At 42.4% G+C, this 144,179-nt stretch overlaps 1 protein-coding gene and 1 pseudogene across 1 annotated transcript; one reads left to right on the top strand and one right to left on the bottom strand.

Annotated features, from left to right (window-relative positions):
- The first annotated feature begins 27,248 nt into the window (after positions 1-27,248).
- WDR87 (WD repeat domain 87) lies at positions 27,249-130,073 on the top strand. Its single transcript, XM_086939489.1, has 6 exons — positions 27,249-27,289; positions 29,093-29,177; positions 44,271-44,456; positions 55,306-58,247; positions 121,634-121,920; positions 127,744-130,073. Exons 1-6 carry the CDS (start codon positions 27,249-27,251, stop codon positions 130,071-130,073), a joined length of 5,871 nt encoding a protein of 1,956 aa, XP_086795615.1.
- Positions 130,074-134,577: 4,504 nt separating this feature from the next.
- LOC147691977 (uncharacterized) lies at positions 134,578-135,597 on the bottom strand (annotated as a pseudogene).
- Positions 135,598-144,179: the final 8,582 nt, after the last annotated feature.

Below are 144,179 nucleotides of genomic sequence, written 5' to 3'. Positions count from 1 at the left end.
GCACACCTGAGTGGCACTCGGTCACTCGGGTGGGTCCCAATGATAAAGCATGTCACCGACCAGGTCGGTGAGTGAGGGGTTTCTTAAAAGAAAGATCTCTCTTTCTTCCAACAATTCTCTATCTCCGTGCTAAATTACTAGGACTCTGAATCCTGGGGATACTCCTCTCTTTTGTTTTGCTATAATTGATTTCTAGGGGACCAAGGAATAGGAACCCAATGAATACCCTTACTCTCTCTTTGTTGATTACATAACGCCATCAAAAGTCACACAGGCACTGATTTTCTATTTCCCTCAAAGCACTGACGGTAGATAGAAACTGCCATTTTACATCTAATACATTCAAATGTTTCTCTTCAATAGAAGAAGGAGATTGAAAAACATAGGTAATAAGATTTCTAGCTCTCTGTGTATCTTGCAAGCCACCTTAGGAAGAAAGGACTGATTATGCTTGGCCAAAACCCCTTCTTCTAGAATTTTCATAAAGAGTTGTTTACATACTAATGCTCCAAGTTCACCAGTCCTCCTAGCTGAAATAACAGGCACTAAAAATACCTCCTTCGATGGCAAGTATTTTAAATGAAAAGAAATCAGCCCCCTCCCTTATAACCTATTTCCAGGTTCTCCAGCACCACAAAGGCATACTAATGGCAATAGCTCTGTCAAATATAATCACTCCACTGCAAATAAAAAGACAAATGTAAAAAGAATTGTCATTTTCAACCCTAAAAGCTACTTGCACAAATGTGAGACCTATTGCATTACAAATGCATGTTAATATATGGTAAATTACTAAACAACTGTTGTAGTACTCATCATTAAACTAGCCTAACAGTGCCACCATGTGGCACGGTGTCATAAGTGCCGGTGTTGACAATTAAGTGCAATTTGGCACTATCTAGCTGCCATCTTGGACGGAAGTCAGGTTGCCATACTCAATGCAAGTGGTCAAGAGAAGACTTCTTGCAACATAATGAACTTTAGTGAACTTAATAGAGCCCCGTCCCTCCCGGTAGACTAGCTATTTCCTTATTTAAATCTAAATTCAGGTGAAGGAAATAGTCTGCCCTTTAGATTTCACATCTTCGCGGGAGAATAGGCCTACATCTGTACTTCACACTTGAACTGTATGAAATGTAGCCCTCTCCATTCACAGCAGGGGATTGTTATTTTCAAGCAGTTGTGCTCTGATCAAATTATAATTGTAGCCCGTATTTCTGGGAGGCCCAGCTTTCTTTGTCACTAGGATGTTTTTGTGCAAATGCGGTCCCACGCGCTGTGCTCTTTAGAGTGTTGCTGGGAAGGGCTCCTTCCAAATGAGTGGGAACGCGTCTGTCAGATTATGCCTGCAGCACCTCAAAAAAGCAATGTTTCCAACCATATGGCAATGTTTATTGTGAGCCAGTAACGGTGATCAGTGAATAAATGAGGACATACTACAAACAGGTTTTCGTATATGAAAATGATCTGCTGCTGTGGGCGTTAATACATTTCGCCCTTTACCTCTGTGCAGTGACTCTATTAGCTCATCAGCTAAGAGAAATTATCCCCACACACTCTTGAACGAAGGCTTCCATACCTTATTAGGAGAGAATTACCCGAAAGAGAAATGCAATCCTGGCCCACTCTGAGAGAGGCCAAAAAACAAATGGGCGGAAGTAACCTCACAACACAAAATGCATACTGCTCTCAAAACACAAAGGGCCTCATTTATGAAAAGTGACGCATCGCTGCGTGAAAACAGCGATGCGTCACTTTTCACTGCGCACTCCTTGCGACACCAATGATGCGTCATATTTAATGTATGACGCATCATGTCGCAAGGAGTTACAGATACGTCAGTATTTCTGACGCATCTGTAAGCGCAAAAGTGACGCATTGCTGGAGTGTGTCACAAAAGTGACGCAACTCCAGCAATGCGTCCTTTCACATGGGGAAAGCCCCATGTGAAAGGGCTTGCGTCAGTCTTACGCCTGCTGTGAGGCAGGCGCAAGATTTTGACGCAACCGCATCCTAAAAGTGACGCAGTGAAATCTCATAGATTTTACTGCGTCACTATTACGAGGCTTTTTGCGGGGGAACGCCCCCTCTGCATACATTATACCTGACGCAGGTATAATGTGGCGCAGGGGTTTAAAAAGTGACGCATCTACCTAGATGCGTCACTTTTTAAATATGGCGCAACAAGGCGCATGTTTTACGCTGCCGATGCGTCACAAAAAGTGACGCATCCGCAGCGCAAAACTGACGCAAGGCCTCATAAATGAGGCTCCTAATGCATAGCGCTTTCCTAAGTGAGGCCACAGCAGCAATGGCCAGTTTGAACAGGTTGGTCCACCAAGTGGAAGAGGTGTGGCGCAGCGGCCAGGATGCCTGACTCTGGACCACTGGGTTCACGGTTCGATCCCCGGCGGCAGGTCAGTCCAGCACCATGTGACTCTGGGCAATAGCTCACTTAATCTTCCCGAAGGCCCCCAGCGCTGGGAAACCACTTTAGAGGTAGCTGTGCGCTTTACAAATTCAAGATTAAATTGGAAACCACCTTGTGAAGGGGTGGCTCAACCTTCCACATGTCTATCCAGTACTTAATGTGAGTTGCTGGTTGCTTATTTTTTGGGGATAAGGACACTTTATAAAAGTCACGCTGGTAGAGGTTGCATTTACCAAATAATAACAGTAAATATTTCTTCACCACCTTGTGGCAGAATAATATACTGCAGCTAGGTAATTAAAGATGTAGTGTCTGACAGGGAACATTACCTATAATGCATTCAGAGAAGCCTCTAGGGCCCTATTATGTAAAGGGCGCACTTTCCCTCTTAGCTCCGGGCACACCTTAAAACAGGCAGGCGCAAACAGGGAAAGCGCACCCTATTACATGGAATGCACTGCCCCCAGGGCAGACGGGAACTTGTGCTGCCCTGTGCGCAGCGCATTCAGGTAAAAAAAATAGCAGCTGCTTTGAAGCAGCCGCTTTGTAATCCACTGTGCAGGCTGCAGCTCGCCTGTACTTTGAAGGGAGATCAGAGACCCGCTGGCAGACGGGTGCAGGGAGTGGCTACACCTGCCTGAAAGGGAATGTCTGAAGGGTCCATTGGATCCCCCTCCCCCTTTCAGAGAGCTGCTAGCGGGGGGGGGGCACTGACAGTGCACATCCAGGCAGCTTCTTTGCCTCTGCACCCACGTCTATAATACGGCGAAGGCGCGAAGGGATTCCCTCATTTGCATGGGGCCATCCCCCCATGCAAATGAGGGAGCACCCTCTGAAGATAGCGCTGCCGCTTTATGTGAGCCAGTGCTATCGGTATTAGAGAAGGGGTCGCAAAAGTGTCTGAGGCCCCTTCTGTAATACCAAAGTGTCCTAGAGGCACGCAAAGCAGGCGGAAATGCCTGTTGTGCCCCTGGGGTACTTCCATAATGCAGCCCCTGTTGCTTAATGCTCTTGCTAGAGAGAGACCGGAGATTTGTCTAGCAGCAGTTTTGACTCATCATTAAGCAGCGCAGAGAGTTAATGTGCCTGCTGCAAAGAGCATGTACCATGCTTGATCAAAGAAATTTATTTTATGTGGGTTGCTTAGTGGGTTACTGCTTTTGTCACATTTTGTTACTTGTAGTTTATTAGACCTGGCATCCTTGGGGTGGTTTCCCCCTAAATTTTTATCTTCAGACCTATTGTTTTTACTGACTTTATTGTTGCTATCCTTAGGATTCTGAACATTGTACCTCTGCTAACCAGTGCTAAAGTGCTTGTGCTTCTTCTCTACAACACAGTAACAATGGCTTATACCCAATTGGCATATTTAGTTTATTTATAAGTCTCTAGCACTACATCTACCCAAGGCCTGTAAATTAAGTGCTACTAGTGAGCCTGCAGCACTGATTGTGCACCCACTTAAGTTGTCTTTTAACTTGTCACAGGCCTGCCATTGCAGAGTTTGTGGGTGCAGTTTGAACTGTCATTTCGACCTGGTATAATAAACGTTTTGCAAGACCCAAACCTTTCTTTTTTAATACATATGTCACCCCTAAGGGAGGCCCTAAACAGCCCAAGGGCAAGGTGCAATGTATTTAAAAAGCAGGTAATGTACTTTTAAGTGTTACATGTCCTAGGAGTGAAAAACTCTAATGCAAAACCCATATCTCCTATAGGGTAACATTGGGATTACCTTATTACATGTTGTAAGTGTAATTTCCAATGGAAAGATATGGCTGATTCATGTTTTTATGACTCTAGAATGACAATTTAAAATCCTAGCTTCTGGTGAAGTCAGATTTTAAATGGCAATACTGAAAATGACACTTTTAGAAAGTTGCCCTTTTCTAGCATTAGTCATTTGGTGCCTGCAGATTGTCTTTGGCGGCATGGATGGGTGTAGTTGGCATATTGGACTATGTATTCCTCCTAGACAGCACCACACAACGGGAGATTAAGTGTGTCTAAATGTGCTATCCCTGGTGGGATGGGAGGAAAGAGCTGGAGCCAGCCTCACTTTCACCTGAATAGGCTGTGTCCTGTGTCCTCAAAAAGAGCTGCATACCCCGTGTAGCTAGAGTGGAGTCAGGGCAGGGAAGACTGGGCATATGTGTACATCAAAGGCATGCCTCTGTAAGCATGTCCCCACTTCAAAGGCACAACTTTGTATAAAAGAAGGACCTCAGACACCACCACTACAGCACACTTCCGGACATGTGGATACTCTGCCATGAAGACAGACTGTTGTGCTGCTGAAGACTGCCCCTCTGCTGAACTGCACTCTGCTAGACTCCTGCTAGCTGTGCATACCTGCTGCCTGCTGACAACTCTTCCCATGGTAAGAAGCACTGGACCTGCATCTCTTGAACCCAGAACCTAGAGTGACTCCAGGGACTAGTTGGCTGGCCTCCTGATCTGAACCATCAGGGACATAACAGGCTTACAGCGACCTTGCACCTGCACCTAGACTCTGCCATCCATGAGTTTACCCTGTCAAGTGATGCCACCCCAGTTATAGACCCTTGGAAGTGGGTCTAAGGTGCTGACCAGCAGGACCAACGCATCTTCTCTGCTGAGCGGTGCATCCCCAAGCAGAACCAACGTATTGCCACTGATGCATGGATTGTGAACATTGCAAAGACCTACATTGTTCATCGCAACTCTCAGAACAGACGTAATGCTCCGGCGTCACCGTGCATCCACAGCCCAGGTTCTTGCATTCCTCATTAATGGCAGTCTCGACGACTCCGCTGTACTCAAGTTAAGTCAAGTCAAGAGTTCTTTATTCGATGATTAAAAATCACCATAAAAGCACATATATATACAATTAATTAAAATCCAATTAAATCATTATCAGAACCCTGCTTGTAATACAATCTAATTTTTAAAAAAGAGAGAAAAGACAATATAGATACATTGGAGGTCTTATCAATCAATCCCCCCTCCAGTTACCCTCAGTCGGACCGCCACTTTAATGAAATTCATAATACAGCATAATGTAAAAGGTTCACTCGCTTGTTGTAAATAAATTAAAGCAGCTCTAGCATATTTCAATTTAGCTTGTTTTAAAATATCTACCAAGAATCTGCGCCTGGGCATTGAGTAAAAAGAACACAATAAAACAAAATGAAGGGAGTCCTGCGGGGACCTATTGTCGCAACCGCAGGTTCCCTTCTGCTCAATTGTAGTTAAAAAACCTGACGGGGACGCTAATAAATAAGGTAATAAATTAAGCCTAAAACGACACATTAAAAACCTGTCCTGGGCATTGTACACAAGGTACAAGTATGGCTCCATTCCCTCAGTACTTTTGACAAGACCATGGGCACTCACAGTTTTTTTGGACCCTTCGACCTCAGCTCTATGTTTTATTTTCTGGGCTAAAAAGGCTCTCTTGACGATCACTTTATCCTGAGGTACAATTACTACCGGGTCGAAAAATAGATTCATATAGCCCAGGGTTTCTAGGGTGGCCTTTACATAATTGAGCCATGAGATGCTCATACACTTATCTCTTCCTAGGCAATCACTTAGAATTTCCCTACTTAGGGACGCCTCAGGATTTGTCCAAATTTTCAGCCAGGCCAGGATGGGTCTGAGCTTCACCAAATCTTCAAGATATGGCCTCCCTAATTCCCTGTGTGCTATAACAGCAGGGGTACTTCGTGGGACTTTCAAAATAGATCGTAGATATTTATTTTCTTCCCGCTGAATTTGCATAATGTTAGCAAAGCCCCATACCTCTGCCCCATAAATGACTTTGGAGCAGCACATAGAGCCATAAAGGTTCATCACCTGTTCGGGGCACCATCTACCTACCCTCAGCCCATAGCTTGCAATAGCACCATTAGTGGCAATCATTTTACAACAACGCTCCTCCACCAGGGAATTACATTTTTGGACCGAGCCAAGTAGAGAAACTCCAGTACTAGGGGATTATAGTCAAGTCAAGTCAAGTTTAACATTTGTATAGCGCACTACTCGGTACACAGTCAAAATATCGAATTTTTAATTTCGACTTACACTTATATCGAGTTGCTAATATCGATGGGACAGAATATCGATGTCCAGAATATCGATGGCCAGAATATCGACCCTAAGGTAAGTAATATCGAAATTACTTATATCGATAGCATATATATCGATGTAAGTAATTTCGATGTACTAATATGTGTTAGAAATTTTAGTTAAGTATTTAAATTAATTGTTATAATATGTGTTTAATATGTTTTTATAAATAAAAAATATATAAAAGTAAATAATATGTTTTACTACCAGAGCGGGTTGTGGGTTTTTAGGGGAATAGGGTGGGAAGTAATTTATTTGTAATTAAATAATTATTTTTTAATGATTAATTTATTTTGCAATTACATATTAATTGGCAATTAATTATTTTAATTGATTAATTGATTAATTAATTGATAATTTATGTATATTTTTAAGTAAATTATATGTTTTACTACTGGAGCGGGTTGTGGGTTTATAGGGGAATAGGGTGGGAAGTAATTTATTTGTAATTAAATAATTATTTTTTAATGATTAATTTATTTTGCTATTAAATATTAATTGGCAATGAATTATTTTGATTGATTGATTGAATAATTAATTGATAATTTATGTATATTTTTAACTAAATTATATGTTTTACTACTGGAGCGGGTTGTGGGTTTATAGGGGAATAGGGTGGGAAGTAATTTAATTGTAATATTAATTAATTTTGGGTAAAGGGGTATTTTTAGGGTTCAGGGTCAGTTTTCAGTTTTTGGGTAAAGGGGTATTTTTAGGGTTCAGGGTCAGTTTTCAGTTTTTGGGTAAAGGGGTATTTTTAGGGTTCAGGGTCAGTTTTCAGTTTTTGGGTAAAGGGGTATTTTTAGGGTTCAGGGTCAGTTTTCAGTTTTTGGGCAAAGGGGTATTTTTTGGGTTCAGGGTCAGTTTTCAGTTTTTGGGTAAAGGGGTATTTTAAGGGTTCAGGGTCAGTTTTTAGTTTTTGGGTAAAGGGGTATTTTTAGGGTTCAGGGTCAGTTTTCAGTTTTTGGGTAAAGGGGTATTTTTAGGGTTCAGGGTCAGTTTTCAGTTTTTGGGTAAAGGGGTATTTTTAGGGTTCAGGGTCAGTTTTCAGTTTTTGGGTGAAGGGGTATTTTTTGGGTTCAGGGTCAGTTTTCAGTTCTTGGGTAAAGGGGTATTTTTTGGGTTCAGGGTCAGTTTTCAGTTTTTGGGTAAAGGGGTATTTTTAGGGTTCAGGGTCAGTTTTAGGTTTTTGGGTAAAGGGGTATTTTTAGGGTTCAGGGTCAGTTTTCCCTACTGTTGCACCCACTGGAGTGGGAATAGTAATTATTGCTAAGTAAGTATATATTAAATATGATTTTTAAATATTTTTTTTATTAAATATGTATTATTTTATTTCTTTACCATTATTACATATATTTAAATATGTTTAAGTAATTAATAAGTATTATTTACAGTATTTTTTATGTTATTTTAAATCCCCAAAAAATCGATATATTTGACAACGATATTTTTAACATCGATATTATTATTTCGATATTTTGGTACTTACCATGTTGTACATACGGCGTCGATATTTTTGCTATCGATATAATTACGCCGATATTTGTGTAGGTCGAAATTCTGTCATAGATCCGCACTACTCATCCTGAGGGTCTCAAGGCGCTTGAGGGAAGGGGTCCTTTACTTATCGAATATCCAAGTTTTTAGTTGTTTTCTGAAGGAGAGGTGGTTCTGTGTAAGGCGGAGGTGGGTGGGGAGAGAATTCCTGGTTTTGGCCGCTAAGTAGGAGAAGGATCTTCCCCCCATGGTGGATCTATGGATGCGTGGAATTGCGGCGAGGGCTATATTGGACGATCGTAGTTGGCGGGTGGGAGTGTAAAAGGACAGGCGCGTGCTGAGGCATTCGGATCCTAGGTCGTAGAGGGCTTTGTGTGCGTGGGTGAGGAGACGGAACGTTATTCTCTTGTTGAGGGGGAGCCAGTGGAGGTCTTTCAGGTGACCGGAAATGTGAGCTTGGCGGGGGATGTCTAGTATGAGTCTGGCTGAGGCGTTTTGGATGCGTTGGAGTTTTTTCTGTAGTTTGGCTGTGGTTCCGGCGTAAAGGGTGTTTCCGTAGTCCAGTCGGCTTGTGACCAGTGTGTGGGTGACCGTCTTTCTTGTTTCGGTGGGGATTCAACTAAAAAAATTTTTGAGCATATGTAGGATGTTGAAGCATGATGATGAGACGGCGTTGACTTGTCTGATCAGCGAGAGGGAGGAGTCCAGGATGAAGCCCAGGTTACGTGTGTGGTCCTTAGGTATGGGTGCGTTTCCCAGGGCCGGTGGCCACCATGAGTCGTCCCAGGCGGAGGGGGATGAACCTAAGATGAGGACTTCCGTTTTGTCCGAGTTCAGTTTTAAATGGCTGTTCTTCATCCACACGGCTACTTCTTTCATCCCTTCGTGTAGGTTGGTTTTGGCGGTGTTTGAGTCTTTGGTGAGGGAGAGGATCAGCTGGGTGTCGTCTGCGTAGGAGATGAGTGATGATCCTTGTGGTACACCGCAGATGACTTCGGTGGCCTCTGATCGAAAAGGGGGAAGGTGGACTCTCTGAGTTCTTCCAGCGAGGAACGAGATGATCCAGTTTAATGCTTTTCCTTGTATTCCGACGTTGCTGAGGCGTTGTATAAGGGTGCTATGACAGACTGTGTCGAAGGCTGCGGAGAGGTCAAGTAGGATGAGGGCAGCTGTTTCTCTGTTGTCTAGTAGTGTTCGAATGTCGTCTGTTGCTGCGATGAGGGCGGTCTCAGTGCTGTGTTTGGCTCGGAAGCCGGACTGTGAAGGGTCGACGGATTTGTTGGATTCGAGGAAGGCGGCGAGCTGACTTTTGACGGATTTCTCAATGACTTTGGCAGGGAATGGGAGGAGCGAGATGGGGCGGTAGTTCTTAAGTTCAGTGGGGTCTGCTGTGGGTTTCTTCAGAAGGGCGCTGAGTTCGGCATGTTTCCAGCTTTCTGGGAAGGTAGCGGAGTTGAGGGAGCAGTTGATGATGTCTCGGAGATGGGGTGCGATAATGGAGTCTGCTTTGTTGAAAATGTGGTGGGGACAAGGGTTGGTTAGCGATCCTGAGTGGATGGAGTTCATCAGGCGGATGGTGTCTTCAGTGGTGATTGGGTTCCAGGTGCAAAGGTTGTTGGAGGGGGGTTTTAGTTCAGAGGTGGGTGGGGTGGACTGGTCTCCGGACTGGTTTTCAAAGCTGTTATGTATGTCAGTGATTTTGTTGTGGAAGAATGAGGCTAGGGAGTCGTAGAAGTCTTGGGAGGGAGTGATGTAGTTAATGCCGGCGGTGGGGTTGGTAAATTCTTTGACGATGTTGAAAAGTTCCTTGCTGTTGTGGGCGTTGTTGTCGAGTGGATCCTTGAATGCTGATTTCTTGGTGGATCGGCTCAGTTGATGGTGTTTGCGGGTGGCGTTCTTGAAGGTGGCCAGGTTGTCAGTGGTTGGGTTTTTTCTCCAGTCTTTCTCGAGGGTGCGACAGACCTTCTTGGATTGCTTAAGGTCATCTTTGAACCAGGGTTTTTTTTTGCTACCTTGCTTGATTTGATGTTTTTTCAAGGGTGCTAATTCGTCAGCGCTGTGGGTGATCCATTGTGTGAGGTTGGTGGCTGCAAGGTTTGGGTCCGATGATTTTGCAGGAGGGTTTTGGTGAAGCGATGTAAAGAGTTGGTCTGTGGTAATTTTGTTCCAGTTTCTGTGGGGAATTGGTTGTGGGTGGTTGTGGGTCGTAGTCTTTTTGTAGTTGAAGTGAACACAGCTGTGGTCTGTTCAATGGAGAGCTGTGGTGTGATTGAAGGAGATGTGCTTGCTGGAGGTGAAGATAGGGTCGAGCGTGTTCCCGGCATAGTGGGTGGGGGTATCAACAAGTTGTTTGAGTCTGAGATTGGCGAGGTTGTCCAGAAGGGTGCTGGTGTTGCTGTCGTTGTTCTTTTCCAGGTGAAAGTTGAGGTCTCCTAGTAGAATGTAGTCCTCGGAGGAGAGGGCGTGTGGACTGATGAAGTCAGTGATCACTGACCACCCGAGTGGTCACTGAAAAAGCTCCATTCTATCCCTACACTAGCAATTCTGTTTTTTAAGACTCTAGAAGCTAGAATATAGTCAATAAATGAGGAGCACCCTCTGCCCTTAAATGTTGGTGGCAGACTACCATCCCTCTCCACAACCATCATGTTAATGGTGTGCTCTAGATCATGGTTATGTAGGATTTTACTAAAGGCCAGACCTTCAAGCATGTGGTCAAAATGCGGCCCGTTCTCCACGGGGCATTGTGACCATTACGCGTCTATTGGAACTAAAGCCGGGCATAGGTGGCAGTTGAAATCTCCCATAACGAGAATAGTAGGGGCATAAGCCCCCTTCCTAACTGTGGTTTCTTGGCTCAATCTATCATCCAGTTCCCGTGTAAATGTATTATAATCTCCACTAGCCCCATTATTGTAAACATTAAACATGGTCAACCTTAATCCTTTGCCCCTAAACCGTACTGCTTGTAGGGCATGCGAGCACCAGTCCGTATTGGACCAAGTGCCCTGGAGGTTCAAATCTACGTATATAGACAGTCCTCCAATGGCTCTACCCGATTTCTGTGACAAAAAACATTTGTACCCCTGGATGTGAAAGGGGCTATTGTGGACCACCCATGTCTCCTGGAGGCTGGTTATCTGGTACCTGCTGATGTATTGACGCCACTCATAGTTGTTAAATTTGGATGCCAAACCCGCTATATTCCAGGAGATAACTATTACTACTTCTGCTGCTTCCCCAGTTCCACTAATAGTCCGTTTTCCAACAGAGGTTGGGGCATGCCCTGAATCCGGCCCTCTATCCCCTATGGATTGTTCAGTAGCTCTGGTCCTTGTCTCTATTATGTCTGGGCCCCTGCCCCCAGTGGGGATAGTTAACTGTGCCGGTGGACCTTGCAACCCAATTTTCACTGGTAAACACACTCTATTTACATCAACTAGACACACCCTTCCCTGAGCCCTAGTATTATCATCCTCGAGTCAGTCATTAATGTCCAATGAACTCAGGACCTCATATCTGTTTCTTGATGTGACTAAGTCAATATGGGGAACTGCTTGAGGACTGGGCTGTCCCTTACCAGTAACTCCAATGTTATTGGGGGGGGGCGTAAGAAAAACCTCAACTGAACTACATATACATAGTCATGGTGAATTTTAGCTGATCCCGCCTGCCTCAAAATGTCATCAACCAATCTGGGGGAGCTAAAACTCACCACAACGCAGTCACCCTCCATACATTTCTTGGACTTACCCACCCATAGTACCCTTCTCACCATCTTAAAGTTATTATGAAAGTGTTCACCCAGCACGGTTTTGGTGGTCAGAAAATGAAGGGCTTTATTTTTTAATGTGGTCCAATGTTCTTCACGACCATCCTGGGTTTTCGGAACATTTGCCAGAATTACTGAATATGGGCATGCCTCCTGGGGGAGGTGCAGTGAGAAAACTTTTTTGGAGGGCTGTGCCAGTGGACTTAATCTCCCTACAGGGCCCGAGGCCCTTATTTTACTCCCTCTCTAACTCCTAGAGTTGGAGGTATCTAAGTAGGTACTACAACTTGGGCTGTATCTTGACGTAGAGGGGTCATCATAGAATCCACCAAGTCGTTTACTCTAGTTGTAATTGTGCTCAAAGGATGAGCAACTGGTGGATCATTCCCGAGTATTGGACTTTTATGGACTAGGAAGTGTTTTTCAATGGCATTTAATCTACCGTCTATCAGCTCGAGTTTGCCCATTAATGGAGAAATGAAAGACCTAAGCCGTTCGCCAATGAGCCTCATAAACTCAGTCATATTAAACCCCTGGTTAGCCCCTACTTCTTGCGCAGCCTGCTCTTTTCTTCCTGGGACTTTACCTTCAGTGGCCTTAGGTAGAACAACATTATCTTGCTGACCACCCAGCCCAGATGAGCAATTTGTATTCTTAGGTTGTTTAGCTTGTTGCCGGCTTCCTTTGGGAGCATTGCTAGCCTTTCTCTTGCCCGTTACGGTTTTAGCGTTACTCGCCGGCATAGCCCGATGTTGCCTAGTGCGTGTTACCGGGGGCGAAGGAGGTAAACTAATAACAGGAGATGGAACCGAACTGATGGATAAACTGCCGTCTAGAACTGACCCGTTGGTAACCTGCGGGAGATGTATGGGAAAGATGAAACAGCAGGACAATCCAACATCTCTGGAATTAGTATGGGAGGAACAATGTGACAAGATGGGTCCAGGGACCACCTCCTTTCTACAAGTTCAATTTCCTTGGCCACAGCAGTTTCGGCTAGTTTGAGAAAGGCATCTAAAGTACCGACCCTACCAACCCCAGAACACACTTTAGGGTTAACTGTAGCCATAACAGTACAGTAAAACCCGCCTGAACGTAGGTTAACAAGACTCTTAACCCAAGTGTGTCAATACGGTTGGCCTAGTATAACAATGTCTAACAATGTCTCGCACCTTACTTGTTGTCTCTAATACTGGCCAACCATTGATGTAAGAGTAAGAGGGGTGGCCCGGCCCGGCCTCCTCTGGCCCCGGACGGCCACAGACAGCCCCGCCCTTGTCCCAGGCTTCTCCCGGCGCACTCCTGCATGTGTCCCGCAGAACTCGGTTCCAAGGGAGCCTTTATGCACCTCCTGGCGCTTCCATGTGATGTCCGCTGCTGCTGGGAGGTGTAGTCCAGGGAGTAGGAGGGGCTGGCGGAGCCAAGCCCGGCCGGAGGAACAAAAGAGCAAAGCCTGGCCCTCAGGTGCTGCCACGGGGATTCGGGGCTAGGCGGAGCCATGCCCGGCCAAGAAGATGTGGCGGAGCAATGCCCGGCCCTCAGGAACGAGTACAAACAACAGGTGAGCTTGTACTTAGCATCACAGCCTCACAGCTCCCCGGAACTGATGCATCATCAGTTGCACCCTGCATTCCCTACACCGGACTTCCAATCACAAGCTCTGGAAAAGATGGTGTATTTACATAGGAAATGCTCGCGAAAGTGGGGAGCAATTTGGGGAAACTGAAATGAATATAGAGGAAATATTTGTGAGCCACCCCAGTTAGAAAGTGATACTGATTCGGAGGGGTAAAGAAGAAAGATGGGGGTAATCGGGATTGTGGGGCTGCTGTTGCTGAGAAGTGCTGATCGTGATAATTGTTTTCTCTTGTGAGCTTATAATGTGTCCACCATGTGTCATCAGATTACCTATGAACGATTGCTGAGTATAATGTAACCCTTGAAACTGTCCACTGTTTACTTTTATTATCAATAAAAAGTTTTTTTAAAAAATCACAAGCTCTGTCCATGGGTTCCTCGACGATGACACAACAGGACCTCACACCGCAACCTCGCTGCATCCCTGGATGATCATCTCTTTGGCTGCACGAAACATCTGAGACCTGGATCCAAGCAACATTCCACAACCAGCATTTAAGGTTTCGCGGGGCTAACCGGGTTCCTGTAGCCAGCCCATGCTCCATTGCGGTCAACCTGAACTTGTGACTTTGTCCCAGTCCGGCATGACCAAATATCCCCAGATGATGCTTTGTGCTTTTTAACCCAATTTTGACCTATAACTATAAAATTGTATTTCTCTAGTTTTACTGATTGGAATTTGGGGTTTGCCTGTGCTTTAACCTGACTAGGATTTTGGTTGCTTCCTGACCAGGGCTCACACCCCAGTCAACCAACAACCCAACTTTTAACTCAGCATAAAATCATGTTTGAAAAGTTAAAATTTAGCACTTTTATTGTGTAAACAGTGAAGGGATCCCTTAAAAAGTGTACACTGTTTGGCCTTGCTTTATTATATGGGTAAAAAAGTTGCAAAATGACGTTTAACCTATCAGAGCAACTGTGTTTTGAGATGTTTATGTTTTAAGTGTTTTGTCTGTGTCATTATATGTGTGATTTGTTTTTTCATTGTTGTATGTCTAGATCAATTCTTTTTGTTTTAATCAAATGAATTTGATATGCAGAAGTTGTGGTTGTGGTGTTAATAGTTTATTTGGGAAAACTGCACAATGGCAATAAAATAAAAGAAAAGAAAATATTTTTCTAAAACAAAAATAATTTTGAAAATAGAGGCAGTTGGGTCACACGGAGTGGTTTATTTGTGCCCATTGATGGAGCAAGGTTTCATACGTAAAGAGACTTGCTCGGATTAATCCTCTCGAAATAACAAGTAATGTATTAAACAACATGTTTCGTCTTACTAATAATTGCACCCCGTGACATATTTAGTAAGTTAGGGAAGCTCCCATATGTGCTTTTACTAACATTAACCCGAGTGATCTAATATGGCCGCCGAAACCTGGGAATTTCACTGCACATGCACCTGCCATACTCTTATGGTGTAACTTCCTTTCAGCTTTGGAGGGAATTCTTTGCAGCTGCGCACTAGTATTAAAGATGGCTGCTTCGTGTTTCACATACTAATTCACCTGCTGCTGCTTTGACTAGACTGTGTTTGTTCTGCTTAACTATTAATGCTATAGTTAAAATTAAGTAATGGGAATAGAGTAGAGATAAGTGGTATACAGTGCATTCATTTATTTTCTCTTTCTAATGTGTTTCTCTTAGACTTTATTATTAGTTCGTATTTGGGCCTGGAAAATTAATTGTAACGCTATACTTGAAACCCACACTGCACATGTGCCAGAATTCTTAGAGTCCACATGCAATGGAATTGAACCTGTGCCAGTGACAGTCTTGACTGGGATGCGCCTGGGAACTCGACCCGTGAAATTCCAAGAGGAAGATAACTTGCAAAATTGTTTTAACATTGTATAAATTAAAACTATTAAAAATATTGCTGGATGGAATACAATTCATGGGAAAATAAAATTATGGGTGGGAAAATTGATCTGAATATTGAATGAAGATGATCTCATAACTGGTATGGTGTGATGACCTCTCCTCGTCTTTTGACCAATCAAAGTAAGGGAATACACAAATTTGCAAAACTGGGGGTTGGTACATTGCCCAGGAAAATGGTATAACTAGGGCAGACTTTTCCTCCTTTTTTTAGGTATCTGGTTTCCATGATTCCGAGACTTTGTTTGCACAATCGAGCTAACTGTATTGTCTTTGCACACCAATCTATGGTCATGGGTGTCGATCCCAGCATTAACTACTTCACTCTTGATAATTGTCACAGTTATTTCTGCAGAACGTTTTTTTTCTCTGTCTACGCCGCCAGGCCTCCGGGATGCTGGCCCTAAGGCTGTGTATGCGGCTACTGCCCATTGTCCTAGATGATATCTATTGTTGCCGCCGGCCTCCGGGTTGTAGGCGATGAGTGCTGTGTGCTTACATCGAAGGTGCAATAAAGTACAAATTTAATTTAAAAAAAACTAGGGCAGGCTTAGCTAGTTAGTTTGTCCGACTTGTCTGAATAGCTGACCTGTCACTGACCCAAAGCACGCTATAAGAGTAGAGGTGCTGGCGGAGTACCCTGTCAGAAGAATCGATAACCCAATCAGGGTCTGGGAGAGAAGAATTGATAACCCAATCGGGGTCCGACTGTTAACCGCAGAGAGGGGTGTGATGCTGGCATTACACTTTAGCTGAGGGTACCTGTCCTGACCTGCATCTGTCCTGTCTTGAATCCATATTGGTCCGCTCCTGTCTTGGTTCTGGTCTGCACCTGTTTACCCTGTTGGCACCTGAACTATTGGGAGTCCTGTTTCCTTTGTCCCAGCCCGTGGCCAGGGTTGGTCTTCACACCATTGTAGGTAAATATAAATCTGTGTGGGTATGTCATTGTATTGTTTCCTTTTCTCACCCTCCCTATGTTTCAATGCCTGAAAAGAAGTCTCGTATTATTTCTATATATCATTGCTTTAATCATTACTTTTCTAATTGAAAAGGTTTTAATTGCTTCTATATGGATTTTGACTTTGCATAGATAAAGTGTTTAAACTTTTCCCGAGTCTGCGGTTATTTTATGAAGATAAATGAAATGTTATTTTTTTACCTATTATTCCAACACTCTTGGGACTAGATGTAGGAGCCCAAATACCGGTCGGTAACGGACAATTTCGGCCGTTACCGACCGGTATTTAGGAATTGGCATGTAGGGGCCCTATTTTACCGATTCGGTAAATTTACGGATTCGGTAAATTTACCGAATCGGTAAAATACTGAATCGGTATTTTGACCAATTCAGTAACTTCCTGATGTAGGTGGGACTCTTCTGAGTCCCAAAGGCCTTACAGATTCGGTATTTTACCACCCAATCCAATTGGGTGGTAAAATACCGAATACAGGTGTGCATGCACATGTGTGCATGCACACCTATGCCATGTGACAGACAGACATGTCCTTAGGGCATGTCTGTGTGCCACATGGCACACATGTCTGTATTTGCGGTGCTAGAGGGTGTCAAAGTGACACCCCCTGCACCATTGCTGGAATCGGTATTTACCGAATCGGTAAATACCGATTCGGTAATGCCCATTGATTCCTATGGGCTTCAATGCCCATAGGAATCAATGGGCATTACCGAATCGGTATTTACCGATTCGGTAAATACCGATTTTTACAGAATCGGTAATTCAATTACTGATTTTACCTACATCTCCCCCCTTCTATTTTACCGATTCATAAATACCGAATCGGTAAAATTCGGTATTTATGAATCGATAAAATAGAATTACCTACATCTGGCCCTAGATGTAGGAGCCCAAATACCGGTCGGTAACGGCCGATTTCGGCCGTTACCGACCGGTATTCAGGAATTGGCATGTAGGGGCCTTATTTTACAGATTCGGTAAATTTACCGAATCGGTAAATTTACCGAATCGGTAAAATACTGAATCAGTATTTTTACCGATTCGGTAACTTCCTGATGTAGGTGGGACTCTTCTGAGTCCCAATGGCCTCACAGGTTCGATATTTTACCACCCAATCCAATTGGGTGGTAAAATACCGAATCCAGGTGTGCATGCACATGTGTGCATGCACACCTATGCCATGTGACAGACAGACATGCCCTTAGGGCATGTCTGTGTGCCACATGGCACACATGCATGTATTTGGGGTGCTAGAGGGTGTCAAAGTGACACCCCCTGCACCCTTGCTGGAATCGGTATTTACCGAATCGGTAAATACCGATTCGGTAATGCCCATTGATTCCATAGGAATAAATGGGCATTACCGAATCGGTATTTACCGATTCGGTAAATACCGATTTTTACAGAATCAGTAATTCAATTACCGGTTTTACCTACATCTCCCCCCTTCTATTTTACCGATTCATAAATACCGAATCGGTAAAATTCGGTATTTATGAATCGGTAAAATAGAATTACCTACATCTGGCCCTTGATCCCTTAGGACTTTAATACAGGTGACAAGGATTGGTAAGTCAAAGTGTATAGGTACAAGTCCTAAAGTTAAATAAAACCTGATTGGCAAATGGTTAAAACCGGATTTACCTGTCAAGTCAAGTCAGATAATTTATATAGCGCGCTACATACCCAGAGGGTCTCAAGGCGCTTGAAGAAGGGTGGGGAATTACATGTCGAATATCCAGGTTTTAAGTTGCTTTCTGAATGCTAGGTGGTTCTGAGTCAAAGTGTGTATGTTTATGGGCCCAGTTGAGTATGGTAATTGGGCAGATAACTCCACACGCCATCACCATTAGAATGATTAAGACAAGAAAGATCAGTATTGGCAGATTACTTGTTGTTTACCTTGATTATTGGGTTCAGCCTTACTGATAAAGAGACAAAATCGGTAGTTGGTAGTTTGTGATCTCTCATAAAGCATGCAAAGAATGTATCAAATGGCTTTTTCAGTCAAAGCCGGCAGTAAAAAATCTCAACCAACTTTCGTCTTTTTGTGGCTTTCTTTCTCTTGTGGGAACAAATCCTGGCAGTTATAGTCACTAACAAGCCTAGAGAAATACTTTGCATGTTAATCTGCTCCATTCTGGGCCCCCGGAAGGAGGCAGCAGAGAGCCTCTGGCTGCTGAATACATTCTTTGACCCTCATCAAAAGATATGGCCTTCAGAGTTCTTACAGAAACAACTACATTGTACATTCCATTTGAAGACATCTCTATTAAGTTGGGAACCAAAAACATTTACATCTGCTTATACAATGTAATGCATTTCTAATTCACTTCTCAAGAAGCAACATAACTTCTGGAAGCCCCTTTTAAGCAACCCTCATATGGCCTGGATACCCGTCACCCCCTCCCAACACAATCCCCAAGAATGGGAAGACGGATACAGTTCTTGAGCTTCTGGAAGGCGGGAGGGAGTTACCCTCCCGGCCGTATTTATTAAAATATGAAACAAAATTAAAACAATAAATAACAGTTTCATATCATGTACAATTTCCTTTATACATTACGATGTTTATTGGCTAACCTTAACATATCTCTAATACAAAGGTTCTCCTAGCCGATCTAAAACATCCTGTAAATGCATTTCTCAAAATTCAAATTGTACATCCTAACATTACAAGCCAACGGCAAGGTCGTAACCGGTGTCAGATCCCTAATACCAGACTCCCCCCCTTACTTGTGAGGGGCGGGCGCACAGAGGACTGTACCTCTGTGCCAACTTCCAATTTCCCTTGTCTTAACGGGGGCCCATACTTACTCGACGCCATCTTGGTGGTCGTCCGAGGACTCGTGTGAGGTGTCTAGAAGGTAGCGTAGACCCCCTCCCACCCCACACTGCTTACTACATCCGCCGTCGCGGATGTCCTGCCCCCGGAAAATTCCAAGGAGGGGACCCATAGCCCCTCCTCCCCCGGGAGGGGTCTTGACCGCCTTCCCTTTCGGCGGTCCCATCCTTAGAAGGGTACCGCCTCCCCGTGTGAGGGGCCAATGGCCGCCTCCCCCCGGGCGCTCCCATCCATAATGGGTGGCGCCCCACCTCTAGGGATCTTCCAATTACTGCTCACCGATCATGACCTTACCGCCACAGGCCGGATAGTTGACCGGCTATCCGGACCCCCCACAAAAGCTCCTACTAAAGGTCATGGGTACTCAAACTCTTTAACCAAGCTAAGAAGTCTCCTATGAGTAAGACATTTCCCTCCCGGGTCAAATGGACCCCATCCGCCAAATACATATGGTCCCCCCTGATACACCCGTGTGGAATACACTGCAATTTACCTGTACGGAACAACCTACTCAACTTGTTATTAACCTTTTTTACTGACTGATTCAAAGCCGACACAGAGAGGGCCCCCCACCACACCTTCCGAGGAATCATGTGTGACCATGCGATTGTGCATCCCGAAACCCTTCTTGCCAACCAACTTACTGTGGACAAAATTAACTCGAGTAGCACTCGTCGACCAACGGTCACCAAATCATTGCCCCCAAGATGCACTATGATTACAGCTGGCGGTGACCTCGTCCGCCCTAACAGTCCCTCAATGAAACTTTGAAACTGGTCAATACAGAGCCCGCCCCTTCCGTGGAAGGTCACCCTGTACCCGTATTCCCCAGCCACGTGAATCATGTCACCTGCTTCGAATACGTCTGCGGCGCGCCTCACGTATGAGTGGCCAACGACCCACACCACTCTTTCCTCAGCCGGTGAACTTTGACCGCTGGTCCCCAGGTGTCGGGTCAACTGCACAGTCCGCCCCGCAAAGCCTGCTCGCGAAACTGTAAACCAAACAGAAAACAAGAAGCGTGAGTGCAAGACAGTAACTTCATAACATGTGCAAACGCACATACCTTTTATAACAGTTCGAGGACCAACGTCCCAACTGCTTTACTTTTTCAACACTCAGACCCCTGGCTGTAGCCTCTGTAGCAGCCCCTATCCGGAAGGAATGGGTCCCAAAATCGCCCGGGTTCAAGCCCGCCGCTGCGATTGCCATTGTTAGCACCCGCTGAAACTGAAACCTAGTCAGTGGGGTGGCGTCGGTGTGCCTCAGCAAGCTTCCCCCCAATGATGCCGCCCTCTGCGTTAAATACTCCTCAACGCATGTAACCGGGCACATGGGAGATCCCGGAATCCGCTGGACTACCACACTGTCCCCGATCGCTCCCTGATCGGTCTTGGACCTGGCAATTGAGACTACCATTGTCTCCCCCTTAATTTGAACGTGCTCTCGACACAGACCTCCCCCCGTATCCTGCTTGTTCCTCGCTACCAATTCGCTTACCCGCATAGCCCCATGGAATGCTAATGCAAAAGCGGCCCGGAATAGCACCGTCTCTGATTGAGATGAACATGTCGCAGGGAGTACGGACATTAACAGGGACAACCTTTCTAAACCTATCGGATGCCTCTCATCCACTCTGCGACCCTCAATGCGCTGCCACCCACGCAGCGCCTTTTGTACCAGAAAGGACGATGTGGGGTCCTGGATGCCATGCGCCTGCGCCATAAAGGCAATGGCGGCCCGGTGCCTGTTGGCCGTAGCCACCGATTTGCCTGCCTGATGTAAGGATACCAGAAATTTCAGGACATACTCCTCTTGCCCCCAATGCTCCCCCCTAGCTGAACCCAAAAAGGACCAATAAGAACGGAACGCCCCTTCATATGCCTTCCTTTTCCTGGGTGCTAGACTCTCTCCCACGAGGTTTTGTAATCCGGGGCACCGAGAGACCAGAGAGCTTCGGGAAATGGTGCCGCCACCGAGTCCGCTGAGGGCAGAAAACCCCGGAAGGCCTGCATATGAGAACGAGAGAGCGCATCAGCTGCCTGGTTTAATACCCCTGGCACGTGTCTTGCCCTAAAGTGGACGTTTAGTCTCATACATAGCAGGACGATTTCCTTCAGTAATCTCAAAATCCATTTGCAGCGTGCTGCCTGACTATTGATACACTCAACCACGGTCATATTATCAGACCAGAACACCACAGAGCGATCACGAAACCCCTCTGGCCAGGTTTCCAAGGCCACCAGAATGGGGAACAGCTCCAGAAACCCAATATTACCAGTGAGTCCATTATTGTGCCACCACTCAGGCCAGGTCCGTGCCGACCATTGATTGCCGAATATGGCGCCAAAACCTACACTCCCCGCCGAGTCGGTCCATAACCCCAGTTCTTCCGAGGAAACAAGTGGCTCGGTCCATACCACACGACCGTTGAAATCCGCCAGAAATGCCAGCCATATGCGCATATCCTGGCGAACCCCTGTTGACAGTCTTGTGCGGTGGTGCCCTTCCCTGAGGCCCACCATGGCTTGTGAGATAGAACGGGAAAAGGGGCGAGCCATCGGTATGACTCTCAGGGCAAAGTTAAGCTGACCCACAGCCTGCTGTAACTGATGGAGAGTTACTTTCCTTTCGCCGAGACATGTTTTTAGCGCGGCCCTGAATTTCACCACCTTCTCTTTGGGCAAGCGGAAGCACCCCTCTACAGAATCGAGCTCAATTCCCAGAAACTCGAGTGTAGTAGATGGCCCTACCGTCTTACCGGGTGCCAGCGGCACGCCAAACTCCTCCATCAGATTACAGAATTCCTCCAAGGCCTGTGCACATTCCGTGTCCCTGGCTGCCCCCAGAAACAGAAAATCATCAAGATAATGCATAACATGTGTAAAGCCCGTGGCTCTTGTGAACGCCCATTGCAAAAAACTACTGAATTTCTCAAAATAAGCACAAGAGATGGAGCAACCCATTGGCATACATTTATCCATGTAATAGCGTCCCTGAAACATAAAGCCTAGGAGACGCTGATCGTCTGGGTGTACCGGGAGCAACCGGAACGCCGACTCGATATCTGATTTAGCCATCAGCGCTCCGGGCCCTAGGCGATTCAAAATGGCGACGGCCTCATCAAAGGATGCGTACCGCACCGAACAAACTCCCGGGTCAATCGCATCGTTTACCAAAAGGCCCCTGGGAGCTGACAAATTATGTATTAACCTGAACTCCCCTGGGTCCTTTTTGGGGACCACTCCCAGTGGTGAACAAACAAAATTGCCAACTGGCGGTATGGCATATGGTCCAGCAACCCGACCTCGGGCCACTTCTTTCTCAATCTTTGCCTGTACCACCGCCGTATTCTGTTGAACCGATAGTTGGTTCTTACATTGTGCTTCCCCCTGAAAATCCCCCGCCGGGATGCGGAAACCATACGAAAAACCGTCTCGCAACACCCCGGCGGAGATATGATCAGGGTATACGTTCAGCCAAGGGATCAGTGCCATGATATCAACCGGGGTAGGTAAAAGCGCCCCTCGGTCCAGTTCAGACCTGTTTGGCGCCTCCTCTACCTCCTGTATCACCAGTCTTGGCTCTGCACGTACTCTCGGGGTGCGAGGACTGTCCGCACCCTGCACACTCATGCCTGAACCTGCAAGACCCCTGTGGCCTAGAACACTTGCCTCTGTTAAAGCTCCAGCAGACCCCTTTCTTACCCGAGTTGCCATTATTCCTTGTGTTCTGATCACTGCTTGTACCCGCCCGAAAGGGCGCCCCCAAAGAATGGCGGGAAGGCTCAACCCCGTTTCCACCTAAAGATGGCGACTTCGCCGTGCTCGACTTCTCAATTTTTTGCCAGGAAATGGAGTCGAAACAATCCCACGTCAGGGATGAGTCGTGCTCCTTGGACTTACGAAATATGCTATCATAACAACACCATTGATTGCCCCCATATGATTCATAAAGTTCCATGATACGTGTCTGATAAACGGATAATTCCACCAATAATTCGGGTCTACGTTCCCCCATAATTGCAGTGAACATTCCAAACGCTCTGGCCCAATTGGCGATCGTTTCATCTACTCTGAAACCCGCCATCTTTGCGCGCCATACACTGGGATGCAAAAACTCTTTCTGGTTTTTTACATGTTCAATCTCATAGTGATCGGTCAACAAGGAAAACATGTTCACATACTTATCCGCCCAAATTCTTTCTTTCACATCAATCGGGATATGTTGAACTACTTTTTCCCTCCTTGAGGGTACCGATCCCTCCCCCGCCATCGGCAATGGCTGCTTACCTGAACCGGTAGCTGTGACCGTTGTCGCTGCCGAACCAACGCCCGATACTGTTTGTTCCGCGGGAGCCTGCGGGGAAACAAGAGGACACAGTGCCTTCACAGCATCTCTCGATTGCCGCAACTGCTTCATTATCAACCTGGCTTCTTCAGCCGTGGCCCCCTCGTTCTTTCTGCCCAACCATGCCGCCAACTGAGCAGCCAGTTCAGGTGGCATATCCTCCTCGTTCACAGGAGTGACCACCACAGGGATCGGTTGCCCCGCGTTCGGGACCGGAACTGGGGCCTCGATCGGGGTGACCGGGTTCGCTGGAGGTGATTCAGGAACCGGGGCCTCCCCCCCCGATGCACCCTTCTTGGCCCTTCTACCTCTCCCGCTAGGGACTACTCCCGGCAATGCTGGTCCGACGACTCTCTTTGGTCCACCCGCACCATTCATTGCCGCCATCTGCTTCTTCATGTCCGCCATGTCCTTCACCAGCATACGAAGCATCTGGTCGGTCCCAACCCTCTTTCCGACCTTCTTGCCAGGCATCGTCCCGGATAATCCTCAAGGTCCTAGGTCAGGAGGCTTCGAACTCGCTGAAAGAAGGAACACAAAATGAAATCCTCAAAATTGGCTCTTGTTCCGTCAAGGGCTCACGTGCAACGAGGAGGTGCAGCTTCCAAGCACGGGAACAAGAGGATGCTTCCTTGGATTGCTGCTCCATTTATTCTTCTCCGGGAGGGCTTGGACCCTCCTCCGACCGCCTACAGGGCGTGGCCAACGGTGTAGGTGTCTAGGACAGCCCCTCTTGGGCGGGAAAAGGCGCGCCCCGGCTACGCCGCTTCGGGCATACCAGCCGTGACACGCCTCCCGCCCAAAATGGCTTCCCGGGGGGATCGGGGCACCCGACCATACGTTCGTGGGGACCGAGTGGTCGCCCCTTTCCAAAAACTGTGGTCCAGACCAGCCATTCACATATAATGTTGTGAAATCTATGAATCGGTTTCTGAATCAAGGCTTCACCAGGGAGATGAAAAGCAGGACTTCTGTGATCCAGGCAGTCTCTAGTATAACCTGAATTTTCGTGTGGCAGTGTTTTTTTTCTGTTTATTGTATGTCTTATCAACAAAGGTCTTTTGATTTGGCTAGGAGGATTGGGAAGCCAGGCATTGTTCGAGTTGCCCAGCATTTAAAGCAAGGGAGGATGATATCAAAAAAGGGCGATGGGGGCAGGGTGGAGCACAGAGCCGGGGTTGGACGACTGCAGTGACAGGGCAGAGTATTACTAAAAATAAGTGGGTTGAAGGTATGTATGATCGCTGATCACAAAGGAAGGGGAGGAGGGCTTTGCTCTTTCTTTAACTCACAACGGGGCATAACATCAAGGCCCCGCGATAAAATTATCGCCGCTTTAGCATCGGTTTTCAGCCAAAAAGCTCAGATAATTTTATTGCATTATCAGCAAGGTCCCGCTATCGCGGGAATCCTTGCCTTAGCGCTCTTTTCCTCAACGCCCAGCTTTGCATCTCTAATGAGATGCAAAGTGGGCGTTCGGCCCAGAAATAACGTGAGAAATGTCACTAACCGACATTTCTCCTATCAACAAACCTCCTGCTAACTTGCATGGCGATAAGAAAAGTAGCGCTAACCGCGCTTATCGCTACTTTTCTTACACCTGCTTTCAATCAGACTTAGCCATTATATCCAACGGAAGGTGGATATAATGGCTAAGTCTGCCCAACCCTATCAACAATGTGTCACTAATCATTGTGCGATTATCGCTGGAATTCCAGCGATAATCGCACATTTGGCAGCTAACTCTGGAGTTTTTATCGCTATGGAGATAAGCGTCGCTATAAAATTCTGCGAGAGCCGGCGATAACTATCCTAGCGCTAAGGGCGCCTAGCGATAATTATCGCCGGATGTTGCTGATGTGGCTCAACGACTCAACTTTATTTATTTATTTCAAATGACATTATAGAGTTCACATTAAAGGTTTCAACGCACAAAAACTGTGTTTCATCGCTCAATTTCACAATCGTACAGAGCCGAGAAACCCGACTTTGCAGTTTAAGAACTGATCTCTGTCCTATACTGAATGAAAAATGCTAAATCTATTTCACGTGGCCAACCCGCAATCCCATGGTCTCTTTTCTATTACATATTTTGCAAATCCTGTTTATAAGTGCATACACTGCCCTTGTGGCAGGTAGTGGGAGGTGGGTTATTGGGAATTCTGGAAATTCTTATGTAAAGAAGTGCAAATCACACCCTCTTCTTTTAATGGTGCTAATTCAGAAGGAGCCAGTGGCTGGCCAAGAACTGAAGTCCTTTCTGTAATGTTTAGCGCAGGTGATGGTCTTTGTGGTGTACGGTATAGTCAGGGCCACTAGAATTATGTGGCAGGGGAGGGCCAAATTATGCACCAGGGTTGAGTAAATAACGTGGCAAAAAGGCAAATTATGCAGCTTAATTCTATTACTTCAATATTTTGTCCTTTATACACTTGTTAAGAATATCTGAGCTTTGGTTGCACCTCATAAGTACCAGTTTAACACCCAAATACAGCAATAAGCAACAGACATGTGACCAGTCACTCTTTGCAAAAGGACTTCCCCTGCCCGGCAACATGTGTTGCTTCGTTGCTATTAACTTTTGAACCGTTTGAGCAATAAACCAATTTCTTTTTGTTAAAGATGATGAAATATGTGGCAAATGCAGCAAATCTATAATTATACGAAAATCTCTGGGGGCCGCACAATCGCATAATTCCAGTGGCCCGGAGTATGGTCTAGTGCTGGCTACAATAGAAGGCCCTGCATCCACGTTCTCCCCGTGGTGGTGACTGAAGGCAACTTGAAGCTCTTGTTCGAGACCCATTATTGGGAAAAGTAGATGCTGGTTCTAATTTATGAGAATTTCTTTATTTTTCTATTTTGTTTGGCCATTTAAAACCTGTGTTTTTGTGGTAAGTAACGAAAACACACGTTTACTCACACCTTAAACAATGAGTTTCAATTATGCATTATCAAGGATATGATTAAAACATATCTCACTAATTTCCTGCAACGTGCAAAATACCAAATGTAGTAAATCACACATATCCTGTTTCTGCACCATGGCATGTATAGCTCCCTTTATTTTGTTCTGCAACATTACATGAAAACAAGGCCTAGTGAAGTGTGGGTTGTATCTGTGGTGAGGCCAGTCTCAGTTTCGGATTGTGATTCTCTCTGGTTGGAACCAATTAACACGCTGTATTGTGGTATTTCACAGCTGGATGATTTGCACAAATCAGCACAGCTATAATATCTGGAAGGAGTGACGTAAGCCAATGGAAAAAGAATCACACACTGTGATTGGTCCAAATGTTGAATGATTCCAAAGGCATTGTGCTGCAAAGAAGACTGTTACCAGGCAACTGAGCTTTGAGTTGTTGGGAAACATATCAAAACGACTTTACTTCGGCTCTTTGTTATGGCTTTTCATACTCCTTTTCATGACCTTTGGGTCAGGTATTTTTGCTCAACAATTCCCCTGTACGTACAGCCATTTTGTTTGAACAGAGGCGTCGACTCTTCCTCCAGGGCGTTAAACATTAGAAAATGCCCACCACTTAAGTCATTACAGAGGACATACATACTCATTGGATCACATTTTTGTTAAAATTCACACTTTGAATTTGTCCGTTTGCGAAACGAAATATTCTGCTTGACGGGAACAACTGTAGGAGAAAGTTTTGTTTTTAAATCTTTAAGACTCAGGAGATTCACTCCAATCTACTGTCTCTGCCATTGGAATATCCTAAATACAACACCATGCAGGAGAAACATCAGCTTCCAGCAGCAGATTTGCCACGGTCAGAAATTGAAAAAAAGGATTTAAAATATTTTTGTTGATAATGAACAACTCGAAATATGTAAACGTTTTAATTAGTTATGTTATACCTTACCAGTAAAGTGTGTGCGACATTGCTTGTTGGCCAGGCACTGCCGCCATCTTTTACCATGGAATGTTACTGCGGTGGATGAAGGGGTGGGGGGTGATGAAGGTTGCTAGACTTGTAACTGGCTGCATTCTCAGACTACCTTTTGATCAGGAAGATACGTTTCCATCTTTGTTTCATCCCATTTCTCTTAATAATAGCCCAGAGTCCTGACATAGCGGTGGAAGGCAGGTTTGGGATTCTACTTCCAAGAGAATACTATCCATCGATGTGTTCAGGAGGAAGTCAGAAGAAGTGTGTAAGCTGAGCTGCCCGAAGTTATCCATCACTCTGCTGAGCCTTTTTGAATAGGGCCTAAGAAAGTTAGGGGGAGATTTACAAAGATTGTAAGTGACGCAAAATGGCACAAAATCTTTTTTCCTAATTTGCTTTCCAGCGCTAAACTTGTTTAGCGCTGGAAATAACGCAAAATTAATGCGAAGCAGTGCATAGCCGTGCTTCGCATTACTATATGCCGTGGGGGCGTACCAGGGTGGTGCATGGGCATTCCCATGCAACCACCCAGGTTTTTCACAATAAACCCAATTTACTAAATACAGTAGATTGGGTTTAGCGTGAGAAAACTGCGCCCTTTTAAACTTGGTTCAAGGAAGGAGAAATGCTTTCATTTCTCCTTCCTTTTCCGACTTTGCATGCATGCTGCACTGTGCAGCGCGCATATAAAGTGGGAAAAGCGTTCCCTCATGTCAATGCATAGTATTTTTTACAGGAAGGGTACCCTTCCTGTACAAAACCTATGCTAGACTCACACACACACACACCCTAGCGCTAATGCGCTAAGGTGGTGCGTGGCGCACATCAGCTGTAATCAGCGCCAGCGCAAGGGAAAGTGGAGGAGAGAGCCATATCTTTGAAAATATGGTGCTCTCCTGCTCCTACCTTGTTGCGCAACGCAGCACAGCCTCGCGGGAGGTTGCGCTGAGTTGGCAGGAGATTTGGTAAAATCCCCCTATGTTTGGAGAGGATATTGACAAAGAAAATAAGTAGTCTATGCGCTGATCAAATTAACCCCTTCCATGCTGATGACGAACCCCAGCCGTCATGCACTACGGTGCTCGTGTGCTGATGACGGCTGGGGTTCGTCACGGCCCGCCCCTGTTCGTGTTGTTTACAGCACACCAGGGGAATCGCGGCCGCATGGAAGGAGTTAAAGAGAGTGAGCAGAATTTATTTGACCTTCAGTTCATATAGTGGCAGTGGCCCCATGTTGTGAGACTAACTTTCAGACATGACATTCACTGTTATGTTGAAACCTTCACAGATGTCCAGGACTTCTGCGAAGGAATGGAGTGAATCATCAACATTCGGACAATTTTCAATTTTTATTCAATTCTACTGCTAGACTATTGCACTGCTGTTGTACTAATCAAAGTTCCTTTTCGCTCCTTTTTAAATTAATACATATATACGTGAGTCACACGGTTTCAACATTTTGGTATGATTTTAAGTAATCATACAACAACATTTGAAATTTGAATTTGAGTGAATCATCAGAGTTTGGAATCTACTGTGGCTAGGTGTTTTTTGAGGAAGAACCAGCCTGAATACTTCTGTGACGCTTCTATCATAGGCTTGCTTACCATGCCATTTATGTAAGTTGTAGACTTCGTAGTTACCTAAACTATATACCCTTTCCAATCCATTCTGTTTCCTTAGAGACCAGAAAATCGCTGTGCAAAGACTTATTCCAGAATGGAAGGACCTGCAGACTAAGATTGCTAAAAAACTCAAGGCTGCCCAGGTAAGGAAAACATGCCTGCTGAAACTGAGCAAAACAGCCTCCTTTTTCCATAACTCTGGGTCTGAATGTGAATTTAAGCCTGAGAGGAATCAGTGATTGCTTGCGTGCATGCAGTGATATCATGAGATTGTTGATGGATGTGGTCATTGAAGAATGGATTTGGATTAAAAAATCAATGAGAGGGTGCCATGTCAGATCATGGACTCACCACACTACAACATACAAAAGAGTTGAACCGATTGGTCCTGATGCTGTTCGGGCTGTCAATTTTTGATCCCTGAAGATATACCTTTTCTTCTGCAGGTTTTTCTGCAGTACCTTACTCCCAACTCATAATTAGCTCCATCTTAGTACCATTGCACAGAGTACCAACTCATCTACAAAGAACACATCCACTGTTAAAAAAAACATTAATGTGATAGTATAAATATGTTCAATGGTATTAATTGCATAAATTGTTAAAATAATATTTATGGCCCACATGCATCAAAGGAAAAACTGGTCGCAAACGGGCAGATTCTCAGAATCTGCCCCTTTGCAACTGGTATTTTTGCATTTGGGATGCATCATCCCAAATGCAAAAATCGCAATTTAAGAAATCGCAAAATTACGATTAGTTAAATTGCGATTGCATTTAAGGAATCTCAAATTGAGATTCCTTAAATGCAATGCATTAAAGTAAAAAAAAAATGCGATTTCGCTAATAGGGGGAGCAAATTGCCATGAAGTTGAACTTCATGGTAATTTGCAAAAACTCTGAAAAATGCACTACAGAGCATTTTTCAAAGTTCCATTTTACACACACATGCCCTTGGGGCATGTGTGTGTGCAAGATGTACTCATATGCAGATTTCAGGTGTGCAACAGGGTGTCCTTTTGACACCCTGTCACCCTTGAAATCACATTCTCAATTTGTGATTCTCTAATTGAGAATCACAAATTGAGAATATCTTCCTATTCATTCCTATGGTCCTCTAGGCTCCAGGAGCATAAACTCATAATTTTGCTCACAAATAAAATATACTTTAACTGCATAAAATAATGTAACTTCACTATTAATAGTTATATATTTTCATGAAAAGGGCGATAGAGTACATGAACTGACCATTCAGGTGAAATACAAACGAGATTTGAATCAAAACATTTAAACTTGACAGTGGTAAACCAAGTTTTCAGCAAGAGCTACTGCTCGTGAAAAGCAAACTATATATTTCTGTTTCACTTTTCATAAAACATAATACACCTGGAGCTACAATGATAGACGGATACTGAAGATATTAGGGGCATTAATTCAAGAAACAGCGTTAAAATTATCGAAGCTTTAGCAGCAAGAAACTGTTGCTTAAGAGACAATAATGGGATTGATAATATGCCCTTGTGAATTCCCATAGCGGCCCATGTTCTGGTGTGAACATGGGCTTCTTTTGTAATTTTCAAGGGTATGTTATCAAGCCCATTATCGCCTCTTTAGTGGCAGTTTCCTGCCGCTAAAGCGGCAATAAGTTTAACGCCGTTGTTGATAATATGCCCCTAAAATCTGCACCAAAACCATTAACATCTGTTTTATGTACTACAAGGACTAAGACGGACAGGAGAAAGAGCACAGCAAACAGAAAATACTCTATAAAGCATTAGTAGGAAATACAATTATGTTATATATATATTTTTTTTTTTTGTGTCCTCATTTCGCCCTTGGTAAATCACATAGGAGCACTAGGAGAGGGAAATGAACTATACTGTCACAGGTAAACTGGTAGTGCCGTCAACCAGCTTGTGTGGTATTGACACTCAGTATTGTTCAATCTCTCAAAAAATGTGCCGCAAGATGTTAACCATAAAGGAGCAATGTTGCTGCTATTCAATACCCATTAGGGATCGGGGGACCATGACATTGGGTAATTCCATGGAGGAGAGTAGACCAAGCAGCGTTAATCATCGGACAGTGGGGGAAAAAAAAACCCACGGTAAAGAGAAAAATCACCTAAACCCAATTTAAAAGGTGCCAAAAGTCACGTTTATCATGGTTACCAGATCTTGCTAGATCGATTTTAGACGTTTTCAGAACTGATATACGCCAATCTAACAATGTGGGAGGCAGTGGTTCCTTCCATTTCCTGCAGATTTCTCTCCTGGCCAGTAGAATACAATAGAAAAGGAGTTTTTTGACAGGATCTTGGACTTCCAATGATGTTCCGAAGATTACGAACAATGCGTTGATTGGAATTTCATAACCCAAAGATGTTGTCAACAGAGTACTGATAGAGTCCCAATAAGGTAGCAGCAATAGACATTCGAAGAACATGTGTAAATCAGAAGCTGCTAGCAACCCACACTTAGGGCATGCCACAGTGGAATCAATTGAAAACTTTGATAACCGCTGTGGGGAGTAGTACGCCCTATGTAGCGTAAAAAGATGGTTCCTACGCAACCACGCCGGCTTCACTGTAGCCCACAAGATCTTAAAGGAGGAGTACCAAATATTCTCGAGATCTATTCCAATAAAAGAAGAGCTCCACAATGTCTCGGGAAGGATGAAATCCCCGTCGACCTCTTCTAGTAACAAATTGTACCAGAACGAGATCTCCTTAGTTATAGGAGGTTTGTCCATCATCAGGGTCAATATACTGCTATCACCTACCATTTGGAATCTACCCCTAACAGAGCTCTGTGTATGGGCCCAGCTCACCATCTGTAGGTATTTGAATCTAAAGAGACCCAACCCCACTCTAGCTGATAAGTAGTCCCAAGGTAGCAAGGAGCCATCTAAAAAAAGATTCCCCCAAACCTCCAGGCCAGCCTCTCTCAAGGGTGTTGCCAAGCTATCAAGAGGCCACGCTGGACAACCCGGAGAGTCCCACAGTGGCGACCTACCTGCAAACTACCCCACCTTTATGGCACCTCTTAATTTAACCCATGTTTTTGTGAAACCTAACAAAATCTTCAACTTAACCTTTTAAAAAAAATTAGGATCCCCGAATATAAGCAAAAAACAATTATGTTATATTGTAGCATTTGTAGTGGGCAAAGCTACTCAAAGAGTGTCACAACGCAAATCCAGTGAGGAGTGGAGAAGAAAGGAAGGACTATTTAACTAAAAAGAAAAGTCTTATGTCTCTTCCTAAAGTTCTTGCAGGCAGCGAAGATCAAAAGAAAGTTGGTTCCAGGCCATCGCTGTCCTAGAGGCAAGGGAGCTGCCGCCTACTCTTTTATGGCGGAACCTGGGGGTGCAGGCCATCGGCATTGAGGAGGAGCGAAGCCAAATTTAAAAATGCCTGAAAACAGTACCTGTACCATTTTAGAAATGATTTGGATTATAGTAAATTAGAGGACTAACCCCACATACCAAACGTTAAACCTCAGGAAGGAGCTGCTATCATCTTAATCCAAAAACAGCAAATTTGCGTTCTATAAAACACAAAAATAAATAAATGAATACCATACTTTTGGGTGTAACATGTAGAGGTAGGCAGTGTGTGACCTTTGCACATTGTTGAATTAGAGTAAGTGTTCAGTACTTATAGTGCCATCTGTGCACTTACCCGTTATTAATCTTTTCCAAATAAATCAGCTTGCTTCTCTACACTTGCTCGAAAGTACCCCTCCTCCAGCAGATTATCAGTGGACCTGGCATTTTCTCATTCCGATCAGCTCAGCAAATCATGAATCACTAGCAAGAGCAGATATGTCCACAGTCTTCAACTGTCATCTCATATTTTAGGCACCTCATGAATTTTAAGTCTCAAATTTTAAATTCTGCTTTCTTCCTGAATCAAACAGTGAGCCTCTGATTATATCACAGACACCAGTACAGAAAGGTTGCTCAAGATTGCATGTGCTCAAGAGAAGATAGTGCACTCCTTGTGCAATCAGGTAGTAAGCAGCTAAACGACTTGCTCACTGCATGGTTAAGCATTCTCACCACCAAGACCACATTGGTATTTCCACAATCAGTCACCCAGAGTGTTTTCTTTTAGGTGCACAGAGCATTGAGCAAGAAGGAAGGTATCAGGACTGTAGAGTTCAGTGCTGGGCAAAGGATGTGAAACGTGGGCTTTTTCTTTGTTTGCCAAACCAACAACATGAGTTTCAAGAAGAGGTGTGGACATGTGTTAACAGTCCTTTCCAAGATAGAGTTATTCCAGGAAATGAATTCTGAAGTTCCCAAATCTGATATGAAGTTAAATCTTTCCTGTGTTGTTAATTTCTGATTGAATTATATACAATAAGGCAAATGATGGATGTGCTGCAAAGCATTTGTTCTCTTAATTTATATCTCATCTATCAACCAGTTGCTTCTATTTTTGTCCCTGGTATTTGCTTCTTGCAGCTGGACCTTCTCCGGGATCTTCTTGTCAATGTCCTTGCTTGGCTCTTTTCTCTTCCCTGATGTCGGGTAATGTTATGCCTTGTTATTAACTTCTGTATTAATCCTCCTCTTCAATCAAGACCTCCAAGAATGCCAAAGAGATGCTATGCCCTTTGTGTTCCTTTTTCCTCTTTGCTGGAACTTTTAATGTGTCCTATTAAGTGTAGGATAGCATCATATCTACTGGGAGGAGTCATCCTGTCCTTGAGCAATCAAAAATGAATGTTATCAGCCCTTCTCAGTGTACAGTCCTACACGTGGTCAAGAATTGATTCCATTTTTCTAGGATTTTCTTCATGCATCCATCCTCTATGCAAACTCATCCACCCTTTTATGACCATCACACTAACATATTATGTGATCTTCTATAAACTGCAGTAACATGGTTGTGGTTAAGATGTATTTTCTTCATGTGACAATAGTTCTCACGTTTTCCTATCATCATCTTTTAACTTGCCTTTCCTAAGTACAACATACTATGTACATTGGCAGTTTCCACATTTTAATGAAATAGCTCATAGTTCGCCTTCTGTACACACTTCCCTCAAACATAGACAGAACAACATGGAATTCTGAATCTCACAATTGGTGAGATGCACAAAATCCATTACAATTTGGAATCATGCCTAGAAGAAAACATAATTTCTTCCTCCTCCTTCTCCTTTTGAGCTTTTATGGCATCATTTAAGAAATTCATAGTCCCAAGAAAGTGGTATCTAACTCTAGGGCTTGTGGCCACACTTACCCCTCACACGCTATGACAATCAACTTCAGTCAGTTCTGCATGGAATATATGGCACCCATCAAATTCTATGAAAAATAGCTGAGGCTTTTGCTAAATAATATGTGCTTTTCTGTGAGATCACCAGGCTGGTACAACAAAGGTCAAGTAAAGAGCATGATAGAGAACATAATGGCTACTTTCTGAGGTTCTGAGGTTGTAGGAGCATCTTGGGACAAATCTGTGATTTGTCCCAAGATGCATTGTATGTATCTGATCAAGGGAAACTAAAAACAATTGAAGCACTCTCTCACATTCATGAGGAAGACAGTACCTCATGAATGTACCTAGTTGTGAGTAGAATAGTTATTTTTGATCTTCCCTTGGGAAAATGCTGGAGAAATAATTCTAAGTTATTTTCCACTTACTTTTCAAAATCTGATTTTATGGTGAAATAGGTTTAGTCGAAAAGTAACTTTATAAAAATGGACTTTAAACTGCTTTGGCAGACGGTTGTATGATGGAACCCCACAAGCATTTACCCAGCATGCCTTTAAAACACAGTCACTAACCCAACTACAACGTTACCACGTGTTACTTTACCATGCAAATCATTGTAGCGACTTGCTTTAGGGGATGCTGGACTTTGGAATAGTATAAATGACTATTCAAACTCCAGTCTATGCAACAGTAGGGAAGGTGTTGGACTTAAAAATCCTACACCAGTCCAACAACGTGCCTTCTATTGCAAGTCATTGCAATGACTTTTGGGTTAATATGACGTGTGGTTCTTTAGGGGTAGTGACTGCGTTGTAAAGGTTGGTCGTTGTTGAGACAGTTAAAGGATGTTTCCTTCACCAGACCTTGCTTACAATCAGTTTGACCACTAAAACTTGAATACACATTTTAGCCTGGGAGAGTTAATGATTCAAGCTCAGAAGACAATAGCCAGTCTATTTGACCCAGAAAATCAGGGTGGTGTTAACTACTGGCTATTTTCCTGGGGTTTGGTAGGAGGGTGCTGGATAGCTGTTATAATGAAGAAGAGACTTCACAGATCTTCTTTTGAATTGCTGATCCCACATGAGTCTGGCAGAATTTGCTCTTATTCATTCCCAGACCACTCCTATGCCCTTTGGCTCCAACCCCAGTGAGAGGAAAATCAGTTATGACCCTATCAGGTGGAAAGAGAGCTCATCTAAATATTCAAATCATATCAATATTTTATTCAAGATTTGGAACTCAAAGGATGTCTACATAAGATCATGTGCATAATATTATAGATAACAAAACATAACAAGACTCACTCCACATGCCATCATAAAATTTACCACAGAAACACGTAAACAATTTGACTATAAATTGAGTTTAAAGATTGCGGCATAAGGGATGAGATTACAAACAATATCCCAATAAGTGCATAAACATCAGATAGCTACCCATTCTTATGTTAAATAAAACCCAAAATTCTATTTCGAATAAAAAATGATGAAAATTAATTACCAGGGGAGAAAGGAAACAAAACATCTCCTAAATATGCAAATGTACAAAAGAGAGTAGTTATCAACCTATTCAAGTACAATTTGGGGGATAGCAGCATGGTAACAGAATAACTAAGCGTAGCCCGAACTATGCAAAAAACCATGCACTAGCTGATAAGTTATGTGCAACATGTATGCAAAATTCCACATAAATTAAATTTAACGAATAACCAAAAGGTTAGAGTGAGACGTATAATCGACATATTCCTAATGTGCAAACTAGCAATAAATAGCAGCTAGTAATGTGCAAAATAAAATTTGAAGAGCAAAATACTAGTACTTCAAAACAAATTCTTACGCGAGAAAGTTAATTACCCATCTAGAAATACATATGTATATATATGACAAATCTAAATAGGGGTGTGGGTGGGGAACTGGAGAGAGGCCAGCCTAGTGGCTGAAGGGCACTGCCATCAGGAAACCGGTCTCCTGGGCAATTTTATAGTAAGACAAAGAGGAACTACTACAAATGGAGGCAGGTATAGGGTGAGAACATAGACAGGATTAGATAGGGAACATTCTCCAGTCACTGGCTAGTTAACAGGGCAAAACTGTTAACTAGCCAGAACAGTCCTGGACCAGTGAAGACTACTCCTGATGAAGAAGGTCTTGCTGGAAGTAAGTAAACTCCTGACTTCTTCTGGCAGAAGAGGATTCAAGGACCCCTAACTCCTGCTTGGCACCAAGGGGCAGGAACCACTCTCCTAGGGTCAAGTGGTTGACCTCCTGTTTGCCTGCTCCAGAGACCCAAAGGACTTCTGAATCCAAGATGGTCAACTTGAGCACAAAGGAAAGGAACTCACAGCATCACTGCTTGAACAGAGACCCAGTACATTGAAACCTCCCCTAAGGACCTTGATACTGAAGGACTGACCGAAAGAAAGTTTCCCAGGAGTTCACCAACAGTGGGACTTTCTCATTTTTCTACCAGAGTACTAAGACAAATTGCAAGTAATTGGCTAGGGAGGTTGCACCCAAGCCAAGCCATGCCATGCCATGCCATGCCATGCCAGAGTAACCAGATCCATCCTGCTCTGAGCTATTTGCCATGTTAACAAATTAGTTCAGCAGGACCTCTGAGAATAGGAACCCATCCTTGTGGATCTCTGTCTGGCTCTAACTTCCAGCCTTGCCACAATGGAGGTTTTTGAGAACCAAAAAAGCAACTTAATTTGAAGATAACATTGTGGACCCGGGTGAGGGTAATCTATCTGATCTATGAACCTACCTCAGCAGGTATGAAATTCAGCTTTGTGCCGCTCAGAACTTTAATGCCAAAATCAAACAGCTAAAGCACTATATCTGACTTTGAGAGATTCGCACCGGTGGCATTCATGGACCTTGCATCACTGGAGGATTCTGACTTCCTTTTTTAGAGACTAGGTCCCTAGGTAAAAACTTTGACCAGAATGTTCAATTTGGTGTATCTAACCTCAACTCCATTGAGGTAGCCCTGAAATTGTGCTTTGGAACCAGTCAATTGCGAAATGATGTTGTTTAATAGCACTTTATGGTTTTTTTTTAAAGACCTTTATTGTACATTTGTAAAATCACACAGCTTATGACCTACAACCACTGGGGCCGGCAGCATTAAATCAAATTCAAATTTATTCAACCGGATCGACACAGCCCATCAGCCGACATCCCTGGGGTTTGGCGGCGTATTGGATTACTGCACGTACTTCACTTGCACTGTCATGCCGGATAATTTATAGGTCCATATTTTCTGTTATGTAAAACATTCTAACTTAAATAAGAAACTAACGAAGTACACATTGTAAGGTGGACAACCAGATTAGCATATATCATCCTTTTTGACCTACAAGTGACAATCACTACCCTAGGGTTCTTGAAGGCTTTACGCATAGCAGAGGTATTGATCAACACTACAACATGCGGGCATCCCCAATCAAATGAAGTGGTGGCGCAGGCAGATCGGCCTCTCGCACCCCCCAGCCAGGTCACCTTTCCTTAATGGAGTACCCGGTCCCTATGTCCGCCCTCCACTCCCAACCTGCCTCACTACCCCTCCTCCTCATTCAAGGTCAGCTGTTCATCCTCCTGCAGCGGTTCGCAGATCTCCCCTCTGTAAACGTTCCAATGGGACAATATCTTATTCCACTTGCATTGGCTAGCCCTTGTTTTGTATACCTCCCTCTCCGTGATCATCACCCTATCCATGTTTGTACACCAATGTGCCAACGTGGGGGCCTCTGCCGCACCCCATTTCTGGGCTATGTCTCTTTTCGCTAATAGTATGCCTATCGTGGACCACGTTTGGCTGTGTCTAGTGAGGTCGTTTGGCTCCAATATATTTAACAGGCATTTACGCGTCTCACGGACCAGTGACAGCCCCATCACCTGAGACAAGGTGCACATTATTTGTCGCCAATACTCTATTATACGAGTGCATTCCCATATGGTATGTAAAAATGTACCCTCCTCCCCACACCCGCGTAGGCAGTAGGGATGTTGTGCCTGTTGTATTGTATGCAACGTCGTTCTCATGTAGTACACCCTGTGCAAGATCTTGAGCTGCACCAAGCGGAGCCTAGCCGATATGCCCACCTCCTTCGGTGAGGCCAATGCCTCGTTCCACTCCGAATCATCAATGTCGCCCACTTCTGCTACCCATTTGTCTCTAAGTTTCAACGTAGGGTCCGGTATGTTGTTGAGCAACTTACGATATGTGAGTGATGTAGCTCGCTGTTGCATGTAGTCCGTGAGAAGGCGGCACTCAAGGGGGGATGCCTCTGGGACCTCTGAGTCAGGCGGTATGGCCGAAAGCAGCGCATGTCTAATCTGTACATATCTATACGATTCTGTCTCACCTAGCTCATACTGTTGTCGCAGCTGAGTGAAGGGTATCACTGTCCCTTTGTTCCATAAGTCCCCCACCGTTGATATTCCAATGTTGTCCCATTGGGTGAAGCCCTTACAATGCCTAAGGTTCCCCAAGGCTCTAGCGTCCCAAAGTGGGGTGAGTTTGGTGATGCGACCTTTCCACCCTAGTTTAGCCTGCGCTGCGCGCCATATTACGGTCGTAAGGCTCGTGGGTCCCAGCATCTTGTTTACGAGGCGTTTATCGTACAGGGCCGCTAACATACCATTGGTGCCCAGCTGCGCTCTGTCAGCCCTGTAGGCCGGGTCTTCCTGGGGGGCATGTAACCACTGGTTGACTGGCTTCAATTGGGCCGCCCAATAATATAACAGCAGGTTTGGCAAAGCAATCCCTCCTTCGTACCAACTTCTGTTCATTTTAGCCTGTGCTATGCGTGCTGGGCGATTGTTCCACAACAGGTCGGAAACCAGCGCCGACACCCGCCTGAAGTACCCGGGCGTTACCGGATAGGGCTTGTTATCCAGGACATAAAGAAACCTGGGTAACGACCACTTTACGTTTTTAAGGTGTTTTTACTTTCAAACATTTCCAGTTCCCTTATCCACTTTGAATGACTTTGATATATTTTTGCTTATTCAATTTATCTCTATTTTTCTTAATCTTTTATGGAGTTTTATAGAGATAGTTATTTTAGAATCAGTAGTACTGCTTGCCATAGGTGCCCGGGGCTAATAAGGAATTCTTTAAGGATTGGATTTTGGCGTAGCCAAATTGTGGATAATAGGTTAGTAGGAGTCACTTTGACCCTAATTTTGAACACAATTTCTGACGCAGCTAATATTTATTAATTTGTTTATTACATTGTACAACAATGGTAATGAATGAGTTTATTTAATAATGCATTTGTGAAGTTAAAACTAGTGACCCAGGGCTGACTAGATACCTGTTTGGAATTCTAAAGATAGGAGGCGCAGATTCTTGGCTTACCATCAGATATTCCTGGAGCAAAGTTCTAGAGCTCCCTTCTAGATATATTACACCTAAATTGCAACAAATTAAAATGCACAGCCTTGAAAACTTACCTCATCCCCCCACCCAAGGCCACTTAAAGTACCCACCGACAGTGGACCCAGCTGATTACATATCGCCTCAGTGTCTAGGATGTATTTATTCTGTTTTATGAGCGGTCCACTCCAGTAATCTATCAACAAAGACGGTCTGTTGTCTGATACTGTAGGACTAGGATTTCATGAGAATTTAAAGTCTCCATTTAGGGCTTCTGACTCATGGTCATAATTTAAGGGCGTCCAGGGTCGACAGATTTTTAAGAAGAATGTATGTTAAAGCTAAGCATTGATGCTGGGAGCAAGTGCATTTTAAAGTCAATATCCAACTAGACTTTGTGTACAAGTACGTGAGCTGGATAGTCTTAATCATTTCTCAAATATTGAGATATCTGCATCGCACACTCAAAACATATTAGGGCTTATTTAGGAGAGAGTTGCATCACATTTGCACCATGAAATGTGGTACATGCGTGACACACACCTCTAAGTCATATCTTTGAAGCTACGCAAAGCCACTCTGCGTGGCTCTGGGTGGCTCCAATATTCTGGAGTACCGTAAGGCAGCAGAAATTATTGCGTTGCATTACTCTGTCCTGAGTAGGCACTCAATGGGAGTTGCATGGGTGTTTCTACACAACTTCCATGGATTTTGGTGCATTCACAGATTTATAAGAACTTGTAAGCATGGGTATGCGCCAACATCTTTTACCTTCCTATGGGAGGCGTAACGCGGGGAAATATCTCTATTTCTCCTAGTTTCTTCCTCTTTTTATGTGTGCTGCATGTTGCAGCACATATAGAAAGAGGTATATGCCTCCCAGCATTGTCTTTGGGAAGGAAGGAGCCCCTTCCTGCACAAAACAATTCTTTATGCAACACGCAGCCTTGCACCATGGTGCAAGGGTGCCTAAGTTTGTGCTAGGCTGCCAAAGGGGTGCCAGTGCAAGGGTAAGTACGGAAATGCGCCGTATTGACTTATTTATGATTCCTGCTCTTTCCCTGTCATACAGTGCAGTGCAACAAGGTGAATTGCTTCGCTGCACTGTGACTTTCTCATAAATCAGGCACTCTGTGTGCAAACTCATAACGGCTGGTGCCCCCCCAAATCCTGTGTGTGACACTGTCTGTCAATCCTGATTTTTTTTCATCCAGCAGCACTTTGCGTTTTGGGACTTTTAGTTGTGGTTTAACAGAAATAGGTTTTCAAGTAAAAAACACAGCATGCAAGCCACTGTTTTATAAAAGGCAAGGTCTGCTTGGAGGGTGTCATTACATGGCGTGCCATTACATGATGCCTATTGGCTGCTCTGCCGACCTACCCATTCATGTTTGGTGAGAGAGACTTGAAGTGATGCTTTGTTCCCAGATAGTACCTGTTTCCTGAGAATGTGTTGCTGAGCTGCTATTAATATTGCACCTATTTTCCATGAGGGAGGTCCACACAGTGGCTACCAATGTTGGATCAGTATTGTGAGTGTGGCTACTTGCTCCCAGTGCTGTATGTTTGTGGGGGATACTAGAACTAGGAACAGAAGGAGACAGGGAGAGAGAATGAAATAGACATAAAAAGAAAATGAAGGCAAAGAGAGAAGCTCATGCCTGAGATCACAGACACTTCTAAATGTAATCTAATGTCTTTCCTTCTCCTCCCAGCTTAAGCTAGTGATTAAAACAATACCAAGATGATGGATGGAATGCTTGAGTTAGTCTCAGCCACTGGGGGTTGCTCGGGCCACATCCCAGTCCATGGTTTTTTGCCCACCATGCCACATCTTTTTGGACCCAGCCATATGCAAATCAGTCTTGATCCTACTCCAATGGGAACAGTCCAGCTGGGAAACATCCTTTACCCAGCAGTCAATACCATGATGTGCTTTTTCACCGCAGTCAGTACCCCAACTGCGACGTTACCAAGCATTCATTTACCACGCAAGTCGTTACAAAAACTTGCTTTTGAGGACACGTTGTTGGACTGGAGTTGGATTCTAGGTCCAACCCCACCCTACTGATACACCGACTAGTGCTGGAATAATAATTTAAACTATTCCAAAGTCCAGTGTCCAGTCCACCGCGTAGTAAAGAAACTCATGGTAATGTGCAGTCGGGGTACTGACTGAGGTGTAAAGGCATGCATGGTAAATGCATGCGGGGTTCCGTCATATAACCATTCCCCTAAACTGGCAAGCCAGTTCCTTCCTGAACACGAACGCCAGCAGTCTGGGACTGGTCTCGCCCTTATTGAGCAGCGTGTTCTTTACTCAATCTTGCGTAGGACCGCAATGCCTCATCATCTTAGGCAGACTTCCACCAGGCCATGGCATGGACTTAGAAGTGCTGCTGATCCTGGGTGATGTGAGAGAATGGGTGGATGCTGAAAGTGTGAGTAGCTAGGTTTCATTTTACCTTTTAGCAGCAATCAACACAGTTGACTATCCAGCTCTTTTAAAGCATGTGACAGAGGTGCACTCTCTCTTTTTCTTTTTTAAATTTTTATGTAGAGTGCACTCGACCTGAAGGTATTGGAGCACGTTACATGAGCACCAGTTCCATTACACAAGGACACATTCATTTTTTAGTATGCACTGGGAGATTAATTGATTTGGCCAGAATCACAGGATGTTGAGCCGACGCCGAGGCTCGAACCTGGTTCCCCAGGTCCCAAGTAAGCAGTTCCGCACATCCTCCTTGCCTGTGAAGCCTTGATCTTGGCAGATCGATATCAGTCGATCTGCCCCATATAAATCACTTGCACAAGTGGTGTTGCTGCATTCACCAGGGCTCTGGTACCTCCTTATTCCTGTGATTTACTCTTTGCATGTGCCCACAATCAATTCTTTTATCTTCGCTTGTGGTCGAAACTGTAATGAATGCTGATGACATACCAATTGTTTTGCGGATGTCCAGTAGCAAGCATGGCAGCCCATAGTCCTCCTGCATCTATTCATGCGATGCTTACCACCATGAGATGCTGGAGTACCAAGACATGTCAAAGCAAACCCTGGCCAAGCCTGGCTTCCTCTTATCATTGTCCATTATTTTCCAAGCATTCGGATGCTGTGTGTGAAGTCGACATCTTTGCGCAACTGTCTGGATTGCAATAGTAATTAAATGTAGTACTGATAGTGAACAGGCAAGCAAACGTAATTTCCAGAGTGGGTAAGAGATCGGATGCCCCTCTCACTGAAGTCTTGGCATTGGCGGCTGAGGATGAGCCTAATGGGGGCACTTGGGGACGTGTACTGGTCCCATGGGCAGCATTATATAGGTTGAGGTGCTAAACAACCTTCTACTTGTATTGCTTCCTGAATGGTCCATTCTGAACAACAGGTGGGGTTAGAAGGTTGGCAGTGTAAATATAACAATATGGATTACACATTTCTTTTGAGTCTTAATGGGCAGATTTACAAGCCCCTTGCAACACTTTTGCACCGCCGTTGTGTCACTTTTTGTGACGCAGCAGTGGCGTAAACATAAGCCCCATTGCGGCTCATTTCCAAAGTGACGCATCTAAGGAGATGCGTCAGTCACGTTGTAAAGCCTGCGTCACATTATACCTGCGTCAGGTATAATGTGTGCAGGGTGGGCGTTCCCACAAGGGAAAGCCTCGTAGAAGTGACGTAGTGAAATCTACAAAATTTCACTGCGCCACTTCTAGGATGCCACTGCGTCAAAACCCTACGCCTGCCTGGAGCAGGCGTAAGGAGTGCTGCAGTGTATTAGGAATAGGCCTCCCATGCTTTACTGGAGTTGCGTCGTGCTTGCGACATGACTCCAGCAATGCGTGACTTTTGCGCTAACAGATGTGTCCGAATTTCTGACGTATCTGTCAATCCTTGCTCCCTGGTGCACCGTATTACAAATACGGTGCATCCATGGTGGCACAAGGATTTCGCAGGCTGGTGCAGGGAAACTGACGCATTTACACTGATGCGTCAGTTTCTTGTAAATAAGCGCCTTTGTTTTTAACTCTATGATTTTCGGATAAATTCTGGCAGGAACAAGGAAACAATGTTCCTGAAAGCCTGACCCTAAAGAATTTGAGCCTGGGTATTTTGTGCTGCAATTGCGTCTGACTGTGTAAGGCCTATGGTGACGGCGCCAGGATATGTGATAACCGAGCCCCTATGCAGGCAGTAACCTAAAAGAAATACCACGCAGCTTTGTTATTAATTGTTGTTACTGTATAAGTTATGCCCTTAACCCAGAGTTCTTAATATCAATGATGACAATGTGAGTAATGGTAACAGGATCAAAGGACATGTGACATAGCATCAGGGAAGGATTGATGTCAGAGCTCATATGATGTCACTTCCTGTTATGTCACTTTCGCTACCCCAGGCATTTTGCTGAATCGACGTCCATGATCTGACTGTACCAGAAATAGCCTCCCTTTTAGTCACTTAAATTTTCACATTTCGAAACAGAATGCATCAGATCTAATGTCTTTGATGTCTGAACAGACGCAATTAATTGGATGTACAGCTGTACGGCTTGTGTGGTACGTCATTTTAGTGGAAGGAGCTCACATTGCTTTTTATCTGTCACTTTCTCTGCAGAGTTCGGCTATAGCAAAATTGGAGAAATATTCTTTGCCAATTACTTTGACTGACAAGCCTGGCATAATATATAAGGTCGACCGACACCCGAATCGACTAGAAACCTTGGTATTTTACAGCGCCAATGCTGCCAATTACTTTGTGTCTTTCGACTGGGGGAAGGGAACCAGTGTGCAACATCGGAAGGTATAGTATAACTGATTCTATATGGTTAACTTTATGTGGACATTTAAAATAAAATTACTATGAGTTCATCCTGTATGGACTGCTTTGGAATTGTAACTCAATTTGGTCAAAAAGGAAAAATGAATTCAAATGGAAATGTGCATAATTAATTTTTGTTGCATTAAATATTATTGAATGTTGTAGATTAGATATTGAAAAATATGTTTTTAAAACAATAGTTCCATTTATTTTCTGTTACTAAACTAAAAATAAGTACTTTCCAAAAATTACTGTCAAAAGGAAATTGAATAGATTCAAGATTCAGAAAAACTTTATTCGGGTGACATGAACAGCCATTAAAGTTTCATAATAGTCCAAAACAATCAAAATCACATACTATAAAAACAACAAATCAAATAAAAAATTGTACATATATAACTGTATAGTAATTTTAAACCCTGCGTTTTACGGAACATTCAAAACTGGCAGGCTACTTAAAATTACTGTAATAACTTTTCAAAAGCAGCAAGAGCTAAAAGTTGAGATACTTCAAAACTAGCTATATATGAAGCAGAATATTGTATTTTCTGTGTGGAATTTAAGCTCGTAAACCTCAAGGCCCAGTTGGATTCTGATGCGATCCTGGAGCATATTTCCTTCCTATTGAGACCTACCCAACCCTCCTCAAATGGAAGTCAGGCAATAAGTGGCTACCTTGAGATCTTAATCTGAAATTCTCAAGGAGCCACAGTGTGGAAGGGGATGCAATGTGACGTAGGGTGTAAGTATGGGCGGGAATATGAAAATATATTTTTTATGATAGAATGACACAGGACCAAGTTTGTATCCTATGCACCTACGTTTAAATAACCTCCTTGACTATCGAATACCTCAAATGTACGACTTAAAAGGTTCAGAAACCCAACAAATACTTTATGGCAAAGTTTAGTTTCAACCATTCTCTGTTCATTTACTTGAACACTGACTTTATTCAAATTTATTTTTCTGGTATGCGACTAGAAACTTTTGCATCCCTATTATAGGAGTGTTGCTACTTTCTGAACGGCTATAGGCACTCTCCTCCTGATGATGAGCCATTAGAAATTACTGCCTGGGTCGAAATATCAACAACCAACTCCAAATGACTCACCGGCTATTCACCACTTGGGGACTTACTCGGGACTCAGTTTCCTAACTGGCCTACAATCTACTGACATAGAGAATAGTTGGCAGCCAATTATCTTTGCTTGTTTGACGTGTTCTGTTCGTATCCTCTGCGCGTTTGATACACTTGAGCACTGCACCGCCACTTACATTGTTCTTACATGTAACCCGATTTTATGTACTATTTTCTGACTTGCCAAAAAAGCATCAATTATATGCTGATTACTCTGGTTGGGCCAGTATTCGAAAGGTTTTTATTTGATGTATGCTCAATTACCTAGGCACAATTAATTTGTATTCAGGCAAACACAAATGTGATATAAACGACCCCCAAGGTTACTGTTGGAAATCCTGAAGAATGACAGGACGCAGAAGATTGGAAGATAACTGTTTAATGACCATCCACTCTCCTCACTAGAGAACACCCCAACATTCCAAAGGGAGCTTCAGCATGAAAGAGTCCAACAAGGGCAGGGAGTGGGGGTGGACGGATTATACCAACAAGGCTAATTGCAACACATCTCCCTTCCTTATAATGAGAACTAAAACATAAGAAAAGATGCAGAGTCTACTGGTAGGCTGGACACGCCCGCAGGGGAACACAGGGGTACCTAGCAAAACAAGTTATGTTTGCACATTGTAATGTTGTCAAAACTCCACCATTGACCATTTTCAAACTGTACCACATTTTTCAACACTTTAACAATCTTACTAGGAGGGTGAAACTTGCTGAGGGTAGTTCCCGTCTTGGTGTTCCTTCAGGCTTGCGCCATGTCTCCCACCTCCCACCTCCCACTTTTGGGCCTTCACTCCATGTTTTTGATCATACCATTGTTTGTACTTGGTTTGATGTTGTCTGACCTTCTCGCCTGCCTCCTCCCAATTTAAGTCCCTGACATCACCCCCATTTAACCAACTGGGATTGAACTTGGTACATGGTTCCCTCCCCCGTAAAGACACGAAAGGAGAGACCCCAGTTACTCTATTAGGTGATGTGTGATAAGCCCATAGATATTCCCTCAAAGAGTCTTCTACGTCATGACCATTGATGGCGGCTAGCTGGATATTTTCCTCAATGACCCTATTTGCTCTCTCCACCAGGCCATTTGCTTTCAGGCAATAGAGGGCTGTGGTTTCATGCTTTATGCCGTGAAATTTTCAGAAAATCCTGCATTTCCTCAGAGGTGAATTGTACCCCATTGTCAGTAATTAATGTGGAAGGTATACCTTCCTCACAGAACACCTCTTTCAGGAAATGGATCACTGATTTGGTAGTGATGCTGTGCACAAACTTCTGCTTGATCCAGTGTGAAGTATAATCGATCAGAACCAACATGAATCTTTTCTGCACAACCTGATTCTGCATTGGTCCAATGATGTCCATTGCCAACTTACTCCATGGCTTGTTCGGAACACTTACTGGAGACAACGGAGATTTGTGTATCATTTTAGATTTATCACTTTTAGCACAAGCTCCACACTCTTTTACAACTTCTTTCATCATGGCATCCATTTTAGGGAACCAAAAATTAGTTCTTACTCTTGCCTTGGTGGCACTGCGCCCAAGGTGGCCTTCATGCGCCAAGTCAATGACTCTCTTCCGTAATTCTTTGGGAGGTATCACTCTTTTATTGCGATAAACTTTTCCTCCAATGACACTTAATTCATTTCTGACCTCCCAAAATTCTTCCATTTCCGCTTCCACATCTTTCTTCTTGTTTGGCCATCCCTTCTTGACAAGCTCTTTGTCCTCCTTCATTCCGTCTTCCCACTCCTTTTCCGTGACGGCAGGAAAATCCATCATCATTACAGGACTGTCCAGAGCTCCCTCAGGTACTCCTTCCTCTGGTAAGGGTGATCTTGAGAGGAAATCTGCAATTTTATTTTCCTTGCCCGGCACATGTTCAATCTTGAAATTGAAATGTTCCAGCCCTAGAATCCATCTGCTGATGCGCGGGGTGCAATTCTCCAGGCCTTTCACAGAGATTATAAACAAAAGGGGCTTGTGATCCGTCAGTATTGTGAAACTCAATCCCCATAGGAAAAACTTAAAATGCCTGACCGCCCAAAAACACGCCAAGGCTTCTCGTTCGATTACCGAATAGTCTTTTCTGGTGGAGAGAGGCTCCTGGACGCATAGGCAATAATATTTTCTTCATTACCCTTTTTCTGGACTAGAGTAGCACCCAACCCATAGTTTGAGGCATCAGTTGCTAGGATGGTTTTCTTAGTCGAATCAAATGTTCCAAGAGCTGGGGAGTTGATTAAATCTTCCTTCAAGGCATTCGCAACGGCCTCCTGCTCTTCGTTCCACTCGAACTCCTTGTTTTTCTTTAATATCTCTCTCATGGGTTCGCACTTAGCAGCAAAATTGTCTACATACTTTGACATGTATTCCATAAGTCCCAAAAAGGACTTGAGCTCATCCTTGTTTCTAGGGTTGGGAGCTTCTTTTACTGCTCGGATCAAACTGCCCTTACGTCTAAATCCTTTTTCCGAGATTGAATGGCCCAGGTATTCAACTTGCTGTACTTTTATTCTGCACTTTTCCTTCTTCACTGTTAGGCCCGCATCTGTGAGTCTTTGAAAAACTTGCCTCAGTACACCATTGTGTTCTTCAGAATTTTTTCCATAGACCAATATATCATCTTGGAAGCACGTAGCGCGTTCCACACCTTCCAGGATCTTCTGCATTGCTCTTTGAAAAATTGCAGCAGCAGATGCAAGGCCAAAGGGCATCCTTTTGAACATGAATGCTCCGAAAGGCGTGATGAACGCCGTGAGTGGCCTCGAATCTGGATGTAGTTCGATCTGGTGGTACGCCATGGATAAATCTATTACACTGAAATACCTTGCGGGGCCCATGGTGCTGAGCATTTCATTTATTACTGGTAAGGGATGTCTTTCTACCCAGATACAGTCATTTAGGCTGCGCAAGTCCACACAGAGGCGGATGCCTTCACCATTGGATTTGGCCGCGAGAACTATCGGAGCCAACCACTCAGAACAGTCTATGGGTTGAATTATATCCAAGTCACATAACTTGCGCAGCTCACTTTCAAGAGGCTCCTTCAACTTAAGAGGCACAGTGCGCAGGCTATGCACCACAGGTTTAGCATTATGCTTTAATTTAATCCTATGTTGAAAATTGTGCAAACATCCCAGTTTCTCTTTGAAAAGCTGTTTGAATTCATCACAAATCTTCTCCCCCCCCCCGGAACCTTCTCTGTGAGCAAAACTTGTTCAGCACTATTAGGGTCCATTATGATTCCCAACTCCTTTTGGTGTACCCATCCTAAAAGATTTGAACCCGACTTCACTACATATACTGTCCCATAGGTCTCCCTATTCTTGAATTTTAGCTGCACATCCTTCATGCCCAGGAGGGGAATATTACCCTTGTTGTAACCAGAGGGAGAAATATCTGGGGTTTCAAGCTCACTAATCTTATTCTTGCCCATGGAAACATAATCATCCTTATTTATTAACGTGAACGGAGAACAGGAATCTGCAAACATTTCAACTCTTTCATTATTAATAAATACATCACATTTTGGATAAATAGAATTCACAGTGTCGCTGACATCTTTTACTTGTAAAATAAATTTTTCCATTTTTTGTTTAATGCATTTCACTTCCTTGCTTTCAGCCTTTTCAGTATTCCTTTCCTGATCTCTAGTGTGTAATTCTCCATCCCGACACACCCTGGCAAAATGCCCCCTTCTATTGCATTTCTTGCAAGTGACATACCTGGCTGGGCATTGAAAGTAAGTGGCAAAATGGTTGTTGCTACCACACCGGTAACATTTAGGACCCCTTTCTCTGAAATCTATCTTGGTGTTTGCATTTTCTTTAAACTTCATCTTATACACATCATTCCTGTCATCTGCATTGTCAATAGTAGCCACTACCTCCCCATCTGGCTTCATTTCTTTTACGCGCCTAGCTGTGTGTTCCACTGACTTGGCTATTTCTATGGCTTCTCTTAACCCAGGTTTTTTTGCCAATAGTTTCTCCTGAATGCGTGGATTATTTGTGCACCTCACAAGTTGGTCTCTTATTAAAGAGTCTGTGAGATCACCAAACTCACATAACTGTGTCAGTCCCCACAAAACTGCGATATAATTCTGTACTGACATCTGTTTGCCTTGACACCATTTAAAAAATTTGTGACGCTCTCGAACCACATTGATTCTATCCCCAAAATGTTTTTCTAATTTTTCCATGGTTTGCACATACACATCAACCTCTCCAACAGCATTACCTTCCTGCTCTGGCACAGGCAGTGATTCATACACTTTTCGCCCTTGTACACCCAAATTATGGAGCAGAATATGTTGTTTTCTTACAGAATTGAACCTCTGTCCACCTATGGCTATAAGATAGGACTCAAAAAGTTTCACCCATTCCTTCCAGCTAATCTCGGGTTCCCCTACGTCATTCAGGAAGGGCGAGGGTCGATTCATGCTTGCTGCTGCCATTTTTGAAGAGGGAGGAGAAAACCCAGAACTAATGTGACCAGGGGGACTATACTAACACTTACAAAATCAAACTACACATTTTTATAAGGTAAAATCTGTTATAGGACAGGAAATTTTCCAGCAGTACCCAACTACACAATAAAATGCAGACAAGAAGAAACGCTGCAAAACAAAGTTACTTGGATGTGGGTGGGAATACCACTCTAAACCACGTAGTTCCACTGTCTGCAAATGGCTTGCCGTTCCACATGTCTCTTACTAGTATTCCTTGTCCTCGGACACCACTCTCTAAGTCCTTTGAAAGCGCTCGCACCTGAAACTTTGTCCTGACTGGAAAAGACGCTCCTTAGCTCCTGGTGCGCCGGCCGAATCAAGACACCGGATACAATTTATTCTCTGAGGCTTGTGACAGGAAAAGGCGGCCCGAGTTCTTGATGCGCATGGGAAACACTCTGCAACTCGGCAGTGAACTTCCTACCAGCTGACAATACGATTGACGCGCAGGCGCCAACCCGAGACACAATTACGTCTGCACTTGACTGGAAATCTTGACGAGGCACCAGGAAAACGCTAGCCGACAACCAGCTGCAGGTCCGTAACACCAGACGTCACACTGCACCCTTCCGATATGTCACACGTCAACGATTCATCCACAGTAAAGGCAGGTACGTGTGGGGTAAACGGGTGCCTTGTAAAAATGATTTCCTCAGAGGCTTTTGCACGCGACGCACACCAACGGGGTCAGGCTTCCTCCGCTCACACAGACTCGACCTCCTTCAGGCTTTCGTCACATACCATTTCTCAACTTCCTCCTTTTCAATTGATATTGATCACGGCAGCACTCCCAACCTTACCCCGTTCAAAAGCCTCAATGTGAATAGCCTCGCCAGATCTTAACTCCTCTTGCACCTCAGGCAAGATAAAGGCAGTCCTTGTGCGGAGATATTTTTCTTAATTCCAGGTCCTTTCTCACGTGTGGAGAGAGTACTCAAAGGGGAGATGGTCAATACTGCCCCCTGCGCAGTTCCGTTGCCAGTGTTGGAAATCCTGAAGAATAACAGGACGCAGAAGATTGGAAGATAACTGTTTAATGACCATCCACTCTCCTCACTAGAGAACACCCCAACATTCCAAAGGGAGCTTCAGCATGGAAGAGTCCAACAAGGGCAGGGAGTGAGGGTGGACGGATTATACCAACAAGGCCAATTGCAACAGTTACCACATCACTGGGATGGGTATTTAAAATAAAAACCTTTCCTTCCTCGACCTCCGGATCAGCAGCGCCGCTGCCTCAGCTACTGCCTTCCGCTGCACCTAGCCACATTTTGCCTCAGCAGCCTCCCTCCCGTCCCCTAGGCCAATCACAACACTGCAATGGCAGCGTTGTGATTGTTAAGGCTCAGCGGAGAGCGCCCCAGATGGACCATTTTCTCTATAGATGCAGACTACATAGAGAAAAAAGGGGGAGTGAGCATGACTGCTTTGTTCTGTCCTGGGGCCGACTAAACAGTCAGTACCCACAACAGTGGGTAAGCCACTCCCCCCTGCCTGCGAGCAGCACCGCCCACCCACCCTCCCACAACCAGGCACTCCAGGCACGTCTGCCTTCTCTCAGTACAAGAAGGAGAAACATAAAATGGTAGTTTTACCATTTTATGTTTCTGCCTTCTTGAAATGCGAGAAAGTAGCAGGGCAACGTCCCCATGCTGCTTTGGAGGAGCCGCCACTGGTGGGTAGCCCATAGCTGTACAGAGGATGCGTTACCATTTTACATAGTTTGCCCTTTGGCAGCACCCATCTTCCCTGATGGCCTGTTCTAAGGGACAAACCTTTACAGAGGAGTGCACTATGGAGTAGTACACATACTCCAATTGCAAAGGGTGTGTAGTCTGAACATGTACCCTTCCACAATTTATCCAAAGACATTCTATCCTTCACTTCTCAGGAAGTGCAAAGGAGATTTGCGTTATCAGATTTTTGACACATTTATCCTCAAGAAGTAAAATCTTAACTTCTGGGGAAAGTATTGTTAATTTCATGGTGTAGGGCCAGGTCTGGATCTTCAATTAACAACCACATAAGTAGGAGAGTATGTGATAATATCATTCGTGTTCACTGTCTCCAGAAGATTCATCAGGATCTTGCGAGCTATGGTCACTTCTGCTGCGCTGTCTAGCATTGTTTGGGCCCACTCTCCGTTCTTGAGTTGTGTCCTCAGGATCCTCTGCATGTTTTACTTTAATGCTGGCTACCTTCTTTTTGGAAAATTTTAATTTTTTACTTTGATGAGCAGGTTCTTTGTCTTTGGACTTGACGCGCTCTTCTATATGTTCTGACCGTCCTCTTCTTTCCGATTTCTGTGAGGAAGTCTGAAAAGATTGAGAGGGACGTGTATCAATATCTTGATATCTGCCGGGTTTTCTCAAATTATCCCTATTTCTAAGGTTATATCTTTTTTCAGAGGGCTCCCATTGTGGAGACTTGCCCCCCCTTCTGGAGATCTATCTCTTCGTTGGGGAGACCTTCCTCTGGTCTGAAAATGATTTTCTCTGGGATTGGTCTGCTTATTACCCTCCCACTTCTTCTTTTGAGAATTAAGATTATTTTTAATAAATGTTTTTTCAGGATTTTCAGTTAGTTGGGGTTTTAGTGGTTTCCCACCCAAACTATCTTGACCTAATTCTTCATAGGATTTTTCAATTATTCTGGCAAGTTCAAAAGGTTGGACTGCTATATCTGTTTCTTTTAGATTTGGGTGGTAGGTTGTACCGTCAAATGTCAATTGAACTAATTGTCTATATGCATATGTTAATTCTTTTATTTGAACTAAAAGTTCTTCGCTTGACATTTTTTCAATGTCAGGATGTGGTGTATAGCTGGCTAGAACCGGCCATGTGGCCCATGGTCTACCTAGTGGACCGAGCCTGGTAATGTGATTTTGATGTTTTAGGGCGCCATTAAACCAGAGCTCATGCTCCTGGTAAGTTATTGGAATTTTAACTTCCTCGAAAGGAACGTATTCCTCTGGAGGTTCCTCTATTTTGTAATAGTGGAACTCGCGTGTCACAGCATTTGCTGCTGGAAAAGTTATCCATGAATAGAATACCTCTGTCTGCCGATATTCATGTGCCTCGACAACAAATATGACTGTACCACCTCTTGATGATACTTAATTTTCTATAAGTTTTATAGTTAAGATTTTCCTTATATTTACCAGGATGAGTATTGCATCTGGGTCATTTTGTTGGAGACTTGTGTCTTCAGCTAAAAGTTGACCTGCGAAAGCATCTCTTTCTTCGTCACTTTCCGGCATTTTTGCTGACAGAAAGTTTGCAGATCAAGTTTCAAGGAAACAAAGATTAGGTGCACAATATTTTGGAACACTGTATCCTTCAACGTTGACTAAACCAAAAACTAATACATAGGAATCTCTTCCTACTAAGTTTTGGCGGATATTAACCTTTTACCCACTCCATACGTCTATTGGAGTTTTTACGGGAAAAGGGGTCTGTGTGAAAAGCACGACTGAGTTACTCTAGTATCTAGCGTTAAATTATTGCCTTACCAAATGTTGGGCGCCATGTAGTGTAGTTCCTATATTCCCAATAGGCTCTGCGCATTGGAATAACATAAACGATAGTTTAGACGTAAGACTGAGGTCGACTAGGTCTCTATTGAATATGTTAGACTTAATTGTGTGCCAGGTAGCTCAGAGGTCACTAGAAACTTTCTCGAATAAACAAGAAGGTATTAACTTTCCTGAATAGACAAGAAGGGATTAGCTTCTGACAACCATATCACATGACAACTTTCTTCCCCCTGCAATAAGGAATATCTCCAGAGTCGCAGAAACAATAGATAGCTATTTTACTCAGTCAATCGTGCATGCTTCGTTTTCACCAGAAATGCAGAGAAATAGAGAGACTGGAGTTTTCATTAAAAGGGTTATTTATTGAGGAGTCTTCTTTCTCATGCAAGAGAAACGAATTGCCACAATTGCAAATACTTGTCATAAAGTAAAGTGCGTACAGTAAAAGGAGTATTATGAAATAATACTGTAAAAGCATTTATATGGTTTCTTAGCCATAAGATACTTAAAATGGAAAAAATACATACAATGATAAAACAATGACTAAACATACCCAACTGGTGTTTCTAAGATACGCCTACCCCAGTATACCTAACCTAAGCCTAGTACGTGGGAAGGAGTAGATGGGTTACAGTTTTTGCCAAGAATCTGAATTAAGAATTCTCTATGGGTCTAATCAGCTCGGTACCTTAGGTATAAAATGAAGGAGGTCTTGTATCTCTCTCTCAGGACTCGATCTCCCAGAAACCTGCAAGGGTGACTGGAAAACACTGGAGCTGGATTTCTCGGCAGGGGAAAAGACAGCGTCTCTCTCAGTGCGTCAGCAGGGAAGGTCGGCTTCCTTCGGCACCCGTATTAGCAGGGCGCCGGGAAAGTAGATAGCCGATCTGCTCCAAACCACTGTGTGTTGCTTAAGGCAGATGTTGGTATATTTATACCTGGAAGGTGCTGAGTTTGATGTAAGGTTGGACATAAGATGACACTAAGAACTGGCCTTCTTTGAGGACTCTCAGGAGTTCTAGGACAAATCAAAACAGAAGCAAGGGGAATTCCCGGGCTGCTGGAGGCTTGGTTTGTTTAAGAACGCGTTGTACTTTCTAGGAGTTTATGGGAGTAGCCTTGCCGTATTTGGACTGCATTGGCTATGACTTAATATGGATATAATTCTTATGCCTTTATAAGGATATGATATGTTAAAAACGCATAAGGGCACAAATCGGGAATATCTAATTAGGGTCCTAGATACATTCACAACAACCTACGACATAAGACCTTGTTGTCTTTTTGTTGTCTGTCTGTAATGTATTTAGTTTTGTTCATGTGTGTCCTGCCTCTTAGTGAGCTAATCATTAATTGAAAATGATTCTTCTATGTTCGGTTTTACAAGGATAGTAATGAATCTACTGCTTATTCCTCATCAACCAAAAGAGCACTGATGTTAATTTGTCCTAAATTAAGTTTATGCTATTAATTTCTTCTTCTAGATTTATGTAATTGCCTTTTGTATTTCTATTTTGTATAACTTAACCCCTTTAAAACAAAGAAACTAAGTGAAATCTATGAACTGTTCATCAATAGCATTCATGTATCATCTGTTTTATTGAGATGGCATTTTTTTTTGTCCCTTACTTTTTAGATCAAAGTCTGGATTCAAAGTAATTTTGACGTGAACACAATCGACCAGATGGAATACCCCCTTGAAACTAAAGCCCGAATCAAACTTGTGTGCTACTGTACTGGTCGCCATGTTCTGATAACCTATTGTGATGATCGCCACCTTCGAGTGTTTGGAGACCACAGCCAAGGTATAAATCCCCATGGTTCAGTTAAGTGCCCTGATTCTGTCACGTGTATGACTTACAATAAGAACACTGGACAATTGGTCACCGGATTAGTGGGATCTGTCATCTTCTGGAATATCAACTATGGTGTCTCTATACCCCTCAGTATTTCAAAAGTTACTGAACTCAACTTTGGGGATCTTGTCAATTATATCATTTTTGAACCAAAAGCTTCCTGGATGGTGGTTCTTTGCAGACGCCACATCAGGATATATAATTATGAGCAGAATATAAAAATCAAGTCCTTATGGAACACAACTGCAGTATCATTGACTTGCGGCACCTTGCACTGGCTTCAACGGTATTTGTATGCTGGGGACGAAAAAGGGCACATGCACATCTGGAGCTTTGACACCACTAGTCCTGTAAATGAATTTAAAGCCCACCATGGCACCATCACGAGTATGGTAATCCGGCTGTCAGTCCAGACCCTCTTCACCGCTTCTATGGACCACATTGTAAAAGAGTGGAGCCTCTCAAACCTAGAACTTCTGACGAGCATCAGCTTGGACGATGAAGTGATCCACTTTCAAATGATCAATGAGAACTCTTTTTATTGCCATACTACCCACACATTTTCCATTTGGTCTCTCAACAAATTCTACAAGTTGTTTAATGCCACAGGTTCTTCTGTGAAAAAGATGTGCTGGGTCAAGTGCTCCTCAAATAGAGCCCGGATTATAGCATTTACTGAAGATGGCATGATTCGGTTCATATCTCCAATTACTGGGGAACTATTACTTCTAACCTGGCCATATGCTTTGCTAGAAAAAGCCACAGACTATGTCTATGACCCTGACTTAGACGAATTATTCATCGCAGTTGGATCAGCTGACATCCTTGTACTAAACACAGCCATGTGCCCTTCCCCTGCAAAATATATTGTGTCCACCTCGGAGAATAAAGAAGATAAAGCCTTATGTCTTGTTTCCATCAGACAGAAGTTACGGGGACAAATGGTGCAGCTAGTTTTCAGTGGACATTTAAGCGGCCAAATAAGGTTAATATCCCCACGTAACTGTAGCATGAGTGAGCAGAAGATTCATGATGGCAGCATTCTTGCCATGTGCAGTCAATCCATGGAAGGGCTTGAGGACGACTCCATGGAATCCAAACTTCTGTGCTCCTTTGGTACGGATAGTTATATTTCCTTGCAGACAATTTTTGTTAAAAAGATGAGGATTAAAATGAAGCGCTTGTCGAAATTCCTCAACAATTGTCCTCTTTCACATATCCGACTAATTCCGCAACATGTGTGTGCAATAACTGAGAAGAACAAGATCCGTTTCTGGCATATCAATGAATCTTTATGGGCGATTGGGTACATGGAACAGAGTTTCACTGAATCAGAAGAAATCCAGACCAGCACCATAATCTCGTTTGATTTCTGTCCATCTTTGGGGTTGCTTCTTACTGGGGAAGAAGATGGTGCGATTCGCATTTGGGACACCAAAGGAATCCTCCAAGCAGAATTTGGTATTAACCAAGGATTCAGCTGCACCTGCTTTGCCAACCAAAGGGGGGATTTGTTAATTGGCTTGAACCGTAACATCTATTTGGTGTCCAGCCTCCAGTATCTTCCAGAAGAACTTCTTCAGACTTTAGCTTCCAAAGATGATGAAGAAGAATTAACAGAGCATTCATTGCCCTTCATATATAGCTCCCTTTCATCTTTCGATGTACTTTTGGTTCCGAAGTTTCTGTACTCAGCAGAGACGTCCAAACGCTACCATACTAAGAGATCTATGAGCACCATGGAAGGCCTTTCAATCCAAGATGCCTCAATGGCCTCAGAATATAAAATACCTCCAGCTATTAAGTCAGAACTTCAATTCTTTGAACCTAAAAGACTAATGAAGACAGAACAAGATACTGAATTTCCCTCAAAGACTACCAAAATGACAATTTTGCACCTCAAACGTGCAAGGCTGCCTTATCACACTGCATCACAAGGTCAGTTGCATCCACTTCCAGATTGGGAGGTACCTCGGAGGAAGAAACCCAAGATAGAAGCTACATCATCAACAAAGGATACTCTGTGCAGGAAATGGCCCATTGCACCAGATGGCTATGTCCCCAATTCTGTCATCAGGGCACTTATGTGGCCAGGTGCCACACCTGATGATCTGATGCCACAAATGTTTCGATTTCGCGTCACAAAACTTCCTGAGACCAAACTCGTAGATACAAAGTTGCCTTCTGTGCTTCAGAAAGATAGCTTTTGGTCCTTGGAAAAACCTAAAGCAATTGACATCCAAATATCTGAAACCCTACCCCAACCAGATCTGTTCAAAGTGCATGACCTTCTTCATAATATAGCAAATAGTTCGTGGCTGGGAACAAAGCTAGGTGAAATAAACCTTTACACTGTATTGAAAGCAATTCTTCAACACATGTCCACAGCACCAGCGTCTACATACAAGTTGGGGACTAAGGCTCTCATCCAGATTTTTAATGCCTATACAATTCCAATAGATCTTAAAGCTGAAGTCGCAGAGCAACTCTACGAAGATACGTCTGACAAGCAGGATTTGAAACGGATGGAAGTCTGGAAAACCCTTGTGCGGCTAAACTTAATGGATCCCAAGGTTCTGAACAACCTCACCAGAGGACTGATGGATCCCAACGCAATCCTGAGGGATCAGGCCAGGTCTATCCTTGCCTCCAACTTCCAGATTACCACCAAAAGTGCTCTTACAAAACTGTTGAAAGGGAATGCAATTACACTCTCAGTGATGTAAGTATGGCCTTCAGAGGGAGGAAGGGGCACTGCAAAATGTCTATACTGTTGTGGATGGGACCAAGGGCATATAGGATGAACCTGAAAATCCTTACATATATGCTGTTAATTCCTATGCATTTATATTTACATGTCTCTGCCAATCAATTCAAGCTTGTATTTCACTCTTAGGTTGTGACACTATGTAGAGGGACGTGGAAAAAGCACATTTTTATGGCAAAAAAGGCTGCCCTTTTCCATGCCTGTGGTTAAAGCCAGAGAAAAGGTATTATTCAATTTTGTTTTCAGGCACCATTGAGCAATGATGTTTAACAAATCTACATTACATTACATTTGGAACTCCGTGAATTCAGCCATGTTTTGGCATGTTAAGTGTTGATTGGGGGATTTCAAAAACAAAACAATTTAGCATTTTAGCTCACATATGAAACGTTGCACTTCACTACAGCAAACACCTCTCAATAGATTTACACCAAAATTCACAAAAAGGTAGAACTTCACCCAGAAAGTGTACTTTTGTTGGTTTGGTAGTTTTTGAGATAGTTGCTGTGTAAAAAGGTGCCAGGCGAGCATTAAAGGGTTACATTTTTGAGACACCTTGACAGTTGAAAAGGTTTTTTTTTATTTGCCTATAACATTAGCATAATTTGACGAACTTGTAGGTAAAGTGGCAGACGCTTAACAAGCTCATCTTACTTTTTGTGTTTTCAAATTAATGCAGATCTGTCAAATGGGGCACATTTAATAGAGGTCAAACAAAGTATTCTTTTGCCTATAGCGGTTTGAAGCGTTTGAAGGAGTAACATGAAATCTGGTAGTCATCTAGAATATTTGTAAATTGTTATCCAGAATTTAATGAAGATCCATTAAGGTGGCAAAGTTAAAAAAGCTTCTCATGGGCTAATAAGTTTGGTGCTGTTTAATAAACATGCACATATTTTAGCAGGCTATTTGTAGGTTAAGCTTAATGTAAGCATCGCAGGTTTCATGCAGCTATCAAAAGGTGGTGCAAACTTAAGAATGGGATTGAAAAATCTTTGAGTTGCCAATGTCTTTGACACTGGTTCACAGATCTGCATGAAATTTGTCAGACAGCCCAACGCAGCAAAATACCTTGCTGCACTGCATGAAAGAGGCAGGGCAGGAATGTGCCAAAGCTATCAAGATATGGTGCATTCATGCCTTGGCACAAAATTATCCGCCTAGCACCAACACAGGCACCCTTAGTCATGGTGCAAGGGTGCTTGAATTGTAGGCAGGATTGTTTTTGTGCCGGAGAGTACACCCTACTACACAAAATTAATCCTCTGAGGTATTTTCCTCTTTCTGTGGGCCTTATATACAAAAAAGTGACTTGAGTCACTTGCAAAGCACAAGGATGGGTCATATCTACAACAAAATGAGAATCCTTGTTCACCCCCTTCTGCAGGCCCACAATTGGCTGCCATGTGCCAAAGCAGGAACCCTTGCACCATGGTGCAAGGGTGCCTGTGTTGCGGGGAGATTGTTTTTGTGCAGGAAGGGGAGGCGCAGCATTCTGACACATTCCCAGGTTTACGATTTCTCCATCTATTTCACGCAAAGTGCTGGGTGAAAAGGGCTGCATTTACAGGGACACGAAAAGCCACGCAGGATGGCTTTACGTGTCCTTGTAAATATGGGGCAGAAAAATACGCTGCCGGTGCATCACAAAAAGTGATGTACCGGCGGCACAAGGGGATGGTAAATGTGCCCCTCTATGTGTGCCCCATTCTGCAGCATATATAAAAGAGGAAAATATGGGGAAAAAACAAGGATAAATAATCTTACTCCAGATTTATCAAGCCATGAAGGCCACACATGGTTTTATGTCATCCTTGTGCCCCTTGCATGGTGCAAGGGCAGTGGCATAGCTAGGGGGCGTGGGGGGGGGAGGAGGGGCGGTGGAGGTGGCACACGTCTTGGAGCCAAAGGCCATGCACAATGAGGCTGGCTGCAACGTGATACAGAGGAAATAATGTTCAACTACCCACCCACCACATATCCATTTAACCACCACTCAAAAAAGAAGCAACGCATGGAAAGCTTCCTTAAAAAAACTGAAACTGATTGAAAAAACACAGTTACAAGTCAGTTATGGGACATGCAGGACAAACACTTTCAACGGAAAAAAAGAAATTCAGTATAAAAACATTGTTAAAATACCATTACGTTTTTTTTAATTTTTTATCGTGGAATTATCATTGTGCTTTACATGAGCATCAGTTACGTTACAGGTGGACACATTCATTTTTGTTAGACACTGGGAGATTAAGTGATTTGACCAGAATCACAGAGTGTTGAGCTTCACTGCAGAGACTCGAACCCAGTTCTCCAGCTACGAGGTTCACCGCCCTAGCTGTTAGGCCACATTCTCTCTCTTGCAAAACCTAAAACCCCCTGAAATTCATGATTTATGTGAAATTACACAAAACTCAACTCCCGTCCATGCCATGCAATGCTCAGGACCTCAGACATGACATCACTGATGACATATCAAATAATATCATCTTGGTGACATTATTTATGGCATAACTGGTTACAGCATTGACATGCTTATTTTCCATCATTTTTTTTAAGGAAGTTGTCTACAATAATATACCAGTATTCACCTGGCTTCAGTTCTAAAAGTACTTCGAAGGTGAACCCATGCTCATCATTATGCATGTATACACCCACCATCTCACGGCCACATAGCATTACACCAATAAACGTCCACACAACCACCATCAGACATCAACCCACCCACCACCTTATATCCAAATAACCAACATCATATGCAGGCACAAACACAATCATATATATAATAAAAATCAATAACACACACCCACATACCCACCATCACATGACCACAAACTGTCCATCATAAGGCCACACACCCAACATAAGACCACACAACAACCATTGTGGAAGAGGTGTGGCGCAGCGGCCAGGGCGACTGACTCCAGAACTCGTGGGCTCACGGTTCAATTCCCGGCACTGGCGGCCGAACAGTCCAGCACCATGAGACTCTGGGCAATAGCTCGCTTAATCTTCCTCACTGCCCCCTGCGCCTTGACAACTTCGGGTTATTGTTCGTGCTTTACAAATACTGGACATTTACATTTCATATCCACCATTATATGCTATCCCACACCAAGGCACATACTACCATACAACTACGATCTTACAACACAGTGATTATTTTAAAAAACATGCTCTCACTATGGCATGCTGTAAGAAAATGTCTCTTTTTGTATAATCATCTCCATTTATTCTTGGACTGATGTGTTTGGTGTCTGCACTCTGTATACTGGGAACCAGCTAATCTGGCCTCTGTGCCTATGCTCTGACATGGGTAAACTTGTTGAATTACTTAAAATCCCTGATTGGCACATTTAAGTTACATATAAGCCCTTTTTATGTGCTACACTGTGTGTCCAGGGCCTGTATGTTAAATGTCACTGGTGGACTGCAGAAAGTATTTTGCCACTACGAAAGTAACCATGTAAAACAAGGCTCTAGGCCTGCCACAGCAGCTTAAAAACAACCATTTCGGCCTATCAAAATCATACTTTTGCCAGGCCTTAACCTTCCTTCTGAAAAGTAGCACGTCACCTCTAAATTAGGTCTTACCCCCTCTAAGGTAGGATGCAAAGTATTTAAAGGTAGGGCATACATATTTAATGAAAAGGCCCCAAACCTGTCTTTAACTGCAGCAAGGTTGGCTGTGGCAAATAAAACATTGGGTTACTTTATTACAATTAATACCGTTAACATCAGATTGGCACTAGCTAGTAAAATATTTCAAACACTAATTTTTAAAGTTAAACAAAATCCAACGTAATGCCAAAGTCGAATTCTGTCTAATTATTTTCCTGCCTAATGCCTCTGGTAGTCTTTACAACTTTAACTCCCAAATTCACCTGGCAGCCTTGGCTTTTAACTGCTTTTACAAAAGTTAAAGGCAACCAACTTGTTTATACAACATTTTGGCTGTGTTCTGGATCAGGGCACTAGATTTAGGTAAGTAATAGGTTTCATTATTTTTCCCTACCTTTTACCTCTTTGGTAAAGTGGTAAAAGGTAGGAAAAAGTATTCATATTTTGCTATAATATTAAAAAATATTTGTGAAGTAGCACAATACTTCCTAGGAAGTACCTCAGTGCATAAAAAAACTAATATATCTGCCAAAAAAGACAAAATATTCTGTACTACATTATTTAATGTTTTTTTTTATTTCTTACATATTTAATTAAAAAAATGTAAGCAGTACCACAGTATTACATACAAATTACAGCGCTAATTACAAAAGTTTAAGTAAAACAAAATCTGTAAAAAAAAAATAGGAAAAACACTACTACATTAAATTTAGCAGTAAAGATGCTGTAGTACAGAGCCTTTTTCATTTTAAATAATTCTTATATTGTTTTTAAATTTGACACTTAGGCCCAGATTTATATCTGGGCTGGCGTCCCATGAGCCCCATGGGGACTGGGTAAATTACTCCCTCCCCATAGTGGAGAGGCTGTCCAGCTAATTTATAAAGACCGCCAATCAGGCACTCATTTATAAAGGAAATGGCAAAAACCGCTGTCACTGCAATCCCAACCAATGCACGTTAATGTTTGCTACAGGGCTGCGTGGGAAGGCTGCAGTCCTATCACAAACAGTATTAATTGTTTATGAAACAATATTTTCTTTTTGATAAGAAAAAAAAGTAATGCTCCCCTAGCCATTGAAGGCTTCTCTCATAGCGGGGTGAGCATTCTAATGTTTTTAACCGTTCCTTACCGTCCAGTTTTGTCTGGCGGTAAGAAACAGTAACAAATTACTACATATCCACACATCTAAAATGTAGCAGTTTCTCCAACAGCCCTTAATCCCCAGGGCCACCTGAGACCTCTGGCCATGACAGAGACAGAGTGATCACTCCACTCTATGCCATTCTATGCCTCTCCACTCTATGTCATTCCACTGTACGAAACTTAACTCTATGCCACTCCATTCTATACAACTGAACTTTATGTCACTGTACTCTACACCACTCTACTCTAGGCCATATTTCACTCTAGAGCAGTTCTTTTACGCCACTCCACCATACACCACTCCTCTACACTCTACTCTATTCCACTCTTTGCCACCTAACTCTAGGCCACTCTACCCCACTCCACTCTACGCTATCCCACTGTATCCCACTCCACTGTACGCCACTCCATTCTACGACACTCCATTGAATGACACTAGACATTATGACACTGTCTTCCTCTATAAAACACTCCATTTACCAACACTTCACTCGCCAAGACCACTCTACAATTTGAAACATATTTTATCGGACATTAAGAATCATTCAATTCAATGAAAAAACAAAGGCTAAAACGTAATTATAGTTAGGAAACATTATTTATTCTTTCTATACAAACTAAACTTAAAGTACACAAACATTAGACATTTTATAGTTATAGCTTTACCTTACATTTATAATTTACTCACCACCTTCAATAACTATAACTTTACTGTTTCTTATTACATCACTTGTACAATGTGAATTCATAGGATTTATAACAAAACTTATAACATCTCAAATTATATTTCAAAGAACACTGTACATGGTAGAGTGGTGAGTTATAGTTAATGCACTCTGGCTAGCGAATTGACAACACAATGTACAGACCGTAGACACACCTACACAACCCTATACTAAGACACACAAACACAAGCATCCCTACACTCATACACATGCTCACACACAGCATTCTGCGCATAGATAATCACATATACACACTCACAAAACCCCCCACACACACTCATAAAACCCCACACAGTGATACTCAAATACAACCCACCACTCACACACAGACACACACAAAACCACACAACACCACAGCAACACACACAAACCCAAAGAGCCACATATTCACATACAATACATCACATCCCCCACACACATTCACACAACCCCCATAGCATACACACCCACACAATCCCACACTCATACATTCACAGAACCTCAGACACAAACACATAGACATGCTCACAAAAACCCATCCGCACAAACCCAAACAACTCTAGTATCAGACACACACTCTCAAAATCACACTCTAACATACACACAACCTAACAAACTCACATACACTAACACAAACCCCACACAACACACACACTCACACAACTCTATACACACACACACTACATCCACATACACAAACACAAATACACATCCTGACAACCACCCACACACATGTACACACATACGATCACCCCCACACACAGACACACGCCCAGACAACTCTGCACACCCACAGAACCCCACTATGAGATGCAAACTCACACACGTAAGCACACACAAACACTTACAATCAGACACTGACATACACACAACCACACACATAAACACAACCTAACAAACACACACTCACAAACATACACACACAGAAACCCTATACACACACTCACACACATCCAAATAGACACACACACCAACACCACATCCTTACACAAAGACACATACACACCCTGACAACTACCATACACATATTCACACACACGTAACATACCCACAAAACATCCTAACACACATAAACAAAGTTACACACATCATAAGCTCACAGGCACACACTGACACATATGCCCATAGAATCCTACAGACACATAGTACCACACCTACCCACAAAAACCCCACACCCTTATGAGCACACTTACACAACCTTACACACACACATGCAGACAGACACCCACACATGCCCCACACATACATTGATACACTCACACACCCACATACTCAGATAGCCACATACACAGAGTCACACACACAACTCCACATGTACATAGTTACATACACACTCATACAAACTCCCATACTAGAAGGCACACACATGCACGCAGATATCTACAAATGTTCATTGACATTCACCTAGATATACCTACAGTGAGACTCACACACACATAAAAAAGACAGCCCTACACACACAATTGCATACTTCTACATATACACTATGTGTGGGAGTATGCAATTGTGTGTGTAGGGCTGTATATATATATGAATATATATTCTCCCAATCCTGGCTTAGGTTTCAAGAAGAACAGGCACCGACTCCGTGAATGAAATCAAAGGTTCTTTATTCACCAATACAAGCGATCAGACGCGTTTTGGCGGATGGAACCGCCTTGCTCACTATGTCTGTTTTACACCTTGCTTGTGAACTACATTTATACTGGTGCAAATTAGTTAATTGGTAGAACAACCATGTGACAAAAATAACATGTGATTGTGAACATAGAAGAGTTTGAAGCGCCTCAGAATTTTTGCAAGTCATTGTGACACAACATAAAAGCATTATTATTCTAAATGTTTGTAAATACATCTTTACATATATACATTTCCGCTGATGTGTGCGGGTTAATAATAATTGTGCATCAAGGCTTTTTGCGGTGTCAAACAAAGTAAATAACTGAAAATTAATAGCCTATTGTCACACACGTGTCGGGTGAGAGATGGAAGAGTTCCTTCAACGGCATGTTTAAGAAGAGTCTAATCGCTTTGCAATCTGTAACCTCGTGGGTCTGTTCCCGGCGGCTCACATGTATGGTGTGTCTCTGGTTGGGCATGTTATCAGGTAAGTCGACAGCGTGTTGGAGTGAGTATACGTATGCCCTAATGTCATCGTAGATGCTTGGAGTGGAATTGATGGTAGATGGGCAAATACCCGTGCGAAAATGTTCGCATAGATTTACCGTGGATCGACCTGTTTGTGAAGATATGTGCAGGGGCCCCAAATTAACTGGCATAGGAGTTGTAAAGAGCATTGATGCCGTTGCTGTTCGTTTTCGGTAATATATTGAGCTGTGTTACGCAAGTGTGTGGATGCGAACAGGGGTGGCCAGTTGTAAGGGGGGTGTAGAAGGGAGAGTCCTTCCCAAGTGGGCTTGGGATTCTGTCTCGTGAGGGGGGTCTCCTTGGTATTTCAATGAAAACCCTGCATCTGTTATTGGATGCGGTTTTGTTTGATGGGAACAGATTGGTTTTCATGTGCCAGGGTTGAGGAACTCGGGTTTGTAATGGGATTTAGGCTAGTTTGGGGGCGCTTGGTTGTTCTCCTTAAAACATCATTAAGTGAAAGTGATTAAATTAAGTCATTTAATCAATTCAGAACGTGCACTGGGTGATGGTTAAAAAGGATCCAGTCCTAGATGGTGAAACTAGATGTTTATCTGCAGGAATGGGAATTATTATAGGACGGTGGAAGAGGATTATGTTACATTGGTGGGGTTCCTTGTCAAAGGTGTACACTGAGTGCTTCGTCAGCATTGAGCCCAAAGGGGATCTTGCTGTTTAGCTCGATAATATATTTGGATTCAAGCCGTCTTAGTTTCTGCTGTCTGTTCCCTCCCCTGGGGTTTGGTGCTACACTGTCCAGTACAAAATACGTTAGATTCTTTGTCTTGCCATTGTGGTGAGCATTGATATGGCGGGCCACAGGGTACGCAGGATCATCGTTAGTTATGGCTCTGAGGTGTTGCAGGATCCTCACATGAGCTGAATGAATGGTACTCCCTACATACGTTAAGTTACAGGAGCACTTGAGGACGTACACCGCAAAATCAGTTTTGCATGTGTAGTGCTGTCTAATTTTGAATGGGGACTTTCTGAAGGGGAACTTGACTGTTTTGGTGTTTACCCCATGTTGGCAGGCTTTGCACTTGGTACATTTGTAGAAACCCGGATGGGAATGTAACCAGATTTTTTTGGTAGGAGCAGATGGTGCGTGATTGACCAATTCCTGACTCATTGAGGTTGCTCTTCTGAATGTTAATTGGGGTCGTTTGGTACAGTTTTGTCCTATGACAGTGACATTCTTAATCAAAGGCCAATGCCTATACAGGATTTTTCTGATGTTTTTGTGGTGTATGTTGTAACCTGTGATTAGTCTGGGCATTGTATTAGTGGTGGTGGGTTTGCTGCTACTGGCTGTTTTTGGCATTTTTTGGAGCAAGACCAACCTATCCAGGCGTTCACTCTTTTGCCTTGCTTTGTTTAGGGTGATTGAACTATAACCTCTTTCCTTAAGTCTGGTGCAGAGGCTATCTGTGCTTTTTTGGAGGTCTTTTAGTAGGCTGCAATTTCGTTTCATCCTTATGCATTCAGCAAAAGGGATGCTTTCTTTTAGGTTTGATGGATGGGAGCTTGTTGAGTGCAGAATAGTGTTCCCTGCCGTTTCTTTTCTGTGGGTGCAAGTGTGTATTTTGCCTCCCTCATGAAAAACCTCTAAGTCTAAGAAGGTGATGCTATTCTTGCTGGCTGTGCATGTGAATTTCAGGTTCAAGTTGTTTAAATTGATGTCCCTGGAGAATTGCAGTGCACTTTCTTCTGTACCTCGCCATAGGATGAAAATGTCATCTATGTAACGTCTGTACAAGACAACATTGTTGGTGATTGCGTCAAGGTGTTGGGTCATGAGTACTTGCTCCTCCCACAAGCCCATATGCAAATTAGCATAGCTGGGGGCGAAGCAAGTACCCATGGCTGTATATATATGTATATGTATATATATATATATATATATATATATATATATATATATATATATATATATATATATATACAAATGTAACTAATCCAACACACTCAGATATAGACTCACATAGAGAGTCACAACTACATGCACAGAGGCACACAATTGCACTCTGACAGACACACATAGCCACACAAACACCCTTACATATTCCCTCAATGACCACAACAGACATTGTCTTGCAGTCACACACATATAGACACCCAGACCAACCCACACACACACATACACTTACACAGTCTTCCACATACAATTGGTTAGATTATTTGTTTTTAAAGTTTGTTGAATTTGCAGAGTCAAATCAGCCATAATCAAGGTTGTTGCATCAGTTATGGGTATTGCAGTGGATCTGCGAATCCACTAAATATATTGTTTAGGCATTTGGAAAAATGAACATGCTGTGATGTTTTTACTGGGTGGATCTTAAAAGAACCGTAGTGTTTATAGAGTGTTGTGAAGAGTTATAGGTATAAGTGGATACATTCCTTGATGTTAAGGAAGATCTTGTTCCCTTCTGCTGTGAAATGGACTTCGTCCTTTCGGTACACTTCTGTCATGTCAAAGGGGATATTATTGTAGTAAATGGATCCCATTCTATGATCGCATAGGAATGCTGGAATTGTTTTATTGGCCTATCGCTGATGACAACTGCCTCTTCTGCCTTTGACATATGTTATAATATATTAAGGCTGTGAGATAATGCCAATGTCAATTATGCCAATGTCTCCTTCATTTGAATTTAGAGTCCAATGTTTGTAATTTCCCATAGAATTTTGCCACCACAGTGTACAATCATGAGGTATGGGTACACACAATCCAAAATGCTCCACATGGGGAAATCCAATATCTCTGTCAATGCCACAGCTGTTGGCATGCTCTTTAGCCCAAAAGACAAAGCTATGACTTACAATCCACACTCTTGCCATGATGATGGTATGCAGAATGGGAAAGTCTCATAAACAGCATGGAGAGTGAAGAGAAATAGAAAAAGGAAGGGCAAAGGTTGTGGTTGGTTCATGTTAGAGTGCTGATTGTTAGGTTATGTAGCTAATAACTGCTATCTGAATTGTGTATTCTGACTGTGAGAAAAGTATTATAATTTTTTTTTAAAGAATTTTATTGTTTTCATTAACCGCACAGTACAGAATTCCAATATGAGCTAGTATTGCATTATACATCATTAGAATATATTCAAGCCCAGTCAACACTTTTGATCCATACATCTGTATTGCAGCACAGTTTATATCAAAACCCCACTTAGTTTTCACTTGATCTTTTTTGTTATTCCGTTTCTGAACCCTCATCGTCCAAGTATTATTACTTTATGGTAGTTCTATTTTTTGTAACTGTAGAGGGTGACTTCCAGTGAGATATCTATCCAGACCTGCGGAGCAATCAAAGCAAGGAGAGTGAAAAGAATTATAAAAAAGCCTATAACAGTTGTGGTTGGCTTATGTTGGGGTACTTAATACTAGGTTAGGTGATCCATAAGTACTGTGTTAATTGTGTATTCTGATTGGGAAAAAACTATTAGAACTGTTATGGTAGTTATAATAGGTTCATATTTGTTAACTGTAGAGGGTGACTTTCGATTGTATTCTTAAGCAAAGTTGCAGAGCAATGGAAACTTTATTAACTTTGACTTAGACCTTGCTTTGAAGGATTTTGATTGTGGTTGTCATGGAAACTGTCTTTGTAGGAAGGTTTATGGGGAAGGATGTTATAGAAACACACATTTATATTCCAAATTAAAAAAGTAAAAGGGATGACACAGTATGCCAGTGAATTTTGAAGTGGAATGTCAAAGAATGAGAATAGACAAACATAACCTATCCCTCCCTTTCCCTTAGTGTTGTACTATTTTTAAGGGTGTTTAGTGAATTTGCTGATCCATTGTGGTGTTACATTGCGGCCATGCAGAGCACCCCGATGGCTCTGCAAATCCCAACATATAAGCTTCACTTAATGAAGGTTGCAGGTTGAACTTTATGGTACCTCCGCAAATCCAACCCAACATTAAAAGAGAGGTCATATGAAGTTCAACCAATAACAAGTGGTCCCAGTAAAAAAAATGCTGCTTTCTGATTGGATGATGGACTCAACTTTACAGATACATATACCCTATGCATAAAGTTTCCCTTTTGAGTTCATCTCTGTTTGGAGGGGAGATGCGGAAGACGATCCAGAAAGATGGTACTTGGAGCCTGTTAGATATGTTTTCATTCAGCTAGATATAATCAACAGCTGCTTTTTCAGGTATTTGCACTGATTACACATTATTTACGCTTCTACTAATGTTGCCATTACTTTTGTATAGGGTAAACTTTGTTTATTGTGGACTGGAATGTTTCATGCACCTGGTAAATGCAAGTGAAAACCAAAGATTAGAAATTATTTGTATTTTATGTCATTTTATAAGTAGTTGCATATTGAGAACATTTTATAGCAAATATATTTATATATCAATTGCATAGTAATGCTAGTGATTATAATTGCTGTTGATGACTAGAATATATTGAAAGCATAACGTTTTTCCTTTTACAGTTTTTGGTATGGATATGTACTATAAGCCAATTTCGATTTCATATATTATTTAGGTATGTAGGTTTCAAGGGTGACTGGCCTCTCTGCAAATAGGTCTGTTCAGAGTATAAACTTTATATAGAAGAGGTTTGGAAAACTAATAGGTGATGTGTGTAGTACTGAACATGCATACCCGTGATAAGGTGTTGTTAGAAATGGGGGTCTCTACTTGGCAATGGTTTGTACCTTTGTCCAAATAGGGACCCTACCTTGTAGTCAGGACAAGGGGGATACACTGAGGAAATACCCCTGCTCACCCCCTTGGCAGCTTAGCACGAGAAGCAGTCTGTATAGCACATAACCAACAGCAATACAGTGAAAACACTACAAAAAGACACCACACCTATTTTAGAGAAATAACCAATACTTATCTGTGCAAACAAGACCAAAAACGATAAAAGACCAACATACAGTAATTAAAAATATGCACTTTGCAAGAATGACTCTAAAATGCAGTTCCTTAAAAACCGGTAGCTCCATCCAGGGCTACCACGGTGCTGAAAACAACAGATTCCAACAGTTCCGGCTGACCACATCGCTGCGGCCTGGCGTTTGTGTCAGCAGACTCATGAACAGTACCTTATGTACCAGCCGCCCGCGTCAGTGCCGGCTGGTCATGGCAACCATTGAGGTGCAATGTGAAGCATAGCGATGCGGTGTACGGTGCCCTCAAGTCGCGGTGCTGGCAGCAGCCCGGTGATGGCCGCAGCAGTGTTGGTCAGACCTGGTCTGCAGTGCGGAGTGAGGCGGGGTCTTTGGGGTGCTGACAGGTCATGTAGCGGCAGTGCCAGTTGATGGGAGCTGGCATCGGTTGCCACAGACTGCCATGTGGGACAGGGCAGTATGTTGTGTGGCTCAAGAGCAGTGCTCCCAAACCACAGTGCAGGCATGGTTGTCGAGGTCAGCGTGCAGCAACCTGGTTGTTGAGACACGGGCATCAGCATGAAGCAAGGCATTGCAGAGTGCGATGCCCACAGGTCATACTGCAAGCAGCAGCTCAGTGGCGGTGGTAGTCGTCGTTGTCGGTGAGACCAGGGTTGCGGTGCAAAGTGCCGCAGTGCCTTCTCCCATGCCTTTAGGACACGGAGCCAGCAGCGGTGTCTGTGATGGTTTCAGTTGCTTACCCCCTCTTTGGCAACTGAAATCCACGGTTCCAGAGCCGGTACCTAGATGTAAGTGAAGCCTTTGCTGTCCCTGAGACTTCGTGAACAAGAGGCAAGCTCTGTTTCCAGCCCTTGGAGATACTCAGCAACAAGTGAAGAAAGTTCAGGGATGCCTGAGCAAAAAAACTACCTACTTTCTAAAAGTGGTATTTTCAAACACAGAACATATCAATCAAAAGGGGCAGTGCTCCTCCTGGCAGTTCTTCCAGCTCTTCTTCTTGGCAGGTGCCTTGATCTAAGCAAGTTCTAAAGTTCTGGGGTCTGGGCCTCAATATGTATACTCAGTTTATCTTTGATCTCTTGGGCAGAGAGTGTCGGTGCTCAGTCCAATAAATACAACAAAGAGGGAGAGGAGAGATTAAATAGGGTGGATTCGGTCTCCCCGAGGATAATTTTATAAACAGAAAGAATCCACGCCTGGGTGTTTCTAGAGTAGTCCCATGGTGGTGAAGAGCACTCAGTGTACTTTAAATACCCCTCCCACACCAAAACGACCCTTGGTGTCACGCTTCATCATCGGGGTCTTCGTACCCCGGTGCGGCATGCTACTAACCGACGGAATACGTGGGAGCACTTAATTGAGGACTATGTGTGGTGTGCGAAGGGGTTATGTTATTCAGTGAGTGGTGGGTTTGGAGTGAAGATAGTGGGGAAAAATTAAAAAGGGCCTGGCGCGTGAAGTCTAATACATTTTAATTTGCTTCCGTGCTGGCACTGTTAAAAGGTTTGTGTTGAGGTGTATTTGTATAGTAAAGTACAACACCTCATTGGTGAGTCAACATGTTTCGATGAAAAGCATCTTCTTCAGGACGGGGGTACATAATCCCCAACATTACTCACAACTATATGTCAAAGGACATCAATATTTTAAACATAATCAGTTTAATTCGGCTTCCCGAGGCTATTGTGTGCCTACTTTTTAATATTGTAGATATCATCAATGTATACCTGTAGATAAAAAGGGGGGAAAGAACACACAAAAAAATAGACAAATGGTATTATATTAATTGAATATCCAAATGCTGGTTCAGTGACCTGAAAAAATAGTGGGAGCATCATTATCTAGACAAAATGTGTCATACTAGTCCTGTGAGGTGCCCTGAAAAGGAAAAAAACAAACATAAGACAGACACACACATAACATAAAACACACGCTCTATTGAGATATCCATAGGGTTTGAGGGTTTAGTCATTGTTGTATGAATACACAAAGGAAGAAATTAGAGCATACTTGCTGCCAAACAAATTTTTTTCACCATGAGCCTTTTAAACAGGAGGGGTGTTGTGCTAAATAGCAAACTAAATTAGAGAAAAGAACAAAAACAAAAACCAGATCGCAAAAGTCAAGATCGTCGTGGTCTTCCTTTGACTTACTTGATAAAGTTGTTGAAAGCACCCCTCTCGTATTGATCGGCTGTGCCGTACTCACAAAATGCAGGAGAATCCCATCGCGTTTTTTCCCTCTGCCCGCGGCTCCGTCGATAATGGGAACCGGTCAGGGGTAGTGTTTATATAAGGCCTCCAATTACCGTTAAGTGCCGCTAAAACCGGAAAAGGACCTTATATGGTCGTTCCAGTTTTCGTGTGTCCACCCGTATAGTCTCCTGGGTTTAGTGTTGCGAAATGCTGCGTGTGCCGATGGCAACAGGTTAGTGTTCCTGTAATGCCCATGTGCAGTTTAGGCACCGCTCCCTCTCTTCGTGTGGGCGGAGAGGGGCCGTGTGTCGACCTTGAAGTGGCGGTAGACGTGCATGCGTCATCTGCAGAGCCGATCGAGAAAGAAGGCAGGGAATCTTTCTTGGATCGGTATTATGCTCACACGTGTAAGAACCGAGCATTTCTGGTTAATGGGGCATTGAGGCACAATATAAAGAATGTAATTAAAGCAGGAGTGATTTCCTCCATAGTGATGCTGGTTTGGAGGAGTTATTATTTTATGAATAAACGTTTTAACTCAGTTTCTCATCACCAACCAGCATCACTATGGAGGAAATCACTCCTGCTTTAATTAAATTCTTTATATTGTGCCTCAATGCCCCATTAACCAGAAATGCTCAGTTCTTACACATGTGAGCATAATACCGATCCAATAATGATTCCCTGCCTACTTTCTCGATCGGCTCTGCAGATGACGCATGCGCTTCTACGCGCCACTTCAAGGTCAACACACGGTCCCTCTCCGCCCACACGAAGAGAGGGAGCTGTGCCTACACTGCGCATGGGCATTACAGGAACACTAACCTGTTGCCATCGGCGCACGCAGCATTTCGCAACACTAAACCCAGGAGACTATACGGGCGGACAAACGAAAACCAGATGACCATATAAGGTCCTTTTCCGGTTTTAGTGGCACTTAACGGTAATTGGAGGCCTTATATAAACACTACCCCTGACCGGTTCCCATTATCGACCGAGCCGCAGTCAGGGGAAGACACGGAAAGGGATTCTCCTGCATTTGTGAGTACGGCACAGCCGATCTATACGAGAGGGCTGCTTTCAACAACTTTTTCAAGTAAGTCAAAGAAAGACCACGAAGATCTTGACGTTTGCGATCTGGTTTTTGTTTTTGTTCTTTTCTCTAATTTAGTTTGCTATTTAGCACAACACCCCTCCTGTTTGAAAGGCTCATGGTGCAAACAATTTGTTTGGCAGCAAGTTTGCTCTAATTTCTTCCTTTGTGTATTCATACAACAATGACTAAACCCTCAAACCCTATGGATATCTCAATGGAGCGGGTGTTTTATGTTATGTGTGTGTCTGTCTTATGTTTGTCTTTTTTCCTTTTCAGGGCACCTCACAGGACTAATATGACAAATCTTGTCTAGATAATGATGCCCCCACTATTTTTTCAGGTCACTGAACCAGCATTTGGATATTCAATTAATATAATGCCATTTGTCTATTTTTTTGTGTGTTCTTTCCCCCCTTTTTATCTACAGGTATACATTAATGATATCTACAATATTAAAAAGTAGGCACACAATAGCATCAGAAAGCCGAATTAAACTGATTATGTTTAAAATATTGATGTTCTTTGACATATAGTTGTGAGTAAGGTGGGGATCGTGCATCCCCGTCCTGAACAAGATGCTTTGCATCGAAACATGCTGACACATCAATGAGGTGTTGTACTTTACTATACACATACACCTCAACACAAACCTTTTAACAGTGCCAGCACGGAAGCAAATTTAAATTTATTAGACTTCACGCGCCATACCCTTTTTAATTTTTTCCCACTATCTTCACTCCAAACCCATTACGCACTGAATAACATAACCCCTTCGCACACCACACATAGTCATCAATTAAGTGCTCCCAAGTATTCCGTTGGTTGGTAGCACGCCGCACCCCGTAGAGGGGTGCTCTGTCCAAACCAGTTTGGCCCTCTCTGGCCCAGCTGGAGGTGGAGACAGCAGGGTCCAAGGCAGACCAGGTGCATTCAGGTGCAAGGAAATCTCCTCCCACCACTCTAAATGTAGCCCAGGTCTATTCATCCATTCCCAGCCCTGACTCATCCAGGAAAGGCTGGACACACCTAGACCCTCATAGCAGTTGTCTGAAGAGCATGTACATTCCCAGCCCCTGTCATTCCAAAGCCAGACAGTCAATCCCAGCAGAAGCATACAGGATGGCTAAGCAAGAAAACACCTACTTTCTAAAAGTGGTATTTTCAAACACAGAACATAAAAATCATCATTACTAAAAGATGCATTTCTACATTCTGAGTTCAGGCATACTAAGCTCCATTTCTCTATCTTGTCCCAGTGGGAAGATACACTAGTAAAATGTTACCCAGTTCTTCCCATTCTATCCCATGGAACAGATAGCCTTTCAATAGTGAAAGAGAAAAGATACTGTATTTTACTATCAGGACATGTCACACACACCAGTACCTGTCCTACCTTTCAAATACACCATACCCTGCCCATATGGGTACCTTGGGCCTACCTTAAAAGTGACTCACATGTAATAAAAGGAAGGTTAGGGCTTGGCAAGTGGTTGCACTTGCCAAGTCGACATGGCAGTAAGAACTGCAAGCAGACACTGGGTCTGAGAATACTTTGAACGGCTGCTCATGTGTGTGGCACAACCAGTGCTTCAGGCCCACTAGCAGCATTTGATTTACAGGCCTTGGCACTCTCAGTGCACTTTACTAGGCACTTACCAGTAAATCAAATATGCCATTCATGGAAACAACAATCCATAATACAATTTACAATAGGAGCACTTGCACTTTAACACTAAACAGCAGTGAGAAAGTGCACAGAGACACTAAACCAGCAAAAACAGAGTCAAAACCAAGAGGTCAGAAAGCAAAAAGACTGGGGAAGCACACCAAAAGATGCCAGGTCTAACAGGTAGGTTCAGAGCAAAAGCTTCATATACAAACGCAAGGTTAATTTGTAGGTGATGTGTATGGCAGGTTTCTAGCATTTGGATGATTTGTATGATAACCTCTGTTTAGGGTACACAATATATGTAAAACAAGCTTTGGCAAGTAATACATTATATATGTTGTGGGGAACTGGACTGCGACTGAATAGGTCTGTTCGGGTAAAAAGTTGCTTGTTGAAAAGGCTTGGCTAAGGCTAGCTTACGTTTGTTGTGCGGGTACTGGTCTGTCTGTAAAGACCCGTGTGCAGTACTAAAGTTGTGTGTTAAAGAGATTTGAAAATTACAAAGGGGTTTTCTGTTGTGTGAGACTGCCCTCTTTTTGTCCAGTACAACACACAGTAACTTGTGTTAGGCTGAGCAGTTACTATATACAGTTCCCTCTCTCAACTAAGCTCACTATGGAGAAGACAGTCCTCTACTAGACAGATTAGCTATTACTAGGCCAAGCCTTTTCTACATTAAGTTTGTCTATGATTATAGGTCAGGCTGAGGAGTTCAGTCACACAGCACACATATCATGTACTGGTAGATCATTCCTATTCTACAAACAGTTGTCTCCCTAAACAAAGCTCTGCTTATTAGGCAGACACCCTTATGCGCACAACTTTCTACCTGATCACAGCTCAACCTGAAGACTCTAGTTCCTCACCTCACAAGTCATGTACCTGTAGGCCAACTCTCTTCTACAAGGAGCTGTCTCCATAAAAAAAGCTCTGCAGGAAGTGACCTGTACCTTATCAGACACATCAGCTTTTAGCAGGCCCAGTTTCTTGTACATACAGCTGTCCCCCTAACCCAAACTGAGCATCATGTGGCCAGTCCCCTACTACATATCACATTGTAGTAAGCTGAGCCTTTCTACATACATCTGTCTTCCTAACTAAAGCTCTGCAACAAGTGGCCAGTCCCCCATCACACACACACATCGCCATTTAGTAGGCCAAATCTCTTCTACATTTAGTTATCCCCCTAAAGAAAACTCTGCATCAAGAGGCCAGTCCCTCATTGCACACATGACCTATTACTAGAGCAAGAATATTATACATGCAACTTTCTCTGTGAGCAAAGTTGTGCCATAAAACAGCTGCGTCCTATCACAGATAATATGTGCGAGCACACCAAGACTTTTGTACATATAGCTGTCCCCCTAAAAAAAAGTTGAGCATCAATAGGCCAGTCTCCCACTTGAAATATTACACATAAGGAGGCAGAGCTTATTGTTTATTGAACTTTGTCCATGAACAATACTCAGCCTGAAGACTCAAGTTCCCCAGCACACATAACATGTATTTCTAGGCAAAGCCTAGTCTACATACACCTTTAATCTTAAGCATGCCGAGCATGAAGAGCACAGTCCTGCACCTTCAACACCACTTTTTTAGTAGGCTGAGCCTCTTTTACATACAGCTGTTCTCCTAAACACATCTCAGGATCAAGAGCCATGTCCCTACCATGTACACTACTTTATAGTAGGCAGAGCCTCTTCTACATATAGCTGTCTCTCTAAACAAAGCTCAGAAATTAAGAGGCCAGTCCTCTCGAAGTAGGCCACCTTTTAGTAGGCTTAGCCTCTTCTACATACAGATGTCTCCCTAAACCAAGTTCCAAATTGAGAGGCCAGTCCCCTGCCAACACCAGCTTGTAGTAGGCAAATGATTTTCTACAAGTAGTTGTCTCCAAAACAAATCTCTGCATCACAAAGCTAATTTACCACTGCACACAACGCCTATTACTAGGCTCAGTCTCTTTTGCATATAATTTTATCCCTGACTAAATGTCAGTCTGCACACTCCTATCCCTGACCATAACTACAATGGAAGGGTAGGGCAAGTCTCTTCTGCATATTGTTGTACCCCTAAACAGGCCAGCCTCCCACTACACACATCAACAATCACAAGGCCAATCTCATTCTACATACACATTTTCCCTGGACAAAGTTCAGCCTGAAAACTCTTTCATAAGGCTTCCACTTTCTTAGTAGGAACATAAATGTTGGGATTCTCCCTGATTCTATGCACGCCCTCAGGATATGTTGGCCTATTGTCCTGCCAGCTCACAGTGCACCATCTGTACCCCTAAATCTAAGAAGGTAACAAATGGATTGTGCAACCTCAGAACATGGGAACCCTGACTTCCCAAGGAATCATGGTAACAGATCTAGAACATTTTTGCTCAGTTACTCATGCATACCCAAAGAGATACACAGGAAATACACAACAAAGGCCTTCAATATGTACTGAAGCATTGTGATTCTTGTATAGAATACGTGTGCCACAATTATCCACAGAAGGAAACAGAATAGTGTAATTAGCATTATGAAAATAGTGAAAAAGATAAACAATTCCACTATTATGCTAGAACAGTGTGTATATATGCTTGAATGTGAGTACTGTGTATAATTTATTCCTACCTTGAGCACCCTAACCTAGTTGCCTAGGTCGGGTGAGCTGCCAAAAATCCCTACTGGATGATCTAACTCCCCATAATCTGTGGGCAAGTGTGCTCAGGTCCTCGTCTTGGTGACATGGTGGACAGGAATCAGCTGGGCTGGAATTCCGGCATGCAGCAACCTTTCAGTGGTCCTCTGATTTGAACATGGAAATGCTTGTGTATATATAATAAACAGCATTCATGCTACCGTGCTGAGACCCAGTCAGGTTGTCATTGTTTATCCTCTCATGATAGCTATGTTGCCTAACAGATAATCAACAAAGAACAACATTTGCGCAGTGAACTTTATCTGTTGTATGGAATGTTCAAGGTGTTGTGATAGTGTGCCACGATGTTGAACTGTAAGCAAATGAGGTTTCTAAGAACCATATCTTGCACAATCACGCAAGCAAATGTGTGTCAAAAGTCAACGTGTAAGAAAGAAGGCAACTTAAGAAATGTGTTCATGTAAAATTGCAGAGTTTCTTCCCGGGCCTAACCCCGCCACGTGATAACTCCAGTACCATCAGGTACTGGTAGAGCAAGTCTCTTCCACAGGGGGCTGTCTACCTAAACAAAGCTCTGCAGCAAGTTGCCAGTCCCCCACTACACACCACATTTTAGTAGGCTGAGCCTCTTCCTCATACAGTGGAGCCCCTAAACAAGGCTTTGAATCCCAAGACAAATCCCACACTAGATACATCACCTATAACTAGGTTGAGCGTCTTTTACATTCAACTTTCTCACTGTACAAAGGTTGCAGATCTATGTACCTAGAGGACACTGCCCTACTACACACACTAATCATTATTAGACCAAGCCTCTTGTACATACAACTTTCACCCTTAAAAAGTTCCAGCTGAAGACTCTAGTCCCCCACCATTTATAGCATCTACTGGTAGGCTAAGCGTCTTCTACATACCTTTAAACAAATCTGCACATCCATCAATAGACCAGCGTCTTACTACACAAAGCAACTATTACAAGGCCAATATCCTTCTTCATACAAATTTCTCCCTGGAGAAAGCTCATTCTGATGATTCTAGCCCCCCATCAAACATATGATGCACTGGTAGGGCAAGCCTCTTGTACTTGGGTCTGTCACCCTTAATAAACCTTAACATCAGGATGCCAGCCCCCTACCACACATATCAACTATTACTAGGCCGAGCCCCTTCTATGTACAATTTTTGCCCTGGACAAAGGTCAGCCCGAAGACTCTAGTCAACGACCACACATATTATGTACTGGTAGGTGAAGCTTATTCTACATACAGCTGTGGCCTTCATCAAAGCTGAGCATGAAGAGGCTAGTCCTGCACCATAAGCAACATCTTTGAGTGTTCTGAGCCTCTTCTACATACAGATTTGTTCTCTCTAAGTAAAGTTTATTTTAAGAGGCAATTGTTTTACTAGGCACTTTCAATATTACTAAGACAATACTTTCCTGAACAAAGCTGTGCATCAAGAGGCCAGTCCCCCAAAAGACACATTACCTATTACTAGGCCAAATATCTTCCATATACAACTTTTTACCTGAAGAAAATTCATCCTGAAGACTCCAGTCCACCACCACACAGACCATGTACTGGTAGGCCAAGCGTCTTCTGCATACATTTTTGCCTTGAGCAAAGCTATGCATCCAGAGGTTTTTCCCCCACTACACACACTACCTATTTCTAAGCCAAGCCTCTTCTACATGCAACAGTTACTCTAAAGAAAGTTCACCTTGAAGACTCCAGTACTTCACAATACAGACCATGTACTGGTAGGCAAAGCCTCTTCTGCATACATTTTTGCCTTGAGCAAAGCTGTGCATCGAGATGTTTGTCCCCCACTACGCACACCACTACTTATTACTAGGCCAAGCCTCTTCTACATACAATATTCACTCTAAAGAAAGTTCAGCTTGAAGACTCCAGAACTCCACAACACATACCATGTACTGGTAAGCCAAGCCTCTTCTACATAATCTTTGCCCTGAACAAAGCTATGTGTCAAGAGGGCAGTTCCCAACCATACACATTATCTAGGACTAGGCCAAGCCTCTTTTACATACAAATTTCTCACTGAACAAAGCTCAGTATGAAAATGTCAGTATTCTAACATATGTACAATGTATTGGAAGGCAACGCTTATGCTACATGCAACTGTCCCCCTAAAAAGGCTAGTCCTCCACTACACAGATCACCTATTACTAGCCTTTGCCTGTTGTGCATACAACTTTCTCCCTGAACAAAGCTCAGGCTGAAGTCTTCTGCCCTGCAGCATACACGCCATGTAGGCTGGGCTCCTTTCACTTAGATCAGTCTCTGTAAACAAATCTCTGTGTCAATAGGCCAGTTTTCCACTACACACACCTGTTACCAGTTCAGTTCAAAGAAGTCTTTATTCGATTGGTGCATCATAAAAGACATACATTACAAAATATACATCAATAAAAAAATGTTTTTATAAACTGGATAAAAACATCTAAGACCATATGAATACAAAATTAGCAATAACACAATAATTCCCAGAGAATCACAAGATAAATGGACTACTCATATGCAGGTAAGGAGAAATCATTGTTAACCCCTAGTTATTTGTTTTTGATGAACCTAGTTCTAAGAATCCAAGCCCATCCTAAATATTTTGCCACACCCGCTACAATTAATGAGGACAGATTAGTTCTTAGAATTCTGATGGCATCGACAGCCGAGCGAGTACCTAGGCTTCTGCAGACCGGACTTAGCCATTTGGATCTGGGGGCAACATATAGAGGACAGACAAACATAAAATGGTTTAAACTTTCCCCCTGACCGTGGCAGTTTGGACAATGCCCTGTCTCACCAGAACCCCACTTTTTGGTGAAGTCCCTTAGTGGCAACGAACCACATCTGAACTGGTGGAATAATTTGCGATCCAGGGGCTTTGTTATCATGTCCCAGTATTTTTCAAGCTTGGGGGCGTCTTTAAAGTCGATAAATAGACTAGTAAGATTGCTTGAACTCAGTCTCAAATGTCTATTAAGAACCACCCAGTCCCAATAATGCAATTTTAAGTCTTTTTTAGAGGGGAAGGTTACAGATTCGGGACCTAACCACAGATCACTATACCCCAAGGCATACAGGGTTGATCTTAAGTCCTTAAACCAGCCTATGTTTAAAGAACCAGGAAGATCTCTAACCTCCAAACATGCCCTAGCATATAAAAGGAGTTCCGGCGTCGTCCATAGACGTCTCCAAAATGCCAATGGACGAAATCTCGCCTGGTCCTCCACAGGTTGGCACCCGAGATCGTACAAAAGCGGGATCCGCGGAGTTGACTGAGGCAGACCCGTTGCCACCCTAAGGAATTTATTTTGGGCTGATCTCAAGGGGTCCAATTTGCTAAAGCCCCATAGTTCCGCCCCGTATAAAACAGAGGGTAGAACCTTAGAACCATAAATCTTAATTAGAGGTGAAATTGGCCGAGTAAAAGAGCCTTTGTGCTCTTTGATCAAAGCACCACCTATCTGCAGGTGCTTTAGAGCCATATGCTCAGCCTGGTGGGACCAACTTAGGGTCTCGCTAAATGTAACTCCCAAGTAGGTAAACAACTTGGTTTGTTCCACGGGCGTACCCCCCATTGTAACCCTTGCGCTGATCTGATTGTATCCTCTTAAAACCATAAATTTTGTCTTAGACACATTCACCACAAGCTCATGTTTGCTGCAGAATAACTCAAACCTCGACAGGGCCTGTTGAAGACCCTGTCTGGTTTTTGAAATCAAAAGAGTATCGTCAGCGAACATGAGCAAGGGAATTTTCATTCCTGCTAAAGTCGGGGCGTCTGTGGGATGATTATCAAAATAATTAGTAACCCTGTTAATATATAAAGAAAAGAGGGTAGGGGCTAAAACGGATCTATGACAGAATTTCGACTACAAAAATATCGACCTACAAGAATATCGAGTCAACAATATCGAGGGCAAAAATATCGACATCCTATCTACAACATGGTAAGTACAAAAATATCGAAAAAATAATATCGTTGTAAAAAATATCGATGTTAAAAATATCGATTTTTTTTTTAATATATATAAATGTAAAAGTAAGTATATAACACTAATAAATAAAATATACATATTTAAAAGTATCTAATAATGTTTAAAATTAATAAATAAAACATATATATTAATAATACATTAATTAAATATATAAAGTAAAGATATAATATATATGTACTGAACAATAAGTATTAATAATTAATTTACTAATTTCTAAATTAATGAAATATATTCTAATTTACTAATACATGTACAAACATAAAACAATAACATACATAAAATGTAAGTAATATAAAAAATAAAATAAACATGTGATATTTTAACAATTAATTATATAAAACGTTGGATAGCGTAAGGGTAAACATTACTATTCCTACTCCAGAGAGTGGAACAGTCGAGAAAACTGACCCTGAACCCAAAAACCACCCCTTTACCCACGAACTGAAAACTGACCCTGAACCCTAAAAATACCCCTTTACCCAAAAACTGAAAACTGACCCTGAACCCTAAAAATACCGCTTTACCCAAAAACTGAAAACTGACCCTGAACCCTAAAAATACCCCTTTACCCAAGAACTGAAAACTGACCCTGAACCCTAAAAATACCCCTTTACCCAAAAACTGAAAACTGACCCTGAACCCTAAAAATACCCCTTTACCCAAGAACTGAAAACTGACCCTGAACCCTAAAAATACCCCTTTACCCAAGAACTGAAAACTGACCCTGAACCCTAAAAATACCCCTTTACCCATGAACTGAAAACTGACCCTGAACCCTAAAAATACCCCTTTACCCATGAACTGAAAACTGACCCTGAACCCTAAAAATACCCCTTTACCCATGAACTGAAAACTGACCCTGAACCCTAAAAATACCCCTTTACCCATGAACTGAAAACTGACCCTGAACCCTAAAAATACCCCTTTACCCAAAAACTGAAAACTGACCCTGAACCCTAAAAATACCCCTTTACCCATGAACTGAAAACTGACCCTGAACCCTAAAAATACCCCTTTACCCAAAAACTGAAAACTGACCCTGAACACTAAAAATACCCCTTTACCCATGAACTGAAAACTGACCCTGAACACTAAAAATACCCCTTTACCCATGAACTGAAAACTGACCCTGAACCCTAAAAATACCCCTTTACCCAAAAACTGAAAACTGACCCTGAACCCTAAAAATACCCCTTTACCCAAAAACTGAAAACTGACCCTAAACACTCAAAATACCCCTTTACCCAAAAACCCCAAAATGACCCTGAACCCTAAAAATACTCCTTAACCCAAAGTTAAATAATATTATTTAATTAGCAATTAATCATTAATTAACAATAAAAATAAAGTAAATATATTAGCACATAAGCTGTAATTAATATAATTTAATAATTATTATCATTTTTCCCCAATTAATTAATTAACAGTAACTAAAAATTATATATATAAATAAATTACTCTAATAATGTAATTAACTAACTAATATTATTTAATTACCAATTAATTACTAATTTAAAATATGTACAAAATTATATTAATTAATTAACTAATTAATATTAATTATTTGGCAATTAATTAGTTATAAATATTTAAAAACATATATTAATTAATTAATTATTATTAAATTACTCCCCACCCTATTCCCCTATAAACCCACATCCCACTACAGAAAATATATATCAATTAATCAATTAATTATTTCCCAATTAATCAATATTAATTAGCAAATAATTATAATTAATTAATTAATCCTACTAATTATTAATCAACTTACCATAATTAAATTACTTCCCACCCTATTCCCCTATAAACCCACAACCCGCTCCGGTACTAAAACATCAAATTTCCTTATAAATTTCTATATTATTATAGAAAATGTATACACATATAATAGTAATTATTTTAAATACTTAAATTAAACATATAACACATACATAATAAAAAACTATAAAATAATACAAATATCGATATTAGTGTCATCGAAATTATTAACATCGATATATATGCTATCGATATTACTAACTTCGATATTACTTACATCGATATTAAGTATTTCGATATTACTTACCTTGGGTCGATATTCTGTCCTACGATATTCTTGCCTTCGATATTATGCTCCTTCGATATTGCAGACTCGATATTATGGTAGGTCGATATTTCCAACTCGATATTTTGACTGTCTACCGGCTAAAACACACCCTTGCCTAACACCTTTGGCAACAGGAAACCTATCCGTCACCTCCCCTGGTTTGCCCGAGCGTACTTGGGCATAGGTATTTGCATGTAGATTTATCAAAAGGCGCACAAGGGGACTGGCATACCCAGTTCAAGTAAACACTTTCATAACCCAGCCCTCGGAACAAGGTCAAAAGCAGACCTCAAGTCCACGAAGGCTGCATAGAGATTGCCCTTACCTAAAAGAACCGTCTTCCAATAAAAAAAAGCATAAAATGGAAGGCCTGGTCTAGGGTGCTAATGTGAATATAAAATCCTAGGCCATCCACAAAATAAGTGACCATAAAAGCTAGGACCAATGGAAAGACAAAGAAATGTCGAAAGCTAAGGTGTATATTAAAAAATATTTTTTTTTTAATTAAACGTAGATAAAAATCATATAGAGACTCAAAGGAATAAGTCAAACTATATGATACAATAAAATAGTTACATATACAGTTCTTGAGAGAAATACATCAAACACATTCATGAGAAAACAAAATACATCATCATAACATAATTGACCTTGACTGATTTTAAAGTTTAAACAAGAAAAGGGTTTTAAAATAACAGTTGCACTTATTGGAAATTTGTTGAGTAGACTCAAGTCTAGGGTGCTCACATGGGACCTAAATCCATCTTGAAGTGGGGTTAGGATATTATACTCGTCAATCCATTCCTGGATCCTGGCAAGGACAAGACGGGCTGTGATTTTTTGCACAGCGTTTATGAGGCTGATCGGCCGGTAGTTGGATGGAACCGACCGATCACCTTTCTTATATATAGGCAGGATTTCAGCCCCTGCCCAGGATTCGGGGACTCTTGCACCTGTGGCCAAGGCATTAACCTACTGAACCAAATAAGGTACCCAAAGGTCATGGTCTTGTTGGGATAAATCGGCTGGAATGCAGTCCGGACCAGGTGCCTTTCCCCTTGGAATAGATTGCAGGACTGTTTCTACATCTCTGCTCGTAAACTCTAGAGGAACAACCGATAGTGGCCAGCAAATATTGTCCTGCGCGCTACTGGGGCACCTAAATTGGTCCTCAAAGTAGCGAACCCATTGTTGTTGATCCACCGAGGCTGGGCTTGGCCGGTCATCCTGGGACAAGCCCCATTTGAGTAAATGCCAAAACCGTTGCATGTTCCTGGAACTACATGCTTATGTTAGTGTTAACCACCGTTCTTCATCCCAGTTGGCCTTAGCAATATGTTGGGCAGCGTTAAATGCCTTCCTACAAGACCTGATTAAATCAAGATTCTTAAGTTTTAAAGCTTTAAACAGTTCGACATGGGTCCGGCGGCACTCATCATTAAACCAGTTGGAAGTTTTCTTATTCCCCCTACTACCCCTTTTGGAAATAGATTTAATAAACAATTTTTTTAAAGACGTAAACAAACTGGTATGGGTGTCGGTAATGATTGTGTTGATCACCTCCCTTGTATCACATTTAGAGATTTCTGCCAGAGAATTAGAAACCAAAGATCTGATCGTTTTTCGTGCTTCAGCATTGACACAGATTTTTGGCCAACGTACCCTCCTCGTGTCATTAGTGAGTACTACTTCATCCTGAACTAAGTTGGACATACATTTAACTGGCCCAGAAAAACTGAAATCCCTTATTTCCACCACCAGTGGGTCGTGATCACTTTCCGGGCGAGATGTTACCTCCATATCCTCTACCTCAGGCCACAATTTAACATCCAGTAATACATAGTCAATGCGGCTACTAAATCTGCCATTACTGAAGGTGTGTTTGCCCAGCCTATCGGAGCGCGCTCTACCATTTAGGGCACGCAAGCCCTGATCCAAACACAAACCTTTAATAAAGATAGCCGCCTGGGACCATTTTATAATCGGGGCTAGGTCAAGCTAAGGAATCCCACAAGCCAGATCCTCAGTCTCAGTTAAAAGGCTATCATCCAAACTCAGTGGTTCAAAACAGGTATTTAAATCACCCATTACAACCTTATGTCCGACTGCCGGAGCATCACTTACGAAGTCATCCAGATGGAGGAGGGTTGGTGAGACCCTACCACCCTGGATGCCCCTAGCGTATATATTAATCAACAAGATGTTCAACCCAGTGGTGGATTTGATGCTAACCAGTAATATGTCAGGGATATCAATAAAAACTTCCTCTGCTGTCACACCCTCATACTGCCGAACCCAAACTGTCAAGCCACCCATGGCTCGGCCTCTGTGCCCTCTAATAGCTGGTTTGCTAAAGTTCAGGTAGCCAGTGAGGAACATTGGTAGAAGTGCCCAGGTTTCTTGAAAGGACCAAACGTCACCTCGACGTATAAAGTTAACCCAATCTGGGATGCACATCCGCGACTCGAGTCCAGCTATGTTCCAGCTTCCCAGGATGGTACCATTTCTGACTGCTAAAACGCTGGTAGTATCTTTGGCGGAGGAGTGAACTTCATCAAACAAAGAGGCAATTTCTTCTTGAAAAGGGATGACTCCATGTGTAGAAACACTGTCCCCCATTATGTCATCAGTACCAGTACAAGGGAGCCCACCCTGAATGCCTGGCGCCGTTATAGCACTCTCAACAGTTAGATCAGCAAGTAACATTGATTTGAGTACCGAATCCATATCAGCAGTCCCGCACAAATAAACAGAGCCCCCCTTAGCACTATGGGCTGATTGGCCCATTGGGTCTTTATCATGACAGAGTAAGTTAACTAGGGCATCAACAATACCGTACAATCTATATTACCCTCTTTAGCCCTGGATGGAATGGCTGGTCAATCATTATACTCCAGCCCCGATAAGGGCTCATAAAGGTTCCTCAACGGGATGTTCCAATACTCATTGGGCTGGATATATTTACTGTGTTTGTTTAAGTTGGGATAAAAACTTTGGCGCTGGCGGAAATTTGAAAGAGCTGGTGTAGCGGGATAACCAGAAAACTGGGAATTGGGGTTAACCCAGTTCGGAGTAAGGGAAGAGCTATTATAGGTAGATTGTGAGTAAGATCGAAACAGGGCCTCAGGGTTTATTGGTGGACCATGAAAACTAGGAGTAAAATTGGTCCATTTAAGGTGATGGTGATCTCTTTTGGAGCGATGTTGGCCATGTGGATTGAGCAGAGTCTCGGGGTAAAAGTAGCTTAGATTCTGCGTGGAAATCCCCCCTCGTTGTTTCCCACATACCAATCGGTAAGGTGGGAGACGACTCTGTGATCCCTAAAATTAATGATCACGGTATCACCCTTGATGTCCTTTGGATGAGGACCCACCCACTTGCATCTTCTAACTGAAATAATATCCCCGTTAAGATGGGCAGGAAGGGGTCTGTTAGTTTTCAGCCAGAAGATGACTTTATTTTTTTAATTTACGTTATTTTCCCGGTTCCCATTAGAGATTGGGGGCACACCCGTCAGGATAATAACAAAATTGGCCGAATCGGGGGGGGGAGTTCTACAATGTTCCTACGATTTAAAGATTGTCTATTTAGTGGGATTGTCAGGTTTAACTGCCCCTTGTTTTACAGATGGCTTTGTTCCCTCAGTGGATGGCTTATTACTGGTCAACATTGGCTTCTCTTTAGCAGGATTAGTTACTTGTGGGGGTTTAGATGACAGATCCGGAGCCTTAGATTTTTTATAGGCTTCAGTATTACTGTTATTTTTGGAATGATTGCTAGGAGCAATAATGGTGATGATAGACTTAGATGGTGAAGCAGGCTGCCTATCAGAGCTCGTAGGGTGGGGTATAGCCACTGGAGCCAGGAGGCGATCCACTTTTTCCCCCAATAACCTTACACGCTCCAAAAGAGGTAACATATATGATTTTAGGAGTTTCTCAAAAATATCGAAACACTCCTTGTTAAACCCGGTAGTAACATCCTCAGGTAGAGTTGGTAAGTAAGGAGTACCAATGGGAGCCTCAACCACTGGAAGTACCGTAAAATCGGTAGTTGGGTTAACTATAGTAGGAGAGAGAGTTTGTTGACTAGTACCTTTTCTTTTAACGCCACCCTTTTTTCTTTTTTTCCTAGGTGGGGAGCACACAGCCCTTTTCATTTTGGTAGGCTTAGATCCGGTGATACTATTAGTTTGTGGCAAAATATTCTCACCCGGACCAGCACTATCACAAGAGCGATTAGTAAGGGTTGAGTGCAGGTTGGGAGCAGTAATCTGAGCGGCTGGAGTATTAGGATCGATGAGGCTAATAGAGGCAGAAGAAGGGCTATTTATATGACCCTCACTATTGATTATGGGACGAGCGGGGGAAGTGTTGGGAGCCTGAAATATACTAGGAATTTGGTCAATACTTAACGTATCCGATTCACTGGCCGTCTTCCCTTGCACAGCCAATTCCTGTGTGTTATTTAATTCTGGTTGAGTGGACAGGGGACATTTTTTAAGATGTTCAATATAGCGACGACGCTCGGCGCGTCTCTCAGCTAAAAGAAGTTCTTTATCAATCTCCTTGTTTGCCTTCTCGAAATATTTATCGAGAGGCCCAAGGAATGAAACACCCACACCAGATGGGAGTGAACTAGACATATCAACAGCAGGACAGAATGTGACAATCTAATCCTGTAACCACAGTCTAACTACACCGGAGGACACAATAACAGAGTAAAATAAATAAACAATATAAGTCAGAGACCTGGCCCAGCCCGGCCAGCTTCGGCACCTGACGGCCACAGACGGTCCCCTCCTTGTCCCGGGCTTCTCCCGGTCGCTCCCGGTCGCTCCTGCGCAGCGGGACTCGGCTATTATAAATATAGAGTCAGTGAGAGAGGGGAGGAGCCTGCAGGGAGAGCGGCCCAGGTGGTGGCAATTGGGGCTGGCGGGCGCTCCTGGGACTTGTAGTCCTGCGCCCACAACTCACTCGCAGCCCTGCTCGAGCAAACGCCCACAAACACAGGCACAAGCGTGGAAAGACTGACTCCTCAGCCAGGCGTCGCAGAGGATGCTGTCAGGCGAGCCCGACATGAAGCGGGACCCGCGCAGCGGGTTCTGCGAGCAGTTGATGGAAGAGCGGGGAGAAGTTCAGCAACACACAGTCCCAACGTGAAAACAAAAGAAAAGTGAAGTAATCCACCAAGTATCCAAGGGCAGCAAGTTTTACTGAGGTGATGGTGGGGAGGAGCCTGCAGGGAGAGCGGCCCAGGTGGTGGCAACTGGGGCTGGCGGGCGCTCCTGGGACTTGTAGTCCTGAGCCCGCAACTCGCTCGCAGCCCTGCTTGAGGAAAAGCCCACAAACACAGGCACAAGCGTGGAAAGACTGACTCCTCAGCCAGGCGTCGCAGAAGATGCTGTCAGGCGAGCCCCACACGAAGCTGGACCCACGCAGCGGGTTCCGGGAGCAGTTGATGGAAGAGCGGGGAGAAGTTCAGCAACACGCAGTCCCAACGTGAAAACAAAAGAAAAGTGAAGTAATCCACCAAGTATCCAAGGGCAGCGAGTTTTACTGAGGTGATGGTGGGGAGGAGCCTGCAGGGAGAGCGGCCCAGGTGGTGGCATTGGGGCTGGCGGGCGCTCCTGGGACGTGTAGTCCTGCGCCCGCAACTCGCTCGCAGCCCTGCTCAAGCAAACGCCCACAAACACAGGCACAAGCGTGGAAAGACTGACTCCTCAGCCAGGCATCGCAGAAGATGCTGTCAGGCGAGCCCCACACAAAGCGGGACCCGCGCAGCGGGTTCCGCGAGCAGTTGATGGAAGAGCGGGAGAAGTTCAGCAACACGCAGTCCCAACGTGAAAACAAAAGAAAAGTGAAGTAATCCACCAAGTATCCAAGGGCTGCGAGTTTTACTGAGGTGATGGTGGAGAGGAGCCTGCAGGGAGAGCGGCCCAGGTGGTGGCAATTGGGGCTGGCGGGCGCTCCTGGGACTTGTAGTCCTGCGCACGCAACTCGCTCGCAGCCCTGCTCGAGCAAACGCCCACAAACACATGCACAAGCGTGGAAAGACTGACTCCTCAGCCAGGCTTCGCAGAAGATGCTGTCAGGCGAGCCCCACACAAAGCGGGACCCGCGCAGCGGGTTCCGCGAGCAGTTGATGGAAGAGCGGGGAGAAGTTCAGCAACACGCAGTCCCAACGTGAAAACAAAAGAAAAGTGAAGTAATCATGCCAAGTTGTGTCTACATGCACCTGTTCCCCTGGACAAAGGTCAGTATTAAGAGGCCAGTCTTACACCACACTCATCAACTATTACTAGGCAGAGCTTTTACTACATACTACTTTTAGGTAAAACAAGGCTTATCATGAAGAGCTGGTACACCACGACACACATCACATATCAGTAGGCAAAGATTATTTCACATAGAGCTGTCCCCCTAAAGAAAAGTCAACATCAACAGTCCAGTACCACACCAAACAAATCGTAGGCCGAGACTCTTCCACAAGCGACTTTCAATTGAACAAAGCTGAGCCTGAAGATGCCAGTCCTTCACTACGAACAGAAAGTATTAGTATGCCAAGCCTCCACTACATACGCCTGTCACTCTGAACAAAGCTCAATATGAAGTGGTCAGTCCCCCACCTTGCAAAGCACCTATCAGAAGCCGAGCATCCTCTACATGCATCTGTGAACCTTAACAAACTTGTGTATAATGAGACCGGTACCCCTCCACACATATCACCCACTAGAAAGCTGAGCCTCTTCCACCTTCCACATGCAGTTGTCTCCCTGAACAAAGGTCAGCATCAAGAGGCTAGTCCCACACCAGGCACATCATCTATTACTAGAGTGAGACGTTTCTACATAAAACTTACTTTATTTATGCAAGCACCTTCCATGTCTATTTCTTATTCTCCATTGAGGTGTTTGTGGAGAGACTAATTACTGGTCTTGGTGAAGCGCCTACAATATACTACTTCAAGGCTATGCACATTTATGATAACAAAGAATAATGTTATTCATTACTGGACACTTTATAATATGTACAATTTGTGCAAATATAATATTTTCTAACAACCAAACACAAACTGTCCTATCGAAGAGAGAGCACTTGCAAGTTGGTGCCGGAATCGGGACCTGGACAGGGTACCGTATTTAATCAACTCGCAAAAAATAGTCCGGCACTCCGCTTGGTAGAGAAAGTTGAATTTAATCAGCACACTGTGATCGCCTACGCATTTCGAACCGAATGGTTCCTTCTCACGGCAGCGTTAAAAACCGAAACGCGTAGGCGATCACAGTGTGCTGAATAAATTCAACTTTCTCTACCAAGCGGAGTGCCGGACTATTTTTTGCGAGTGGATATATTATGTTCTATATATATTTTTCCCATTGTGTATTCCTTGTTCTTTAGGTGCTTAATATGTTTGACAATGCCTATTGTGCAGCAGAAGAGGAAGACAAAAAGTGGATAGTACTGTAAAACTCAAAACAGTGTAGAAAGAAGTCAACAGAAAAAAAACAATACCAATAAGAGCATGCAAAGATTCCTTAGAAAAAGAATTAATAAAAATAGACTTAGGAAGGAAGATGTGCCAGATGAATGAAAGCACAGATGTATGTGCTCCATCACTTGTTGCAAAGGCTTGGCTGCATATTATACAAGCTCTTTTACGAAAATTGTACAACGCAAAAATGCAGTCTAAATATGTATATGAAATAAAAGGTCTCATTTCAGACAATCTGTCAGAGGCGATTGAGGTCTTTGCATGCGGAAAGATGGTGGCTTTTTTCCGTCTGTTACTGTAAAAATATTCCGGGGGGGGTAATTCTTCCAACCACAGAGAGAGTGGCTGTAAGAATGGGTGAACACACAGCAAAAGCCTCATTTACAATTAATGGTATTTTAGAGACCTGTTAAGTACTCGGGTGCGACTGCAATTAGATGCTCGCCTGCCCACGAGGACGTGTCAGCCCGGGCTGAAACACACGTCGGGGGCGGCTGAAGCCCCGTGAGCCCAATGGGTGTTGCGCGCCTGTTCGCCACCAGTAGCCAGACCCCTCTCTCCTCTCCTGACAGAGGGTCATCCAGGAGGAGAGCAGGAGCAGAAAGAGCAGGAGGGAACAATTTGTCCATTTTTTTTTTCAGAATCTTCGTGTAAGACATACCTCTTGCTCCCACAGCACTCCCAATTGTATTGAGGGGGATGCTAAATGGCCTTATTGTCGTTACCTGCAGGGCAATAATGGTCACTATTTGGCACCCTTATTATGCGCCTCACCTCCAGGTCAGGCCCATAACTACTGGGAAGGGAATTAACAGATATATTTCCCGCATGTACAGCCAATAAGGTTTAATTTGAATATTAAAATGTTCAAAGATGTATTAAAGATAATATTGTAGCAGAGGGACTAATAATGGCTGACACAGACTTTCTTCTCAAGCATTCCAGTGTTTGTCATTCTGTTTCTCCCTGCTTAATTTAACACATAACACCCACAGTGGGTGGGATATTCTAAAAGCTTTGTAGCTCTTTTTCTTCAGGCAATTACAGTCATTAATGGTCCTCCCCAACATTATAGGCATTTGACTGTGGCTCAGGCCTATAACTCCAAGACACGATCTTTAGTAACTGGTATAGACCTTGAAGTGGGCTACAATTTCATAGTGCATTGTTCTTATTGGTGTCTATGGTTTCAACTGATGCATGTGGAACCCCACTAGTTCAGGCTGGACTCAAAAGGTTGTAACTAGTTCCACAGTTCTCAGCTGGTTTCTACTTTTTTCACTGGTTCGTTCCTTGGATATATATATATTACACCGTGGCCAAGGGCTCGAAACACGTTGGTTAAATATGCTGTAACGGATTAAATTGGCTGTTTTCTGGATTATATGATTGCTGAAAAGTTTTCCACTGAGTGCGTTCAGTTATTCTTTCAGAGGGAGAATTTTGTGAAGGATTTATTATGGTGTGACTCAGCTGAGGAATATCGCACCATCTGAAATTGTAAGCGCCACACTGCCTGTTTGAAAGTATATATATATATATATATATATATATATATATATATGTCCAGAAACAACTTGCCCATAAGCAATAGGTGCACTCAAGAGTATGGAGTATGGATGCTATCTTCTTTATTCCTTAGGAAACGTTACGACCAGATTTAGGTTACGAACATTACCCTACTTACCAGTATGGTTGTCTTCACCGAAGATTTCAATTGGGCACTAGACCGAATGAAATTAAGCAGCCTTAATCAAGGTTACCACCTGAGCACCCACTAGAATATATTGGGTCTCACGACATACGTTATCTATATTTGAATTGGTCAAACACTTGTTTTATTGCATATTGTGCAGGCCAAAATATATTATTTTCGGTGGGTAACCATTATTATTTGCAAGACCCAAGTTATTGTTGAACAGCAGCAGGGCATGTTCACTTTGCCATATTACCTCTTTCCTTGATAATAAGGCGATATTGCTAATATTGGTTATGTATTGTCTCAGTTATATTTGTGAAAAAAAGTCAACCACTTTACAATACTATCTGCTATACACTGTTTGCCTTGTATAGTTTGCCACTCCAAAATGGCCGACGCATGTATTTGCCTGTGTGACCTACATAGCATTGTCACCTCATCTATGTTTATTTTGGTTTCACTGAACTTTATTTAATGTGCCAATATGTCTTTTCGGTTAACGTGTGATCAAGGCACAACTGGTGCCGAAACGCGTAACGTTTCCTAAGGAATAAAGAAGATAGCATCCATACTCTTGAGTGCGCGTATTGCTTATGGGCAAGTTGTTTCTGTACATTGAAATAAGTTCGGCATTCGGGTCTGCCGAAAAAACACGCCAACTGACGACGGGAGAACGATCCCGGAAGGACCCTTCTTCTTGGATTTGTAATATATATATATATATATATATATATATATATATATATATATATATATATATATATATATATATTACCTACTGGCGGTCGCCAGTAGGTATATATAGTTAGGAATTTTTCTCTATGGAACTTTTGAAAATTCTATGTCTAATAACTTTGGCGTTTGTGGACGGAATCGGCTGAAATTGTCAGGAAAATGGCACATTTTGTTTCTGATCAGCTCCTGAAAATTTGGGGGGAGTTCGTCAAGGGGGGGCCGAGAAAAAAGGGGGGTCCCAAAACGCGTTTTTCCCATTCATTTTTCCATAGGGCGTTTGGCCTCACTTTTAGCTCGAACGGCTGAATGGATTTACACGAAACTTGGCAAAATTGTAGGGACTGTTAGCCCGATGTGCCTTTGCTGGGTCTCAATATATGAACTCCAGTGGATTTTGAGAAATTAACGTTTTAAAAAATTTATATATCTGTGACAGCGTCCCGGGTAGCGATCCGGTTCGCGTACTTTTCGCGTAACGGAGCTTTGCGAAGCGAAGCTGATTGGCTCTCCGGTGTCTGTCAACATTCTAAACAGTCCGTAGCGGCCGCCATCTTGTCTCTCGGTATGATCGAGAGACAAGAGGATGCCAAAACGAAGGGGGAAATGAAGGAAAGGGGGCAAGGTAGACCCCTTCTGACCCCCTAGGATTGATGAGGGGGATATTAAAGTGCCCCGCGGGGCCAAAAAAAAAAATTTCATGGGGTGCGCCCGGTTCGCGTACCGGAAAGCAGTCTGGGGAGCGTACTATAAGGAAACAAGAATGATTGACTTTTAACTTATTGTATGTTTATTGATTGTTCGTTTTTTCTTGTTTTTTTTTATTTACGTCGCTACATGTAGGTATCAATGTAGAGTCTATAATTTAATAAACGCCGTCTCCTTTGTAGATATCTTGCTTGTTGTTAAAGAAGTTATTGTGGTATATGGAATTCATACCATAGTTTGTCTGGAAAGCCGAAACAACATGGTGGCAGGAGATGATAAAGAGATGTTAAATACACATTGGGGATTATATAGTGGGAGAAAGGAAGTAACTATGAACAAAGTTAGTATGTACCACAAAAAAGTTGCACAGTATATTTTAAGTCTCACTTTATATTATATCTATTTTGGTACTATTTCATAATTTACATATAAAAAAGAACAAGGGGGCACATGCATCAACCTATTTAGGAAGTGCAAACGGTGCGAATCGGTAAATTCGGCCGTTTGCACTTCCTAAATATGTGTTTGGGATGCATCAAGCATTTTTGAGTAATTCGGTATTTTTACCGAATTCCAAAAATGCGATTGCTTTTAAGGAATTGCAAATTTGCGATTCCTTAAAAGCTATGCATCATTTAAAAAAAAATTGCGATTAATCAAATTGGAAGTGCAAATTACCACGAGGTTCAACCTCGTGGTAATTTGCGAAATTGTTTAAAAATGCTTAAAAATGCATTTTTTAAACTGTCCAGTTACAGACACACATGTCCTTAGGACATGTGTGTGTGAAACATGCACTTTCAAATGCATTTCAGGGGTGCAGGGGGGGTCCTTTGGACCCCCCTGCACCCATGAAATTTTCTAAGTGCCACTCGCAATTTGCTACTGCCTTCCAATTGACTACATTGATTCCTATGGGCATCTAGGCCCATAGGAATCAATGTAATGCCATTCCTTAATTGCACTTCGCAATTAAGGAATCGCAATTTCCGAAAATTAAGAAATCCTAAAAACTTTTAGGATTTCTTGATGCATAGCATTTTGCATTTCCTAAATAGCGATTCCTTAATTTTCGCTATTTAAGAAATGCAAAATCCTAGATTGATGCATGTGGGGGAATGTCTCAAACTATTTTTAAATACAAATTTATTGTTGTGATTTTTCAAAATCTAAAAGAATTTCCAACATTAATTCATCAGGTATGTCCTCCTTTTCATTCCATGATTCAATTTCTTCTACACAATTAATTAAGTCTGGTCCAGAGAGTGATCCATAAAGTCTATTTCCTCTTTGTCTTCCTTAGGATTGTTTTCCATATTAATTTCAAATGAAATATTAATTTCATTTTGTTGTCCTTCCATTTTCTTGCTGTAAATTGCATAAAAAATAAATATATCAGTACAGATAGGGCACTGTTGGGTTTCAGTACAGACAGGCAGTTTGGTTATTTAATAGTGTTTTTTTCTTTGGGCAGTGTATGGTATCAAATTGGAAGTAGAAATATGAAGACAATTATCAAATAAACTCTTAGTCAATTCTGAATTATACTAGAGAAGTCTAACTCTATCCTTAACTCAGGGCCGGCGCTAGGCATGGGCAGCATGGGCTGCCGTTCAGGACCTCACACTTAGCCCACCGGCATGGGGCCACGCACTGGTGATGTGTCCTTTTGTTTTCCTGGAGATCTATCACAAAGAAAGGTGTCGCCTGCAATTAAGGTCCATTGGCGGGGGCCCCCTCCTTGGGCCTCTCATGGATGGTGTCAGGAGGTATAGGGGAGGAAGAAGGAGACGCTCCTTCAATTGCAAGGAGACCATTCACAGACACTGTGGGGGGCCCATTGTCCAGCATTTTGGCGCACCCTCAGTTTTAACTTTTAGACCACAATCAATTCTCACACCTATGAAGGTGTGAGAAATGCGTGTGGATTAAAAGTTAAAACTGTGGGGGCGTCAAAATGCTGGACAATGGGGCCCCCACAGTGTCTGTGAATGTTCTCCTTCTAAGTGGCCACTTATGTAATTTGGACGGGGCCTCGCGCACGTTCCCTTTTAGCCCAGGGCCTCGCAAATCCTTGGACTGGCCCTGCCATAACTAAAACAAAAAAGTCTATTTTATTCTATAAGTATTACAGAGTGAAAGAATAAAACTGTCTGAAAATGTTTTTCTAATTAGCTTTCAGTACAGAACATACTTCAGTTTTAAAAATAATATCTTACCTTTTAAATATAACTTGAAGTTATCAGTTGATTTTTTGTTGTTCTGCACTTCACGAAGTAGTAGTCAAAATGGCTGTGTTTCTCTCTCTTTGTTTATATATATTCAGGTACATAACCAATCAAATGTCATGATATAATAGTAGAAATTGAAAGTAATATTTTAATTGGTTGTCATTTCCAACACTTCCGATATGTTTTGTGAAGTAATTTACCTCAGGGATTTTAGAGAGTTCTACATGCTAAATGGCTAAATGGTATTTCAACTAAATTTGTGAAAATGGTAGGGATTGGTATGTAGTATGAGCTACTGTTTAATTGGTGAAAGTGTCTCCAGTGTTTTTTCTGTAAATTACTTTCCCACCTTTTTTAAACGAGTGCTTGTCAGTGCGTTTCCCGGTACGCGAACTTGCAGTGTTACAGGAGTCCTCCATTTTGTGTTTCAGTAGAATTGAGATGTAAGATGGAGGGTAAATAATGTTCTGAATGGGTAGATTGGGGTACTTTAGACGTATGCTGTTTCCCTAAGTTTTCTGAGGGTGGCTGAGGAGGCTTATATATGTCGATAAAAAAAAATTGTTTTTTTTCGCGTGGTTAGCTGCCGGTACGCGAACTGGGTAGCGTACCGGTAAGCGAATATAGGTGAAAATAAGTGAAAAAAAGGTACATTCGAAATTTCAAAAGAGTACACTAAGTTAAGGTAGCTCTGAAAAGAGCTTTTGGGTTCTGTGTATGTTCTAGAAACTTATAAGTAGGAACCAATACACATTCTTAAATTTAGTATGAAAACTCTGTTTCCCTCATCTGAGAAATGCACGCCATCTCCTCTGTAGATATCTTGCATGTAGTAACGCAAGTTATTGTTGTAGATGCAGCCCATTCCATGGTCCCTCATGTAAGCTGAAACAGACTTATTTACATGCTTCCTCGATTTCTCAATTTGTGGACAAAATTGATTGGACCACCTCCATTTTTGTCTTTGGCATATATTGGAATATACCAAGGCAGTTTGAGGAAAAAGTGTCATCAATTGCTCAAAGGTGTCCTTTAAAAGCATTTCCAGACCTACCCCAGTCAAAGTGCCCAAATCGTTTCCTCCACAGTGCACTATTATGAGGTCAGGGGTTGGCAAATGTAAAAAGGTTTTCACCAATGGTATCAATTGGTGACATTTCAATCCTCTTCGACCAATCCATTTGATTTCCACATTTTGTAAATCGAGGTTGTGTAAATTTCTGTTATCAGCATACCTGTGAGCCCAGTGGATGTAGCTATGTCCAAGAATCCAGACTGAAAACATGGCGAGAGGAGGTTCTGCTGCAGTCAGATGAAGTGTGGGAATGAAATGGCAGTTGAAATAGTGATGTTTGTAATGTAAAAAACTGTGGAGTTTAAGTGCAAAAGATTCATTAGCAGTGATTGGTGTATTTCCATTGCTGAAAACAGAAAGTTAGGGTGCATGGATGTGTTCTTTGAAAGATGTATTTTGAATGGTTATTTAAAAATGTTGTTATGAAAGATTGCAGTGGATTAGCAGGTGTACTGAGAGATCAGAGTTCATTTGAAACATTGTTGTGTGAACTTGTGACCATGACAGGTCAGGCAGGCGGTAGTTGCTATGGAAAAGAGGTAGAAAGGGCAGAGGGGGGAAGGGTGTTGATTTGAAAAAAGTGAGGGAAGAGTTTTTATTGGCTGACATGAGAGATATGTGTGTTGAATATCAGCGTTTCGGTGCCTTTGTTGGTTCCAGCCTCTGGAGTGCATACCTTTAATTCTGGTACAGAATAATTGGTGTGTTTCTGAGACTGTTTTCTATTTCAAAAAGAATTTGTAAAGGTGAGTTATCGTTTATATATTTTAGTTAAAGAGTAGTATGCTTTTTTGCGTCAGCTGTGTATTTAAAATGATGTTTTGCGTCAAGTGTTTGCATTCTGCTTTCAAAGGCGATTTTGCATTCTTCATTTACAGAATCGGAAAAATTATTGGTTCGGTAAAATACCGAATTGGTAATTTTACCGATTCTGTAAATTTGCTATGTAGGGGGGACTCTTCTGAGTCTCAAATGACTTAACGAATCGGTATTTTAGCATGAAATCAAACTTCATGGTAAAATACCGATTCCGGTGTGCATGCACATTTGTGCATGCACACGTATGTCATGTGAAAGGCAGACCTGCCCTTACATGAATGTAGGTGTATTATTGTTTTACATAAAAGGTTTTAAAACGTTGTTTGAAATCAAATGCATGCACACTTAGGGCCCGATGTAGGTGGTCGTTTAGGCCATTTACCGACCGGTTACGGCCGATTTCGGTCGTTTCCGACCTGTAAATGGCGAAAAGGTATGTAGGCGCCTAAATCTAGGGCCGCATGTAGGTAAATCTACATTTACAGAATCGGTGAAATTGTTTTTGATGGTAAAATGATGTGACTCCTGCAATGCGTTGCTTTTGCGGAACAGATATATGATGCAATTGTGTTGTTAATGTTACGGTGTACATGTAAAAAATGATGCATAAGTGTTGCACGGGCATTGTAGATACTCTCCTATGTGTGCTTAGCAATTTCAAGTCACTTCCCACGGGTTCAAGGGCCTTGTAAATACGTCCCCATGTGTGTCTGGTCATTTGAAGTCATTTTCCTCGTAGTGTAAGGCCCTTGTAAATACGCCCCCATGTGTGCCTGGCAAATTTTCATTTTGATTGTTTGAGTTACATAGCCATGTTAAAAGTTATTGAAAAAAAGGTGCAAGTTCCTTAAAAAAACGTTTTCATGTGTATTAGGGCATTTTAAGTCAGTTCCCCATGAATGTAGGGCCAGATGTAGGTGGCCGAAAATAGCCATTTACCGATCGGTAACGGTCGAATTCGGCCGTTACCGACCGGTAAATGGCCATTGACATGTAGGGGCCCTTAAATGTTGCATTTTCGGTAATTTTACCGAATCGGTAATTTTACCGATTCGGTAATTTTACCGATTCGGTAATTTTACAGATTCGGTAATTTTACCGAAAATGCAAGATTGAAATGTGGGTAGCCAATTTTCCATTGGCACATGGCTTTCAGAATCGGTATTTTACCATGGAATACAAATCCATGGTAAAATACCGATTCCTGTGTACATGCACATCTGTGCATGTACACATGTGCCATGTGACAGACAGACGTGCCCTTAGGGCATGTCTGTGTGCCACATTGCACACATGCCCGTTTCGGGGGTGCTAGAGGGTGTCAAAGTGACACCCCCTGCACCCTTGACAAATTCGGTATTTACCGATTCGGTAAATACCGAATCGGTATTTGAATTGAATCCTATGGGCTTCAAGGCCCATAGGATTCAATAGCAATTTTTAAGGAATCGGTAATAAATCAGATGTTGGTACCTACATCCCATTTACCGATTTTGAAATACCGAATCGGTAAAATTCGGTAATATTCGGTATTTCAAAATCGGTAAATGTGATTTACCTACATCTGGCCCTAGGTGTATTATTGTTTTACATAAAAGGTTTAAAAACTTTTTTTGAAATCAAATGCATGCACACTTAGGGCCCGATGTAGGTGGTCATTTCAGGCCATTTACCGACCGGTTACGGCCGATTTCGGCCGTTTCCAACCGGTAAATGGCCAATCGGTATGTAGGGGCCTAAATCCAAGGCCACATGTAGGTAAATCTACATTTACAGAATCGGAAAAATTATTGGTTCGGTAAAATACTGAATCAGTAATTTTACCGATTCTGTAAATTTGCTATGTAGGGGGGAGTCTTCTGAGTCCCAAAGGCTTTAACTAATTATTTTAGCATGAAATCAAACTTCATGGTAAAATACCGATTCCGGTGTGCATGCACATGTGTGCTCGCACACCTATGTCATGTGAAAGGCACACCTGCCCTTAGGGCTGGTTTGCCTGCCACATGGCACCTGTGCCTGTTTTGAGGGTGCCAGAGGGTGTCAAAGTGATACCCCCTGCACCCTTGTGAATACTTTTTATTTTATTTATTTTTATAGCATTGTTGAATCTAGTTCTTACTGTTATTGATTTACTGTTTGGTAATAGTGGTTAATAACATTTTTTATTATATTTCACCACAGATTCAACTGCAGATTATTTGGAAATTAGACAATGCCGTCTAAGGATAGAATTCGAAAGGCTACGAAACGTCAAAGACAGCAGTTACCTAACATTTTGCAGCAGTCCTCTACATTAGTATTACCTCAACGGACGAAGAGAACACCGGGTAAGAGAACGAAATCATTCCTTAAAAACATTTGTAGAAACAAAAGTATAACTACAGAACAAGTTTTAGTCCAGAAAAAGAGAGCCAATTTAAATGGAAAGGAAAGGCCCGTGAAAAAAGTTTGTGCTAGAGCAGAAGATAACTCTGTGCATGGCAGTAGAAGGGCAAATATTTTCAGGGACATTCGTAAGCAAATGTTCCGCAACAGGGTAATTGTCAATTTGCTAAAACAATTTAAAAAAGGTCAACAGAAAGTGTCATTTTATAAGAAAAAGAAAAATGTAGAGAAAATTATTGATCAGGCTTTCGAAATCAAGCGAAAGTTATTTATTTTGGTAATTAATAGAATTAGGAAACTAAACAAGGTAATCTATGTTTTCAAATCTAATAGTAGATGGAAGAGAGAAGTTAATCGAAGTAATTTTTGTGAAGTTTTCTTAGGAGAATGGATGCATAGTTCAAATAGTGAGGCATTTTTTAATGAGGAGAGTTATTTTCAGGACAATGTTTTGGTGCATGCAGTTGACAGCAGTGGTCGAGCATATGAGGTAAAAGATGGTCATCCGGTTGAAAAAGAAATACTTGTGTCTGCAGATGCAGAAGAGGCGCTAAGTGATGAGGTTTTAGGGAGACGTCCTAAGGGACCAGTGTACACCTGGAAGTGTAGTTCTATTTGCAGTGTGCGACAGGATTCCATCAATTTGCTTTGTGATTTTATACGGACATTTCATAAGAAAAGTGTAAAGCAAAAAATAAAGTTGTTGCAAGAATTAGATCCTTGCAGAGTGAGACAAGTGACAGGTTTGCGTGGTTATTCACTGGCTTGTCTTTCTAGGAGAGTATGCCAGAGTGTATTTCATCATTTCAGGATGCTAGCAGTGCATCATAATAAAGTGAGGAAATTAGTTAGAATGTTGTATTATGCTAAGAGTCCAGCAATTATGCTTAAAAAATTAAGCAGAGCTCTTTTGCATGGTTCTGAAGTAGATGTGAAGAATATTTGTCAAGAAATTGAGTTCTTTTATTTTGCTGGTAAAGAGAACAATGTTGATATTGAACCACTAGAAGATGGTAATGTGGAAGACAGTGAACAGATTTTCAGTACAGATAAGTTTCACAAGGAAATTTCCACGTTTATGGTGAAATCAAGTGAGAGGCCTAATTTCACTTGTGTGTGTTGTCGACGGACTTATTATAAGAATCAGACTAAGTTAGTGGATATATATGCAAAGAGTGATATGGAAAACAATAGTGAATGGAAGGATTTTGCCACATACTTGATGGTAGAAAATTGTTTTGATTTGGGAGCAGACCAACGTATGTGTACTTATTGCTATAACAAATTAAACCAAAACCAGATGCCTGCTAGAGCGGTTTATAATAATCTGGAATTAGATGACATTCCTTATGAATTGAAGGATTTAAATACTTATGAATCTATTTTGATTCGAAGTGTCCATCCCTTCCAGGCTATTGTACGAATGGAGCCAAAGACAGGGAAGTTGCCTCCATCAGATTTACAGAGAGGATTAAAGGGAAGGGTTGTTTATTTGCCTTTGGATTTGAAGAAAAACATTAATACAATTGGAGTAGAGAAAGTGGAAGAGGAACCTCTGGTTATCATAGTTAATGGTGTTCCGACAAAGAGTAAGAAAATCTGGCAAGATTTAGTGGATGTTAGGAAAGTTAAAAAGGCAACATTGTATTTGATAAAAAATAATAAGTACTACAAGAATGTATGTGTTGCAGAAGAGGAAGTAAATGAAGAAGAGGCCAGCGATTTGTGTCCTGGACAAATTGAGAAAGTAGAAGCCTCTAAAAAGGAAGAAATATATGAACATTATATTGTTCATCCTTTGCATTCCAAGGAAGTCATGGGGAATGCTATTGAGTTGTTTCAAATGAAACAAGCCAAAGGGAGTCCCATTAGATATTGGGAGGAAAGTTTGGAAGCTCGGTGTTTCCCACAGTTATTTCCCACAGGTCGAGGAGGACATTATGATGAGCGACCTGTTCAAATTCCTGCTTCAGAATACCGGACTTTACGATTGTATACAGAAGATCCTAGGTTTCGACAATGCATTCCCTATTTATTTCATCTATTGTTTTAAAGTGATCTCTATGGATTGTCTTATGCAGTGAACCACATCTTGAAAAGTGGTATACAACTGCGAAATATCTCGGCAAGGGACTTTATGGATAAAGTCAATGTGCAAGACAGTATTTTGGATTCTCACCTGATTAATCTCATGGCTTGTCAGCGTGGTACTAATGAGTATTGGTACCGCCGTCATGGTGACTTAAAATGTATGCTGAGGAACTTAGGAACTCCCACATGGTTCCTCACTCTCAGCTGTGCTGAGTATGGCTGGGAAGACTTACTTGAATTTCTACGAGAGGTAAATGGAAACATTGAAAATATTGAATTCAAGACACCCAGAGAACTGTGCTCTTTGGATCCTGTGAATGTATGCAGGTACTTCAATCATAGATTTGAAGCTATGATGTCTTTCATCACGAACAAGAAAAATCCACCTCTTGGAGAGGTGTTGGATTTCTTCTGGAGAAAGGAGTATCAAGCAAGAGATACTCCTCATATACATATGCTACTATGGATCAAAGATGCACCCAAATTTGGAACAGATCCGGATGACTTAGTGATGAGTTTCATAGAACTGTATGCTACATGTGTTGTTCCAAAGACAAACGAAGACAAAAGTCTAAGAGAACAAGTTTTACGGTTTCAAAGCCATTGTTGTGGAAAGTACTGTTGTCGTAAATTCAGAAACAAGGACAAATACTACACCAAATGTCGTTTTGCATTTCCACGGTCGGTGTTATCAAAAGGAAGAGTTAACAATTTGATGTCATCGCTGCGACATAATGTGACGAGGAAATCACCCAAAAACACATACAATTTGAAAAGAAACGAAGAGTCCAAGTACATCAACGACTACAACCCAGTGATTTTGTCCATGTGGAATGCTAACATGGATATACAGTTTGTGGCTGACAACTGTATGGCTGTGGCTCGGTATGTGACGTCTTACATCACTAAAAAAGAAAAGACAGAACTGAAGGATATGTGGGAGGATATTTCCCATGAAACGAGCCTCAGTAAGAAGTTGTACAGTTTCAGTCTGAAGATGTTGTCGCATCGAGAAATTGGAGCTTACGAATGTTCTGACCGGATATCTTCAGCAAGTCTCTATGCCAAATCTAGGGGGCGAGTCTTGGTCTTGCTGCAACGCGTAATCGAGTTCTGAAACCTGTACGGGAAATTGAGTATTTGGCGGAGAAGGAGCCAAACAGTACAGATATTTCGAAGAGCAACATGTTGGATACATATTATCCAAATAGAAGCAGTCACCTGGAGAATGCTTGTCTGTATGAAGTTCTTCAAAATTACGTTTTCAAGAGGAACATCAAAGAAGATATTGATAAAGGGGTGCATGCTGTAATTGGAAGTGAGGGATGTCTGGTCAAGCAAAAAAAATGTCAATTGATAAATCATCGAAAATTGGATTGCGAATCTCCCGAAAGAAAAGAGTTTTTCTATTTAGCTCTTTTGCAACTTTTCAAGCCTTGGCGTGCAGAAGAGGAACTGCTTGGGGATTTCCTCTGTTACGAAGACTCTTTCAATGCAGCCAAGGAGTCCATAGAATGTCCTGTTTTTCCAAAATATCTACAAATGTTGAATGCAGAAATTGAGCAGGAAGCAACAATTGCAGCCGAGATTGCTAGAGACAGTTCTCAGGACAGTCAGAGTTCTGTTTCATTGAGTCAGGATCCACTAGGAGAACCAGTTATTGAAAATGAAGCTGCCACTGCCATGATTGAAGTGGAAAGAGCCATGGCACATGCTCAGAAGGATGCGGTTAACTTAGAAGAATTGGAAAGACAACTTAACGTTGAGCAGAGGAAAATATATGTCGAAGTTACCAACCAAATTGAGCATGGATTAAGTCATAAGAAGGAAAAGTGCTCATGTACGTCGTTGAAGCCTGTCCAACTGTACATGAGTGGAGAAGCAGGAACTGGAAAAAGTTTCCTTATTAAAGCAATTTCATGTTATATGCAGAAAAGGACTGATTCATCGCTGTCTTGTGTTGTGACCGCTCCAACTGGACTGGCAGCTCATAACATTAAAGGGATTACTTTGCATCGGTTACTGATGCTGCCAGTGGAGCATGATAACAAATTACAATACCACAAGTTATCTGGAGATGCTTGTTGTGAAGTATCTCGAGTTTTGAAGAAGATGAAACTTCTTATCATTGAAGAAGTAAGCATGGTTTCCAATCTCATGCTTGCTTTTGTGCATTTAAGAATGCTGGAAGTTCTTAAAACAGAGACTGATGTGTTATTCGGTGGCAAACACATCATTGTTTTTGGTGATCTTCTGCAGCTGACACCAGTGAAAGGACAACCAGTGTTTAAACTGCTTACACATGAAGATACCAAGAAGTGCCTAGGGAGCATTGGCAACGTTAACATATGGTTAAACTTCAGTTATGCTGAGCTGCGTGAAAATATGCGTCAGGCGAAGGACGAATATTACAAGAATATTCTACAAGATATTAAAATCGGGAGAGTGACTGAGCGTGGTAAAGAAGCTTTACATGCACGCTTACTGTCAAATTTATATCCAGAAGAAGACGTTTTGCCAGAGGATATTTTTCAGAAAATTACTGTGAAGAAATCTGGAATATGTTTGATGCCAACTCTTGCAGAATGTTCCATCTTCAACAACAAAATGTTGAATTTAGAAAAACAAGACATTGTGAAACTTGAAGCTATTGACAAAATAGAGCATATGGGAGCAACAATTATTTTGTCAGAGAATTTGAAATCTAAATTGGATTCATTAGAGAAGACTATATCTAAAACTGCGGGTTTTGAAAAGACTTTGAATGTGTGCTTAAATTGCCGAATCATTTTGAGAAGGAATTTACATGTTGAAAGAGGTCTGGTAAATGGATCAATGGGTAATGTTGTTGATTTTGAGAAATACTGAAATAGAGATGGAATTGAATTTTTAAAAATTAAATTTGATGGCATTGAGGAAGTACAGCTAATTGGTCGTTGCTCTGCTAGGTTTTGGCTTGTTAAAGACTTATATGTTCGCCGTAAGCAGTTTCCTGTTTGCTTGGCATATGCGGTGACAATTCATAAATCGCAAGGTTTAAGTGTAGACACTGCTTTAGTGAATATTGGCAGTTCTGTATTCAAAGAGGGTATGGCTTATGTAGCATTGTCACGAGTCAAAACTTTATCGGGTTTGTACTTGATTGACTGTGATGTCACAAACATTTGTGCAGATCTAGATTGTGTTAAGGAATACAATAGGTTAAGAAGAGAGTATGCGCCACATTTGCCTCAATATCCTTTGATTGGGAAACGTGTGGTAGGCCGGAAACGAAGAAATATCAGTAATAGTAGGGAGGTTGTAGCAAAAAGACCAAAAGTCGATGAACCCAAAATTGTAAGCAGGAATAAAATGAATTCTGTTGAAAATGTTGTTGGTTTTAAATTTGAAAATAGTTCTGGTGTCAACTGCTATGCTAATGTAGTTGTTAATGTTCTCTTTTCACTACAGACTTTCAAAGAACAGATTGTGATCAATTCGGAACAAAGTTTATGCTGTTTGTTGAATTCTGTGTTAGAGAAATGTAGTGCTGATAAAACGAGAGTAGAAAGTGTGTCTGAAATTCGTTTTCTGTTAGACGAATGTTCAGGTCAAACAGAATTCTCTGAAAATATTCAGCAGGATTGTCAGGAGTTTTTAATTTATATGCTTGATGTATTGCAAGATGAGGGTGTAGATGTAGATTATCTATTTTGCCTTTCTTATCAATGGCAGCATGACTGCGAGAACTGTAGGCTATCAAGTACTAATAGTGTAGACTCAGAAAGATTTATATATTTAACTCTGCCTGACAGTAAATCAGTATCCTTCAATAAGCTAGTAAAGGCAGCCGATCAAAATATGGAGTGCAGCCAATGTAAGTCTGGAATGCTGTCCACGTTAATTTTACGAAGTTATGGCCAGTATGTCATTTTAATGTTCCAACGATGTAGGCCTGATGGAACTAAATTGACAACTTTAATTAATAATTTTGTGGCTTCGCAGTTGTCAATATCAGGAAGGACTTTTAAAACTACTGCAATTATATATCATAACGGTCCTTCAACTAATTCAGGACATTATACAGCTTATTTGAAATCTGGAAACGGTTGGTTATTCTGCAATGATTCTGTTTTAACTTTCCAAAAAAGATTGCCTTTCCACCTTCAAAATTCTTACCTGGTGTTCTTATAACCAAAATTTTGGGATTTGTTCAGAGGAATTTCAAGATGTTCTACTCTATATGGCCTTGTGGATGATTGTAGTACAGAGCGAAAACTGTTTGTTTTTATAAGCAAAGTCAAGCAGCAGATCAAAATAAGGAGTAGAGGAAATGTAAGTCTGCAATGCTGTCCACATTATTTATGGAAACTTATGGATGAAATGTCATTTTAGAATTTGAACTCCATAAACTGGAAGAAAATAAGTTTTCCAGTCTAATTAAAAATGTTTTGGCTACATAGTCATCGATTTCAGGAAGAACATTTGCAACTGCAGCTATTATATAATATGCTGGTCCTTTGGCAACATCTGGATATTACACAGCTTATTTAAAATTTATAAAATGGCTAGTCTTTCAGCAAACATTACTAATTGAGTATGAAGCAATGTTGCCTTTTGACTTGTTTTTTGAAGTCAGAATTTAGGGTAGGTAATTGGACTATAATGATTCTAGGTGTTGCTGTAACTTAGTGTGCTGTTTCAAATTGCTTTGTATGTCTCAGTTTTCTTAAAACAATTGAGTTTATCTTTCAGAAAGTGGCGGGCAGAAAATAGTAACAGCACAACAGAGTATAAGCTGTTCATAGGATATCCTTTGACGTCATAGAAAGTAAGTTACTTTGGAGAAGTTCCTATTTCTGCTTATTTATATTATTTGGGTTTTTTAAACACAATCATTTTGATTGTGGGTTTCTTTCCCCGCTGTTATATGATGAATACCTTCAACTCACTGTTTTCAGTGAAATTTGATATTTTCTGATAACAGCAAAAATAAACCATTAAATATGTTTAATTAATTTTCTACTTTGAATTGTGATTTCTAATATGTATATGGGTTGGTGTGGCTCACTGGTTAGAGGCGGCAGACCCAGAAGCAGAAGTTGGGCCGGAACCAGGGTTCGATTCCTGACGTGGCAGGATCTTGGGCCATGGTGAGCGGACTCGATATTTCTCGCTTCGGTGCCTACTGCAACCATGGGTCCCACTCAGCAACTCTGGGCAATAGCTTGCTTAATCTCAACTAACAGCCCCATCAGCGCCGGGGATGCCTGGCATCACCTTGGGGATGCCCAGGAGGGACCATCTCACAGGGAAAGCCAGGATGGGTCCCCCAGCGGTATACAGCGCCGGGACGCTTCTTTGCTGGGGCAGCTGTACGCATTATTAGTATACCACATTTAACATTTAATATTCATTTTGTCTCATGCTCACTCTTTTTTTACCACCTTGTATTAATTTAAATTTTTTTGTTCTTTCTTACACAGATTAAAAGTATAAAAATGATAATACAGTACGGTAATGACAATTATAAGGTAAGCGTTTAGTACTCTTTACGTTACATGTCTATCAGATTTAACTTTTATTAGTTTCTCTGCTTCTTTTTTATAACCCTTAGTTACTGTCTTTGCTAGTTCCTTCATTTCTTTTTCTATTACTTATTTATACTACTCTTTTCACTTCTTTTATCAGTCCCTCTTTCAACAGTAACTGTGTGTTACTCCTTCTATTTGTCTTTCTTTTCACATTACTCTCTGTTTATTAACTCGTCTTTTTTTTTGTAAATATTTTTTTTTAGTTCGCTCCCGGTTCGCGTACCGGAACGCAAACCGGGAAGCGTACCAAAAGAAATATAGGATGCTAGAGTGCTAAACATTCTAGCAATTTTTTTAAAAAGGGAAGGTAGTTCTGAAAAGAACTTTTTTTATTATTTTTGATGTTTTATATTTTTTTGTGTTTTTTTTGAGGAAGGGGAAACAAAAACTGATTTGCTTCAAAGGGCTCAACAGGAGCAACAAAAAAAAATTACTTTCTAGGACGTTTTGGACATTGATGATTTTCATATGATCTATTTATTAAAGTAATACTCATCTCTCCGCATGAAATTAATTTTCCACATGCTACACAAGTGAATCTCATCTGCCCAAAGTTCTTTTGCAGATTTGGGACCGTTTCCCTTGCCTCTGACTCACTTATTGCTAAGTCATTGGTGGATGTTTTTGCCGGTCGGGGGTTATTCACCATATCTCGAAGTTGCGCTTTAGAATAATTAAGAGGGTGCCACCTCTCCATGTGCCGATGTATGGTATGATTACCATAGCTATATTTTTTTCGGTCCCTCTCGAGAGTTTTTTTTTGCAGATGAGGCAGGTAACGAACCTGGCATTAACTTTCTTTTCATCAGAAGGAAAAGAAAAAAATTGCCAGATAAAATTCACTTTCACATGGGACGTTCTTGGCATTTCTTTCAGAAAGCCACTTGTCCCTTGCTCCTGTTCCTCGTCTTCTTCTTCTTCTTCTTCCTGGTCGAAGATGACATGGCTAGTCAGTCCTCTCTTATCTGGTGGTGGTGGAGGTGGTGGAGATCCACCAGCTGCAGCTAATACAAATGCCATGTCTTAGCAAACAAAAACAGGTCTTTCTCTCATAAAAATGAAAGTCGAAGTGAGGAAAAAAGGTGGGACTTTCATCATTTGAGAAAAGAAAATGTTCTAAACCAATGAAAAGTGTTTGTTTTACGTCATATGATCAAGCGTTTCATCATTAGGAAACTAAAAGTAAAATCAACCAATGAAAAGTTTTATTAACTAGTCACATGACCTGTTATGCTTACGTTCCACGTTCCGCGCCGCACCTCGGATCGATTCCGGGGATTTACGTTTCGCGCCTTGGTTCGCGTTCTAGAACACTTCCGGGTGCGCTACCGCAGCACGTCATAAGGGGCATTACGTGGTAACGCGATATGTTGCGTTTACGGGACGCATCAAGATGTGCCTTTCTAACGCGGTATTTGCACTAATGAAACATTTACCGGTTCGCGGATCGGCAGCGAAACAAGAAAAAATAATTTAAACTATAATATAAATTGAATTAAAAAAAAATAATACAAATATATATAAAACATATTTGTGAATAAAAATAAAAATATATGTTACAGCTATAGATATTAGCTTTTAAAAAACCATTGAAATTCACTGAAAAAACCATAGGTTATAGACCATATATAGTTAGGGATTAGCATTTACAAAACCAAGAAAATTCACTGAAAAAACCATTGGTTATAGACCATATATAGTTAGGAATTAGCATTTTCAAAACCTTAATTTACTCGCACAAAACCATAGAAATTCGAATATATAGTTAGTTGCAATAACTATATATCGCGCACCCGCAATCCACTGCTGATGATGTCACATATTACATCATTCATGACATGGTCAGTAACATCACTGATGACATCACTGATGATATCTCACATGACATCACTGATGACATCACTGAAGACATCTCAAATGACATCACTGATGTCATCTCATTTGACATTACTTATCACATCACTGATGACATCATTCATGTGATAATACGATGAACCTCTTCAGACTCTAATATAACGTTAGATACAATTAGTGTAAACAAACACTCACAGACTGTCACTCATCCATGGAGTTACTCACACACCTAGTCAGTCATGCAAAGAATCAATCACACCTCCATTTCCTCAACTATACAGTTATACACACTTTACTTATTCAAACATATTCTAACACATATTTACTCTCTTATACAATCCCTGATACAAGTTCACAATGATTCATACAGCCACTCTCACATTCACTGGCTCTTATGCACAGTTATTTATATATGTCAACTCTCACATGTACTGTGTTTTACATATGTACTTACTTTGACATGTAGCACTGAGATATCCATTCACTCACCAATACACTCATGCACACAGTCAACTGCCCATACAGCTGTTTCCACATGCACGTTTGAACCCATACATCTAGTGAATCAACTGCTCACACATCTATGCACAGAGTCACACACCTCCCAGCCACCCCCACACACACACTCACTCTCCCATACAAATACTTGGGCAACCAATCAATAACCCATATAGTTACTCATATAGCTACTGATCAACACATGCAGCAGTTCATAGAACAACAGATATAATGATGCACAAATTAAGACAGTTTAGTCACTAGCCCATGCACTCAGTGAGACACATTTAATCACTCACTCATACAGTCAGTCATGCACCTACTAAATCCTTCATCCAGACACTTATACATCCACTCATTCTTCAATATGTAAGACATATTTTAACTTTACAGAAACATACAGTCACTGGATGATGTCATCAGTGATGTCATCAGTGATGTCACTGACCATGTCATGAATGATGTAATATGTGACATCATCAGCAGTGGATTGCGGGTGCGCGATATATAGTTATTGCAACTAACTATATATTCGAATTTCTATGGTTTTGTGCGAGTAAATTAAGGTTTTGAAAATGCTAATTCCTAACTATATATGGTCTATAACCAATGGTTTTTTCAGTGAATTTTCTTGGTTTTGTAAATGCTAATCCCTAACTATATATGGTCTATAACCTATGGTTTTTTCAGTGAATATATATATATATATATACATATATATATGTATATATATATATAAAAAATACTTTTTTCAGTAATAAAATAACCATCAAAGTGAACACAATCAGAAGAACAAAAACACTAAACATATGCCATGAAGATACATAATAACCATCTTGTACTTCGTCACACATTAAAAAAGAGTATGAGTAATAACAATAATCTCATATTCTGACTAAAAACAGATAAGAGTAAATCATCAATCTCTTGAAATAAAAACAACCAGGAGACATCAAACCTTTTCATAAAACAGCATTCTCGCAGGGGCAATATAAGAGACAGTGCAATAAGTAAAAAAAGAGGCCATGCATAGTGCAATCAATAGTAATGTGCAAAAAGCAAAATAGTTTAAAAAAAACCTATTTGGTTAGAACAATGTTAAACAATAAACTTTAAAATTTTAGTTCACTTAAATTAAAATACTGGAAAAAAATGTACTCACTGCAAATACTATTGATGGAGTTGTATCAGCGTTTTAAAAATCCTAAAAACTACCAAATATCTATGAGTTCCTGTACAGCAGCAGATGGGAACAATCCATATACAACATAAATTGTAGTGTACATACAAATAGGGGCAGTATCAAAGACAGTCCAAAAAGTATAAAAGTGGCTGTGCATAGTGCAACCGGTAATGATGTGCAAACAGCAAGGTAATTTAAAGGGCCTATTTGCTTAGCACAACGTTAGGCAGTTTTTTATTCTTCTACTGATTTATACAAATACTCCTCACTAATTTCAATTACTGTTTACCGGTTTCAACCGTTTTTTAACAGAGCACATTAGCAGAATTTGTGGGCACAGGTGGAGGCCAACATGCACACTATGGACCTAATTCACAAAGGTAAAACACTTTGTGTAAGTTTTTTATTTATTGATATTCACAAACGCATTAACGAGTAGTATCTTTACAACTGCGGAGTCTCTGCAGGGATGGGGTAGAGGACTTAGCATGGCAGAGAAGTTGAGAACTACACATGGCAAACTGAGTACATACACCCGAAATTAATGACTGACATCTGTTCATCATTACATTCAAATCAATAAAAACAGCTCACAATGAAGGCTCTGTTTCTTCACACTTCATTTCACTACCTAATTGATGTTATCACTGCGAAACAGAAGCAACCTCATGGCAGATGGGGGTCAATGCATTGGGGGAGGACAGCTAGACCGTGTGTGATATTAAAAAAAGTGGCAGGGTGGGAGGAGACTGGTGAAGGGGGATCTCACTAGGAGAGAGGTGGCTAGAGCTCTTACTGGTGGACAAACTGGATCCTGTTTCTGCCCCACCCCACTCTAGCAGGCTGTCTCATCTACTATGCACCCACCGCTACATGGGCTACCTCTTAAAGACGATTGTAGTGTGGTCTCATGTAATACATTAAGCGTTCTATATGTAAAAAAGAGTTTTCTGTATTGTAATTGCTCACAAACAGCCTTTCACTGGGACAGAAGTCCATGCACCTGCAGGAGTCGACATCAAGGGCCAGTTCACCCACAACCACCAGCAAGAACTGGTAAGTACAAATGCAAAAACAAAGTATTTTTCATAATATCCCGAAATTGTATTCATTCATTAGAAATGTTTTGTCATGCCCATCACTTGGGTTTCAACATAACAGTTACTTGTACACGTGTGGTTGACATGTTACATTTTGTTTTTAATTAGAAATGAATTTATATTCTTATAGATGCTGTGATGTTGACCCAGCCCCCATCTCAACGTATAAAAACCAAGGACAACCCTAAATGCCCATGTGGACGAAGGTAAACGTACTAATTAAGGCCATTATAGTGTGGGAATCTTTTATAAGTGGGAACCTCGTATGTACCTAAGAGAGAGCCCCCACATTATTTCAATATGAACGCTAAACCAAAGTTAATTTGAAAAACAAAGCACAGAACACAATTGATTCCCATCGTAAATGCATTACATCCAATCTTGTGTAACAAAGTACATTAGTGATCATAATGCTGGCGAGGCAGTGATCCAGTAGTAATTCTAGATATATCATGTATGAATCAAGACACTGTACAGTTCCCAATGGTTGTCTTTGTTATTCACAAAGGTCCATAACAAGGTTGTGGATGTTTCAGGGATCCATCTGACGATTAACCACCTAAATAGTGGAATCGCTTGTAAGTCAGCAATGAATCCGCCAGCCCCTGAATATTTTCTCATGAACCAATTATATACAATTATATCATAATGTAGAGTACACAATCTTCACAGTTCAGGAAGTGATGGCGCCTATTTTCTCTCGAAATTATCCATAATCCATCCCCTAGCAGTAAAAGACATCCCAGCTCGCTAGTACTCCATACCTGCGAAGAGAGATTGAAAAAAACAATTGATAGTGAAATAATTTGGGGGATCCATCTTAGGTACATATGAAGTTCCCACTCATAAATGAGTCCCACTGAATAATTGTTTTAATTAATACCAGGCCCCATTTCAGGCAAGAGTGGCATCTGCTCCTTTAGATGATATCACATCTGGTCAGGTACCAGACAGCCGGCAGATGGTAGGCCCTGTTAAGTTTCAGTATATCTTCTAATAACACATACACTTAGGGGTCGATTAGGATGGTGGGCGGATGGCCATCGGCGGTGGCAACTGCCGAACCAGCGGCGGCCATGCACCCACGATCGAAACCCGGAAAACCGCCGGTCCGATTAGCATCTCGGTCGTGACCGCTGCGGTGTGATTTTCCACCCGCCACTTTTCCGCCGGTTGCAGTCAACCCGCTTGCCTGGCGGGCGGAGCTTGACCGCTAGAATTGTGGGGGATCAGGGCCAGGCACCGCCAGCACGATTATGATGCCGGCGGTAGCCAGCCTCTCTGCTGCGGTGGAACCACCATGGAAAGGCATGCAGAGAATGTCTTTGGAGGCCCATTGCAGGCCCCCAATGTGTTGGGGGTGTGTGGGTGCACTGGGGGGGTACTACATGTCCCTGTACCAGGTGGCAGGCACTGTGCAGTGCCTGTCATGCAGTGCAGGGAGATGCAGGATGCTCCTTTTAACATCGCAGCGGTGCTAGTGGCAGCGGCGACCGCCGCAATGTTAATCACCGTCATCAGACCGCTGCTGTCGGATTTCGACTGTGGAGCATCCTAATTGGACCGGGGGTTATGCCGTTGTTCTTGCGGGCGGTCTTTTCCCGCTACCATGGTCAGGGAGGTTTTCCGACTGCCATTCTAATAGACCCCCTAAGTTATACCTATACTTATATATGCTCCTATATGTGTGTCAGCTTCATTTCAGCTGCTGTCAGGACCAAATCAGTCAACGTATGCACTGGCAAAACACATTTAGGGGATCAGGAGATCAGGAGACACACTGGCAGTAGCAATTAGGCCCTCTACAATCACCTGTCATGTAATTGTGTTAATTTTTGCATGTCACAAAAAAATTGCATACTTTATAAAAAACTCCTATAAAAATTATAGTATAGTCTGTCTAAATGTTTCTAATCATGTTATGGTGGGTGTAATTTCCACTAATACCTTGGGCAAAATCTCTGCTTGTGTTTTATGTTGACTTATTAATAAATAAAATTAATGAAAGTTAAACCTTATTTTGAAGCTGCTGGATCGAGGAACTTGTTGTCCATTCCAAACTCAAGGCCAGGTTCAAAAGCTGACCTTACAGGAGATATCAAATCACAGAGATCTGTGGCTGGAGTTGGTGAGGTTGGAATGGCATTTCACGTTTATTTTTCACATCGCTGCTAATCTATGAGCAATCATATGTTGGTTTTCACAAACCCCGTACTACATGTAACTTAAAACACAACTGAAAATGTATTCCATTTATCTGTAGTGTTTTACCATTTAAACTGGTATGTGATGTACTTCATCTGTTGAAATCTCCTTTCAGGTACTTGGGACAATGGGTCACTCTTTGAAGTAGAACCGTCTACAAGCGAAGGGTGGTGGATAATCTGAGGAGAGAATACGATGCTCCTGCGAGCAGTAAGGACTGCGGCCGACAGCAACTGCTCAAAGAGATGAGGATGAGCAGGAGCTGGCCGAGTACAAGGGAACACGGATGAAGAGAAAGACATTGCTGGCCCTATGCTTAAAGGACTGAAGGCCACTTCACATCCAGTCAGCATTGTACCTTCTCCTTAACTTCGGAACATTGCCACTCCCCAGCATTGAGCCAACCAGCCACAGAGTCTACCAACACTTACACAACCATCGCCTGATCATAACCCTCACATCCCAGGTCAATGTGTAGATTCTCCTACACACTCTTTCAATGATGGTGCATCTCAGGCCTACTCTCAAACATATGACAGAGAGAACATCCCAGGTGGGATTAGGTATCCCATATACACGAATCGCACCCCCACCCACAACTTCCCATGTGCCATCCCTCTCCACGCTAGTTGACCTGCTGGTAATATCAGAGGGTTTGTCATGTAGCGGTGGATGGTTTGCACACATATTGGCCATTGGGCGTATGATGCTTTCCAACAGACGACTGATGTGCGGCAGGATATTCATGCACTAGGGGCTACTCTGTCTGACATTTCAGGCTCACTTCAAGGACTCCCTAGGATGTGTGTGAGGCAGACCCATGTCTAGGGTAATATTGTGAAATCTTCACAAGACCTGACAAGAATGCACCAAGATCAAATCAAAATTTAAGGATAAGACAGTACAAGACACCATGCCTTAGCTAAGAAGATGATGGAAGGAATGATTAACTTGTTCCACATTCTACCTTCATGGTCAACACATGGAGAATAATATACACAGCCACCTGCTCCACCCATACAGCCACCAGAACCCCCACCTGTACAGCCACTGGCATCCCAACCCATACAACCACTGGCACCCCCACTTGTTCATCCATTGGTAGCCCTACTTATACAGCCACCAGCACTGCCACCTGTATAGCCACTGGCACCTCAACCTGTACAGCCACCAGCACCCACATCTGTACAGCCACTGGAATCCAAAACTGTACAGCCATGAGCATTCCAACCTGTACAGTCACTGGCACCCCCACCTGTACAGCCACTGGCCCCCCAAAAACATCCACCCGAGCCACCTGCAATGGCAGTTGCCACACATTCACACACACATAGTACCACCCCCTCAGAATGCACCACACTCACTACGTTCTTCACCTGCACAATTGTGAATTCGTAGGAGATATTTCCTGTAAGTATTGTAAATATGTTTCTGATGGATATAGCTTCCTGTGGATTCCTCACCTTTTGAATGACCCCTTGCGCAGCATTCCACAGAAACTTTTTTCTTAGCTCTCCTACATTGACAAGGATGTCACAATGGAACAGCTCCACTTGTCATTCCACGTGAATCCATCGGAGCCATAGGAAGACCTCGTCGGCGTGCTGATGGCAGTTTCCTTTTTTCCGCGCCATCGACGCGTAACAGTTTTTCTAGGACTCTCCCTTCCTTTGTAGTTTAACATTGTTACAGTCATCTGTAATTGTAGCATTGCGATGGCTGCTCAGAAAAAATTGTATTTAAACCTTGTAGAGAATGCAGGGGTCATATGTCCATCATGGACCCCCACGTTTATTGTCTTTGGTGCCTGTCGTCTGACCACAACGTCGAGGGATGCTCTCCGTGTTCCCGGGAGCCAAAATGAAATATAAAAGTGAGAGAAGGTGTCAGGGTAGTGATAACCTGACCTCATAGAACTGATGGAGGGGTATGTGAAGGACCCCTCAGGGGAAAGAAATTGTCCAAAAATGTTTTTTAGTGCAAGAGGGTCTGCAGATCCACCATGGTGCTCAGCGCAACGCCCTGTGTGCTCTGCGGCAGATCTGCATATCCAAACCCCAATTTAAAATCATATACCCACTCACAGACCCACACACCCACTCACCCACTCACTCAAGCACCCAGTTACATACCCACAAATTCACTCACACAGGCACTCACACACCAATACATCCACTCATGCACTCACTCACAGACACACAAAACCACTCACACACTTACACAGACACTCACAAATCCACTTACACAACCACTTATACACCTACACAACCATGTCCACACCCACTCACACACACATACAGCTCTTACACACCCACTCACAGACCTAAAAAAACACTCACAAATCCACACAGCCACTTACACACCCACTCAGAGGTCTACAAAACCATTCACACACATACTCAAGTACCAACACAGCCATGCACACATGCACTCACACACACCCGCTTACAAACCCACAGACCCACACAGCTATTCACACACACACTCACACACCCAATTACACTCCCTTATAACCACTCACACACCCAAGTACACACCCACACAACCACTCACATACCCATACAGTCACTCACACACATTTACTCTTAGACCCACAAAATCACTCATACACCCACTCACAGACCCACACAGCCACTCACACATGTACTCACATACTCATTCACACACCCACACAACCACTCACACACCCATAGAGCCACTCACACGCCTAAGCCAGACCCAGACAACCATTTACACATCCACACAGCCACTCACACATCTATTCACACAGCCACTCACACACGTATGTAGCAACTCGCACACACACAAACACACACAGTTACTCACCCAGCCACTCACTCACCCATACACAAGCAGTGATACACTTCTATAAATTGCAATAGCATATGTTTGTATTAAATGTGTTGTTGTTTTAGTATTGAATGTGCGCTTTTGGTTGGGAATAGATCCACAGATCCATACATTGAAACAAAAAAAGAAAGACTTGGTGCATCACATTTATAAAAAGACTACATAAGTTACCTTACCTTCATGTTTAGTTTTTAAATGTATAAGAATGAATGCGTGAACATTTTTTTATTTATAAACTTGTGAAAATGTACCTTAGTAAATTGAACTTATGGGTCGAATTGTAGTACAATTTATATTTTAAAAAACTGGTGAAAGTCACTAAAAACCCAAAGGTTACAAGGACAGTATAGTTAAGAAATAGCATTAAAAAAGTTAAAATTCACTGAAAAAGCCAAAGGGTCATTATAGTGAGGTTCAGACTTTACTCCCACAAAACCATAGAAATTCAGCAGTTATAGTTACCTGAGCTCACGCCCATCAGTGATGCCATTTGAGATGTCATCAGTGATGTCACTAAACATGTCATGAGTGATGTAATATGTGAGTTCATAATAAGCAGTGCATTGCGGGGGGCGAACGTTATAGTTAGATCAGGTAACTATAACTGCTGAATTGCTATGGTTTTGTGTTTGTAAAATATGAACCTAACTATACGAACCCTGTAACCTTTGGTTTCTTCAGTGATATAAAAATATATATATTGTACATATTTACCTTTTGAGATTCCAGCAAAAGCTGCTGTTCATCTTTTAGCCTATGCCAACGTCCGTTAGGATGGACTCACGTACTCATTACTCCATACTTACCTTGTGAGAAAGCATGACGGATACTCGCGGGGCATTCAAATATTAATCTATTTGCTACTGCAACCAAGCAAATACGTGTTTTGGCACTTCCCCTCCGACAATGTTGACTTTGAAGAAGGCGAAGTACCGAAACACATCTGTTTGTTTGATTGCAGTAGCGGATAAATTACCCTTTGAACATCACACAAGTGCCCGTCATTCTTTATAGAAATATATACATGTCATAGGTTTATCAAATAACAACATTTGAAATAAAATTAAGTGTTACGAACATTAAATGCCCTTATAGAATTTCAGGTTCATTTCTTTTGGGGATAAAGCAATCTAACTGTGCATCACAATTCAAAATGGCTCTCATTGATGATTGCATTGTGTCCTTTTGATATGGTGGTGGCTGTCCTTGGGGAAAAGAATGTTGGGTGTGAACTCCAATGTTGCGCATGTTTCCTTACATGACCAATGGCTCCCGGGCAGTATAAAGTACCTGCAGCACAATTGTTATTTTGGTCTTAGTGGGAGTCCATCTGGGTACCCCCATCATAAGTGCCAGGGGCTCACAGTGCCCTTACCTTGCCCCTTAAACTAGTGTTACAAAATGGAGGATCTGAGTGTAGAATATTTGAAAAATACACATTTCATTGGAAAAAGTATTTTTTCTTTGTCCAGTGCACACTCTGTGGATCTTTAAAGGATTTAAGGTTCTGGACAATCTGATTGTTTGGTAGCAATTCAAATGTTGATGCTGTGTTGATGTTAAAAAAAATCCTAGTTATTTGCAAAGACCCTGTGACTGCATGATGACCATGTACAGAATGGTTTGGCCTTATATTGTTTTGAGGCCCAGCAGGCACAGCAACAGTCTGCTCACAGTGGGCTTGGCCACTCTGGGGGTTGGATGAATGGTTTGATCAGAGGCCAAAGCCTGCAGACAACCCATGTGCAATGTGAGCTGGCCACATGTGAGGAAGGATGCAGGTCATTCGCGTGCAATGTGAGCTGGCCACATGTGAGGAAGGATGTAGGTCATTTGCAGCATTAGTTGGCTGATCAGAACATTGGGTGCAGATGCCTTAGGCCATGCTACTTGCCCAATGTCTGATAGGCTGTGCAATGAGAGTGTTAGCACATGGCCATCTTGGCACAGGGCCTGCGGCCACCATCGGTTTGGCATGGCTGAAGACTGTAAACAATGTTGTTGGATGCACAGTCAGTGGGATGCTGGGTGCTGGCAAAAAGTAACATTCAGTGTCCAGGTCCTGTTGCCAACTCCTGCTGTTAATACACAAAGGCTGCATGCTTGAGGTGTTGACTGCCTGGTAGATTTGGCACAGCACCTGGACGGCCAATGCAGGGGGTGTGGGTTTCACTGGATGATAAGAGCAGGCCCTGTAACCACTTCCCGCTGTACGCACCCAAAGGACCATAGGTCAAGCAACAGTATTGATTATATCTCGGATGAGATCCTGTATGACATCACCAATGACAGTTGTTATCTTACAAATTATTTGAGCACGTAATTGAATCCACTGTGGAATTACATTGGTAATCTGGCACCAGTAATAGGAAACATGTGGCATTAACACTCAAAAATAATATTTCTATTGAGGAGTTTAGATAGAAACACAACCAGGAACGTTGATACTAGCCTTGTGCTGCACACACCACTGTGCATGCTTTGTACTCTAGAAAACAATTTTAATTTTCTTTGACATTTAAAAAAGTTATAAGATAGCTACATGTGACATTGATGAAGTGATACACTCATCACACTTGGGACAAGGCCTCTAAAATCTTGATTCTTCATCCCTACAGGGAGGTTCCTGTCACTGTAGACGAAGAAGAATCAGGCTCAATTGAAATGGGCAATTCAGTATCTGCTACAGACCAGCTCTGTCTAGAAGTGGAAGAAAGACTGACAGAAGATTTACACCTGTTGCCACCAGGCCACAAGAAACCCACCCCAGAGATTAAGAAAAAAGAGAAAGCCAAGGACACTAGCAAAAAATCAGAAACCAGGATGCATGTGAGGGCTGTCAGCAGAGTCAAGCCACGTGCCATGCTGCATACCTTCAAACCTGGGCCAACCACATCCTCAGATGGTAATAAACATGTTAGTGAGAGCAATAGAGTAACAGCAAAGGTACTTCTCCATACAATACCCTATCCAAAATGTTGGTAGAACTTCCTGACCAAATGTTGAGGAACACATCCTTTTTGCTTACTCAAAGGGTGCACATCACAGCACTTGCAGATCTCTACATACTATTTATTTCCACCACAGTTTCAATTTTTGTAAGTCTTTTTGCTCTAAGGTTTCCTGATACTTCCTTATTTTAAGTTTGCTTGGCTGGGAGTTGTCCTTCTGCCTGTTGGTATAATTTGAACCTGAATTAATGTTGAAGTTGAAAACTGACACATTTAGGGTAGTCTACCAGGGGAAAGAGGCTTCTACAATACAGTGAAAATTATAGTATGTGTCTTGTGAGAAGCTACCTAGATAGAGAAACATTAAAGCGGCAATGCAATGTAAAGAAAATAAATTCACCAGACGGTCCCTTGATTCAGACAGAAACCCAGCAGCAGCCACGGCTCATCCACGTGGGCTGAGGGGCCACACCCCCACATTCATCCCCGGAAAAAAGAATGTCTGTCAGGTGGCACAAAGGTCAGCCTGACAGACTGTCTTCTTGTTCCGGTCAGGTAGCCACAGGGCCGGCTCTAGGACTGTGCGATCAGTGCCACCGCACCGGGCACTGACTTTGGGTGGGGTGTCATTTTGTGCGAGTATATTGTCATTTTTAAACACCTAATAATTATCTTCCTGGAAAGAGACAGGAGGTTTGTCTAGTGGAAGTTTTGACTCATTGTAAGGCAGCACACAGGGTTAAAATGCCTGCTGCTAAGAACGTGTACCATGCCGATCACAAAGTGCATACAATGTAAATAGGTCAGTGAATTACTGCTTCTGCAAGAGAGATCCTTTTGCTACTTGCCTTTTATAAGTCAAAATCCTTATAAAGAGCATTGAGCTATTAACTATCATCAAAGAGCTGCATGCAATCTGTATATGTTAGAGCTACATGTTTTTTTCCCCAGTCTTTTACTATCCTAATCCTGGCAAAAGGGTTCATTTGGGTAAAAAACAATTCTTATTATTGAAGAAGGAACCCCTGACAATGGTGTTATGTTTTATATCCTGAATTTGGGCTTTTCCAGAATAAGGACTCTTAAACTATATTGCCCACCAGTATCGTGGACATGTGACTCTTACATCGTGTAGTCCTGTCTGATGTAACATTTCCTATACACTGATATAATCGTCTCCGTGCAACGAGTGTGTGATTTAACGTGTAATCTGAGAGTCGGCGGTTATGGGGCTTGAGGGGCACTGTTAAAGGGTGCTAGTGAGGGAATCTGCGGCAGAGGTAGTTATTGGGGGGTGCCAACAAACATTGTCGCTCAGGGCGCACCAATGTGAAAGCCGTCCCTGGGTAGCCAGGAGTTAAATATGTGCTAAACACATTTGACTGGCAGCCTGATCTGAACTTTGTCAGGCTGAGAATTCAACAGTCCTGGGGGCGGGTTTTCCTGACAAAATTGCTTTAAGGCTCTCCCCTTCTTGACGAGAGGGAGCGTCACTCATTGCCTTGGACCGGGAACTTCCTTTTTAAGCAGTGAAGTCCCCAGGGCTGTGTGTCAATCAGTGACACCTCGTCACAGAGTCGGGTGGTGTCAGCAGTCTCACTGACACCATCCCACTGTGTGACGAGTGAGGGACTATTGCCTTCCCTCATTGGCTAATCTATGTCAGCCAATGAGACAAGGCAGCAGTCCCAACCCTGATGGGAACTCAGAGGCTTCCCTTTCTACAGTGAAGGTATGTTTTATGTTTGATGTGTGCAAGCATGTATGTATGAATGTATGTATGTGCATTTGTGAGTGAGTGTTGTGAATGGGTGTGGGTGAGTGTGTATGTGTGGCCCCCCTGTCCCCTCCCTTATATGATTACCGACTACCACTGCCCAGTAGTCTGTCAATGCTGGTGCACATTTTGCAAGTAGAGGTGGACACTTGGACACTTATTTACTAAGATTTTATGCCATGTTTGCATCATAATAGTGATGCAAATCAGCGTAAATCTTTTTTTCTGATTTACTTTCCAGCACTAAACTATTTTAGTGCTGGAAATAACCTCAAAGTAACACAAAGCAGCCCATAGCACTGCTTTGCATCACTTAGCGCCAAGGGGGCGGGCCATGGGTGGAGCATGGCCGTTCCCAAGAAACCACCCTATGTTTCTGACACCAAACGCTATTTACTAAATAAAGTAGACAAGGGTTTAGCGTCAGAAAAAATCACCCTTTTGAGGTAGGCACAAGGAAGGAGAAATGCGTTCATTTCTTCTTCCTTTTCAGACTTTGTACGCGTGCTGTACTTCAGAGCACACATACAAAGAGGGAAAAGGATGAAAGTTAGTCTAAGCACTCTATTTTGCACTGGAAGGCTATCCTTCCAGTTCAAAATCTACGCTAGACTCACAGAGACATCCTTGCACCATGGCACAAAGGTGTCTCTTTGGCACATGGCAGCTGATTTCAGCGCCAGAGCTAGGGAAAGGGGAGGAGAGTGCTCTATTTCCATAAATACAGCGCTCTCCTCCTCTCTCCTTTTCATACAGCGCAGCATTTGCAGCTGGTGCACTACCCTGCATGACTAAATGGTAAATCTGCCCCTTGGTTTGTCATCCGAAGTGAGTTACACTGTCCGTGCACACATTAATACTGTGAGGAGTATTATCCCCACATATTTGAAACACTTTACTTACCTTTTCATTGTCTGCCGAACTTTCCATGTCCAAAAATGGAGGAAGCCCACTCCACCTAGATTAGGTAGCAGATCCAACGCCATGTTTGGAGGTTCAACCCCAAATCTTTGGCAGAGCTGATCCCAGTGTTGAATTTATCTTCGACTGTGGTATGTCTGCCACCTGGGGTAAAGTAAATAGGGCGGCAGATGTTCAGTGAGGTAATCTTGTTTTGGCCGATTCTAAGTTACCACTCTCCTCAAAATCAGCTCAGTAGTGAAGCTTCCACAATTAGTTTCCACTTTCCCTAGATACAGATGAATTTGTGAACCATCAGCATATGTTGGTAACTGGATGTTATGTTGTGTTATGTTATGTTATGATTATTGTAGGAACAAATGCAGAGCCCTTGGATAGTGCACAAGTTATTTTGGGATTTATACTTGTACAGTAACTTTATATTCAAAATTAATGTTACAGCAGCTATCTATATTTGGGGATGCAACATTACCCCAATGAGTATGAGATCTGTCTGATGTAGCGGTGAATAATTTTGAAAATCAGTAGACATTTTCCAGGGAATTCTTTCTCTAAGTTCGACCTAGTGATGTTGTTCCCAGAACAAAACTGGGTAATGCACATGTTGTAGCACCACATGCGACATTACCACATCCCTCAGAATTTCAGATTTGGCTGGTAACAGGAGTTAGTAGATGAATCAGACGTTATGTTGCACTTGTAATAAGGGTGATGGTTGGCAACATAGTGGTGTTGATCATGATCTGTTGGCTGTAATCACACAAGGTCAATGGAAGCCAATTTAGAGCCCAGCCTGTTGTTTCCAGTGACATTCCCAGATAATGCAAGGGCGTAACACAAGCTCCTACAGCTGCTGCGGTGCACGGGGGCCCCAACCCTTCATGTGCCCCCAAATCCTTCATGGGGGTTGCTTATGTCCCAAGGCCAATGAATATCTATGGGATATGGTTGATCCAGGGGTCCCTCCTTACATTCTGCAGAGGGGGTCCATCATTTTGCGTTACACCACTGAGATAATAGTTGGCTGTATCAAAGGTTGCAGAGATCTCAAGAAGTGCAGGGTTGGCTGGCATGCCAGAGAGTTTCAGACTCTCTAGAATGTATAAAGTCTGATTGGTAGCTGATTATTAAAGTCTGAGATTCCGAGAAGGATTGTAGTAGCTCTGCAACTGCTGGAGTAAGGCAGTTGAATGGGCCAGAAGTTGGAAAAGACATTTGGGTTGGTCACAGGCTTCCTCAAGAGTGATGTTCTGATCACATACATGGGGCCTTATTTATGAGGCCTTGCGTCAGTTTTGAGCTGCTGTTGCGTCACTTTTTGTGACGCAACGGCGGCGTAAAACATGCCCCCTGTTGCGTCCTATTTACAAAGTGACGCATCTAATCAGATGTGTCACTTTGTAAACCCCTGAGCTACATTATACCTGCGTAGGTATAATATATGCAGGGGGGGCATTCCCACGCATGTAAGCCTTGTAGAAGTGACGCAGTGAAATCTATGAGATTTCATTGCGTCACTTCTAGGACGCCATTGCGTCAATATCTTGCGCATGCCTCACAGTAGGCGTAAGACTGACCCATGTGAAAGGACACAGTGCTGGGGTTGCGTCACTTTTGTGACACACTCCAGCAATGTGTAATTTTTGCGCCTACAGATACGTCAGAAAGACTAACGTATCTGTAACTCCTTGCGACATGATGCGTCATACTGAAAATATGATGCATCCAGCGTGTTTCAAGGAGAGCGCAATGAAAAGTGACGCATTACTGTTTTCACACAGTGATGCGTCACTTTTAATAAATTAGGCCCCTGTTGTCTTGAGGCCTAGTCCTTGTCTGAGGGAAGAAATAAAAACCTCTGTGATGTCAAAGTGTAGTTTTGCAATATGGTGCTTGATAAAAGTTACTAAGCAAGGATCCCCTAGAAGGCAGACATACTGAAGGTACACCCGACTCTGCATGAGACAGCTGGACCTTCAATTTGACTAAAGGGATACTCCGTCGCGGCTGCGAAAGAATACCCTCTCCATAAACCTATAAATCAGGCTCTTAGATTGACACACATAAAGGAAAATCACAGATAGTATGATTGGCATTTACACAACAAAGAGGTTTTTAAGATTCTTTGTCGTTGCATCAAGAGGGACACCTTTAAAGGGAGATGGTCTCTTTATGATTGCTCCCAATGTTTTTCATTCACATTCAAGGTTTCCTAATCAAATTCAACTGGTACTGCTTTGTTACGACTAAACAGCCAAGCTATAGCCTTTTATGTAGAGATACCTATTACAATAGGCCAACTGGGCCTGGCGCTTTCAGACCACTCAACTGTTTATACAGATTTATTTAGCTGTTTTCTAAAGCGTGCACTTGACCTGAAGGTATTGGAGCGCTTTACATGAGCACCAGTTACATTACACCAAGACACATTCATTTCAGGTAGGCACAGTGAGATTAAGGGAGTTGCCCAGAATCACAGGATGTTGAGCCGAGGTCCTAATTCAGCAGCTCTGACCGTTACACCACATCCTCTCCCACTGTTGCCTCTGCAAAACAGCTGGCCTTCTCAGCATTAATAGCTTTGCGCCCCTAAGTTAGGGGATGAAGAAAAAAAAGGAAATAGGCAGGCAGAAAGATGCAAAGTTGCATGAAATTGCCAACTAGACAATGGATAATTGGGATTTTTAATGCACATAATGAGACTCAAAAGGTATTGCCTAATGAGATACGGAAGAAATGGAATTCCCTTTAAAGACATGTGTAGAGCATAGGGATGAGAAAACAAAACAGAGTAATCATTACAGTAAAATGTGGCTTGATAGGCAGAGCTTTTTATCTGAAGAGGTTCCCATTTGCCTGCAGGCGGATTTCTGTGGTCATCTCTTAATCACAGAAGTAGGTTTGAATTTCTGATTTTTTAATGGTTCCACAGTCGAAACCGAGCCTAACCAAAATCCCACAGTGTAGTATTTCTGGATCTAAGTGTAGTAACGTTTGGAAGAATATCTAACCTTCACTTAAAATTTGCAATATTGTGATCCACAAAGTATGCTCGGCTTTACCAGTTTCTTCTTTATAGTTTCAGATAAAATGCCACCTGAGGAGATTACAGAGCCTCAAGCCAAGCTGACTCCAATCCCCAGAATAGTGTCCGAGGTCCAGCCTATCAAGCATCAAGAGACTGAAGTGAAGCTGCCTGATGATGGTACTGACAAACAAAAACCTGCAACCCGGAGAGAGAGGCCACCTAGGATTCGACCACTACTCAAAAGAAGAACACTAATGGTTCCTGGACCAACCGATGTGGCCAAAAAGGAGAGTACTCGATCTGTGGTCTCCAAGCAGGTACAACCCGAACCCAAAAGTTCAGAAGATGCCATGCTGAAAGGGAGAGTGGGAATTCACGAACCGTCTGCTGAGGTGGGCAGTGAGACTGTGCCGCTAATTTCAGCATCAGTGACAGAGCCATTCAAGACATCTCTTTCCGCCACAGTGAACGGGAAAGAGGGAGACTTGAAGAAGGCTGACCGGTTTCCAATTGATCCAAACAAACAATATCAAACAGATTATGTTCAATGGAAAAAGAGCCTCCATGAACTCATCAGCCTTCCGGAAGTGAAGGCGTCCACAGCAGCAGTCATCACTGGTGAACAAGGTGGCACATTTAAAACAACACCCCCAGGGGCAATCATCACAGGTGATCAAGATGGCATATCTGGACTACCATCCATAAGGGGTGTCATTACAGGTGAACAAGATGGCATATCTGGACTAACATCACTAAGGGACGGCAGCACTGGTGAACAAGATGGCATATCTGGACTAACATCATTAAGGGACATCAAAACAGGTGAACAAGATGGCAAATCTGGACTACCATCACTAAGGGGCATAACCACTGGTAAACAAGATGGCATAGCTGGACTAACATCACTAAGGGACATCATCACCGCTGAACGAAGTGGCATTCGTGGAACAACAATCCCAAGGGCAATCATCACTGGTGAACAAGTTGGTACAGCAGATATAACACCCCCAGGGGCAATCATCACTGGTGAACAAGTCGGTACAGCAGATACAACACCCCCAGGGGCAATCATCACTGGTGAACAAGTCGGTACAGCAGATACAACACCCCCAGGGGCAATCATCACTGGTAAACAAGTTGGTACAGCAGATTCAACACCCCCAGTGGAAATCATCACTGGTGGACAAGATATCACATCAGGAATGACATTCCCAAGGCCAACACTCAGCCTTGTAGAAGGGAGCACCAGAAGCATGATGGGAAAACAAGGGTCTTTGATGGAAGCACCGGTTACCGTCTCCGAGCGCACCTCTTCAGAGGCTACAATCATACTACTAGAACAGGCCACGGGTGAGGACAGCAAGAAAGCAGATATTCATCTTGGAATCCATAAGAGCCTGCAAAAGGTGGCTCTATTCCTACCAGATGAACACTTGGCGAGTCTTTGGTCTGACTTTGAAACTATGGAACATCATCTGAAAATGCTGAGGGAGTTGATAACTGGCTCCAGTGCGTGCAGAACTCTCAAATTGCCACAGCTCTTGAAGCTTTCGGGAACAAAAAAAGAGGCTGCTTTGAAGAAAATATTTTGCAAAGAGGAGAAAAGAAAGGCTGCACTGGAGAGTAAGAAAGCTACCAGCTGGAAAGCTAAAGGAACTGATGATTTCCACATACAAGCTAGAAGGCAATCCCGTATGAACCTTGAAGAGGCTTTAGACTCACAAAAACCTACTGGACAACTTCCTCCTCTTGTTAGTGGCGCTGGTGGAGATCATCGCCCGCTGAAGAAGGAGGGATTGCTTTTCACTGGCCATGGAGAAGGACTCAAGTCTGCGTTGACATTATCAAGAAGAGTGCGAGTGGATCCTTGTGGAGTCCCTGATGTTTTACAGCCACCCGCAGAAGTTCCATTGGATTTTGATTCAGCTCTGACCATTAGTCCAGAGGATATGACATGGGAAAGATTCCAATCAATCATTCCTTTTCTGACAAAAATAGAGCCACTCTACAGAAAAGACAGGAAAGAATGGCAAAGCATTCTCGCTTGGCTGAGAATCCAACGCCAATTGCAATCTCCTTTGAGCCGGATGAGAGCGGACGACACAATATTGAGAAGACAACCTCTCGACATACTTAGCAAAGAAAAAGAAGTGACCTCAGCTACACTTGGTCAGCGTGTCCTACGCAGAATGGTGATTGGTGGTTCCAAAGCGCAGTCCAAAGGTTCTTTTCATCACATCATTCCTCTTTCCTGGCAAAACAATGTCCACACCCTCTACCCAACAGGAGAATCTATTTTTGGTGCCTTGGAGCTGGATTGGATCACTATACGGCACCCAGTTTTCATGGAATCACCCCTGAAGAATCATTTGTGCCTCTGACAGTCAAAGTTAATATATAATATTTTAATAAACATATAACATTTCTTCAATTGGTATTACAGTGGTCATATTTTGTAGTAGATGCTAGGTACAGCTCTAAAATGCTCCAGCCAACTAATGTTTTTTTCTTTCTCAGGGCATCTGCTGTCATCTTTAACCAATCCACTTATCCTGGTGGATTCGGCCAGAAATCTGGGGTTTAAATTTGACAACAACCTCTCCTGTAAGACCCAGGTGCGCCATGTCTCCTTTATATGATTTTGGAAGCTAAGAGCATTGAGAAAATGTCTTCACTTCCTGCCGGAGGTCTACAGGAATACTAAGGCCCATGCCCTGTTAATTTCCCAGCTGGACTATTCTAATAGCCTCTATCTAGGGCTTCCAGTTTACCTGGTTTGCAGATTGCAAAAGATTAAAAATGCAGCGGCCAGATTAATTTGGAAAGTACAATTTCACTATCATATCTCCCCACATTCACAGGACCTCCATAGGCTTCCGGTTGATAGGAGGATCGAGTTCAAGTCGCTTACCTTGGCCTACAGAGTCACCAGAGATCAGGGTCCGGGCTATCTGAGGCAGAGATTGCACAGATACCAACAAGACCGGCCCTGAGATCCAACCAGCTGCGACTACTCAGGGTTCCCCGCTTCATTAAGGCCAGGATAGGGGGCAGAGCATTCGCTGTGAAAACTGCAAAACTCTGGAATACAATGCCCCACCACCTCTGCATTATGGAGTCAAAACAGACCTTTAGGAAGGCCTTAAAAATCTGGCTTTTCAGCTTGCCTTAGTTCAACCCTCTTTTACCCCCACTACGAATCTGCAACTTAGCACTGGGACACCTCTGTTGAGGTAGTCGCGCGCTCTATACATTCAGATTGATTGATTGATTGATGATGCTATTTGTCCCAGTACGTTAAGGAAAATTCAGCATAATCTCAAAAACCTGCCAATCATCTGTGTAGATTTTCAATTATGGTGAGGGATGCATCTGTAGCAGAAATCTATGACCCTACTGAGGACTTGGAAGAACTCTTGTCTGTCAATGCCTCTTATGACTAGCTTACTTTTTAGCACTTTCTAATCTACCTATAGAGTCACTGCTGAAAACGCAGGTCCTCTATACTGCCTTTAAATTTATGAAAAGTCAGATATTTGTTGTCTAGCAATGGCATATGTATGCACCCTTTTCACCATGGCAAGGCAAAGTACACAAACAAGTGATGAGATAAGCCACCACATCATCAAGTGTAAAAACCAAACTACTCTTTTTTCAACTGAAATATTTGTATTTATGAGATCAACAAGATGTACACACACAGTTAATAAAATCCGGTTTCTACTCTTGTACTTCGCTGTATGTAGATCCTCAGAAGATGTAGGGCATAACATGGAAACAACTTGTTAGTAAAACACCACAAGACACTACTTACCTCAGATACATATAAGCAAGCATATATGGGATAAATGACCCCTTCTGTACATTATTTGAATATTACAAGTCACAGAGGGTTTCAGTGACCATTTACATGGCAAAGCCATTGGACGGTTGCCTTTAATGGTCACAGAAGTCCAAGGTACCTTGCAATATCCTCATAATGTATAATACAGAGGTATTTTGTCCCATATAATATGTGGTTTTGGCTCCCTCCTTTTGAAAGCACATTAAACGGCCAACAAGTGTCTTTGTGTTGTGTGTGACACCTTTGTCTGGTCCTGACTTTTTAGCCCACAGCGCTTTGCATGTTGGGAATTCTAAATTATTGAAACAAACCTGCATGTCCCAGAACTCAGCCTGCAGCAAGCTACAAAGACAGACACTGCTAATGGTGCAGCCATGAGGTGGTGCCCCTTAGGAGCTATGATTAGACAGTGTCCCAGACTTAGTAGTGCTGGCCCATCCAAAAACCAAAACCCATTACTTTAAAAGTAAAGCTAGAGAAGCAAACAAATTAGTTCATTTTGTCTTCACACCTGAAAAAAAATATTTTCGTTTCTTTGATAGACAACATCTGCATGATCCTGCAGGCTGCCTTACACAACCTCCATTCCTTCCCAAAGACAAGTTAGACAAGGTAGTTGGAATGAGGCCCCACCCACTGTCTCCGAATCCAAATTGAAAAAACTGCTGCTACATGCTCAGTGCTTGGCCTCACACACACTAACTTCCTTTAAACTGAGTGATGGCTGCTGTACCCTTTAAGCAAGTTGACTTTATTGCAGCGCTCACCCAGAAATATCACCAACCCAGGATCCAGGTCACTCCGGTGGGGCCCATAACACTGAAGTACAACACACCTAGTCACACACACTTTACCCCAGACCCTTGCAAATATATATATAAAAATGGGTTGAGTGAATTCTCTCCGATGACAGGATACCTTTTAAGCAAAGATTTTAACACCAACATTAGTTTGCCTCAATAATCCTACTAAACTAATCTATGCATCAATGTACCCCGCCAATTAGGTCGATGGACCAATTAGTTGAGCAAGTTGATGGTGATTGTCAAGACCAGCTTAACCTCACTACAACAATACATTGATTTGCATAATTAATTGACTCAGGAAAAAAAATCAAGAACACCTGAAATCATTTAAAAGATTTTATATAATTAATTTGCATAAAAGAAATTGTTAATTTTCACTGAGCATTGCCATTTATTTAGGAAATAAATCAAGAGAAACTGTTAATAAAGGACATGAAGAGATAATTCAGGTTCACATTAATTGCATTATTCTCTAAACTAAAACATCAAACCTTGGTCATGTAACTGAAAGACAAATTCTGCATGAAAAGACCAGAGAACCATAGTTAAAAACACATCATTTAATTCTAAAGATTTTATACTAAAACCTGCCTACCCAGCACTAAACCCAAAAACTATACTTACTAACCCAGGCCTCCTAGGACGTAGTCTCTTTCCCAGGCCTAGTTTCCCGTTACAAATCTCCAACCTACAAGGGGTTATCAGTGAGCCTTTTGGCATAGTTTCAGGCTCCCAGTAAACAGCTGCAGTGCAAATAGCATCTCTCTCTGCGTTCAGCTTCTGTGACATTAAACCCCAATTTTGCTCTGATATTTATACTGTATTTGCTGGCTCTCTACCCTCAAATGTTTCAACTCTTTCCGGTTTCCCTTTCTCTGATTGCAATTATTAGCTCTCAGGATGTTCGTTAATTGACAATGTATTGTTTAACTTTCAGGATGTCCATGAGTAGATTCCTGATTAAAAAGTTGACAGATACAAATTCGACTGTCCATGCATTTCTTAACTTCCAGGATGTCCGTGAACAACTTTGTTTGACAAACTGATAAATACACGTTCAACAGTTCCTGTTCCTCATCAGGCCTTTAAATGTTCATTCTCAGTGATTCAGCTGTTTCCACATGGTCATTTTTGGAAGGCACTTTGCTTTTGTCCTTGGCAGACATTCAGCTGTTCTCATGGTTATCATTTCGGCCCTCAGCTACTTCACCAGCATTCATATCAAGTGACCTCGAACATAGTCAGCTAAAGTTGCATAGTTTTTCAGTGAAGCATAGAGCATGGACGAGTTTCTCTCAGCAAAATGATGTAAGTTTTTTGTACGGCGCAGAACCGGGAAAAGCGAAGCCATTTTGGAATTGGCAGCCCACGAAAACTACGATAAACACAAAAAGAAAATGTAAATACACAGAATTTAAGTGTTTTCTGTCCCCCCAACCACCAGTGCAAATATTTATCCTTTAAAACTGTTACCTACCAGAAAAGCATCACACTGCAAGCAATTAAAAATAAAGTAGAAAAGCAGCAGGCAAATGCACAATGTACATTACAACAAAACCATGCATTATTATACCACTTAAATGCACAAAATAGATTAAACATGCGTTTTACATCATTAATTAATATGTTAATCAAACCTGTTAGTGCCAAGCATTTCCCACATGTAATGTGTGTGTTTTTATTAATACACAGCAATCAAAATGAATATATTACTATGTTATGGGGGTGATTGATCTGAATGGGGTACACACAAAATCTTCTGTACCTCGCTCCATCAATTTCCCTCCTTTGATGATCACAAATCTTGAATACCTTAAACGATTTGTGAATCATCACCAAAACCCCAAACCACCCATTCATTCCACTAAATTTTATTCGATCAGACACTTCTCAATAATTTTAGTTAGTTCAGCAAATTCTTTCTCATTTCCCTTGTTCTCGACAAAAATGTTATCTTTAGTTCTAAATCTGAAATGTACTTATCCTTATGAAGTGCAATTCTATCTACTGGTGGCAACTATTGGTACATTGTTGGCAGTCTCATTAGGAAAAAATGATACAATATAAACACATCTTATACCTAAAGCAAAACATGTTATATTTACTATGGTATCTAAGTTATCCTATAAATCTAATCTACTAAATATGTACTGTCTGTACAAAGTGTGTTTCCACACTTGAATGACTTTCAGTCCTTTGCCCCTTTTTTTATTTTAACTTTTTTGAAATTGTTCATCAAAAATCGTCTTCGTCCTGTGTGCTAAACCCAGAATTGTTTTCTGTAACACTGTTATGGTCACCTGAAGTTATCCCTGAATTCATGTGTAAATCATCCCTATCTATAGGTTTGCAGTCTTTGTTTGGATTTTCCTGATCCTCCTTGCTCCTCTAGTGTCAGATAAGATATCTCTCAGTATTTCTGAATTTTCTTCTTCCTTGACCACCTCTCGTACAGTCACTCCCAGACTTTCCTGGCTATCCGCTACCTCTTGTATATCAGGAAGTGCCATGTATGTCCATTTCAGTGACTTGTACTTCAGATTTGGTCTCTGTGTCTGTTGTCTTAGTTCTGTAGTACTTTCTAAATCATTGTCAGGTGAAAAATCATTAAGTCTTATACCATGCTGTACACTCTCACAGTCTTAAATCACCAGTTTTACAGTCTGTTTCTCTTGTGTTACCAGCTTTTGGTTGCTTAGCACCTGATTCTGAACATGTATCCAAAATCTGCAGTCTATTTCTCAGTGGCCTGTCTTGTTGATCATATATATATGCTTTTCTCATTGCTGGTTCCATTAGTACCTTGTACAGATTGAAATCTGTCTTTCTATCATTTGTATTTCTCATGATCACTAGAACTAGGGGCAAAACATCCAGCCAATTCAAGACAGCGGAATCACACATTTTTGCTAATTTGATCTTCATTGTGCCAATCACCTGTTCATCAACTCCAGAAGCTTCTGGACAATAGGCACAATGCAGTTTCTTTTTAGTGCTCAGTATTTCATAAATCAGACTGATAACTTTGTTGGCAAGATCAGTTTCCCTATCTGTGTGTGCTTGTCCATGATACATGTGTGCAAAATGGGCAAACATACTGTTGGGCATAACAGCTCTTTCATCTTGGTATGCCCAAACATCATTCTCTTCTTTTTCTGTGCAACCTTCTCTTACCCATGTTTCCTTTTCCTCATCATTTGACTGACCCTGCACTTTCCTCACTTCTTCCCATGTTTCTGCTGTGTTAGTAAGCATGTGATATTGGAAAAAAGTGTCTTTCTTCGCCTGTGTCTGATTCAAAGAACAATCTTGTTTTGTGCAATATTTTGCCAATTCATCTGCAAACCAATTCACTCTGGTAATGTAGTCAGTTTCACATTTGTGAGCAGCAGGAACTGCTAATGATCCCCTATCAGCTATTCGTTTTTTCTTCTTTCTCCACCTGCTCTTCCATTTTTCAACTTTCTTTCTTTTTCCCAGCAATTCTTTAATTTTAGCTCTTCTTCCTGGTTTGTTTACATTTTCTATGCCTTTCTTTGTGAAGTTTGATCTATATGGTTTTTGCAAATCCCTACATTTAGAGATTTCTACTCCTGTCTCGTTGGCAACTTCTTCCAGTTTTTCCCGCAAATCCTTACTTTTCAAGGCATTGCTTCTACTCATAAGGAGTATCTCTTCACTCTGGTAACATTTGAATCTGTTAATCATTTTAACCTGTTCATACTTACCTTTCCAGAATGTGATTTCCCCATGTCTACCTTTAATTCTGCAATGTCTATCTGTGGGTATTCTGCATTTTTTCTATAGCCACTTTCTACCCACTCTCCCAATTCCTCATTTGTCAGACCCAAAGATACTTTGTTTACTCTCTCTCTCTAAGTTCCATTCCCGGCAACCATTCAGTCTGTTTTTCAGCTAGTATCTCAGTTCCATTTGCGTAAGTCAGAGTTTTTGTCAGATCTGTCGTTATATCTAATTCGTACACACTAGGCAGTTTATTCCTGACACTTTCAGATAATAACTCTCTTTTAAGATCTGGTTTTACCTCATTTAACGGTATGGTCAGTGAATGTTCTTCCTCTACCTCACTTTTGCAAACAGAAATTTCAGAATCTATATTCATTGGGACTGTTAAAGCTTCCATATTCATGGGCAGTTCTTTTAAATTTTCAGACAATTCTCCTGTTTTGACTGCTAATTCATTTTCTTCTTCTTCATTATTTGACCTATTTATCACTTGTCTTTCTTGCCAAATACTTGTACTACTCACCCGAAGGAGTTCTTGCTTCATTACTGTACTATTAATTTGCACAGGATCCTGTCTATGTATTGCATTACTCTCTATAGGGACTGGAACAGGTTGGAAAACTTTTGTAGTTTCTGCTGGCGGTACCTTTAGCACCACTGTTGCAAACTTCCCTTGATATTGAGGTGATCTGTTATCCAGAATGTCATCTAGCAATTCATCTTTTGTGTCACTGTATCTACAGTCTAAACTTTGAACATGCTTCTCTTCCTCTTTCTTTTTATCTCCTGTAGATCCTTCCATACTCCTGACAGGAAACAAATCATTTGGTACATCTACCTGAACCCATCTACATATTTTGTCCTCAATATTCTTATTCTGATATTTATTCAAACCAAAATCATAATCTCTTTCTGATCTGTGTTTTTCTATCTCATATGCCTCATCTTGCCAATCTATTAATGCTTCATATTGTCGATATCTATGTTTAGGCTTAAGTTTTATCATTGTTTCACCCAAATGCCGCAAAACCTTTATGTTTAAAGAACCTTCTGGAGGAAATGCAAGCTCACCATCACCTTCCGTATATTGCATCCAATTCTCCACCCAAAAGCAAGTGTGCCAGCCTTACTTCATAAGCATATGAGATATAGGCGTTCTTAGGGGAGGGACTAGTCTCCATTCTTGTTTTACTACAGGCTTGTCTTTCACAAACAATCTTTTTACCTTTCCAAACAGGAAACTTTCCTCTTTTTACCAATATAATAAATTTTTCCGTTAATTTCCTGTCTTCAAAAGATTGTGCACTCTTCTGTTGCTGCTCCATAACACCAGCCTATCACAGCACAGTTTACACTAGAGTACCAATTAGAAAAAGATGCGTCTTCTTAGTGCTTAACCAATTACTTTGCTGCTTTCGCTGATGCACCAATCAGCCCTTACTCTGTCTTGGTCACAAGGACCAATCCCTTCGCAACACTTTTGAAGTCAACAGCGCTCCTGCTTCTGCAGCGCCGACTGACCCCTCCTTTACAAGGTTTTTCAAGAAGCCCTATTTACAAGATATACAACTGAATCAGTTATTAACTTACACAAAACAATTCCATTTGTCTGTTTCGCTAAAACAAAGTGATAGATTTTCAATTGCACAAGTATCCCGTACTTAGAGTAGACGGCGCTTACCTCCACAGGATCTTAGACTCATCGATAAAGTAGCACAACCTTCTACCTTACCCTTCTGTCAGGCAATAACAAACCCGTATCTCTAGGAATAAGACACATACAGAGACTTCAATACTCCATAGAGTCTAATCCAGAGTTTCACAAGAATGCGTATTGCTATTTAATTTACACACGTCCACGCGGAAATCCCTATTCATTCGTACAATAATTCTGTATTTCCAGTAGGCAGCGCGTACCTCTACCCTACCACAGAATTTCTCTATCATTAGTAAAGTAGCACACCCACTTTACCCTTCTTTCAAGCTCATGTTAAGTCCTACTAATCTCCCAGCGATAATTTTTAAAACAGAATTCGCAATGATCCCTGTACTTGAAAGCTACAATTTCATAGACTGCCCTTCGCTATACATTTATCCTTTCGCACCTAAGGTCCCTAAACTTGTGATGTGCGACGACACCACTTGTGATATGTGCAAATACCACCGTAGTATACGACAATACTACCCTTTGAAACAGACTAATGCACTGTGCGACTTTACTTGTCACACTTCCTCTGCCTGCAGACAGAGGCACCAGCTTCACGCAATCCTCGGAAGCCTTTTCAGGACTACATATAACGTAATACGAACTCAACAGGTGTTAGTCATAACTCTGTACATCAAATTCTATATACATTAACCTTTGAATATAGGGGTTTTATATACACTAAGCTAGTAAAAATGACCATTACTAATCACCAAACTAGTCAATAATAACCATTAATCTGCTACCAAGTAATCTGTTGCAGCGCTCACCCAGAAATATCACCAACCCAGGGTCCAGGTCACTCCAGTGGGGCCCATAACACCGAAGTAAAACCCACCTAGTCACACACACTTTACCCCAGACCCTTGAAAAATTTATATATAAAAATGGGATGAGTGAATTCTCTCCTAGGACAGGATACCTTTTAAGCACAGATTTTAACACCAACATTTGTTTGCCTCAATAATCCTACTAAAGTAATCTATGCATCAATGTACCCCGCCAATTAGGTTGATGGACCAATTAGTTGAGCAAGTTGATGGTGATTGTCAAGACTACCTTAACCTCACTACAATACATTGATTTGCATAATTAATTGACTTAGGAGAAAAAAAATCAAGAACACCTGAAATCATTTAAAAGATTTGATATAATTAATTTGCATAAAAGAAAATTATCATTTATTCGGTCATTGTTAATTTTCACTGAGCATTGCCATTTATTTAGGAAATAAATCAAGAGAAACTGTTAATAAATGACATGAAGAGAAAATTCAGGTTCACATTAATTGCATTATTCTGTAAAATAAAACATCAAACCTTGGTCATGTAACTGAAAGAGAAATTTTGCATGAAAAGACCAGAGAACCATAGTTAAAAACAAATGCATTTAATTCTAAAGATTTCTATACTGAAACCTGCCTACCCAGCACTAAACCCCAAAACTATACTTACTAACCCAGGCCTCCTCGGACGCAGTCTCTTTCCCAGCCTAGTGTCCCGTTACGAATCTCCAACCTACAGGGGTTTATCAGTGAGCCTTTTGGCATAGCTTCAGGCTCCCAGCATCTCTGCAAACAGCTGCAGTGCAAACAGCATCTCTCTCTGCGTTCAGCTTCTGTGACATTAAACCCCAATTTTGCTCTGATATTTATACTGTAGTTGCTGGCTCTCTACCCTCAAATGTTTCAACTCTTTCCGGTTTCCCTTTCTCTGATTGGTCATGACATTGCAATTATTAGCTCTCAGGATGTTCGTTAATTGACAATGTATTGTTTAACTTTCAGGATGTCCATGAGTAGCTTCCTGATTAAAAAGTTGACAGATACAAATTCGACTGTCCATGCATTTCTTAACTTCCAGGATGTCCGTGAACAACTTTGTTTGACAAACTGATAAATACACGTTCGACAGTTCCAGTTCCTCATCAGGCCTTTAAATGTTCATTTTCAGTGATTCCGCTGTTTCCACATGGTCATTTTTGGAAGACACTTTGCTTCTGTCCTTGGCAAACATTCAGCTGTGCTCGTGGTTATCATTTTGGCCCTCAGCCACTTCACCAGCATTCATATCAAGTGACCTCGAACATAGCCAGCTAAAGTTGCAAAGTTTTTCAGTGAAGCATAGAGCATGGACGAGTTTCTCTCAGCAAAATTATGTAAGTTTTTTGTACTGCGCAGAACCGGGAGAAGTGAAGCCATTTTGGAATTGGCAACCCACCAAAACTACAATAAACAGAAAAAGAAAAAGTAAATACACAGAATTTAAGTGTTTTCTGTCCCCCCCAACCACCAGTGCTAATATTTATCCTTTAAAACTGTTACCTAGCAGAAAAGCATCACACTGCAAGCCATTAAAAATAAAGCAGAAAAGCAGCATGCAAATGCACAATGTGCATTACAACAAAAACATGCATTATTATACCACGTAAATGCACAAAATAGATTAAACATGCGTTTTACATCATTAATTATTATGTTAATAAAACTTGTTAGTGCAAAGCATTTCCCACATGTAATGTGTGTGTTTTTATTATTACACAGCAATCAAAATTAATATATTACTATGTTATGGGGTGATTGATCGGAATGGAGTACACACAAAATCTTCTGTACCTCGCTCCAACAATTTCACGAGTCACTAGGGCGTCATTTTCTTACTGCGGGCACATTCTGACATAACATGCCTATAATAATAAAATAAAATACAAAGCGTTACAGGAAGTTTACTAGCCCCCACATATATGAATATTACGACTTCCCAACGATGCAAAACCGATGCAAGGTACCTGGGGTTGAATAGAGACAAAGGAGAGAATAAGGTCCTGATAACGAGAGGTATAGAAAATCCTGACCTCTCTGTAAAACCCTCTTCGGCCAAGGGTCAGAATTATGAGTGGTGTAGACATTATCACACATAGTAATTACCAAGTGTGATAAAGTCTGCATACATAAGGTCAGGTATTGCCGAGTCCCAGCCGCTTAACCTGGTAGCAGACCACCTTCAAATCCCCCCGTCGCCCTCCTTTGGCAGAGAATACACCAAACATTTCTTTAGGGTTCATAAAACCCCGGCCATATTTATTTCACACAAAAACAAAATTAACGCTTTAAATGTCATTTTGCAAAATTAATATTCACAAACACCAAATACACTCCGATACACTATTAATATTTTTTGTTATGGCTAACCTTAACAGAGACTCTAATACGTAGCCATTCCAAACCATAAACTAGTCATTGTCCCTGCGTTTCCTGCATTGAGCCTAAAAGTGAGATCATGACTGTTCCACCTGTGAGGTGCCCCATAGTGATCTTGTGCAGGAGCCCATCTGCCCACAATGGTTACCTACCTCAGCCACCCCCTATACCCTCAAATATCGCCCCCCCCCCCCAAGGGCCTGTGATGCTAGCTTTGGCACCCACACTCCTGTGCGGTAATTGGCCATAAAGGCCTGTTGGCAGCATGCAATCCCACACCCCGCACCCTCTAGCCGACTTGTGATAAGCAGCCCCTGGAGGGCCCCCAGAGAAAACTGTTCCCACCTACCCCATGTAAAAGGATGCCTTCTATGTACTGTAAATGCCCCATCAATCATGACCTCACCGCCGCAGACAAAGGATACAAACATAAAAGATCGACAAACATTTATTTACTGCAAGAAAAGAGGTTAAATCACAAAGGAGCAAAAGACACACCGCAAACACAATGTCCTTACATCCTGGAAGCTGAAAAGGAAAACAAAACACATAGTAACCTGCAACAGGAGAACTTCAGTACTAACAACCGCTGCCTCAGGGGATGGTGGGAGGGATAAAAAATGGATTAGTATTGTCCCGTGAAGGCTGCCGGCAGCATCGCTCTTCAGGAGACAGAGAGCGGTAGAAAGAGACAGTTGCACCGCTTCGCTGCCCCTTTAAAAGGGGGCGGGGTCTAGCAGAAAACAGTTCCTGGTGACCCAGAATTGTTTTAACACTTCCGGGTCACCGCTCGCCCCAGGACCAATACCTGCGCATTTTGTAGACTGGTGCCAGCAGCATCATCTGCCACCAGTCCTGCACCAGGACTGGCATCCTACCATAGACTAATCGCCCCCTAGTCGGGCTACCCTGGCGTTTTTATGTATTTATTTATTTATTGTATGCGTTTTTATATAGCGCGGACTTTACCCACAGGTGTCAGAGCGCTTCACAATAGGAACAGTAATGATACATTAGGAGAAAATTACAAGTGAACAAATGACAAAAGCAAACGTTACTTTACATGAGGCAATAGTGACAATTGTGAGCAAACAAAATACAAGAGGTAGCAAACGGTACATTACAGGAGAAAAAAAGTGACAAGTGTGCAAGTGACAAAAGCGTACAAAGTACAAGTAGAGGTATAATACTGCAATAAATGGCAGGCACTCAAAACACAAGAACAACCTTTACGTAGGCAATGGTGACACTTGTGCAAGTTTCAAAAGCAAACAAAATGCAAGAGGTAGCAAACAATACTTTACAAGAGAAAAGTGACATGTGCAAGAGTACAAAATACAATTAGAAGTATAATACTGCAATAAATGGCAGACACTCAAACCACAAGAACACACTGGGAAGGCACTAGTGGTGGAAATTCAAAGGTTCGTCGTCACAGAGGCCACAAGTATCTTGTTATGTGCTTGCACCTCTGACGTCATAAAGAGTTAAGAGGGGTTGTGTTAGAAATAAATACATATATATTTTATATATAACCTGTGTGGTGTCCTTTCATTTGGTATTAAAGGGGTTACATATGGTAAAACAGCTGGCTTCACATGCCCTCTTGAGTTTAGCCTAAGACTGCTTTGTCCATGCTACCACCAGGATAGCTGGTCTATAAGGTTGAGTTCACAACCATCACCATGAGGGTTGTTTGGACTGATACAGGGTGCCCACTAGAATAGTGGACATCACATATCAGGCCAACTTCTCACAGGCGTGAGTTACATTGGGAAGTGTCTTTGAAGGAGGAGAACTTTGAGGTCAGTTTTGAAGGCCTGGGAAGAGCTGGTGGTCCGGAGCTGAGGCGGAAGTGAGTTCCAGATGCTCACCGCGCTGCCTGAAAAGGATTGGGCCATCGATCTTTCCTTCTTGAAAGTGGGGGGTTCAAGCAGTAAATATTCCGCATTACGTGATGGTCTAGAGCCTCCAGAGAGTTTCAGTTTATTCGCTAGGTAGCGAGAAGAGGAGGAGTGCAAGGCTTTGTGGATGATACAGGCAGTCTTGTAGATAGATCTTGCCTCGATGGGAAGCCAGCGGAGGGTGGATAAAATGGGTGTGATGTGGTCGCTTCTTGTGGCCCCATATATGAAACAAGCTGCTGAATGGAGATCAGATTTAAGGGGGGACAAAGTAGTCAGTACTCCATTTGAAGAAGAAAGTCCGGAGTTCAAATTTTTAGCGCAGAATCTCGTTACCAGCGCTGCCGAATGCGGCGTTGGCATTTAATTGATTTGCCACTCAGAGAACCTTCCAAGCGCTGAGCATAGGACGAGTTTCAGCGGACCCACGCCCAATTGTCTACAAGCCCTACTGGAGGTCGCGCTGCTGGTGGGAGCTCCTCCGTGATCCCCGGAGTGTCCAACAGCTCCCAGCGAGCGCTTGACCAAACTCTCATTGGCTGCCTGCACCGGGGGACTGCGAGGCCCAGAAGCCCTTGCTTCTACCACCTGGCGCCTCTTCCCCCGGCGGTAACGCCCACCATCAGCCGCCGCCTATTTACCTTTCGTGACACCCGCTTCGCGGGTGCCACTCAGAGAACCTTCCAAGCGCTGAGCATAGGACGAGTTTCAGCGGACCCACGCCCAATTGTCTACAAGCCCTACTGGAGGTCGCGCTGCTGGTGGGAGCTCCTCCGTGATCCCCGGAGTGTCCAACAGCTCCCAGCGAGCGTTTGACCAAACTCTCATTGGCTGCCTGCACCGGGGGACTGCGAGGCCCAGAAGCCCTTGCTTCTACCACCTGGCGCCTCTTCCCCCGGCGGTAACGCCCACCATCAGCCGCCGCCTATTTACCTTTCGTGACACCCGCTTCGCGGGTGCCACTCAGAGAACCTTCCAAGCGCTGAGCATAGGACGAGTTTCAGCGGACCCACGCCCAATTGTCTACAAGCCCTACTGGAGGTCGCGCTGCTGGTGGGAGCTCCTCCGTGATCCCCGGAGTGTCCAACAGCTCCCAGCGAGCGCTTGACCAAACTCTCATTGGCTGCCTGCACCGGGGGACTGCGAGGCCCAGAAGCCCTTGCTTCTACCACCTGGCGCCTCTTCCCCCGGCGGTAACGCCCACCATCAGCCGCCGCCTATTTACCTTTCGTGACACCCGCTTCGCGGGTGCCACTCAGAGAACCTTCCAAGCGCTGAGCAT

The sequence above is a fragment of the Lissotriton vulgaris genome, chromosome 9 (assembly GCF_964263255.1).
Source record: "Lissotriton vulgaris chromosome 9, aLisVul1.2, whole genome shotgun sequence".
NCBI classification, from domain to species: Eukaryota; Metazoa; Chordata; class Amphibia; order Caudata; family Salamandridae; genus Lissotriton; species Lissotriton vulgaris.
The sequence above is the reverse complement of the archived record's forward strand: the minus strand, read 5'-3'. Positions and strand labels throughout refer to the sequence as shown.

Coding starts and splice junctions, on each gene's coding strand:
- WDR87 (XM_086939489.1), top strand. CDS start 27,249: ATGCAGGAGAAACATCAGCTTCCAGCAGCAGATTTGCCACG. Junction 44,457..55,305: donor CCAGTGTGCAACATCGGAAG/GTATAGTATAAC, acceptor CTTACTTTTTAG/ATCAAAGTCTGGATTCAAAG. Junction 58,248..121,633: donor GCAATTACACTCTCAGTGAT/GTAAGTATGGCC, acceptor TCATCCCTACAG/GGAGGTTCCTGTCACTGTAG.